Raw genomic sequence first — 140,241 nt, 5'->3', positions numbered from 1 at the left:
TCCTGAGTCGATGATGACAGTTAGAGTGTCTGGTTGTTGACATTCCTGGATCGCCATGGCAACACTCCCCCTCTCACTAACCCCCCCCCCGACAGGGGCCTGTGCAGGCGTCCTTCACGTTTGCCATTGACGCTGCCAGGTGGAAATATAATGCCTTGTCTTTGTTGCCTCCACGTCCGGTGCCTTTGGAAGCTTTCCCACGCCTCTGCTGCTGAGAAGTGGAGCTTATCTGCTTTCCGGGCAGCTGCTGCATTCCTCTCTGACTGTCCTTGGGCTCCTGTGCTTCCATTGGACAGTTACGGATAAGATGCGTGTGACTGCCACAGCAAAAACATCTCTTGCTAAAGGCAAAAGCTTTCACAGTATGCTCACTGTGGCCTGCTGGTCGTCCCCCCCCCCCCACTCCTCCTAGGGGTACAGCCTGTCGGCTCTCTAGCAGTCCCTTTTCTCCTTATCTCTTCATCAATCAAGCACCCAGTGATATAATCCAAAGTCAAATCCTGAATCGGCATAGTCTCCATCGTTAGAACCAAGTTTTCATAGCTCTTATCCAAAGAGCTCAGCAAGGCATAAGCCTTCAACTCCTCAGGAAAAGGGACGTTGAGCAAACACAGCTTGCTGAAGATAGACAGCACTTGTGCAATGTGCTCACATATCGGTTCCCCTGGGGCCAGCCTTTTCTCAAACAAGGCACGCAACACATGCACCTTAGCCCCTGCTGTTGTGCATTGGTGTATTCTTTGCAACGCAGTCCAAATCTGATGACAGGTCCGCAAACCGTCAATATGAGGAAACTGATTAGCCTCAAGTGCCATGACAACGTGGGACATGGCCTTCTGGTCTTTCTTGGCTGCTGCAGCCGCACGCTCTTGATCAGCAGCCCCTGCCCCAGCGGCAGCCACAAAGGGGTCCTGCTGCGTGCACTCCCAAAGCTGCTTCCCTCCCAGCCAAAAGTACATTCTTTTCTGCCCATCTTCCCAATTACTCCCACTGAGTCTTTCAAGGGGGATATTGAAGCTCTCAAAGACTTGTCCCTGGGGCTGAGCCATTGCCTCCCTTCCCTTCTGCTGGCCTTTTGCAAGAGTAGCTAATAATACTCACTCCGCAGCCAAACCAAGCGCTCCGGACGACGTGGCTCCAAGCTCCCTCTCTGTCAGCCTCCTCCGATCTGCCCTTTGAAGCCTTGGCAGTCGATCAAGCTGACGTTCAGTCTTTTAAAGCCTTTCAAGCCCTTTCACACACTCTCGGCATTGACCCATAACCTATTCGAAGATTTATTGCTTTATTGCCCAGCCACGCTTCCCTGCAAACCTCTGCTGATAGCGTTTGCAGCTTCTGTTTTTCCAGCGTAGCTTCGGGAGAAAGCAATTAAGCAGAAAGCACAGCGTCTGTGCGAGTAAGGGCAGTAAATCAGTCCAGACGTTGCTTCTATGCTAGAAGCTCTTTATTGTCGCAAAACAGCATATTTACAATCCAAGAAAACCATCAGTGTCTAGCTGCATTTTCTCTGACTCCTTTCTCTCTCAGTGCAGCGACCGATCTGAAATCGAAAGCACTCTGTTGATGTAACGTCCTGGCTTGCTTCCCTTGTAAGCCCTTCCCCCCTCAAGCATGAGTCACAGAAGGTTAACCCTTCTCCTGCCAACCTAGAGGTTCCAAAGCATGGCAAAGTGCAAGTAGATAAATAGGTACCGCTCTGGCAGGAAGGTAAATGGTGTTTCCGTGCACTGCTCTGGTTCACCAGAAGCAGCTTAAGTCATGCTGGCCACATAACCCAGAAGCTGTACGTTGGCTCCCTCGGCCAATAAAGCGAGATGAGCGCCGCAACCCCAGAGTTGCTTACGACTGGACCTAATGGTCAGGGGTCCCTTTACCTAATTCCAGTAAGCTACCGGTAATTCTTAAGCCATTAATATTCCCTTCAATCTCTTAACCTCCTGCTTTAGAGGAAAGGAAAGATCTGCTGGGCAATGTGTCTTTCAGCAGCATATTCTAACAGACATAGGGGGAAAATAATAAGTTGCACTATGGGAGACAAACAATTTTAATGAATGAAATGACACATTTAGTAGAGAGGCAACGGAAGCTTTCCTTCTCCTTTGGGGTTCCAACGAGACTTTCTCCCCTTGATTTCAGCAGATGATACGCAGGTAACTGAGAATGAAGGAGAACGTTGTGCAATGTTGTCAACGGAGCCTGAGCACAAAGAGATGAACGAGAATGTTATACAGGGAACTCAGGTGGAAGAGAGACCCTATCAATGTACCCAATGTGGGAAAAGCTTCAAACACAAGTCAAACCTTTATCAACACCAAAGAGTTCACACAGGAGAGGCCCCCTATATATGTAAGCAGTGTGGGAAAAGCTATAAACACAAGACGTCCCTTGTTCTGCATGAAAGAAGTCACACGGGAGAGAAGCCCTATAAATGTGAGGAATGTGGAAGAAGCTTCAGTCGTAAGTCAAACCTTGCCTCGCACCAAGTTAGCCACACTAAAGAGAAGCCTTATAAATGCTCAGAATGCGGGCAGAGCTTCAGTCATAAGTCCAACTTGAACGTACACCAGAGAACCCACACAGGGGAGAGGCCACACAAATGCTCAGAATGTGGCAAGAGTTACCTAACTCAACCCAATCTTACAGTGCATCAAAGAATCCACACGAAAGAGAAGCCTTATCAATGTGAAAAATGTGGGAAGATCTTCAATCAAAAGAGCACTCTGAACGTACACCAGAGAACCCACACTAAAGAGAAGCCTTATAAATGCTCAGAATGCGGGCAGAGCTTCAGTCAAAAGTCCAACTTGAAAGTACACCAGAGAACTCACACAGGGGAGAGGCCATACAAATGCTCAGAATGTGGCAAGAGTTACATTACCCGATCCAAATTTAGGCTGCATCAAAGAATCCACACGAAAGAGAAGCCTTAAAAATGCTCAAAATGTGGGCATAGCTTCGATCATAGCACACATCTCAACACACACCAGAGAAGCCATGAAGTGGAGAAAACATACAAATGCTCAAAATGCGACAAGGACTTCTCCGTTTGATCTTATTAAACATAACAGGATGCACATTGAAGAAGGACCTCACAAATGCTCAGAATGCGGAGAGAGCTTCAGGTGCAGCACCTCCCTTATGGCACATCAGAGAATTCATAGAGGAGAGGAGCCAGATTTTGGCCTGAGCCATGCTTCTGAACCAAGTCTTGTTGAACAAAATGTAACGCGCCCTGAAAAGAAATGTTTTGTATGTTCCATTTGTTCCAAAACATTTGGGTGCAGCGGAAGCCTTGGGTTACATCAACTGAAGCATAAATAGGAGACATCGCAGAGCTTCTCAGGCTGAAGCAAGACCCTTTTTTAAATATCCAATTAATCAGCACAAGACAATTCCCACCAAATAACCCACAAGTGTGGGGAAAGCTTTTATGATAGCGCACTCATTTCACGTCAGTTTAACCGGCACAAGACAGCAATGGAGAGGCAGAGGAATGTTGCAAATGCTTCTGTTTCTCCATTCTTCTACTACAGAGTATTACTCCGATCACTGGTACTTCTTTTTAAATGCATGTTTTATTTGGGACTTGCTTCAATAAGTATTTTAATGTGTTTGCTCTGTTCATCAATAAATTTTGTATGTTTTTTATTCCTTTGGCTTCTCTTTTTATTACTCTCGCTCCCTGTCAAGGTTGCAGTTTTAAACATACTGTAACAACGTTTATTAAACAGGTTTTCTCATTGCACATGGTTGTAGAACCTCTGGCCTGTGGGCCAATCTGTCTTCCCTATTTCCCTTCTTATTCCCTTCTTATTTTTAATGTTCCTACGTGGAAAATATATGAATATAAATTTTGGATTTAAATTTTAAAAGAGACCAGGAAGGCTAGAAATCAATGTGCAGGAGGAGAGAGAGGGAATCTTTCTCTCTCAGCTGCCTGGTTGCTGGTCTTGGCTCAGTTTTCCTCCCTGTGAACTTCATTTCCCAGCAGCCTTTGCAAATCCCTCAGAAACAATCAGCAGCTGTTCTCATTTACCTGAGCATGTGCACAGCTGGGGGAGAATAAGTCTGGGATGCAAGAGGCAAGTCATAAGATCAGCACCACCTGTCTAGAGCTCAAGAGAAAACGTCATGGGATCTTGTAGGACAAGCTTAACATAGAGTTCCCACTTCTGCTCTGTTTCCTGGGTGCTGACATCCTAGCTTTTAATCTTCCTCCCCCAGAGTGAGTGCTGCATTGGGGCTGGATAGTAGACCCATTTTCCTTTCTACTTTCCTGGGTGAGTTAAAGGGATTCTTTCATTTCTTCAGAGGAGGATGGAAGCTGAATCTGGGAGGTGCCTAGTGGTGGCAGTGGAATTTGGTGAGGAAAGTGTTGTTGCAATAGGCAACAGACTTTGGTTCAAGCCCACAATATTAAGAAGAAAAGGGCGTTACTGTACAGGTTTCGAAACTTTGCATGTTGATGACAACGCCTTTTAGACATGTATCATTTTTCGATGCAGCAATTCAGTTTTTCTAGCAAACTGCAGGTTAAACTAACCCCTTTCCAGCCCCAGGAGGAACATGGGGAGAATTCGCACAATATACTACATACTTCAGCCAACACATTATTGTGTGGCGACACACAGTTTAGAAAACTCTGGGTTAATGTATCTGGGAGTGGGAGGCGGAAGGAGGGGCTTTCCCAAGTTTAGTTTCAGTTTCAGTTTCCCTTCTTTCTTGCTTGATCATCTTCCGTAAAGGAGCTTTGGCATTCAATGTTTCCTTATTTGGAGGTGTCCTTGAAGCAGAAATATTAGGTTTGAAGACTGCACTGCTGGGGAGCTGGACCTCAAAGTCCCTGCCAGGAAGCAGCAGCATCCTTAGGAGTAGGTGTACTTTGCCGGTGTAAAAAAAAATAATGACCACATTAATGCCATACTTTTAAAGGTACCGCTTTAAACAGTCCTGGCTTCCTCCAAGCATTCATTTCATTCATTCATTTTACTAACGTATATGCCGCTTGGTACAGCAAAATATTGAAGCAGTTGATACAATGTACAATGATCCCCTCTCAAGCCTAAAACCAAGAACAGATTGTCAAAATACAGTAAGAACCAATCAATCAAAACATTAAGACTGGAATAATGCCTGTGTTCTGTTACAATGCTTCTTTAGATAAAGCCATAGGGCCCATATTTAAACCCGTATTTGCGGTTGATCTTAACTACTGCTTGTTCCTTGCAAAATGTATAGAAAAGAATACAGTGGTACCTCGGGTTAAGTACTTATTTTGTTCCGGAGGTCCGTACTTAACCTGAAACTGTTCTTAACCTGAAGCACCACTTTAGCTAATGGGGCCTCCCGCTGCCGCCGAGCCGGCGGAGCATGATTTATATTCTCATCCTGAAGCATAGTTCCTAACCCGAGGTACTATTTATGGGTTAGCGGAGTCTATAACCTGAAGCATATGTAAACCGAGGTACCACTGTACATGCACAAATAGATGGGGGTCACGGTGTAGTGTTTGGAGGAAATCTGCTTAACGCAAGCATCCCCAAACTCGGCCCTCCAGATGTTTTTGGGACTACAATTCCCATCATCCCTGACCACTGGTCCTGTTAGCTAAGGATGGTGGGAGTTGTAGAGTCCCAAAACATCTGGAGGGCCAAGTTTGGGGATGCCTGGCTTAACCCGAGGCCCTTCCTCATAGCTCTCTGGGTGTGGGAATATCCCTAATATCTTGGGTGTCTCTGTTACATATCCCACATTCTCTTACAGAGTTGAGAGACCTGTATCTGTGACCCATGGAGGACCATGACTCTATGAATCCTCACTGGCAGTGCTTTTTTGCGGGGGACGCACAGGTACGCAGACCCCTAAACATTTTGTGAATCCAAGTCTGGCCTCGTTACGGGGCAGTATTTCAATATGAGTAGGAAAATGAAAGTACCCCTAAACATTTTTCAAGGAAAAAAGCACTGCTTACTGGTATGAAGAACCGGGAGACGTCGAAGTCATGCTCTCCTTCCAGGTGAAATAATTAAGAAGCAGAGGCCAATGGCCCATCTAGTCCAGCATCCTGTTCTCCCAGCGGCCAAACAGATGCCTGTGGGGAAACATGCAAGCATAAGAGCTCTCTCCTCTTCTGTGGTCCCCCAAAACTCGTATTCAGATGCATTACCTCCTCTGACTGGGGAGACAGAACAGAGCCGCCATGGCTACCGGCTGTTGACAGCCTTCACTTCCATGAATATAATAATAATAATAATAATAATAATAATAATAATAATAATTTATTATTTGTACCCCGCCCATCTGGCTGGGGTTCCCCAGCCACTCTGGGCAGCTTCCAACAAAAATTAAGAATACATTAAAATGTCACACATTAAAAACTGCCCTAAATAGGGCTGCCTTCAGATGTCTTCTAAATGCCACTACCGAGAAGACCCTCTGCCTGGTTTCCAGTAGCTTTGCTTCTCGCAATGAGGGAACCGCCAGAAGGCCCTCAGCCCTGGACCTCAGCGTCCCAGCAGAACAATTGGGTGGAGACGCTCCTTCAGGTATACTGGGCTGAGGCCAATCATATTTTAAAGCGATGTAAATTGGTGGGCGTTTAGTTACCACTGGCTGTTATGCTGCCAGAGGGTTGGTTGTGGGGCCAAAGGTTGAGCTCTGCGGCAGACCCACCCGCTTACTACCAATTAATAGTGCGGTGGACTCACCCCACTAACTTAAGGCTACCACACATCCCCGTTTCCCGGGGACAGTCCCCAGATTTACAAATCAGTCCCCTCACAAAATCCTATCATTCCTATTGAAATTGAAAAGTGTCCCTGGATTCACTGAAAAAAATCTGGCAATCTTATGCTAACTGCCCCCCATTAAATATAGCACACACTCTTCACTGTACGCCAATTGCACAAATTTCTATAATTAACCACAGTTTGTCCTGTGAGGGAAAACATAGTAGATTAGAGTCTCAGGCAGGACTTGCTCAAACATGCATGGAAAGTTTTATTAAACTAAAAGAAGTTTGTGAAATAAAGTGGGTCAGGAAATGCATTCTTTCAAGTAAAAGTTAACTTTTATAAAGATGCCACAGGCTTAAACATAATGCTCTAGGCACCGCTCTTCTTAAACTTTAGTTGCTAAAAGTCAGTTGGTACACTTCAGTTAGATGTTTAGGTTCTAGAAAAGGTGGTAAAATGCTTGGTTCAGTTTCTGCTACTTAGTTATGACAGGTGGTTCAGCTAAATACATTTAATACAGCACAGCTTCCTTTGTGGATTAATACTTTGGTCCGTGAGTGAGGGGCACTTTTCTTCAGTTACATACTCTCTTAATCATCTCATTCCTGAGGTATTCCAAATGGAATCATAGACCCAGGGGATTCCCTCACCCCTTGTGACTGGTTTAGGACTCTTCTTTACCTAGAAGAACTCGAGACCCATGGAGTCTGTTTTCCCACAGCGTCTCCCTCTCCTGGCTCAGTCTCAGCCCTTCCAGAACATTCCTGTCTGTCTACATTTCCCAAACCCTCAATACTTTCTCCCTATATGTAAAGCTGTGAGGCTCTCTCCTCTTGCTGACATCCTCAGTGTGGATGATCAACTAAAATATGAACCAGTTCTCCATCAAATCCTATCCTGAACCCTGTCCATCTTCTCTACTCCAGCCCTATCTAACTCTCTCCCTCAGAAATGGCTCCTTTTATTTTCCCTCCAAAAGTGCTGCTCCTCCCCCCTCGGTGTCTAGTTGACTCTGTAGCCAATCAGCAAAAGGCTCCAGCCCTCTGGTGGAATTTCTTGGGAACTGCACCATCAGACTCTAGTCTGGCTCTGCTGGCCATAACACGCCCTGTCCCTCTAGTGGTTGAGAAGGCCATGTGCAGACCACAGTAGACTAGATGAAGAAGAAGAAGAGTTTGGATTTGATATCACGCCTTTCACTCCCTTTAAGGAGTCTCAAAGCGGCTAACATTCTCCTTTCCCTTCCTCCCCCACAACAAACACTCTGTGAGGTGAGTGGGGCTGAGAGACTTCAGAGAAGTGTGACTGGCCCAAGGTCAACCAACAGCTGCATGTGGAGGAGCGGGGAAGCGAACCCAGTTCACCAGATTATGAGACTACCGCTCTTAACCACTACACCACACTGGCCTCTTCCGTATTGTTTTATCTACCCTCAACAAGGGATTCCACATGTCTTCAGGGTCCGAAGGTCCTGGAGAGCGCTGGGGGCACCCGCATCAAAATAGCTGCTATGGCGGGTTGGAGAAGCAAGACCCTTTGGGGGGCATTAATGCTGTGAGCCCCTCCATCGGAGCTCAGGTGGCTTAGATGTGTAAATAAACCATTTATTATCAAGATACCAGAGTCTCAGCTGTCCCTCATTCTGAGGAAACTGAGCCTTCGGTAAGCGCATGGAACCCCTGGGAATACCGCACCACTTGGAGATTGGGTGTGTGTGCAATAAATGGGCACACCTTAAATGTGTGGTGTGAACAAACGCAGCCCTAATTTCTCACTTGCAGAGGGTGAGTGAAAAAGATGGTGTGGACTGTTGCTATTGAAAGGATTCCTTTCTGCTGTTTCAGTTGATACCGAAGGAGAAGGAAGAGGGGCCTGCAAATCTCCCTAATGCAGGCCAGACTCCAGTTTTAGTTGAGCAGAGGCAGCTGCAGAAGGAAAACAAGGAGAACGAGGAGGGCAGGATTGTAGGCAAGTTCCATCTTCCCCTACCCCTTTGCCCTCCCCCCCACTTGACTAAAGGCCCACCGTTTATATCTCACCTCCTTGCATATCCCCTCCCCCTGCAGTTCACCTGGGTCAGCCACCTGTTCCTCATGCTGCAGTTGGCATGGCCACCTACTGGTCACCACATGAACTGCAGAGCGTGATAATACCTTACATTCTTATGTATCTAGGGAGGCAAGATAATCAGGAATTCTGCCAATGCATTCTGAATACCTGGTTATCTTTCATAAGAAAATAAAACCCTGTCTTGGGTTAGAGAAGGACGTGGATCCTAATTGTTCCACCAGAGTACGCAAACCAACAAACACATCAAACTTCAGCAGTATAAAAAAGGTAAAGGGACCCCGGACCATTAGGTCCAGTCGTGACCGGCTCTGGGGTTGCGGCGCTCATCTCGCTTTATTGGCCGAGGGAGCCGGCGTACAGCTGCTTAGTCATGTGGCCAGCATGACTAAGCCGCTTCTGGCGATCCAGAGCAGCGCACGGAAACACTGTTTACCTTACCGCCAGAGCAGTACCTATTTATCTACTTGCACTTTGACGTGCTTTCAAACTACTAAGTTGGCAGGAGCAGGGACCGAGCAATGGAAGCTCACCCATCTTGTGGATTCGAACCGCCGACCTTCTGATGGCAAGTCCTAGGCTCTGTGGTTTAACCCACAGTGCCACCCGCATATACTGTTGTTTAATTACAGTAAACTACCGGTCATTCTTAAACCATTAATATTCCCTTCAATCTCTTAAGCTCCTGCTTTAGAGGAAAGGAAAGATCTGCTGGGCAAGGTGTCTTTCAGCAGCATATTCTAACATAGGGGAAATAAATAACTCTCACTATGGGAGATAGCCAATTTCAATGAATGAAATGACACATTTAGTGGAGAGCCAACGGAAACTTTTCTTCTCCTTTGGGGCCCCATCAAGACTTTCTCCCCTTGATTTCAGCAGATGATATGCACATAACTGAGAAAGAAGGAGAAGGTTGTGTGATGTTCTCAACGGGGCCTGAGCACAAAGAGATGAACGAGAATGTTATACAGAGAACTCAGGTGGAAGAGAGACCCTATCAATGTAGCCGATGTGGAAAAAGCTTCAAACACAAGTCGAACCTTTATCAACACCAAAGAGTTCACACAGGAGAGGCCCCCTATTTATGTATGTGGTGTGGGAAAAGCTATAAGACCAAGACGTCCCTTGTTCTGCATGAAAGAAGTCACACGGGAGAGAAGCCCTATAAATGTGAGGAATGTGGAAGAAGCTTCAGTCGTAAGTCAAACCTTGCCTCGCACCAAGTTAGCCACACTAAAGAGAAGCCTTATAAATGCTCAGAATGCGGGCAGAGCTTCAGTCATAAGTCCAACTTGAACGTACACCAGAGAACCCACACAGGGGAGAGGCCACACAAATGCTCAGAATGTGGCAAGAGTTACCTAACTCAACCCAACCTTAGGGTGCATCAAAGAATCCACACAAAAGAGAAGCCTTATACATGTGAGAAATGTGGAAGTAGCTTCATTCAAAAGAGCACTTTGAACGTACACCAGAGAACCCACACAGGGGAGAGGCCATACAAATGCTCAGAATGTGGCAAGAGTTACAGTACCCGATCCAACCTTAGGCAGCATCAAAGAATCCACACTAAAGAGAAGCCTTATAAATGCTCAAAATGTGGGCAGAGCTTCGATCGTAGCATACATCTCAACGCTCACCAGAGAACCCATGAAGTGGAGAAAACATACAAATGCTCAAAATGCAACAAGGACTTTACTTCTCCTTTTGATCTCATTAAACATAACAGGATGCACATTGAAGAAGGACCTCACAAATGCTCAGAATGCGGAGAGAGCTTCAGGTGCAGCACCTCCCTTATGGCACATCAGAGAATTCACAGAGGAGAGGAGCCAGATTTTGGCCTGAGCCATGCTTCTGAACCAAGTCTTGTTGAACATAATGTAACGCGCCCTGAAAAGAAATGTTTTGTATGTTCCATTTGTTCCAAAACATTTGGGTGCAGCGGAAGCCTTGGGTTACATCAACTGAAGCATAAATAGGAGACATCCGCAGAGCTTCTCAGGCTGAAGCAAGACCCTTTTAAAAATATCCAATTAATCAGCACAAGACAATTCCCACTAAATAACCCACAAGTGTGGGGAAAGCTTTTATGATAGCGCACTCATTTCACGTCAGTTTAATCGGCACAAGACAGCAATGGAGAGGCAGAGAATGTTGCAAATGCTTCTGTTTCTCCATTCTTCTACTTCAGTGTATTACTCCAATCACTGGTACTTCTTTTTAAATGCATGTTTTATTTGGGACTTGCTTCAATAAGTATTTTAATGTGTTTGCTCTATTCATCAATAAATTTTGTATGTTTTTTATTCCTTTTGCTTCTCTTTTTATTACTCTTGCCTCCTGTCAAGGTTGTAGTTTTAAATATGCTACTGCAGTGGGGTTTTTGGTATGGCTTTTCTCATTGCACATGACTGCACAACCTCTGGGCCAGTCCGTATTCCCCAAGCCATGGCTGTCCAGTGATGAAGGAAGGCTAGCCAGCAGTGACGCATGCATGGCATCGCTATGTATGGCGCATGCGAGTGGCGCCACGCATGTGCTGTACGCAGCGGTTTGCCGCCACTGGTGCTCAAACACCGTATGAATGGAGGCAGGATCCTCCGCTTGCAGCTGTAGCGATGGCGAAGGGATCCCACTGTTGGGAAAAAGCACCAAGGCAAAAGCCAGCTCCAGATGGCTGGAATGCAAAACAGTGCAGATGTACTGTTGGAGAAAAGGTGGAGCCTATTCTCTGTACTGAGCACCGGATGTTAGCTCAGTGTGTCATATGACCTGTACTGGAAGTACAGGGGAGGAGTGTGTGACTCTTCTGATGGAGACTGAAGGGTGCAGTCACATTTCTATGTACTGTTGAGTGACAGGAATAAAACATGTAGAAAAGACTCCTGTCTGTCTCTTCTTCCCCTCCCTGGGAAGGAATGCAGGGAGGGAGGAAGGAGGAGGGTGTGTTCTCCTCACGTCTGAGGAGAATCGCCAGGTTTGTTTACCTAGCCTGCCGGAGGTCGCAGACGGACGGTAATCACAGTATCTCGCTCAATTGCCTCGGGGGAGGCCAGGTACCTCTGCCTGTGAGCTGAAGATACTGACACCCACTGCCATCCGTATGGCGCTTGAGCGGCGCCTGTGGCAAACCGCTATGTATGGCACATGCGTGGCATTGCGCACATGCCCTGTACGTAGAGACCCCGTGTATGTCCTGTATGTAGTGATGCTGCACATGTGCCGGTTTGCCCCCAGCACCACTTGACCACCGTAAGGACACCGGCGGGATCCTCTGCACACGGCTGCAGCGGTGCGATGTACCACCACAGCCAAAGGCGGCAGGGCAAGCACCCTGCGGAGTGCCTTCTGGTCGCCCCCCTCAGACATGGCACCTGGGTGGCACACGCCCACCCCACCCCCTCCTCCGCCACTGTACCTGTCTAACCATAAACTAGCAGCTAGTGAGCAGGAAGAAAGCGTTTAGTTAATTCATAGGTAGCTCATGGGAGGTAGCTCAAAATCATCAGCACAGAAATGAAACTAAGAGACTGGACGCTGAAGCCCTAGCAGTGCTCACTGTTGGCGCATGATGCATGTCATGCGCCTTGGACACACCTACCACACGCTCCACCTGTTGGCATGCAGCAGCAGCATGGCACAAGTAAATAAATGCATCAGGACCACACCCTATGTTCCTCGTTGCAGAACTGGCAAGGACCCCAAATGCGCGCACTCTCCCACAGAGAGATGCCAAACGACAGCCTATGGAAAGTTCCCTGTGAGAGACGTACAGCTAACAGGGCAGCACAGGCATAAGAGCCTGCTGGATCAGGTCAAAGGCCATCTAGTCCAGCATCCTCTTTACACAGAGGCCACCCTGATGTCCCAGGGGAAACCTTCAAGCAGAATCTCAGCCCAAGAGGATTCTGGTACAGTCAAACCTTGGTTGACACACGCAATCCGTTCTGAAAGCCCATTCAGCTTCTGAAACGTTCAACAACCAAGGGGCAACTTCTGAGTGGTTGCAAGAGCTTCTTGCACACAAGCAGAAATCACACCGGACGTTGGGGTTCTGAAAAATGTTAAAAAACCAGAACACTTCTGGGTTTTTGGCATTCGGCAGCCGAAACATATGATAACCGAGGTGCTCAAGAACTGAGGTTGGACTGTATTTGAAAGCATTACTGCCTCCAACCATGGGGCAGGGCATAGTAGCCATCAATAGTTTCATCTGTCATAAATGGGTGCAATCCTCTTGGAAAGCCATTGCGTGACTGAGCACATGATCCTACCAGTTACTCTAGGCTTCCAATTTGGAGAGGATCCCTAAGGGTTGTTCTCCTGCTGCTTCCAGCCACTCTGTGAGTACAGTGTGAAAATGCTCATCACCTATTTCCCACCCAAACTACACATTATGTTTTTGGTTTCTTTGCTGCATAAACAAACAGCCAAGCTAACATCATCAGGGTCAAAATCTTTTTTTAAGAAAACCACAAAAGTTGATGTTATTATATTGACAGTATGTGAAACCGGGCCACAATTTAAACAAAAACAAAAAACAAGAAAGCTATAACTCAAAGCGCAGGAGGGGAAAAGAGGGCATTTCTGTCTTTCTCTCTCTGCTGTTTAATTTCTCTTTTCAGATCACACTTCCGCCCTGCCACAGTTTGTTTTTCTGTGAACTCCAATTCCCAGCAGCCATTGCACTTCCAACACAAACGATCAACACCTGGATCCATTTAGCTGAGCAAACACCCAAGTGGGACAGTGAAGGGGCTTGAGATGAAGAAGGGAAGTCTGTGAATTCACCAATGTCTACCAGAACAGGTGAGCTGGAGCCTAGCAAGAACTCAAGATAAGACATGCTGAGATTGGGTAGAAATTTCTGAACTAGGGGTCCCTGTTTTTCCCTTCTTTCTTCACCTTTATGGCATTTGAAATCCAGACTTGATCTCACAAGGGGCTGCTGCTCTGGGCCGCAAGTGTAGACCTGCCTTATTCCTAAAAGGAGCTGGGTGAGTCAAAGGAGGCTGGCATTCCTCTGGAGGAATGAGAAAGTGACAACAAGGGGGTCCCCAGTTTGATGGGAGGAGGAATATGGTCAGCAAGGAAAAATGCAAGAGAGGGAATTCTCCCCGTGGATGGGTAAACAGGGGTGGGATCTTGGCTTTGGCATTAATTAAATATTTCACTAAGGGGGAGCGTCCATGTAGGAGCATGGTTGCTTAAAGGAGAGTCCTTGGGGAGCTGCAACTCAGAGTCAATATCAGAAGGGAAAAGAGGGACAGGGTATGTATAAGGGCTTCTGCAGATGGAGGATGCCACATTTAAGGAGCAAAAATGCTGCATTTCGTAGAACAAAGATCAACAAGGTCTTAGAAGGAAGGAATGCGGTCAAATGCGAGAATTCCGGGGGGGGCACCAGGTGGCGCGTTGGAAGATGGCTGACAATAACATCTCTCTGACCCATACGAGGTACTAAGGGGCTGCTATGGGAAGTAGGCAGCCTTCCTAATGCCCCCCCAGGATGCGGGGGGGCTCTACCCTGCCAGTGGTGTTCATAATGCACCCCCTGATACAAGTGATGGGGGTGCCGAACACTTGGCAAAAGGCCCTCGGTGAAGTCAGATCTTCCTGATGCCGATTCCAATCAGCGCGTGCTGGTTGCTTCAGCTTGGAATTATAATTGGAAACATACGATTGGAAATAAAGCTGAAAGCACATACATCAAGTAAAGCTCGAAGATAAGACTGCTGCTGATTTATGGATCTCTGTGACCAAGAGTGACGGACGGATAAGTAAATCTTCTGATGAATTACCACAAGGAGATTGTATGTTTGGAACGAAGGGGGGGGGGTGGAGGAAAAAACTCTTTTTTCCCCCTGCATGATGTGACATAAATAACCCTTCACCCCAGATAGAAACAAGATCGTTGCGTTTTTATGAATCACAGGCAGGATTTTAAGAACTATGTGGGATGGATTAAAGCAGGAAAGAAGACTGGAGAATGGTGAGAAAAGTGGAAAATTCTTATGACGCAGTTAAAATATGGCGTCTCGCTAAGACAGGCTTGTCGGAGGAAGACGGACTGGGGGAGGAGAATCAGGACTCTTCGAACGAGAAGGAATGTTGGAATGCAAGTTTGACCTGACAGAGCCCCCAGACCCATTTGATTTATTTGAAAAATAAAGGACAGATCGGAGACTAATCTTGTGTATGGAAGCGTTGTACAGAGGCTGTCTCTGATCGATATGATTTTTGGAAGAGTACAAAAATCCACATAGAATGCCAGCTTTCAACCTGCTTGTGAAAATCATCAGAGATCACAAAGAAAGGAATTTATGATAACAACAGGAAGAGAAAGGAAGTAATAAAGGACTATCCGGATCAAACTGGACAGAACTGTCTAATGAAAGCAGTAAGATAAGTGATGCTGTTTTGGACTCGAGCCGAGCTTGATCTATGGGCACCCCCAACAAAATTTAAAGTTTGGCTGTATAATTTGGAACTAATGTGATATGATAATGTGATGTGATTGGCCTGTTAATAAAAATTATTTAAAAAAAAAAATAGAGGGAAGGAATGCGGTTCAGTGGGAGAGTACCTGCTTTGCATTGCAGATGGTTGCAGGTTCAATTCAGTCTGTGCAGACAGTCCTAAATTTAAGTGGCCAACATTCCTATTCTCTTGTGTAGCATCATGAAGGAAATATTATATTGTGAGCTATTTTCATAAAACAATAACATGCGGAATGTCAGAAATCTAGGGTACATATGCAGCACTCAAAGTACCCTACCGAGAACTCAAGATAAGACGTGCTGAGATTGGGCAGAAATTTCTGAACTGGGGGTCCCTGTTTCCCCCCTCTTTCTTCTCCTTTGTGGAATTTGAAATGCAGACTTGATCTCACACCTCTGCAAGGGGCTGTTTCTCTGGGCCTTGATTGCCTAAGGGTGAGTCCTTGCGGGGCTGCAACCCAGAGTCAATAACAGAAGGGGAAAGAGGGACTGTTAAGTTGTGGGCGAACATAGCAGACGACACAGCGATTCTTCAAACAGCTCTTCTTTATTGAGAGGTCAGAACAGAACTAAGCTGAGGGGCTCAGTCAGCCTGCTTATATAGCGCTCCAGAACAATTGTAACTGTTGCCATTTTCTAAAACTATCCAATCACTGAACGTCACTTTTCGATCCTTCATTTGCATACAAAACTATCCAATCACTGAACGTCACTTTTCAATCCTTCATTTGCATAACTATCTACAGTATTCCCCTGCTGGCCCAGGGTGAGAACTTCAGTACATAACAGGGACAGGATGTGTTTTGGGGCTTCTGCAGGTAAAGGTTGCTACATTTCAGGAGCAAATATCAACAGAGTCTTAGGTGGAAGGAATGAAGATCAACGATAGGGGGGATCATGAAGGAAAGGTTGGCATGCTTGTGTGTCGATCATGTTCAATGTCCAGACTATTTATATTCCAAATAGCTTTACTTTCAGAAACATAACTGAGAAGATCATATATCTACAATCTCATGTTTGTTCACTTTGTCCCTTTTAGAAAGCACAGATTTCTCCCTGTTAATGTTTAGGGATCTTCCTCTGTCTGTTTCACTTCAGACAGATCACACGGACACAACACTGCCATCGGCAGCATCCCTAAGGGGACCTGGGTGAGTCAAAGGGTGACAGCCCTTTGGAAAAATGAGAAAGTGAAAACAAGGGATTTCTCATTGTGCAGGAGGAGGAATGTGGGTAGCAAGGAAGGGTGCAAGAGAGAGATTTCTTCCCCAGGGAGGTTGAGATGGGGTGAGATCCGGAAGGCAGCCTCTTGCCTTTTGTGTTCTGCGTTATTTACATTTTTCACTAAGGGGGAGCTTATTTAAGGAAGAGCTGCACCCCAGAATCCACAACAGAAACGAAAAGACAGACAGGATGTGTATTAGGGCTTCTGCAGGTGGAGGTTGTGACATGTCCTGGAGCAAAGATTAAAAGCGTCTTAGGCGGAAGGAACGCAGCTCAATGGTAGAGTGCCTGCCTTGCATTGCAGAAGGTGGCAAGTTCAATCCCCAGTATCTCCATGTACGGCTTGGGATAGGCTTCCCATATGAAACCCTGGGAGCTGCTGCCTGTCAGTATAGACAGTACTGTACTAAGCTAAGTGGCCAAAGTTACTATTCTCTTCTGTATATGAGGGTCATGAAGGAAAAGAATCATTTGTGAGCTTTGTTCCTAAAACAGTAAGATGGAGAGTGTGCATATGGGGATACTCGTGTGCTTCTAATTCTCTGTATTTCCTGTTTCTCAAGATGCCTTATTTCAAACAATCTATTTTCTCAAACAGGCAAAGGGAAAGTGGCAGCCAGTAAATGAAGCAGAAGATGCCCGTGCCTAAGAAGAAGTTTGCAAGGAGCCCAGTTGGACCACAGCCAGGATGATGATGTTTGATACTTGCAAGGAGCCAGACCTGTGCATTGTCTATGGGGAACCCATCAGGCAAAAGCCCATCATCCACAAGAGAATGGGGGGTCAGCAGGAAGCCCACCCAGTTGATGAGGAGGATGTACCCCTTCTTCATGGAGGAAGTTGCAGATCCCCCTGGGAAATCACAGTACAGACAATTCCTGGTGCTGCTAAGGAGCAGGATGTGTGCATTGTGGGTGAGGAGAACATCTGGCACTACCCCAACACCTGCGAGAGAAATATGTGTTTGCAGAAAATCAGCTCAGGGGAGGGTCCAGTTTACAGCAAAGGAGTCTCCAGTGTCCCAAGTAAAACTCCAGCCCAGGGTGTTGTTGATGCCACAGCCAGGATGATGATGCTTGATACTTGCAAGGAGCCAGACCTGTGCATTGTCTATGGGGAACCCATCAGGCCAAAGGCCATCATCCATAAGAGAACGGAGGGTCAGCAGGAAGCCCACCCAGTCGAGGAGGAGGAGGATGCACCCCTTCTTTGTGGCGGAAGTTGCAGATCCCCCTGGGAAATCATGTTGGAGACAGTTCCTGGTGCTGCTGAGGAGCAGGATGTGTGCACTGTGGGTGAGGAAAACATCTGGCACAACCCCAACATCTGTGAGAGAAAAGCGTGTTTGCAGGACACCCACTCAGTGGAGAGTCCCGTTCACAGCAAACTAGATTCCAGAGTCCCCAGCGAACCTCCAGCCCAGACTGTTGGCGATGCTGCTAAGGGACAAAACATCTGCATTGTGCCCATTTTTCAAGGAACAGCCCCCAGTGAAGCCACAGCTCAGAGAGATATGGATACTGGTAAGTAATGAGACTCCTGGGTAATGCATATTGGGGATGGAGGTCCCAGGCAGAATTGCTTCTTAGCTCCAGGTCTTATGACAAGAATACAAGGCTATTTTTGAGGTCATCCCATGCTACAGCAACTTACAATAGACCCACTAAAAGTAATGGACGGACATAGAACCCAATCTTGTGAAGAAATTGTTTTGTTTGTTGTTTACAACTACTTTCCCTATGTTCATAGTCTGCTACTTTTGCTGTATTGTCTGCTCTTGAGCATTAGAAAAGGTTCAATGCATCAAGAATTAGAAATCTTGATCTAGCCTAATGATGGACAAATAATATAGCTATGCTTCCTAAAGCCAATTTAAGCTTCTACCTGGAGTCTGAGATAATATTTGCTCTAAAGAATAGGATCTCTACAGGTAGGAACTTGCTGGTGAATCTGACAGAATGGAAAACCAGACTAAGGCTATTGAGCAGAGTGGAAAGAAAGGTCACCCATGATGGATAATCATTGCCCGCTTAGACAGCAGTTACACAAAAAGTGTAACAAAATTACAAAACATATTAGATTGAATCTTCCTGTTTCCATCTCTCTCTGACATCCATGATTTCCTTTTCTCTTATCCTGCAGGTCTTGTGCAGTGGAGAGAGAACAGAAGGAAATCTTTGGGGAAAGCACAGGATGAGATGATGGAGCAGAACTACCTGAGTCAGGATGGACCAAGGAGGGGAAAGAGAAGCCACACAGACCGGAAGACAGACAAATCCATCGTTCCTCATAGTAGCCTCTTCACTGTGCAAGGAGAACAGCCAGAAAACAGAGATGCTTTGAAAGCATTCACAGAGGAGAAAACAATTCAAAGCACAGAGTCTGGAGGAATTAGCAGTGGGAGCAGGAACAATGGAAACAGCCCCACATGCCCTACAGAGGTGAAGCGATTTACTTGTTTGGAGTGTGGAAGGAGCTTCAGGAATCAGAAGCAGTTTGCTGCCCATCAGAAGATTCATACAGGACAGAAACCTCATAAATGTGCAGACTGTGGAACAAGCTTCCGCACGAAATGGAAACTTAAAGTACATGAAAGAATCCACACAGGGGAGAAACCTTTCAAATGTTCAGAGTGTGAGAAAAGCTTCACTGACCACTCAAACCTTTCTAGACATACAAGAACTCACACAGGGGAGAAGCCTTACAAATGTTCGGAGTGCGATAAATGTTTCGCACACAACTTCCACCTTGCAGTACATAAAAGAACTCACAAAGGGGAGAAGCCTTTCAAATGTTCAGAGTGCGAAAAAAGCTTCACTGACAGCTCATACCTTACAGTACATAAAAGAACCCACACAGGGGAGAAGCCCTACAAATGTTCTGTGTGTGGGAAACATTTCGCACATATCTCAAACCTTAAAGTACATGAAAGAATTCACACAGGGGAGAAACCTTTCAAATGTTCAGATTGTGAGAAAAGCTTCACTGACAGCTCAAGCCTTACTAAACATAAAAGAACTCACACAGGGCAGAAACCTTTCTAATGTTCAGTCTGTAATAAATGTTTTGCTAAGATGTCTAACCTTACTAGACATCAGAGAATTCACAAAGGGCAGAAACCCCGTGAATGCTCAGTGTGTGGTAAGTGTGTCAGTCAGAAATCAAACCTTACTAAATATCTAAAACTTCACAGGAGGAAGACACCTTTTAAGTTATCACTGGGTAGAAAAAGCTTTAGTAAGAGCTCAAATCTTCTTAGTCAACAGATAATTCACAAAAAAAGGTATAAATGTTCAGCTTGCGGGGAAAACTATACTAATCGGTCATATCTTACCAAACATAAAGAATACCACAGAAAGCAGAGAAACCTTATTAATGCTCAGGGTACAGAAAATGTTTCAGCAGCAGGTCAGTCCTTACTAGACATAAGAGAATCATACACAGATGGAACAAAGTCTATGCATGTTCCAAGTGCAGTCAATGTTTCAGTTCAAGGGGACACACATCAAAGAACCCACACAGCACAGAAACCTTTTCAATGGTCAGAGTGTAGAAAAGCCTTCAGTCAGGAGGCAAATCTCCTTAAACATCAAAGAACTCACACAAGAGAGAAACCCTACAAATGCCCGGTGTGTAGAAAAAGCTTCAGTGAGAGCGGAGGTCTTTCCAGACATACAAGTTCTTCCCATATAGGGGAGAAACTGTACAATTGTGAACAATGTGGAAAGAGCTTCACCCGTAAATCAGACCTCAAGAGGCATCAAGAGCACCACACAAAGGAGACGCTCAACCAGGGTTCAAATCTCAGTGAGAGTTTAGATAATGAATCGAGACCTCATGAAGGTGAGAACGCACAACGGATGGAAACCATGTAACTTCTTCAACTATGCTAAGAAGGTCACATCCACACAATACTTTTAAAGCTTCCTCCCAGGGAATCCTGGGAACTTCATTTCTTAAGCGAGCGGGCAATTGTAAGTCCATAGACTTACAGTACAAACTACTTTTCCCATCATTCTTTGGATGAAGCCATGGCAACAGTTATAAATGTATGGTGTGAATGTGACCTCAGTCTCAGCACCCATCTTTTTGGCATCACTGGAGCCACCCAGAGGCTCCATTCCCCAAACCTTCAAATACACACACATACCCATGCTTTGAGGGGGTTCTTGGGTCTTTTTAGTGACGAGAACTCATTGCCTCAGGTTTTGTTGTCCATTTGTGCTGTGGATTTCTTGTGACATTTTTTTGTTTAAAAAAGAAGCTTAATCCACACAAAAGAGAAGCATTTTAAATGCTCAAAATGTGAGCAGGGCTTCCAGTTCAACACGCAGCTCAACGCTCACCAGAGAACCCATGAAGTGGAAAAAACATACAAATGCTCAAAATGCGACAAGGACTTTACTTCTCCGTTTGATCTCATTAAACATAACAGGATGCACATTGAAGAAGGACCTCACAAATGCTCAGAATGCGGAGAGAGCTTCAGGTGCAGCACCTCCCTTATGGAACATCAGAGAATTCATAGAGGAGAGGAGCCAGATTTTGGCCTGAGCCATACTTCTGAACCAAGTCTTGTTGAACAAAATGTAACGCGCCCTGAAAAGAAATGTTTCATATGTTCCATTTGTTCCAGAACATTTGGGTGCAGCGGAAGCCTTGGGTTACATCAACTGAAGCATAAATAGGAGACATCCGCAGAGCTTCTCAGGCTGAAGCAAGACCCTTTTTTAAATATCCAATTAATCAGCACAAGACAATTCCCACGAAATAACCCACAAGTGTGGGGAAATCTTTTATGATAGCGCACTCATTTCACGTCAGTTGAATCGGCACAAGACAGCAATGGAGAGGCAGAGAAATGTTGCAAATGCTTCTGTTTCTCCATTCTTCTACTTCAGTGTATTTTTCCTGTCATGGTACTTCTTTTTAAATGCATGTTTTTATTTGGGACTTGCTTCAATAAGTATTTTAATGTGTTTGCTCTATTCATCAATAAATTTTGTATGTTTTTTATTCCTTTTGCTTCTCTTTTTATTACTCTTGCCTCCTGTCAAGGTTGCACTTTTAAATATGCTGCTGCAGCATTTATTAAATTGTTAGTTTGGGGTTTTTGGTACGGCTTTTCTCATAGCACATGGCTGCACAACCTCTGGCCTGTGGGCCAATCTGTATTCCCCAAGCCATGGCTGCCCAGCGTTGAAGGAAGGCTAACAGGCACCCAGGGTGGGGCAAATCGCCGGCGACGCATGCGTGGCATCGCTATGTATGGCGCAGGCGAGTGGCGCCACGCATGTGCTGTAAATAGCGGTTTGCCACCGCTTGCTCTTGAGCACAGTATGGATGGTGGCAGGATCCTCCACTTGCAGCTATAGCGCTGGCAGAGGGATCCCACCGCCATCCGTATGGCGCTCAAGCGGCGCCAGTGGCAAACCGCTATGTACGGCACATGCGCGGCACTGCGCACATGCCCTGTACGGAGAGATGCTGTGTATGCCCTGTACGGAGAGACGCCGCACATGTGCCGTACATAGCGGTTTGCCCCCAGCACCACTTGACCACCGTAAGGACACTGGCGGGATCCTCTGCACACGGGGCAGGGCATAGCTCTCATGAATAGTAGCCATCAATAGTTTCATCTGTCATAAATGGGTGCAATCCTCTTGGAAAGCCATTGCGTGACTGAGCACATGATCCTACCAGTTACTCTAGGCTTCCGATTTGGAGAGGATGCCTAAGGGTTATTCTCCTGCTTCATCCAGACACTCTGGGAGTACAATGTGAAAATGCTCATCATCTATTTCCCACCCAAACTACACATTATGTTTTTGGTTTCTTTGCTGCATAAACAAACAACCAATTGTGTGGGATGATGGCTGTTGTGGTCCTACAAACATTGGAAGAGTCACAGGTCCCTCACCACAAGTATATATGTTTACGCTTGTACTGTATGTACTGTTACAGGCTTTTGGGAAGTCAGTCTGGATGATACCCATGAGTGCCTTTCATTTTTTTTAGAATAATTTTTATTGAATTTTTCCATATTTCATTTAATTCAATACACATATTCACAACTTGTATTATTTGCTCAAAATGAGCTTAGACTTCCTTCTATCTCTCTTTCTGACATCCCTATAGTCTATAACTTATTTTTCGCATTCCCGAAGTCATTTCTTTATCGTATAGTCACCTTAAAATATGTTTACAAATCAACATCTTAATTTCATATTACAAAACACTTCACGTTAATGCTACAAATGTTTTTAAATGAGTACAATTTTCTTTCAGGTAAATAATAAATTTGCTCCAGTCCTTTTGATATTTTTCTTCAGGCCGATTCCTGATTCTCCCCGTCAGCTTTGCCAACTCCACAAATTCTACCATTTTTATTCTCCAGTCTTCCAGTGTAGGGAGTTCTTGCTGCTTCCACCTTTGAGCCAGGAAGGTTCTCGCTGCTGTTGTGGCATACATAAATAAATTTACATCTTTTTTATAAATTTCTTCCTCAGTTAGCCCTAATAAAGATGCCTCTGGTTTTTTACTGAAGTTATATTTTAGTATCTTTTTTAGTTCATTGTAAATAATGTCCCCAAAAGCCTTAACCTTAGCACAGGACCACCACATATGTAGGAAGTTCCCTTCCTTCACCTTACATTTCCAACATAATTTGTCCTGGCACCTATACATTTTGGCCGGCTTACCCGGGGTGATGTACCAACGGTACATCATTTTCATTAGATTCTCTTGAAGAGCCACACATGCAGTAAATTTAATTGTTTTATTCCACATTACCTCCCATCTCTCAAAAGCAATATTGTGTCCCAAATCTTGTGCCCATCTTATCATTGTGCTTTTTACCTCCTCATCCTTTGTGTTCCATTCTAATAATACTTTATACATTTTTGACATCACTTTCTTTTTACTGCCCAACAATTCTGTTTCTATTTTAGATTTAGTATTGCTAAATCCATTACTTTTGTAATCTTTCCTGAAAACATCTTGTAATTGATGATATTGTAGCCAATCAGTTAGTTTTCCCCTCAATTCTTCAAATGATTTTAGTTTTAGTTTGCTGTCAACTTCTTCCCCTACGTCTCTATATGTTGCCCACTCCTTCCCCATATTCTTCTTTTTTACAGCAAATGCCTCCAATGGCGAAATCCACCATGGAGTTTTTCTTTCTAACAGGTTTTTATGTCTATTCCATACTTCATACAGGGATTTTCTAATAAAATGGTGCAGAAATCCTTTATGTACATTCACTTTCCCGTACCACATGCCATCGGAACCTGTTATCGAAACCTTCTAGATCTCATATCTCCTCATTGTCAAATGTCATATAATCTCTCAACCAACTTAGACAAGCTGCTTCGTAATAAATTTTTAGATCTGGCTGGGAAAAGCCGCCTCTTTCTTTTGCATCAGTCAGGATTTTATATTTAATCCTGGGTTTCTTTCCCAGCCAGATAAATTTAGATATCCGCTTTCTCCAAGTTTCGAATTGCTTTGTTCCACATATTAACCCATGAGTGCCTTTCAGGTCTACGATCCTGTATCTGTGAGTTTAAAATCTAGTAGAAGCTGCTGCCACTGCTGAACCAGTCAGACCGTCTCTTTCTAAGCTAATGGACTAAGCTGGCCAGTTAAGTACCGCCATCTACATGTCCAATGAGATGGCTGAATGCTGCATCATCCTAGGGTGGAGAACAATAGCCCTGGCAACAACAAATTCAAAACAAAACAAAACAAAACAAAACAAGAAGGCCATAAATCAACGTGCACAGGGAAAAGAGGATCTCTATCCATCTATCTATCATCTATCTATCTATCTATCTATCATCTATCTATATCTCTATCTATCTCTATATCTCTACTGTCTGAGTTCCCTTTTCAGATCACACTTCCTCCCTGCTGCAGTTTGCTTTTCTGTGAACTCCAGTTCCCAGCAGCCTTTGCACTTCTCACATAAATGATCAACACCTGGCCTCATTTATCTGAGCCAACACCCAAGTGGGTTAATGAAGGGGCTTGAGATGAAGAAGGAAAGCCTGTGAATTCACCAGTGTTTACCAGAAGGGGTGAGCTGAAGCCTACCAAGAACTCAAGAGAAGACATGCTGGGATTTGGGTAGAAAATTCTGAACTGGCGTCCCTGTTTTCCCCCTCACCTTTGTGGCATTTAAATGCCGACTTGATCTCACAAGGGGCTGCTGCTCTGGGCCTCGAGTGCAGACCTGCCTTAGTCCTAAGGGGACCTGGGTGAGTCAAAGGAGGCTGGCATTCCTCTGGAGCAGTCACGTCCAACAGGTAGAGTGTGATCTACCGGTAGATCACCGAACGTCTGTGGTAGCTCACTGGTAGATCATGGGTAAACTGGGGTGGGATCAAGAAGGTAGCCTCTTGCCTTTTGCATTAATTAAACATATCACTAAGGGGGAGCGTCCAAGTAGGAGCATGATTGCTTAAGGGAGAGTCCTTGGGGAACTGCAATCCAGAGTCAATAACAGAAGGGAAAAGAGGGAAAGGGTGTGTTTTAGGTCTTCTGCAGGTGGAGGAATCTACATTTCTGGAGCAAATATCAACAGAGTCTTAGGGGGGAGTGAAAACAAGGGATTTCTCATTGTGCAGGAGGAGGAATGTGGGTGGCAAGGAAGGGTGCAAGAGAGAGATTTCTTCCCCTGGGAAGTTGAGATGGGGTGGGGTCCGGAAGGCAGTCTCTTGCCTTTTGTGTTCTGCGTTATTTACATATTTCACTAAGGGGGTAGCTTGTTTAAGGAAGAGCTGCAGCCCAGAATACACAACAGAAAGGAAAAGACGGACAGGATGTGTATTAGGGCTTCTGCAGGTGGAGGTGGCGACATTTCCTGGAGCAAAGATTAAAAGCGTCTTAGGCGGAAGAAACGCAGCTCAATGTTAGAGTGCCTGCCTTGCATTGCTGAAGGTGGCAAGTTCAATCCCCAGAATCTCCATGTAGGACTTGGGAGAGGCTTCCTGTAAGAAACACTGGAGAGCTGCTGCCAGTCAGTGTAGACAGTATGGAGCTAAGTGGTCAAGTTACTATTCTCTTGTGTATATGAGGGTCATGAAGGAAAAGAATCATTTGTGAACTATTTTCCTAAAACAGTAAGATGGAGAGTGCCTAGTGTGCATATGGGGATACTCGTGTGCTTCTAATTCTCTGTATTTCCTGTTTCTCAAGGTGCCTTGTTTCAAACAATCTACTTTCCTGAACAGGCCAAGGGAAAGTGGCAGCCAGTAGACGAAGCAGAAGACGCCCGTGCCTAAGAAGAAGGTTGCAAGGAGCCCAGTTGGACCACAGCCAGGATGATGATGCTTGATACTTGCAAGGAGCCAGACCTGTGCATTGTCTATGGGGAACCCATCAGGCAAAAGCCCATCATCCACAAGAGAACGGGGGGTCAGCAGGAAGCCCACCCAGTTGATGAGGAGGATGAACCCCTTTTTCATGGAGGAAGTTGCAGATCCCCCTGGGAAATCACAGTGCAGACAATTCCTGGTACTGCTAAGGAGCAGGATGTGTGCATTGTGGGTGAGGAGAACATCTGGCACTACCCCAACACCTGCGAGAGAAATATGTGTTTGCAGAAAATGAGCTCAGGGGAGGGTCCAGTTTACAGCAAAGGAGTCTCCAGTGTCCCAAGTAAAACTCCAGCCCAGGCTGTTGTTGATGCCACAGCCAGGATGATGATGCTTGATACTTGCAAGGAGCCAGACCTGTGCATTGTCTATGGCGAACCCATCAGGCCAAAGCCCATCATCCATAAGAGAACTGAGGGTCAGCAGGAAGCCCACCCAGTCGAGGAGGAGGAGGAGGATGTACCCCTTCTTCATGAAAGAAGTTGTAGATCTCCCTGGGAAATCACAGTGCAGACAATTCCTGGTGCTGCTAAGGAGAAGGATGTGTGCATTGTGGGTGAGGAAAACATCTGGCAGAACCCCAACAACTGTATAAGAAAGGCGTGTTTGCAGGAAACCCACTCAGTGGAGAGTCCCGTTCACAGCAAACTAGACTCCAGAGTCCCCAGCGAACCTCCAGCCCAGACTGTTGTTGATGCTGCTAAGGGACAAGACATCTGCATTGTGTCTGAGCAACGTGTCCTACAAAAGCCCATCATCCATATCAGAATTGGGTATGCTAAGGAAACACACCCAGGGAAGGATGTAGTTAAGCCTGTTGCAGGCGGAGAAGAATGGAAAGGCCCCAATGAATCTACTTTCCAAGCCGTTCTTAATGCTACCAAGGAACAAGACTCCTGCGTTGGGTACGAGGAAATGGTTAGTCAGAAGCCCATTTTTCAAGGAAGGGCCCCCAGTGAAGCCACAGCTCAGAGAGGTATGGATACTGGTAAGTAATGGGACTCCCAGGTAATGCATATTGGGGAGGGAATGCCCCGGGCAGAATTCCTTCTGAGCTCCAGGCCTTAATGACAAGAACAGAAGGCTAGTTTGAGGTCATCCCATGCTACACCAACTTAGAGTACACCCACTAAAAGTAATGGACTGTCATAGAACCCACTCTATGTAGGTTCTCTTTGCTGGGGAAACAATACTGCTCTTGAGTTGTGGGGGGGGGGGGGGCTTGTGCAGAAATTTTAAAAAAGAAATTATATACAGTGGTACCTCAGGTTAAGTACTTAATTCGTTCCGGAGGTCCGTTCTTAACCTCAAACTCTTCTTAACCTGAAGCACCACTTTAGCTAATGGGGCCTCCTGCTGCCGCTGCACCGCCGCACCGCATTTTCTGTTCTCATCCTGAAGCAAAGTTCTTAACCCAAGGTACTATTTCTGGGTTAGCGGAGTCTGTAATCTGAAGTGTATGCAACACGAGGTACCACTGTATTACATCTCTGATACCAATTTAACTTTGAGCTCCAACAATTCGGTTTGAAATCTAGATTTTTTATTTTCAAAATCTAAATTTCTTTTATCTCCATTAAATATATCATTTACTTGATGATATTGCAACCAACCCATAAGTACTTCTTCTATTTGATTGTATGATTGAAGTTTTAATCCTTTATCGGTTTCCATCAATATCTCACCGTAGGTGGCCCACCTTACCTCCATATTTAATTTTTTAACACTCAGTGCCCCTATTGGCGATAGCCACCATGGTGTTTTCCATTCTAACAGATTTTTATATTTGTCCCAAACTTCATAAATTGACTTTCTTATCGCGTGATTTAGAAACCCTTTACAAACTTTTACTTTGTCATACCAAAGGTAAGAATGCCACCCAGATCTGTTATCATAACCTTCCAAGTATAAATCCGTATTTTCCAATGTTATCCACTCTTTCAACCAACACAGGCAGGACGCCTCGTAATAGAGTTTCAAATCTGGCATTGAGAATCCACCTCTTTCTTTTTTTATCTATTAAAAGTTTAGATTTTATCCTTGGTTTTTTCCTTTGCCAGATGAACCTCGGTAGTACTTTTTGTCATTCCATAAATTGCCCTGGTCCTTTATTTACCAGAATCATTTGGAATAAAAACAAGATCTTGAGTTTTATATATATGTAAGGCTGCTGGGAAAGCGTTCTGGGCTATCTGCAGCCCCCCCGATCTCTGAGTGTCCTCTGGAGAGCATAGCTCTGGAAAGGCATTCCCTTCTTCTCCAGGGCGCTCCAGCGACATAAACCAACTTGATTTATGCACGCTAATCTTCTGGCAATGCACAGCAAGAAGAATGAACCATCTGTAGATCTAAACTATGTATTTATTTACACTATATTACACAGACACAGAATCATGACGCTCTCTCTCATTCAGCACCGAAAGAGAACAGAGTACATTACATAATACATATAGATAGGACTATATCCGGTTCTCATGCTTCCTTTCCGACAGACCGTGTGATTTCCACTAATTACAAAATGCAGTCTCAGAAGAGTGATATTGCTAACAAAGGCTTGTGCAGAAATTTCTCAGTTTAACTATGTACTTTTTGATGTTTCATTTGTTGCTCATAGTATTTTGCTGTATTTTCTACTCCAAAGAACTAGAAAAGTTTCGGTCAGGAGATGGTGTGGTTGCTCAAGAGCAAGCAGGCAAGACTCCAACCTGTCTTTTCCAGGCTTTATTATCTGTACAACCTATCTTACAGTGAAGAGCGTCACAAGTCCATGTCTGCTCAGTCGCTAGCAGAATCTGGGAGTGGGCGGTCCTTATACCTTACCCAGCATAACAGTCGTGTGACCCCCATCCTTCTCCTCTCTCTCTGTGCGCAAACCTACTGCACAACATGGACACTGGCAAAGGGGTACTTGCCTCCCATCCCCTTTGCTCAGGATCAGTGTTGAGGCTCTCCCTAGCATCTTCTGATCCCTGCGCCCCTTCCCCACTGGAGGCAGGGCTTCCCTCCTCGCAGAGGAAGAACTGCTTCGCAAGATCTTCGGAGGCTCCCTGTAACACAACTGCTCTTCCACCACTCGCCTCTGAGCTGATGGCAGTTCCCTGACAGTTTCAGTGCATCAGGAATCAGAAATCTTGCTCTAACCAGGAGGAACAACATAGCTATGCTCCCTAAAGCCAATCTAAGCTTGCAACTGGACACTGATGAAACTTTGGCTCTGTCATAGAACCCACTCTATTTAGGTTCTGCTTGCTGGGGAAACAGCAGGACTGTTTGCTGGGGAAGCTGTACTGTTCTTGAGTTGTATACAGTGTGTGTGTGTGTGTGTGTACACACACACACACACACACACACACACACACCCCAACCATATTTTTCGCTCTATAAGATGCATCAGACCATAAGACGCACCTAGTTTTTGGAAGAGGAAAAGGGGGGGGGGGGAATCTGAATCCCAGAAGCCAGGACAGCAAGCGGTATCACTGTGCAGCCCTGGCTTATGGGGTAGCCACTCAAAGCCTCTGCCCGAGAGAGGCTGTGCACGGCTAAGCAAGAAGCCAAGACAGCCAGCGGGATCGCAGCGCTTTTCCTCCTCGGGAAAAGCCCCCAAGAGCCGCACACACACTCCACACGGCTCTTTAAGGGGAGCGCTGAGCAGAGCCTCCCACCTGCATTCGCTCCATAAGACGCACACACACTTCCCCTTACTTTTTAGGAGGGGAAAAGGGTGTCTTATTGAGCGAAAAATACAGTAAGCCTTGTAGACAAATTTTTCAATTTAGCTGGGTACTTTTTGATTTTTTGTTATTTGTTCACAACTACTTTCCCTATGTTCGTAGTCTGCTACTTTGGCTGTATTGTCTGCTCTTGAGCACTAGAAAAGTTTCAAAGTACCAAGAATTAGAAATCTTGATCTAACCTCATGATGGACAAAAAATATAGCTATGCTTCCTAAAGGCAATGTAAGCTTCCACCTGCAGACTGAGAAAGTATTCGCTCTAAAGATTAGGAACTTGCTGGTGAATCTGATGCAATGGCAAAACCAGACTCAGGATATTGAGCAGAGTGGAAAGAAAGGTCACCCATGATGGCAACTCATTGCCCGCTTTGGCAGCAATGGCCCCAAAAGTGTAACAAAATACGAAATATATTAGATTGAATCACTCTGTTTCCATCTCTCTATAACATCCATGTTTTCCTTCTCTCTTATCCAGCAGGTGTTGTGCAATGGAGACAGAACAGAAGGAAATCTTCAAAAAAAGCACAGGATGAGATGGTGGAGCAGAACCTCCTGAGTCACAAAGGACCAAGGAGGGAAAAGAGAAGCCACAGAAAACGGAAGACAGACAAATCCATCGTTCCTCAAAGTAGCTTCTTCACTGAGCAAGGAGAACAACCAGAAAACAGAGATGCTTTGAGAACATCCACAAAGGAGAAAACAATTCAAAGGGCAGAGTCTGGAGAAATAAGCAGTGGGAGCAGAAACAATGGAAACAGCCCCACATGCCCTACAGAGGTGAAGCGATTTACTTGTTTGGAGTGTGGAAGGAGCTTCAGGTATCAGAAGCAGTTTGCTGCCCATCAGAAGATTCACACAGGACAGAAATCACATAAATGTGCAGACTGTGGAAAGAGCTTCCGCAAGAAATGGAACCTTAAAGTACATAAAATAACCCACACAGGGGAGAAGCCTTTCAAATGTACAGTGTGCAAGAAAAGCTTTAATGTGAGATCAAACCTTAATGCACATCAAAGAACTCACACAAGGGTGAAGCCCTACAAATGTTCTGTGTGTGGGAAACGTTTCGCACGCAGTTCATACCTTAATGCACATCAAAGAACTCACACAAGGAAGAAGCCCTACAAATGTTCTGTGTGTGGGAAACGTTTCGCACACAGCTCATATCTTACAGTACATAAGAGAACTCACACAGGGGAGAAACCTTTCAAATGTTCAAAGTGTGAGAAAAGTTTCAATTACAGCTCAAACCTTACTAAACATAAAAGAACTCACACAGGGGAGAAACCTTTCAAATGTTCAGTCTGTAATAAATGTTTTGCTCAGACGTCAAACCTTACTAGTCATCAGAGCATTCACAAAGGGCAGAGACCCCATGAATGCTCAATATGTGGAAAGAGCTTCACCCGTAAATCAAACCTCAAGAGGCATCAAAAGTACCACACAAGGGAGACGCCCAACCAGGGTTCAAATCTCAGTCAGAGTTTAGATGATGAATCGAGACCTCATGAAGGTGAGAACGCACAGCGGATTTAAACTGTGTAACTTCAACTATGCTAAGAAGGTCGCATCCACACAATACTTTTAAAGCTTCCCCCCAAGGAATCCTGGGAACTTCAGTTCTTAAGGGAGCTGGCAATTGTAGGTCTATGAAGTACAAACTACTGTTTCCAGAATTCTTTTAACAAACCATAGAAAAGCTATAAATGTGCTTTAAAGGGGTGGTGCGAATGTGACCTCAGCCTCGGTGTCCATCTTTTGGGTGTCGCAGGAGCCACCCAGAGGCCTGTCCCTACCTGAACCTCCCAATACACCCACATAATACATGCTTTGGGCAGGTTCTTGAGTCTTTTAAGTGACTAAAACTCATTGCCTCAACTGGGTTGTTGTTTATTGTTTGTGTGGATTCCATGTGATAGTTGAAAAGTTTTTTTACATATAATAAAGTGCCTTCATTTTAGTAAGTTATGCTATGAAAATTGCTCTTGGGAGAATCTAGAGAAAACTCAGCTCTTTCCTTGGCCACAGCAAAGTCAACCAGCACCTTTCTCTCTTGACACTGGGAATTTCTCCCCAATAAATTCATCCGGCTGAATTAAGCATGTTGGGGATAATTTACGTGATTCTTTAGGCTTTTGAAACCAAAGAGAAGGATTGACCCAAGGAAGGAAGGGAAGTTTGAAAGGCTTCAGAGGCTTCCCCGTTGGATATGTAAAATTGGCACAGTAGCTGCTTCTGCTTTTTAGATTTGTTTTGAGACTACCAATCCTGAATAATAAAGTTGTATAAATATTACATTTTGTACTCTTCTGTTTTCTCTGGCTCCTCACAACAAAAATGGACGCAGCTTTCCAATTTAGGTTGCAGTTTGCAGCACACTCAGCACACATTCACACCATAATGATTAATAAAAATAATTTTAATAATTGTAAGTACAATCAAAGGAAGGGAGAAGCAGCTTTTGAGGCCTCGGGGGATTCCTATTGCCTGGTATCTAAACCACTCACAAATCACTCACAGCTCTGCATTCACTCATTGGCTGAAAGGCTGGTGCCTAAAAATAAGGAAGGAAGACACTAGAAGAGCCTCCTTGGGAAGAGCGTTCCAGGAGTGAGGAGGCACCTCAGGAAAGGCCTCTTCTCAGGTTGCCAGGCTCCCGGCCTCTCGTGTCGGAGGCACACGGAGGAGGAGGAGTCTTTTTTTAAGAAAGCTACAAAGGTTGATGTTATTATGTTGACAATATGTGAAACCAAGCCACAATTTAAAAACAAAAGGAGAAAACTATAAATCAAAGTGCAAGAGGGAAAAAGAGGGCATTTCTTTTTCTCTCTCTGCTGTTTAATTTCTCTTTTCAGATCACACTTCTGCCCTGCCACAGTTTGTTTTTCTGTGGACTCTAATTCCCAGCAGCCTTTGCACTTCCCACATAAACGATTAACACCTGGCCCCATTTAGCTGAGCAATCACCCAAGTGGGACAGTGAAGGGGCTTGAGATGAAGAAGGAAAGTCAGTGAATTCACCAATATCTACCAGAAGGGGTGAGCTGGAGCCTACCAAGAACTCAAGATAAGATATGCTGGGATTGGGTAGAAAATTCTGAACTGGGGGTCCCTGTTTTTCCCCTCTTTCTTCTCCTTTGTGGCATTTGAAAGGCAGACTTGATCTCACAAGGGGCTGCTGCTCTGGGCCTCGAGTGTAGACGTTCCTTATCCCTAAGGGGACCTGGGTGAGTCAAAGAAGGAAGAGTGCAAGAGAGGGAATTCTTCCCATGGATGGGTAAACTGGGGTGGGGTCGGGCAGGTAGCTTCTTTCCCCTTGCCTTTTGCATTAATTAAATATTACACAATGATTGCTTAAGGGAGAGTCCTTAGCCCCAAGGGGACCTGGGTGAGTCAAAGGATGACAGCCCTTTGGAAGAATGAGAAAGTGAAAACATGGGATTTCTCACTGTGCAGGAGGAGGAATGTGGGTAGCAAGGAAGGGTGCAGGAGAGAGATTTCTTCCCCTGGGAGGGTGAGATGGGGTGGGGTCCGGAAGGCAGCCTCTTGCCTTTTGTGTTTTTATTGGTTTTTCAATTAGATACTCCACATACACATATTGTACTACATTTTACAATTATACTTGCTCTTCAGTGCTGACTTGCCTCCTTCTTTCTTCTGCTTTTTATATCACATATAATTTTATCGCATTATTTTCTTCCATTTTATATATTGTTATCATTTTCCATATTTGAGCATAGTGTATCCATAAACAAATAAGTCCTCAGGTTTATACAATTCTTGTTGTCAATCTGTATTCATTTACCACTACTGTTAGTTATATTAGCTTCCTTATACATTTTGCTTCTTATTATTTTCATTATCCATCACTTTTCTTAATCTTTCCCGTTATTAGGTTTGTTTCCAATTTTACTAGTTTTACTATTTGATCTTTTCTTTCCTTTATACAACATAAATTTTTCCAATTCTTTTTGAAATGTTTCCTCACCCTGTTGTCGAATATTCCCTGTTAGTTGGGCTATTTCTGCATATTCCATTACCTTCTGTCTCCATTCTTCTACTGTTGGTAATTGCTTCTGTTTCCAAAACTACGCTAACAGGAACCTTGCCGCTTTTGTTGCATATAAAAGCAGTTTCTGGTCGTTCTTAACCAGATCTTTTCCTAACATTCCTAACAAGAATGCCTCTGGCTTTTTCAAAAACATATATATAAATATCTTCTTTAGCTCATTGTATATATTTTCCCAGTACGTTTTTATCTTATCACATGACCACCGCAAGTGAAAGAAATCACCTTCTTTCACCCCACATTTCCAGCAATTCTTGTTTCCTGTTTTGTACATCCTTAACAGTTTAATTGGAGTGAGGTACCATCTGTACATCATTTTTAACAGATTTTCTTTTAACAAAGTGCATGCTGTGAATTTTAGTCCAGTGTTCCATAATTTTATCCACTTCTCATATTCAATGCTATGGCCAACATCCATTGCCCATTTAATCATGACGCTCTTGATTTCTTCGTCTTTTGTACACCATTCTAATAAAAACTCACAGACCTTTGACAATATTTTTGTGTTGTTTTATAATACTGCAGTTTCTAATATTGATTTGGTTTGTTCGAAACCTCTTGCTCTTTTATCTTTTGAGAAAATGTCATTCATTTGATGATACTCCATCCAACTTGATAATTTATCTTTTAGTTCCTCCTAAGGCCTGATCTTTATTACATTATTTTCTTCTATAAATATGTCTCTGTGCGCTAGCCATTCTCCTTTCATATTTAATTTTTTCATAGAGAAGGCTTCTTGGGGTTACAGCCACCATGGTGTTTTCCTTTCAAACCACTCTTTATATCTCTTCCAAACTTCATACAATGATCTTTTTATAATATGATCTAGAAAGTCTCGGTGTACTCCATCCTTGTCATACCAAAGGTACGCGTGCCACCCGTATCTATTTCCAAACCTCTCTAGATCTAATACGTCTGTGTTCTTCAAACTAAGCCATTCTTTTAACCATGTTATAGAAGCGGCTTCATAATATATTTTAAGATCCGGTAACAAGAAGCCTCCTCTTTCCTTTTTATCCGTCAGAAGTTTAAACTTTATTCTAGGTTTCTTCCCTTGCCATACAAACCTAGAAATCATTTTTTGCCACTCATTGAATTGACCTAATCCGGCAACAATAGGCACAGTTTGGAATAAAAAAAAGCATCTTAGGTAAGACACTCATCTTGACAGCTGCTATCCTTCCCCCGAAGGACACTTTCAATCTGTCCCATATTTCCAAATTTGTCTTTCTTTCTTTCCATGTTGTTTTATAATTGTCCTTGAATAGGTTTGTGTTTTTCAGGGAGAGCCAGACCCCCAAATATTTTATTTTCTTTACCACTGTTATTTCCGTTATACTTTGCAGGTGACCTGTTTGTTCCACGTTCATGTTTTTCACCATCATTTTTATTTTACCCTTATTAATTTTCAATCCTGCCAACATTCCAAATTCTTCAATTACTTTTAATGCTTCCGCTGTCAAAGTTAAAGGTTGTTGTACTGTCAAGACTATATTGTCGGCGAAGGCTTTAACCTTATATTCTTTTTCGCCACACTTTATCCTTGTAATTCTTTCTGTCTCTCTTATATTTACATTTTTCACTAAGGGGGAGCTTGTTTAAGGCAGACCTGCAACCCAGAGTCCACAACGGAAAGGAAAAGAGGGACAGGATGTGTATTAGGGCTTCTGCAGGTGGAGGTTGCTACATTTCCTGGAGCAAAGATCAAAAGAGTCTTAGGATGAAGGAAGGCAGCTCAGTGGTAGAGTGCCTCCCTTACATTGCAAAAGGCGGCACATTCAATCCCCAGTATCTCCATGTAGGGCTTGGGAGAGGCTTCCTGTATGAAACTCTGGAGAGCAGCTTCCAGTCAGTGTAGACAGTACTGAGCTATCCGGAGCGACGTGGGGTGAGCGGCGCGGTGCTTCGAATCATCTGCTTCTTCCACGGAGCGAAGCCGCATAGCTTTTGCCGGAGAGCGCTGACCTTTTCCTGTGGACAATTTGACTTTAAAGTAATTACCCGTGAGTAGAGCTGAAGCGGAAGAATTGGATTTCTAAACGTTTAATTTGGTATCGTAACGGGGAGGTTCAATACAGGAAGTCCGCCTTCCCCTTTTGTAAATAGACTGAGGCAATGAGGTTGCAAGCTGGAGTCCTGGAAAGCCTTTTGTAAAAGACTAAATTTCCATCGGCAAAGAACATTAGCCCCCCCCCTTGGAGGCAGGAGGAGGGGGGGGAATTGCGGACTGAGTATGCCTGTGGGAGAGAGCGAAGAGAGCTAAAATACCGCTGCTCTGACCCTGGAAACGGGCTGCTAGCAGGACTGACGTCTTTTGGAATGTTCATTGACAGCTAGCTAAATAAGAGAAATACATTGTTTCTACTGTCTCCGGCTGCTTTAAAAAGGAGTAAAAGTAACTGAAAATTGAAACTAACTTTGGATTGTTTGAATTGTATTTAAAAGAGGACACTATTGACTATTACAAATAGAAACTGTTTCCCCCAGTGGAAGCCTTTGAAACTGGTTGCTTTACAAGAGCTGGGCTAGGGGAATTTCCAGCTGCAAGATAAAAAACCGTGAGACTCTGGTACTGACCTTGAATCTTTTAAGTGCTATGGCAAATGGAAGGGGAAAAACAGACCAGTCAACTGCTGACAAAACATTAAACAGGAATCTACTTTGATAAGGCAAACTGCGGAGGAAGCCAGGGAAAAAGCCGTTGCTGCTGAATGTAAAGTAACACAACTGGAGAGAAAGAGAGTCCCAGCCCTACAAAGGCAATTTGATGATCATAAGTTGACGCTTGCTATGGTTGAACTTAAAGAAAAACAGACGAATCTGAGGATTAGAGTTCACCTTTGGTGGACATGCCCAAGGATTAAGACACTCTGGGAGATTATTTATAACGAAATGAAAAAGGTATTTAAATATACCCTTTTGAAGAAACCAGAGGCCTTTCTCCTGGGCATGGTCGGCCAATTGGTGTTAAAGAAGGATAGAACTTTTTTTACGTATGCAACAATAGCAGCAAGAATACTCATCGTGAAGTATTGGAAGACACAAGATTTACCCACCCGGGAAGAATGGAGGATGAAGTTGATGGACTATATGGAACTGGCGGAAATGATTGGCAGAAATCCGAGACCAGGGAGAAGAGTCGGTGGAAGAAGACTGGAAAAAGTTTAAAGACTATTTATAGAAATACTGTAAAATTAATGACTGCTAGAAGAATGTTGGAATGAAGTTATATGGCTTTAGTAGAAATGTTATAAGGAATTAAGTATAAATAGATTAATGGAATATTAAAGGAAAAAATATGGTTAGAATGTGTTAAGATAATTATAGGATAGAAAACAGAGGAAGATGGAAAGGAATTGCTGAAACAATTAATAGAAGTGGAATACAAAAAGGGAGGTGTGAGGAGGTCGTTGAAATAAGTGAATGAAAGATAAGATATTGAAATTGTTTGACGTGTTTTAAAATTGTTTTTGTTTTGTTTTGTCAGTTTAATGTGTGAGTGTTGTGTAGTGTTTGTGTATTGTAATGTATTGTATTTTTTATTGTTCTTTTCTTTTTGTGTAGTGTTTAAATTGTTGAAAAAGTAATAAATATTATATTTTAAAAAAAAGACAGTACTGAGCTAAGTGGCCAAAGTTACTATTCTTTTGTGTACATGAAGGAACATGAAGGAAAAGATTCATTTGGGAGCTATTTTCCTAAAACAGTAAGATGGAGAGTGTCTAGTGTACATATGGGACACACAATGTATCCTTTGAAGGCTGAGCTGAACAGGATACTTCTTATGCTTGTAATTCTCTGTATTTCCGGTTTCTCAAGATACCTTATTTCAAACAATCTACTTTCCTAAATAGGCAAAGGGAAAGAGGCAGACAGTAAATGAAGCAGAAGATGCCCGTGCCACGAAGAAGTTTGCAAGGAGCCCAGTTGGACCACAGCCAGGATGATGATGTTTGATACTTGCAAGGAGCCAGACCTGTGCATTGTCTATGGGGAACCCATCAGGCAAAAGCCCATCATCCACAAGAGAACGGGGGGTCAGCAGGAAGCCCACCCAGTTGATGAGGAGGATGAACCCCTTTTTCATGGAGGAAGTTCCAGAGCCTCCTGGAAAATCACAGTACAGACAATTCCTGGTGCTGCTAAGGAGCAGGATGTGTGCATTGTGGGTGAGGAGAACATCTGGCACTACCCCAACACCTGCGAGAGAAATATGTGTTTGCAGAAAATGAGCTCAGGGGAGGGTCCAGTTTACAGCAAAGGAGACTCCAGTGTCCCAAGTAAAACTCCAGCCCAGACCGTTGTTGATGCCACAGCCAGGATGATGATGCTTGATACTTCTAGGAAGCCAGACCTGTGCATTGTCTATGGGGAACCCATCAGGCCAAAGGCCATCGTCCATAAGAGAACTGAGGGTCAGTAGGAAGCCCACCCAGTCGAGGTGGAAGAGGAGGTACCCCTTCTTCATGGAGGAAGTTGCAGATCCTCCTGGGAAATCATGTTGGAGACAGTTCCTGGTGCTGCTGAGGAGCAGGATGTGTGCATTGTAGGTGAGGAAAACATCTGGCACAACACCAACATCTATGAGAGAAAAGCGTGTTTGCAGGAAACGCTCTCAGTGGAGGGTACCGTTCACAGCAAACTAGACTCCAGTGTCCCCAGTGAACCTCCAGCCCAGACTGTTGGTGATGCTGCTAAAGGACAAGACATCTGCATTGTGTATGACCAAGGTGTCCTACAAAAGCACACAGTCCATATCAGAATTGGGTATCCTGAGGAAACACACCCAGGGGAGGATGTAGTTAAACCTATTGCTGGTGGAAGAGATTGGAAAGGCCCCAGTGAATCCACCTTCCAGCCCGCTGTTGATGCCACCAAGGAACAAGACTCCTCCTATGAGGAAATGGTTAGTCAGAAGCCCATTTTTCAAGGAAGAGCTCCCAGTGAAGCCACAGCTCAGAGAGGTATGGATACTGGTAAGTAATGGGGCTCTCGGGTAATTCATATTGGTGAAGGAGGTCCCAGGCAGAATTGCTTCTTAGCTCCAGGTCTTAATGACAAGCACACAAGGCTATTTTGGAGGTCATCCAGTGCTACACCAACTTACAATAGACCCACTAAAAGTAATGGACATAGAAACCACTCTATGTAGGTTCTGTTTGCTGGGGAAACTGTACTGCTCTTGAGTTGTGTGGGTGTGGGTGTATGCATGCGCCTTGTGGAGAAATTTTTCAATTTCGCTTTGTACTTTTTGTTGTTTTGTTTGTTGTTCACAACTACTTTCCCTATGTTCGTAGTCTGCTACTTTTGCTTTATTGTCTGCTCTTGAGCATTAGAAAAGTTTCAATGCATCAAGAATTAGAAATCTTGATCTAACCTTGTGATGGACAAACAATAGAGCTCTGCTTCCTAAAGCCAATGTTTAGCCAATGTTCCACCTGCAGACTGAGAAAATATTTGCTCTCGAGAGTAGAATCTCTACAGGTAGGAACTTGCTGGTGAACCTGAGGCAACGGCAAAACCAGACTCAGGATATTGAGCAGAGTGGAAAGAAAGGTCACCCATGATGGCAACTTACTGCCCGCTTAGACAGCAATGGCCCAAAAGTGTATCAAAAAGACAAAACATATTACACTGAATGTCTCAGTTTCCATCTCTCTCTCTGACATCCATGTTTTCCTTCTCTCTTATCCAGCAGGTGTTGTGCAATGGAGACAGAACAGAAGGAAATCTTTGAAAACAGCACAGGATGAGATGGTGGAGCAGAACCTCCTGAGTCACGATGGACCAAGGAGGGAAAAGAGAAGCCACAGAAAACGGAAGACTGAAAAATCCATCGTTCCTCAAAGTAGCTTCTTCACTGAGCAAGGAGAACAACCAGAAAACAGAGGTGCTTTGAGAACATCCACAAAGGAGAAAACAATTCAAAGGGCAGAATCTGGAGAAATAAGCAGTGGGAGCAGAAACAATGGAAACAGCCCCACATGCCCTACAGAGGTGAAGCGATTTACGTGTTTGGAGTGTGGAAGGAGCTTCAGGAATCAGAAGCAGTTTGCTGCCCATCAGAAGATTCACACAGGACAGAAATCATATAAATGTGCAGACTGTGGAAAGAGCTTCTGCAAGAAATGGAACCTTAAAGTACATAAAAGAATCCACACAGGGGAGAAGCCTTTCAAATGTTCAAAGTGTGAGAAAAGCTTCACTGACAGCTCAAACCTTACAGTACATAAAAGAACTCACACAGGGGAGAAGCCTTACAAATGTTTGGAGTGCGATAAAAGCTTCATAATCAGCTCACACCTTACTAAACATAAAAGAGCTCACAAAAGGGAGAAGCCTTACAAATGTTTGGTGTGCGATAAAAGCTTCACTGACAGCTCAAACCTTACAGTACATAAAAGAACCCACACAGGGGAGAAGCCCTATATTTTTTTTTTTAATATATATTTATTCAAGTTTTTCAATACATAAACATATTTAAACAAATAACATTGATTATTTGACATCTTTTCATCGTTACTTTGGACTCCCCCACGCCTCCCGCACACACTTACATCGTTAAAGAATTATTTCCAAACAAATTATCATTTTGTTCATAATCTTGGATTTGATCATTAGCGTATAGTTTAAACTTAAGTCTAATTTAGTGGTAGACAATTACTTCTACTCTGACATCCCAATCAACATTCAGCCAAATTACAATACTTTTGCAGATAAGTCTTGAATTTCTTCCAGTCTTCTTCCATCCTCTCTTCTCCCAAGTCTCGAATTCTGCCGGTCATCTCAGCTAATTGCATATAGTCCATCAGCTGCATCTGCCATTCTTCCAGCGTAGGTAGATTTTGAGTTTTCCAGTTCTTAGCAATCAGTATCCTTGCTGCCGTTGTTGCATACATGAAAAATGTTCTGTCCTTCTTTAACACACTCTGGCCGACAATGCCCAAGAGGAAGGCCTCTGGTTTCTTAGTAAAGGTGTACCTAAACACCTTTTTTAACTCATTATATATCATCTCCCAAAAGGCCTTCACTCTCGGGCAAGTCCACCAGAGGTGAAAAAAAGTTCCTTCATTTTCCTTACATTTCCAACATTTATTGTCAGACGAATGGTATATTTTGGCCAATTTGACTGGGGTCATGTACCATCTATATATCATTTTCATTACATTTTCCTTCAAAGCATTACATGCAGTGAAGTTCAGCCCAGAGGTCCATAACCTTTCCCAATCTTCAAACATAATATTATGCCCAATATCCTGTGCCCATTTTATCATTGCCGATTTGACCATTTCGTCTTGTGTGTTCCATTTCAGCAACAAATTATACATCTTTGAAAGTACTTTAGTCTTAGGTTCTAACAGTTCAGTTTCCAACTTTGACTTCTCCACCTGGAAACCTAACTTTTTGTCATTTTTAAAAACTTCTTTAATCTGAGCATAGTGTAATCAGTCTCGCACTTTATCTTTCATTTTCTCTAAACTCTGCAATTTCCAATTGTTACCATCTCTTTCTAATATCTCCCAATATTTTGGCCAATTGGCCTCCATATTGGCTCTTTTTCGGGCCTTAGCCTCTAGGGGTGACAGCCACCTCGGAGTTTTATTCTCCAATAAGTCTTTGTATCTTATCCATACATTAAATACTGCTTTCCTGACAATATGGTTCTTAAAGGCCTTGTTTGTCTTAACCTTGTCATACCATAAATATGCATGCCATCCAAATGCATTATTAAAACCTTCTAAATCTAATACATCCGTATCTTCAAGAAGTAGCCAATCTTTTAGCCAGCAGAAAGCTGCCGCTTCGTAATACAGCTTTAAGTCTGGCAGGGCAAAGCCCCCTCTTTCTTTCGCATCCGTTAATATCTTGAACTTAATTCTGGGCTTTTTGCCCTGCCAGACAAATTTGGAAATGTCTTTCTGCCACTTCCGGAAACACTCTGTCTTGTCTACAATCTGTAGTGTCTGAAACAAAAATAACATTTTTGGCAATACATTCATCTTGATGGCAGCTATTCGGCCTAACAAAGAAAGTTTTAATCTTGACCAACTATCCAAGTCTCTCTTAATTTCTAACCAGCATTTTTCATAGTTATCTTTAAATAAACTCAGATTTTTTGCTGTTATGTTTACCCCTAGGTATTTCACTTTCTTGACCACCGTTAACTCTGTCTCCCTCTGAAACCGTTCCGACTCAGTATCTGTCAAATTTTTCCCCAATACCTTGGTTTTTTGTTTATTCAATTTAAATCCCGCCACTCGACCAAAGTTTTGAATCAATTGTAATACTCTTTTCGTACTAGATTCCGGCTCCTGTAATGTCAGAACTAGGTCATCTGCAAACGCTTTAAGTTTATATTGTTTCGCTCCGACCTGGATCCCTTCCACCAGCCGATCCCCTCTAATCATGTTCAGGAGCACTTCCAGAACCGAGATAAATAGTAGTGGGGAAATCGGGCAGCCTTGTCGTGTACCTTTTTCAATTTTGAACTCTTCTGTGACCACATTGTTAACTATCAGTTTAGCCTTTTGTTCTGAGTATATTGCCTCAATCCCATTCTCAAACCCCCGTCCCACTCCCATTTCTTTTAGGTTCCCCTTCATGAATTTCCAGGATATGTTGTCAAAGGCCTTCTCCGCGTCTATAAAGATTAAAACTGCTTTAGTGTTTATGTTTGTTTGCAAAAGTTCCAGTATATCTATAATGTTCCTTGTATTAGCAAACATATGTCTACCTGGGAGAAAGCCTGCCTGGTCTTTATGAATTACTTCATTTAGAACTTTCTTGAATCTACGTGCCAAGACATCTGCAAATATTTTGTAATCCACATTTAAAAGGGAGATGGGACGGTAGTTCTTTAGTTGTGTCTTTTCAGTTTCCGATTTTGGTATCAATGCGATAAAAGCTTCTTTCCATGATTCCGGCGCCCTCTTCCCCTCCATAATTTCATTGCTGACCTCCAACAATGGTTGTATCAGGTAGTCTTTCAATGTCTTATAGTAGTTGGAGGTCAGCCCATCTGGCCCTGGCGATTTGCCCTGTTTCATGTTCTGGATGGCCTGCTCAATCTCTTGTCGTGTTATTTTACCGTTCAGAATTGTTTTGTTTTCTTCTGACAGCTTTGCTAATCCATTTTTCTCCAAGAATTGTTTAATCTCAATTTCATCTTGTGGCCCTTGAGTATATAACTTTTTGAAATATTTCTGAAAACACTTTCTGATCTCTCCAGGGTTCTGGATGCTTCTTCCTTCGATCTCTAGGTTTGTTACCGTATTTAGTTTTTGTCTCTTCTTCAACTGCCAAGCTAGCAGTTTTCCACATTTGTTAGCCGATTCAAAAGTTTTTTGCTTCATTATTTTAATCTTCCATTCTATTTCCTGGTTTATCAATTTAGAGTATTGTGCTTGGTAAAGTTTAATTTCTCGTAGAATCGGCTGGGACTTTGGGTTAGATCTTAACTTCTTCTCTAGCTCTTTAATTCTTTCCAAAATTTTGTCCTTCCTTTCATTCTGTGATCTTTTCTTTATGGTATTCTGTTGTATCAGGAACCCTCTCATCACGGCCTTGCTTGCGTCCCATATAGTTCTTTTTTCCACCCTGGTGTTCATATTAACCTCAAAATAGTCCTTTAGAGTTTTTGGGGCCTTCTTTACAATCTCTTGATCTCTAAACAGGCCGTCATTCATCTTCCATCTGAAGGAGCCGGTTGGGATCAGTGTCATGCAGGGGAGAAGCCCTATAAATGTTTTGTGTGTGGAAAACATTTCGCACAGATCTCGAACCTTAAAGTACATGAAAGAACTCACACAGGAGAGAAACTATACAAGTGTGAACAATGTGGAAAGAGCTTCACCCGTAAATCAGACCTCAAGAGGCATCAAGAGCACCACACAAGGGAGACGCCCAACCAGGGTTCAAATCTCAGTGAGCGTTTAGATGATGAATCGAGACCTCATGAAGGTGAGAATGCACAACGGATGGAAACCATGTAACTTCCTGAACTATCCTAAGAAGGTCGCATCCACACAATATATTTAAAGCTTTCCCCTAAAGAATACTGGTAACTTAATGGTGTTCGTAAAGGTGTCTGGAATTTAGACCTATGAGGTTGAAACTACTGTTTCCAGAATTCCTTTGAGAAAGCCATATAATAGCTACAAAGGAGCTTTAAATGTTTAGTGCAGATGTGACCTCAGTCTCGGCGTCCATCTCTTGGGCATCGCAGGAGCCACCCAGAGGCCACATCCCCCCTGAATTTCTCAATACACACACATAATCCATGCTTTGGGTGGGTTCTTGAGTCTTTTAAGTGGCTAAAATACATTGCCTCAGGTTTTGGGTCCATTCTTTCTGTAGATTCCATGTGAAAGTTGTGTATATATATATATATATATATATATATATATATATATATACATATATATATTAAAGTTGCTTTATTGTAATCAGTTAGGCTATGAAAATTGCTCTTGGGAGAATCTAAAGAAAACTCAGTTCTTTCCTTGGCCAGAGCAAAGTCAACCAGCACCTTTCTCTCTTGACATTGGGAATTTCTCTTGGCACCCCAATAAATGTGAGGGCTCTTCTGTTCATCCGGCTGAATTAACCATGTTGGGGATAATTTAGGCTCTTGAAACCAAAGAGAAGGATTGACCCAAGGAAGGAAGGGAAGTTTGAAAAGCTTCAGAGGCTTCCCCGTTGGAAATGTAAAATTGGCACAGTATCTGCTTCTACTTTTTAGATTTGTTTTGAGACTACCGATCCTGAATAATAAAGTTGTGTAAATATTATGCTTTGTGCTGTTCTGTTTTCACTGGCTCCTCAGAACAAAAATGGATGCAGCTTTCCAGGTTAGATTGCAGTTTCCAGCAGACTCAGCACACATTCACACCATAATAATTAATAAAAATAATTTTAATAATAATTTATTATTTATATCCCGCCCATATGGCTGGGTTTCCCATGCAGTGGAAGCAATGTGATACTGCTTTAAACAGTCATGGCTTCCCCCAAGGAATTCTGGGAGCTAAAGGTTAAAGGTGCTGAGATGGGTTAGGGGAGACCTGCTATTCTCCTCACAATGTCACAGCTTCCAGCATTACTGGGGGAGAGGAACTGATGGTTAAACCACTTTGCCTTGATGCTCAAAGAACCCTGAAAGATTGGTGACTTGCAGTAGCCAAGCTGGAGTTTATTCAGCAAGACTTGGTCCTCTGTATATATGAAAACTTTATCAACCATAAATCATTGGCCGCACCTGTAACTGAAATTGTGACAGACAGAATGTGAAAGCTTCCCCATAGTTCTATTTCCCTTTGAGAAATAGCTTGACCTGTTGAAATTCTGCCTGCTACACAGCTGTTAAAGGCACAAGAATCAGAATAAGTACACTCAAAGGAAGGGAGAAGCAGCTTTTGAGGCCTCGGGGGATTCCTATTGCCTGGTATCTAAACCACTCACAAATCACTCACAGCTCTGCATTCACTCATTGGCTGAAAGGCTGGTGCCTAAAAATAAGGAAGGAAGGCACCAGGAGAACCAACCTGGGAAGAGCGTTGCAGGAGTGAGGAGGCACCTCAGGAAATTCCTGTTCTCAGGTTGCCAGGCTCCCGGCCTCTCGTGTCGGAGGCACACGGAGGAGGAGGAGTCTTTTTTAAAGAAAGCTACAAAAGTTGATGTTACTATGTTGACAATATGTGAAACCAAGCCACAATTTAAAAACAAAAGGAGAAAGCTATAAATCAAGTGCAAGAAGGGAAAAGAGGGCATTTATGTCTTATATCTGAAGGAGTGTCTCCACCCCCATCGTTCTGCCCGGACACTGAGGTCCAGCACCAAGGGCCTTCTGGCGGTTCCCTCATTGCGAGAAGTCAAGTTACAGGGAACCAGGCAGAGGGCCTTCTCGGTAGTGGCGCCCTCCCTGTGAAATGCCCTCCCACCAGATGTCAAAGAGAAGAACAACTACCAGACTTTTAGAAGACACCTGAAGGCAGCCCTGTTTAGGGAAGCTTTTAATGTTTGATGTTTTATAGTATTTTAATATTTTTTGGGAAGCGGCCCAGAGTGGGCGAGGTATAAATTATTATTATTATTATTATTATTATTATTATTATTATTATTATTATCATTATCATCATCATCATTATTATTATTTCTCTCTCTCTCTCCTGTTTAATTTCTCTTTTCAGATCACGCTTCTGCCCTGCCACACTATATTTTTCTGTGAACTCCAGTTCCCAGCAGCCATTGCACTTCCCACATAAACGATCAACACCTGGATCCATTTAGCTGAGCAAACACCCAAGTGGGACAGTGAAGGGGCTTGAGATGAAGAAGGAAAGTCTGTGAATTCACCACTGCCTGTCTGAAGGGTGAGCTGGAGCCTACCAAGAACTCAAAATAAGACATGCTGAGATTGGGTAGAAATTTCTGAACTGGGGGTCCCTGTTTTCCCCCTCTTTCATCTCCTTTGTGGCATTTGAAATGCAGACTTGATATCACAAGGGGCTGCTGCTCTGGGCCGCAAGTGTAGACCTTCCTTATCCCTAAGGGGACCTGGGTGAGTCAAAGGATGACAGCCCTTTGGAAGAATAAGAAAGAGAAAACATAGGATTTCTCATTGTGCAGGAGGAGGAATGTGGGTGGCAAGGAAGGGTGCAAAAGAGAGATTTCTTCCCCTGGGAGGTTGAGATGGGGTGGGCAGCCTCTTGCCTTTTGTGTTTTTATTAGTTTTTCAATTAGATACTCCACATACACATACACATATTGTATTACATTTTACATTTATACTTGCTCTTCAAAGCTGACTTGCCTCCTCCTTTCTTCTGGTTTTTTATATCACATATAATTTTATCACATTATTTTCTTCCATTTTATATATTGTTATCATTTTCCATATTTGAGCATAGTGTATCCATAAACAAATAAGTCCTCAGGTTTATACAATTCTTGTTGTCAATCTGTATTCATTTACCACTACTGTTAGTTACCGTATTTTTCGCTCTATAAGACGCACCAGACCACAAGACGCACCTAGTTTTTGGAGGAGGAAAACAAGAAAAAAAATATTCTGAATCTCAGAAGCCAGAACAGCAAGAGGGATCGCTGCACAGTGAAAGCAGCAATCCCTCTTGCTTTTCTGGCTTCTGGGATAGCTGCGCAGCCTGCATTCGCTCCATAAGACGCACACACATTTCCCCTTACTTTTTAGGAGGGAAAAAGTGAGTCTTATAGAGCAAAAAATACGGTATATTAGTTTCCTTATACATTTTGCTTCTTAATATTTTCATTATCCATCACTTTTCTTAATCTTTCCCATTATGAGGTTTGTTTCCAATTCTACTAGTTTTACTATTTCATCTTTTCTTTCCTTTATACAACATACATTTTTCCAATTCTTTTTGAAATGTTTCCTCACCCTGTTGTCGAATTTTCCCTGTTAGTTTGGCTATTTCTGCACATTCCATTACCTTCTGTCTGCATTCTTCTACTGTTGGTAATTGCTTCTGTTTCCAAAACTACGCTAACAGGAACCTCGCCGCTTTTGTTGCACATAAAAACAGTTTCTGGTGGTTCTTAACCAGATCTTCTCCTAACATTCGTAACAAGAATGCCTCTGGCTTTTTCAAAAACATATATCTAAATATCTTCTTTAGCTCATTGTATATATTTTCCCAGTCCGTTTTTATCTTATCACATGACCACCACAAGTGAAAGAAATCACCTTCTTTCACCCCACATTTCCAGCAATTCTTGTTTCCTGTTTTGTACATCCTTAACAGTTTAGTTGGAGTGAGGTACCATCTGTACATCATTTTTAACAGATTTTCTTTTAACAAAGTACATGCTGTGAATTTTAGCCCAGTGTTCCATAGTTTTATCCACTTCTCATATTCAATGCTACGGCCAACGTCCATTGTCCATTTAATCATGACCCTCTTGATTTCTTCGTCTTTTGTGCACCATTCTAATAAAAACTCACAGACCTTTGACAATATTTTTGTGTTGTTTTGTAATACTGCAGTTTCTAATATTGATTTGGTTTGTTCGAAACCTCTTGCTTTTTTATCTTTTGAGAAAATGTCATTCATTTGGCGATACTCCATCCAACTTGATAATTTATCTTTTAGTTCCTCGTAAGGCCTGATCTTTATTACATTATTTCCTTCTATAAATATGTCTCTCTACGTTAGCCATTCTCCTTTCATATTTAATTTTTTCACTGAGAAGGCTTCTTGGGGTGACAGCCACCATGGTGTTTTCCTTTCAAACCACTCTTTATATCTCTTCCAAACTTCATACAATGATCTTTTTATAATATGATCTAGAAAGTCTCGGTGTACTCCATCCTTGTCATACCAACGTATAATGGTAGGGGGTTGCTCGTGCGTAAGTTGCCGCCTCTCCTGGCTATGTTGCCTTGTTAAACCTTTCTGTCTGGACAGCCCTTCAATTCGCGGCTGCCTCAGTCGCTAGCAGAATCCGTCAGTGGGCGTTTCTTAAACCTTTTCCAACATAAAAGTTGTTTGACACCCAGTCTCCTCCTACTTTCTCTGCGCGGAAGTCTTCTGCGCAGGGAGGGCGTGGGTAAGGGAGGACCAGTGCTCTCCCCGCTGGTGTCTGGTGAAGAGTCTGGGAGCCCTCTCACCGATTCCCCCATCTGCCCCTCCTTATTCCTGGTGTTGCACTGAATTGCTTCCCCATCTGCTGAGCTGCCTCTCTCCCTGCTGGGCCCTTCTCCAGCATCATTAGAGAGCCTTCCCTCCACCTCTAGCTCCGATGTCAGTTCCCTGACACAACGATACGCGTGCCACCCGTATCTATTTCCAAACCCCTCTAGATCTAATATGTCTGTGTTCTTCAAACTAAGCCATTCTTTTAACCATGTTATAGAAGCGGCTTCATAATATATTTTAAGATCCCGTAACGAGAAGCCTCCTCTTTCCTTTTTATCCATCAGAAGTTTAAACTTTATTCTAGGTTTCTTCCCTTGCCATACAAACCTAGAAATCATTTTTTGCCACTCATTGAATTGACCTAATCCGGCAACAATAGGCACAGTTTGGAATAAAAAAAAGCATCTTAGGTAAGACACTCATCTTGACAGCTGCTATCCTTCCCCCGAAGGACACTTTCAATCTGTCCCATATTTCCAAATTTGTCTTTCTTTCTTTCCATGTTGTTTTATAATTGTCCTTGAATAGGTTTGTGTTTTTGGGGGAGAGCCAGACCCCCAAATATTTTATTTTCTTTACCACTGTTATTTCCGTTTTACTTTGCAGCTAATCTGTTTGTTCCACGTTCATGTTTTTGACCATCATTTTTGTTTTACCCTTATTAATTTTCAATCCTGTCAACATTCCAAATTCTTCAATTACTTTTAATGCTTCCGCTGTCAAAGTTAAAGGTTCCTGTACTGTCAAGACTATATGGTCGGCGAAGGCTTTAACCTTATATTCTTTTCCGCCACACTTTATCCCTGTAATTCTTTCTGTCTCTCTTATATTTAAATTTTTCACTAAGGGGGAGCTTGTTTAAGGCAGACCTGCAGCCCAGAGTCCACAATGGAAATGAAAAGAGGGACAGGATGTGTATTAGGGCTTCTGCAGGTGGAGGTTGCTACATTTCCTGGAGCAAAGAGCAAGAGAGTCTTAGGAGGAAGGAAGGCAGCTCAGTGGTAGAGTGCCTCCCTTACATTGCAAAAGGCGGCACGTTCAATCCCCAGTATCTCCATGTAGGGCTTGGGAGAGGCTTCCTGTATGAAACCCTGGAGAGCAGCTTCCAGTCAGTGTAGACAGTACTGAGCTAAGTGGCCAAAGTTACTATTCTCTTGTGTACGTGACGAACTTGAAGGAAAAGATTCATTTGGGAGCTATTTTCCTAAAACAGTAAGATGGAGAGTGTCTAGTGTACATATGGGACACACAATGTATCCTTTGAAGGCTGAGCTGAACAGGATACTTCTTATGCTTGTAATTCTCTGTATTTCCTGTTTCTCAAGATACCTTGTTTCAAACAATCTACTTTCCTAAATAGGCAAAGGGAAAGAGGCAGACAGTAAGTGAAGCAGAAGACGCACGTGCCTAAGAAGAAGTTTGCAAGGAGCCCAGTTGGACCACAGCCAGGATGATGATGTTTGATACTTGCAAGGAGCCAGACCTGTGCATTGTCTATGGGGAACCCATCAGGCAAAAGCCCATCATCCACAAGAGAACGGGGGGTCAGCAGGAAGCCCACCCAGTTGATGAGGAGGATGAACCCCCTTTTCATGGAGGAAGTTCCAGAGCCTCCTGGAAAATCACAGTACAGACAATTCCTGGTGCTGCTAAGGAGCAGGATGTGTGCATTGTGGGTGAGGAGAACATCTGGCACTACCCCAACACCTGCGAGAGAAATATGTGTTTGCAGAAAATGAGCTCAGGGGAGGGTCCAGTTTACAGCAAAGGAGACTCCAGTGTCCCAAGTAAAACTCCAGCCCAGGGTGTTGTTGATGCCACAGCCAGGATGATGATGCTTGATACTTCTAGGAAGCCAGACCTGTGCATTGTCTATGGGGAACCCATCAGGCCAAAGTCCATCGTCCATAAGAGAACGGAGGGTCAGCAGGAAGCCTACCCAGTTGAAGAGGAGGATGTACACCTTCTTTGTGGAGGAAGTTGCAGATCCCCCTGGGAAATCATGTTGGAGACAGTTCCTGGTGCTGCTGAGGAGCAGGATGTGTGCATTGTAGGTGAGGAAAACATCTGGCACAACACCAACAACTGCGTAAGAAAGGAGTGGTTGCAGGACACCTACTCAGTGGAGAGTCCCATTCACAGCAAACTAGACTCCAGTGTCCCCAGTGAACCTCCAGCCCAGACTGTTGGTGATGCTGCTAAAGGACAAGACATCTGCATTGTGTATGACCAAGGTGTCCTACAAAAGCACACAGTCCATATCAGAATTGGGTATCCTGAGGAAACACACCCAGGGGAGGATGTAGTTAAAACTATTGCTGGTGGAAGAGATTGGAAAGGCCCCAATGAATCCACCTTCCAGCCTGCTGTTGATGCCACCAAGGAACAAGACTCCTGCATTGTGCATGAGGAAATGGTTAGACAGAAGCCCATTTTTCAAGGAACAGCCCCCAGTGAAGCCACAGCTCAGAGAGATATGGATGCTGGTAAGTAATGGGGCTCCCGGGTAATGCATATTGGGGAGGGAGGTCCCAGGTAGAATTGCTTCTTAGCTCCAGGTCTTAATGACAAGCACACAAGGTTATTTTTGCGGTAATCCCATGCTACACCAACTTACAATAGACGCACTAAAAGTAATGGACCGACATACAACCCACTCTATGTAGGTTCTGTTTGCTGGGTAAATTGGACTGCTCTTGAGTTGTATATATTTATTTATAAGCCTTGTGCATAAATTTTTCAATTTCGCTTTGTACTTTTTGTTGTTCTGTTTGTTGTTCACAACTACTTTCCCTATGTTCATAGTCTGCTACTTTTGCTGTACTGTCTGCTCTTGAGCATTAGAAAAGTTTCAATGCATCAAGAATTAGAAATCTTGATCTAACCTTGTGATGGACAAACAATAGAGCTATGCTTCCTAAAGCCAATGTAAGCTTCCACCTGCAGACTGAGAAAATATTGCTCTCGAGAGTAAAATCTCTACAGGTAGAAACTTGCTGGTAAATCTGATGCAATGGCAAAACCAGACTCAGGATATTGAGCGGAGTGGAAAGAAAGGTCACCCATGATGGCAACTCATTGCCCGCTTAGACAACAATGGCCCAAAAGTGTATCAAAAAGACAAAACATATTACATTGAATGTCTCAGTTTCCATCTCTCTCTCTGACATCCATGTTTTCCTTCTTTCTTATCCAGCAGGTGTTGTGCAGTGGAGACAGAACAAAAGGAAAACTTTGAAAAAAGCACAGGATGAGATGGTGGAGCAGAACCTCCTGAGTCACGATGGACCAAGGAGGCAAAAGAGAAGCCACAGAAAACGGAAGACAGACAAATCCATCGTTCCTCAAAGTGGCTTCTTCACTGAGGAAGGAGAACAACCAGAAAACAGAGATGCTGTGAGAACATCCACAAAGGAGAAAACAATTCAAAGGGCAGAGTCTGGAGAAATAAGCAGTGGGAGCAGAAACAATGGAAACAGCCCCACATGCCCTACAGAGGTGAAGCGATTTACTTGTTTGGAGTGTGGAAGGAGCTTCAGGTATCAGAAGCAGTTTGCTGCCCATCAGAAGATTCACACAGGACAGAAATCACATAAATGTGCAGACTGTGGAAAGAGCTTCTGCAGGAAATGGAACCTTAAAGTACATAAAAGAACCCACACAGGGGAGAAGCCTTTTAAATGTTCAAAGTGTGAGAAAAGCTTCACTGACAGCTCAAACCTTACAGTACATAAGAGAACTCACACAGGGGAGAAGCCTTTCAAATGTTCAAAGTGTGAGAAAAGCTTCACTGTGAGCTCAAACCTTGCTAACCATACAAGAACTCACACAGGAGAGAAGCCTTACAAGTGTTTGGAGTGCGATAAATGTTTCGCACACAGCTCACACCTTACAGTACATAAAAGAACTCACACAGGAGAGAAACCCTACAAATGCCCTGTGTGTAGAAAAAGCTTCAGTGAGAGCGGAGGTCTTTCCAGACATACAAGGTCTTGCCATACAGGGGAGAAACTGTACAAGTGTGAACAATGTGGAAAGAGCTTCACCCATAAATCAGACCTCAAGAGGCATCAAGAGCACCACACAAGGGAGACGCCCAACCAGGGTTCAAATCTCAGTGAGAGTTTAGATGATGAATTGAGACCTCATGAAGGTGAGAATGCACAACGGATGGAAACCATGTAACTTCTTCAACTATGCTAAGAAGGTCGCATCCACACAATACTTTTAAAGCTTCCTCCCAGGGAATCCTGGGAACTTCATTTCTTAAGGGAGCGGGCAATTGTAAGTCCATAGACTTACAGTACAAACTACTTTTCCCATCATTCTTTGGATGAAGCCATGGCAACAGTTATAAATGTATGGTGTGAATGTGACCTCAGTCTTGGCACCCATCTTTTTGGCATCACAGGAGCCACCCAGAGGCTAGATTCCCCAAACCTTCAAATACACACACATAATCCATGCTTTGAGAGGGTTCTTGGGTCTTTTTAGTGACGAGAACTCATTGCCTCAGGTTTTGTTGTCCATTTGTGCTGTGGATTTCTTGTGACATTTTTTTTTTTTAAAAATAGCTTAATCCACACGAAAGAGAAGCATTTTAAATGCTCAAAATGTGAGCAGGGCTTCCAGTTCAACACGCACCTCAACGCTCACCAGAGAACCCATGAAGTAGGGAAAACATACAAATGCCCCAAATGCGACAAGGACTTTACCTCTCCTTTTGATCTCATTAAACATAACAGGATGCACATTGAAGAAGGACCTCACAAATGCTCAGAATGCGGAGAGAGCTTCAGGTGCAGCACCTCCCTTATGGCACATCAGAGAATTCATAGAGGAGAGGAGCCAGATTTTGGCCTGAGCCATGCTTCTGAACCAAGTCTTGTTGAACATAATGTAACCCGCCCTGAAAAGAAATGTTTCGTATGTTCCATTTGTTCCAAAACATTTGGGTTGCAGCGGAAGCCTTGGGTTACATCAACTGAAGCATAAATAGGAGACATCGCAGAGTTTCTCAGGCTGAAGCAAGACCTTTTAAAAAATATCCAATTAATCAGCACAAGACAATTCCCACGAAATAACCCACAAGTGTGGGGAAAGCTTTTATGATAGCGCACTCATTTCACGTCAGTTTAATTGGCACAAGACAGCAATGGAGAGGCAGAGAAATGTTGCAAATGCTTCTGTTTCTCCATTCTTCTACTTCAGTGTATTTTTCCTGTCATGGTACTTCTTTTTAAATGCATGTTTTATTTGGGACTTGCTTCCATAAGTATTTTAATGTGTTTGCTCTATTCATCAATAAATTTTGTATGTTTTTTATTCCTTTTGCTTCTCTTTTTATTACTCTTGCCTCCTGTCAAGGTTGTAGTTTTAAATATGCTACTGCAGTGGGGTTTTTGGTATGGCTTTTCTCATTGCACATGGCTGCACAACCTCTGGGACAGTCTGTATTCCCCAAGCCATGGCTGCCCAACAGTGACGCATTCCTGGCATCGCTATGTATGGCGCATGCGAGTGGCGCCACGCATGTGCTGTACGCAGCGGTTTGCCGCCACTGGTGCTCAAACACCGTATGAATGGAGGCAGGATCCTCCGCTTGCAGCTGTAACGATGGCGAAGGGATCCCACTGCCATCCGTATGGCGCTTGAGCGGCGCCTGTGGCAAACCGCTATGTACGGCACATGCGTGGCATTGCGCACATGCCCTGTACGTAGAGACCCCGTGTATGTCCTGTATGTAGTGATGCTGCACATGTGCCGTACATAGCGGTTTGCCCCCAGCACCACTTGACCACCGTAAGGACACCGGCGGGATCCTCTGCACACGGCTGCAGCGGTGCGATGTACCACCACAGCCAAAGGCGGCAGGGTGAGCACCCTGCGGAGTGCCTTCTGGTCGCCCCCCTCAGACATGGCACCTGGGTGGCACGCGCCCACCCCACCCCCTCCTCCGCCACTGTACCTGTCTAACCATAAACTAGCAGCTAGTGAGCAGGAAGAAAGCGTTTAGTTAATTCATAGGTAGCTCATGGGAGGTAGCTCAAAATCATCAGCACAGAAATGAAACTAAGAGACTGGACGCTGAAGCCCTAGCAGTGCTCACTGTTGGCGCATGATGCATGTCATGCGCCTTGGACACACCTACCACACGCTCCGCCTGTTCGCATGCAGCAGCAGCATGGCACAAGTAAATAAATGCAGCGGGACCACACCCTATGTTCCTCGTTGCAGAACTGGCAAGGACCCCAAATGCGCGCACTCTCCCACAGAGAGATGCCAAACGACAGCCTACGGAAAGTTCCCTGTGAGAGACGTACAGCTAAAGGGGAAGCACAGGCATAAGAGCCTGCTGGATCAGGTCAAAGGCCATCTAGTCCAGCATCCTCTTTACACAGAGGCCACCCTGATGTCCTCGGGGAAACCTTCAAGCAGAACCTCAGCCCAAGAGGATTCTGGTACAGTCAAACATTGGTTGACACACGCAATCCGTTCTGGAAGCCCATTCAGCTTCTGAAACGTTCAACAACCAAGGGGCAACTTCTGAGTGGTTGCAAGAGCTTCTTGCACACAAGCAGAAATCACACCGGACGTTGGGGTTCTGAAAAATGTTAAAAAACCAGAACTCTTCTGGGTTTTCGGCATTCGGCAGCCGAAACATACAATAATGGAGGCGCTCAGGAACTGAGGTTGGACTGTATTTGAAAGCATTACTGCCTCCAACCATGGGGCAGGGCATAGTAGCCATCAATAGTTTCATCTGTCATAAATGGGTGCAATCCTCTTGGAAAGCCATTGCATGACTGAGCACATGATCCTACCAGTTACTCTAGGCTTCCTATTTGGAGAGGATCCCTAAGGGTTGTTCTCCTGCTTCATCCAGCCACTCTGCAAGTACAATGTGAAAATGCTCATCATCTATTTCCCACCCAAACTACACATTATGTTTTTGGTTTCTTTGCTGCATAAACAAACAATTAAGCTAACATTATCAGGGTCAAAATCTTTGTTTAAGAAAACCACAAAAGTTGATGTTATTATATTGACCGTATGCAACACCAGGCCACAATTTAAACAAAAACAAAAAACAAGAAAGCTATAACTCAAAGTGCAGGAGGGGAAAAGAGGGCATTTCTGTCTTTCTCTATGCTGTTTAATTTCTCTTTTCAGATCACGCTTCCTCCCTGCGGCAATTGGCTTTGCTGTGAACTCCCAGTTCCCAGCAACCTTTGCACTTCCCACATAAACAATTAACACCTAGCCCCATTTCTCTGAGCAAACACCCAAGTGGGAGAGTGAAGGGGCTTGAGATGAAGAAGGAAATTTTGTTAATTCACCACTGCCTGTCTGAAGGGGTGAGCTGGCCAGTTAAAAACCACTATCTACATGTCCAATGAGATCGCTGAATGCTGCATCATCCTAAGATGGAGGACAATAGCCCAGGCAACAACAAATTCAAAACAAAACAAAACAAGAAAGCAATAAATCAAAGTGCAGCGGGAAACGAGGATATCTATCTATCTATCATCTATCTATCTATTTACTATCTATCTATCTATCTATTTACTATCCATCTGTCCATTGCTCCATCTATCTCTGCTGTCTGAGTTCTCTTTTCAGGTCATGCTTCCTCACTCCAACAGTTTGTTTTTCTGTGAACTCCAATTCCCAGCAACCTTTGCACTTCCCACATAAACGATTAACACCTGGCCTCATTTAGCTGAGCAAACACCCAAGTGTTTCTCTTTCTTCTCCTTTGTGGCATTTGAAATGCAGACTTGACCTCACAAGGGGCTTCTGCTCTGGGCCGCGAGTGTAGACCTTCCTTAGCCCTAAAGGGACCTAGGTGAGTCAAAGGATGACAGCCCTTTGGAAGAATGAGAAAGTGAAAACATGGGATTTCTCATTGTGCAGGAGGAGGAATGTGGGTAGCAAGGAAGGGTGCAGGAGAGAGATTTCTTCCCCTGGGAGGTTGAGATGGGGTGGGGTCCGGAAGGCAGCCTCTTGCCTTTTGTGTTTTTATTAGTTTTTCAATTAGATATTCCACATACACATACACATATTGTATTTCATTTTACATTTATACTTGCTCTTCAAAGCTGACTTGCCTCCTTCTTTCTTCTGGTTTTTTCCTTATACATTTTGCTTCTTATTATTTTCATGAGCCATCACTTTTCTTAATCTTTCCCGTTATGAGGTTTGTTTCCAATTCTACTAGTTTTACTATTTCATCTTTTCTTTTTTTCTTTCCTATATACAACATAAATTTTTCCCATTCTTTTTGAAATGTTTCCTCACCCTGTTGTCTAATTTTCCCTGTTAGTTTGGCTATTTAGTGATCTATGTGACGGTCATCTCTAGGCTTGACTACTGTAATTCGCTCTACGCGGGGCTGCCCTTGAAGCTGTCCCAGAAACTCTAGCGGGTGCAGAATGCTGCAGCGAGGCTCCTCATGGGGTCTCTGCCATGGGAGCATATTCACCCAGTGCTTTTCAAGCTGCACTGGCTCCCGGTGGAGTACAGGGTCAGATTTAAGGTGCTGCTTTTGACCTTTAAAGCCCTTCACGGCCTAGGACCCTCGTACCTACGGGACCGCCTCTCCCGGTATGCCCCATGGAGAGCCTCAAGGTCCATAAATAGCAACACCCTAGTGGTCCCGGGCCCTAAAGAAGTTAGATTGGCTTCAACCAGAGACAGAGCCTTTTCAACTCTGGCTCCAGCCTGGTGGAACACTTTGCCTCATGAGACCAGGACCCTGCAGGATCTGATTTCTTTCCGCAGGGCCTGTAAGACAGAGTTGTTACGCCTGGCCTTTGGCTTGGAGCCAATTTGATTCCCTCCCTCTCTTTCTTTTTTCTTTTCCTTCTCCTGCGATGAGGCCACATTTTAATATTTTAATGTTTCAATATTTTAATGTTGTATTTTAATTTTGTTTTTAAGTTGTAATCATTCAACTTGTTTTTATTATTGCTTGTTAGCCGCCCTGAGCCCGGCCTTAGCTGGGGAGGGCGGGGTATAAATTATTATTATTATTATTATTATTATTATTATTATTATTTCTGCATGTTCCATTACCGTTTGTCTCCATTCTTCTACTGTTGGTAATTGCTGCTGTTTCCAAAACTACGCTAACAGTAACCTCGCTGCTTTTGTTGCATAAAAAAACAGTTTCTAGTCGTTCTTAACCAGATATTCTCCTACTATTCCTAACAAGAATGTCTCTGGCTTTTTCAAAAACATATATCTAAATATCTTCTTTAGCTCATTGTATATATTTTCCCAGTACGTTTTTACCTTATCATATGACCACCGCATGTGAAAGAAATTACCTTTTTTCACTCCACATTTCCAGCAATTCTTGTTTCCTGTTTTGTACATCCTTAACAGTTTAGTTGGAGTGAGGTACCATCTGTACATCATTTTTAACAGATTTTTTTTAACAAAGTGCATGCTGTGAATTTTAGCCCAGTGTTTCATAGTTTTATACACTTCTCGTATTCAAGGCTATGGCCAACATCCATTGCCCATTTAATCACAATGCTCTTGATTTCTTCGTCTTTTGTGTACCAAATAAAAACTCACAAACCTTTGACAATATTTTTGTGTTGTTTTGTAATACTGCAGTTTCTAATATTGATTTGGTTTGTTCGAAACCTCTTGCTCTTTTATCTTTTGAGAAAATGTCATTCATTTGATGATACTCCATCCAACTTGATAATTTATCTTTTAGTACCTCGTAAGGCCTGATCTTTATTACATTATTTTCTTCTATCAATATGTCTCTCTGTGTTAGCCATACTCCTTTCATATTTAATTTTTTCATAGAGAAGGCTTCTTGGGGTAACAGCCACCATGGTGTTTTCCTTTCAAACCACTCTTTATATCTCTTCCAAACTTCATACAATGATCTTTTTATAATATGATCTAGAAAGTTTCGGTGTACTCCATCCTTGTCATACCAAAGTTACGCATGCCCCCTGTATCTATTTCCAAACCCCTCTAGATCTAATATGTCTGTGTTCTTCAAACTAAGCCATTCTTTTAACCATGTTATAGAAGCGGCTTCATAATATATTTTAAGATCCCGTAACGAGAAGCCTCCTCTTTCCTTTTTATCCATCAGAAGTTTAAACTTTATTCTAGGTTTCTTCCCTTGCCATACAAACCTAGAAATCATTTTTTGCCACTCATTGAATTGACCTAATCCGGCAACAACAGGCACAGCTTGGAATAAAAAAAAGCATCTTAGGTAAGACACTCATCTTGACAGCTGCTATCCTTCCCCAGAAGGACACTTTCAATCTGTCCCATATTTCCAAATTTGTCTTTCTTTCTTTCCATGTTGTTTTATAATTGTCCTTGAATAGGTTTGTGTTTTTTGGGGAGAGCCAGACCCCCAAACATTTTCTTTTCTTTACCACTGTTATTTCCGTTTTACTTTGCAGGTGATCTGTTTGTTCCACGTTCATGTTTTTCACCATCATTTTTGTTTTACCCTTATGAATTTTCAATCCTGCCAACATTCCAAATTCTTCAATTACTTTTAATGCTTCCGCTGTCAAAGTTAAAGGTTCTTGTACTGTCAAGACTATATGGTCAGCGAAGGCTTTAACCTTATATTCTTTTCCGCCACACTTTATCCCTGTAATTCTTTCTGTCTCTCTTATATTTACATTTTTCACTAAGGGGGAGCTTGTTTAAGGCAGACCTGCAACCCAGAGTCCACAACGGAATGGAAAAGAGGGACAGGATGTGTATTAGGGCTTCTGCAGGTGGAGGTTGCTACATTTCCTGGAGCAAAGAGCAAGAGAGTCTTAGGAGGAAGGAAGGCAGCTCAGTGGTAGAGTGCCTCCCTTACATTGCAAAAGGCGGCACGTTCAATCCCCAGTATCTCCATGTAGGGCTTGGGAGAGGCTTCCTGTATGAAACCCTGGAGAGCAGCTTCCAGTCAGTGTAGACAGTACTGAGCTAAGTGGCCAAAGTTACTATTCTTTTGTGTACATGAAGGAACATGAAGGAAAAGATTCATTTGGGAGCTATTTTCCTAAAACAGTAAGATGGAGAGTGTCTAGTGTACATATGGGACACACAATGTATCCTTTGAAGGCTGAGCTGAGCAGGATACTTCTTATGCTTGTAATTCTCTGTATTGCCTGTTTCTCAAAATACCTTGTTTCAAACAATCTACTTTCCTAAATAGGCAAAGGGAAAGAGGCAGACAGTAAATGAAGCAGAAGACGCCCGTGCCTAAGAAGAAGTTTGCAAGGAGCCCAGTTGGACCACAGCCAGGATGATGATGTTTGATACTTGCAAGGAGCCAGACCTGTGCATTGTCTATGGGGAACCCATCAGGCAAAAGCCCATCATCCACAAGAGAACGGGGGGTCAGCAGGAAGCCCACCCAGTTGATGAGGAGGATGAACCCCTTTTTCATGGAGGAAGTTCCAGAGCCTCCTGGAAAATCACAGTACAGACAATTCCTGCTGCTGCTAAGGAGCAGGATGTGTGCATTGTGGGTGAGGAGAACATCTGGCACTACCCCAACACCTGCAAGAGAAATATGTGTTTGCAGAAAATGAGCTCAGGGGAGGGTCCAGTTTACAGCAAAGGAATCTCCAGTGTCCCAAGTAAAACTCCAGCCCAGGCTGTTGTTGATGCCACAGCCAGGATGATGATGCTTGATACTTGCAAGGAGCCAGACCTGTGCATTGTCTATGGGGAACCCATCAGGCCAAAGGCCATCGTCCATAAGAGAACAGAGGGTCAGCAGGAAGCCCACCCAGTTGAGGAGGAGGATGTACACCTTCTTCGTGGAGGAAGTTGCAGATCCCCCTGGGAAATCATGTTGGAGACAGCTCCTGGTGCTGCTGAGGAGCAGGATGTATGCATTGTAGGTGAGGAAAACATCTGGCACAACACCAACAACTGCGTAAGAAAGGAGTGGTTGCAGGACACCCACTCAGTGGAGAGTCCCATTCACAGCAAACTAGACTCCAGTGTCCCCAGTGAACCTCCAGCCCAGACTGTTGGTGATGCTGCTAAAGGACAAGACATCTGCATTGTGTATGACCAAGGTGTCCTACAAAAGCACACAGTCCATATCAGAATTGGGTATCCTGAGGAAACACACCCAGGGGAGGATGTAGTTAAACCTATTGCTGGTGGAAGAGATTGGAAAGGCCCCAATGAATCCACCTTCCAGCCTGCTGTTGATGCCACCAAGGAACAAGACTCCTGCATTGTGCATGAGGAAATGGTTAGACAGAAGCCCATTTTTCAAGGAACAGCCCCCAGTGAAGCCACAGCTCAGAGAGATATGGATGCTGGTAAGTAATGGGGCTCCCGGGTAATGCATATTGGGGAGGGAGGTCCCAGGTAGAATTGCTTCTTAGCTCCAGGTCTTAATGACAAGCACACAAGGCTATTTTTGAGGTCATCCCATGCTACACCAACTTACAGTAGACCCACTAAAAGTAATGGACATAGAACCCACTCTATGTAGGTTTTGTTTGCTGGGGAAACTGTACTGCTCTTGAGTTGTATATATTTATATATAAGCCTTGTGCAGAAATTTTTCAATTTCGCTTTGTACTTTTTGTTGTTTTGTTTGTTGTTCACAACTACTTTCCCTATGTTCATAGTCTGCTGCTTTTGCTGTATTGTCTGCTCTTGAGCATTAGAAAAGTTTCAATGCATCAAGAATTAGAAATCTTGATCTAACCTTTTGATGGACAAACAATATAGCTATGCTTCCTAAAGCCAATGTAAGCTTCCACCTGCAGACTGAGAAAATATTTGCTCTCGAGAGTAAAATCTCTACAGGTAGAAATTTGCTGGTGAATCTGAGGCAATGGCAAAACCTGACTAAGGATATTGAGCAGAGTGGAAAGAAAGGTCACCCATGATGGCAACTTACTGCCCGCTAAGACAGCAATGGCCCAAAAGTGTATCAAAAAGACAAAACATATTACATTGAATGTCTCAGTTTCCATCTCTCTCTCTGACATCCATGTTTTCCTTCTCTCTTATCCAGCAGGTGTTTTGCAGTGGAGACAGAACAAAAGGAAAACTTTGAAAAAAGCACAGGATGAGATGGTGGAGCAGAACCTCCTGAGTCACGATGGACCAAGGAGGGAAAAGAGAAGCCACAGAAAACGGAAGACAGACAAATCCATCGTTTCTCAAAGTGGCTTCTTCACTGAGCAAGGAGAACAACCAGAAAACAGAGATGCTTTGAGAACATCCAAAAAGGAGAAAACAATTCAAAGGGCAGAATCTGCAGAAATAAGCAGTGGGAGCAGAAACAATGGAAACAGCCCCACATGCCCTACAGAGGTGAAGCGATTTACTTGTTTGGAGTGTGGAAGGAGCTTCTGCAGGAAATGGAACCTTAAAGTACATAAAAGAACCCACACAGGGGAGAAGCCGTACAAATGTTTGGAGTGCGATAAAAGCTTCACTTACAGCTCACACCTGACTAGACATCAAAGAACTCACACAGGGGAGAAGCCGTACAAATGTTTGGAGTGCGATAAAAGCTTCACTTACCGCTCACACCTTACTAGACATCAAAGAACTCACACAGGGGAGAAGCCTTTCAAATGTTCAAAGTGTGAGAAAAGCTTTACTGCGAACTCAAACCTTACAGAACATATAAGAACTCACACAGGGGAGAAACCTTTCAAATGTTCAGTCTGTAATAAATGTTTTGCTAAGATGTCAAACCTTACTAGACATCAGAGGATTCACAGAAGGGAAAGACCCCATAAATGCTCAGTGTGTGGTAAGTGCTTCAGTCAGAAATCAAATCTTACTAAATATCTAAAACTTCACAGGAGGAAGACACCTTTTAAGTTATCACTGGGTAGAAAAAGCTTTAGTAAGAGCTCAAATCTTCTTAGTCAACAGATAATTCGCAAAAAAAAGTATAAATGTTCAGCTTGCAGGAAAAACTATACTAACTGGTCATACCTTACCAAACATAAAAGAATACCACAGAAAGCAGAGAAACCTTATAAATGCTCAGGGTGTAGAAAATGTTTCAGCAACAGGTCAGTCCTTACTAGACATAAGAGAATCATACACAGATGGAACAAAGTCTATGTATGTTCCAAGTGCAGTCAATGTTTCCGTTCAAGGAGACTTTTTATTACACATCAAAGAACCCACACAGCACAGAAACCTTTTCAATGCTCAGAGTGTAGAAAAGCCTTTAGTCAGGAGGCAAATCTCCTTAGACATCAAAGAACTCACACAACAAAGAAACCCTACAAATGCCCGGTGTGTACAAAAAGCTTCAGTGAGAGCGCAGGTCTTTCCAGACATACAAGGTCTTGCCATACAGGGGAGAAACTGTACAAGTGTGAACAATGTGGAAAGAGCTTCACCCGTAAATCAGACTTCAAGAGGCATCGAAAGCATCACACAAGGGAGACGCCCAACCAGGGTTCAAATCTCAGTGAGAGTTTAAATGATGAATCGAGACCTCATGAAGGTGAGAACGCACAGCGGATGGAAACCATGTAACTTCTTCAACTATGCTAAGAAGGTCGCATCCATACAATACTCTTAAAGCTTCCCCCCAAGGAATCCTGGGAACTTCAGTTCTTAAGGGTGCTGGCAATTGTAGGTCTATGAAGTACAAACTACTTTCCCCATCATTCTTTGGATGAAGCCATGGCAACAGTTATAAATGTATGGTGTGAATGTGACCTCAGTCTCAGCATCCATCTTTTTGGCATCACTGGAGCCACCCAGAGGCTACATTCCACAAACCTTCAAATACACACACATAATCCATGCTTTGAGTGGGTTCTTGGGTCTTTTTAGTTGCCTCAGGTTTTGTTGTCCATTTGTGGTGTGGATTCCATGTGACATTTTTTTAAAAAAAACCCTTAATTGAGGGATAACTGAGGCGATTATTTAGGGTCTTGAGTCCATAGAGAAGGAGAGACCTGAGGAAGGACGGGAAAGTTTGAGAGGCTTCAGCGCGTTACCCATCATCCGCCTGAAATGTAAAACTGGTACTGTAGCTGCTTCTGCTTTTTAGTTTTGTTGTGAGACTACCTGAATAATAAAGTTGTGTGTATTTTAAGCTTTGTACTCTTCTGTTTTCACTGGCTCCTCGGAACAAAAACGGATGCAGGTTTCCAATTTAGGTTGCAGTTTCCTGCACACTTAGTCAACATCTGCTCCATGCAGTGAAAGCACTGTCATGACTTCCCCTAAAGAATTCTGGGAGCTGTAGATTATTAAGGGTGCTGAGGGGTGTTAGGGGAGGCCCCTATTCTCCTCACAGAGCTACAGCTCCCAGAGTTCCTAGGGAAGAGAGGCTGATAGTTAAACCACTCTGTCTAGACACTCAAAGAACCCTTAAACGTTTTTGTTGTTTAGTTGTGTCCGACTCTTTGTGACCCCATGGACCAGAGCACGCCAGGCACTCCTGTCTTCCACTGCCTCCCACAGTTTGGTCAAACTCATGTTAGTAGCTTTGAGAACACTGTCCAACCAGCTTGTCCTCAATCTTTCCCAACATCAGGGTCTTTTCCAGGGAGTCTTCTCTTCTCATGAGGTGGCCAAAGTATTGGAGCCTCAGCTTCATGATCTGTCCTTTCAGTGAGCACTCAGGACTGATTTCCTTCAGAATGGATAGGTTTGATCTTCTTGCAGTCCATGGGGCTCTCAAGAGTCTCCTCCAGCAACATAATTCAGAAGCATCAATTCTTCGGCGATCAGCCTTCTTTATGGTCCAGCTCTCACTTCCATACATCACTACTGGGAAAACCATGGCTTTTACTATACGAACCTTTGTTGGCAAGGTGATGTCTCTGCTTTTTAAGATGTTGTCTAGGTTTGCCATCGCCTTTCTTCCAAGGAGCAGGCGTCTTTTAATTTCATGACTGCTGTCACCATCTGCAGTGATCATGGAGCCCAAGAAAGTAAAATCTCTCACTGCCTCCATTTCTTCCCCTTCTATTTGCCAGGAGGTGATGGGACCAGTGGCCATGATCTTCGTTTTTTTTATGTTGAGCTTCAGACCATATTTTGCACTCTCCTCTTTCACCCTCATTAAAAGGTCATTTAATTCCTCCTCACTTTCTGCCATCAAAGTTGTGCATAGCTGTCAACGTTTCCCTTTTTTTAAGGGAAATTCCCTTCTTACGAATAGGATTCCTAGCAAGAAAAGGGAAAAGTTGAGAGCTATGAAGTTGTGTCATCTGCATATCTGAGGTTATCTTAATTCCGGCTTGGGATTCATCCAGTCCAACCTTTCGCATGATGAATTCTGCATATAAGTTAAATAAACAGGGAGACAATATACAGCCTTGTCGTACTCCTTTCCCAATTTTGAACCAATCAGATGACAGGTGCTCCGAGCCCCAAAAACCCATCCCTCATGGAAATACAGACAGAGTGGAGACAGAATTTAGTTTAAATGTTAATGGGCAAATTTTGGCCACAACTTTATTGAATACACAAATGTGACTGGTATTGACTTAGGCATTGGTATCAAAACTATAACTGGCTCCTGCCCCACCCTGCAGGAAACCTGTAAGGGTAAACAACCAGCAGGGGGATCTCCGTCAGTGTATATTGACTGGTGCTCACCCTCGGGTTCCCAGGGGTCCTGGCATGGCCCTAGCCCCTCTCCAGGCTTTGGACGAGATCCAGACCCCTGGATTCCTGTAACGGAATACCCTATTCATTGGAGGGGCAGGTGATGGCCACACCTCCCCTCCCCACATTCCCTAAACCAATGCTTAACTGCCACGTGAGCCAATCGCTCGCCGCCAATACTGTCACTCCCGCAACCAATCTAATAAACTTTTTTTCAATTCCAGCGAGCCATACATCACTACCGCCATCCGACAGGTGCACGCCATCCGCCCTAAACAGGGCCGCATTTCTGAAAATAACATCTGGGTGGGGAATCAGCCTGCCACCAGCAAGCACCTTCCCCACGCCTTCTGGCTTTGTCCATAGCAGCTGGGCACACACTCCCGCGCCAAGCACGCCTTGAAAGGAGCTGTAACCAAAAAATGGTTGGACCCTCGCTAGCTCCTCCAAGTACTTCATATTTTCTTTTCTTTTATTTATTTTGGTTTAAGGTTAATCTAATGCGAGTCCATGTCCAAGCCTTTTAACAAAGGCAGGTCATTTTCGCCCGGCTGCACAACTAAGGCAGAAGGTGGGCCCCACAAGAGGCAACAGTTCATCCCAGCGCATTCTGGGCCTGGACAGCTAGGAAGCTCTCACTTGTCTTGGGAGGTGAAGCTGGAGACCCACACCAGACTCAACAGCCCATACGCTGGCCCAGGTCATTCTCCCCCAATTGGATCACAAGTGCAGAAGGCAGTCCCCAAGCCACCGCCTTAGCTATTCCACCTGGGGAGCAAACCCGCAAACCTGGCACCACCAGCACCAAGCTCCAACCAACTGAGATATCCCTTGATCTCAAGCCAAGGAATAAAACCATACTCACGGCCAGGTAAATTATATAGAATAAGGCAACAATTAATTAAAGGTGTACTTCACCCAAGTGTAACCCCATTAAGCACAATTAGTGCCGGCAGGTCCTAAAAATCACTAAATATAGGTCTTGAAGCTGCTGGTAAAATTGAATTAAAACCCAAACCCCTAATTCCAATAACTGATAATCCCTAAACAGTACAGTGAAAAGAGGTGGATCAACGGCCTCGTCACTGGTCACAGAAAAACTGGAAGCCCTGGCCCCAGAGACAGGTATAATGATCTGGGAAGGCAGTAAACCTTCAGCCTGAACCAACCCTCGTGGTTGACTCAGTAAAAGGATAAAACCAACTTTGCAAGGGAATTGAATTGGCATAAAAGTTTGTACACCTATTTACAGGCGGTGTCATGGAATCAAAGATCTCCCTTCCACAGTTTGTTTGCTGCCAGGGGAAGATGCTCCATTTGGGCAAAGCAGGGCAGTGCCTAACCTTCAGTCTGACTTTTGCCAAACCCCACCTGCCTACTTTCTTGCTTACAACCAGTCCAGGGGGCGGGGAGTGGCATTGCTCATCAGCTTCCACCAACTGAGTCTCAGCTGTTGCCCTTCCACAGCCCTGCAAGGAAAAGGAGGGGGACAAAACTAGAAAGTAGTTGGCTCTACCGCCACCTGCTGTTGGACTCCCTGCCTTCTGCCCCAGTGGGCACCAGCCAAAGCTGCTTGCTGGGAACTGCAATCCCCAGCAGCCTTTGCTAATCCCACTGAAATCACCAACAGCTGGCACCATTTATCTGAGCAGATGAACAGCTGGGAGGGAGGAGGATACAGGAGGTCAGTCATAAATTCACCACCACCACCTGCCTACAATGTGTGGGGTTTGAAGCTACCTAAAGGTGAGGGGAAAACTCAGTGGGTTCTAAATGGGGTTTTCCTGTTTCTGCTCTATGTTCCTTCCTGGAAATTGATCCTCTGGCTTCAAATTGTACTCCTATAGTAGCTGCTATTTGGGGGCTGGTTTCTAGAGCTTCCTTGGTTCTAAAGAGATCTAGGTGAATTAAAGGAACCTTTTTTCTTCCTTCAGGGGAAAAAAGAGAGAAGCTGAAATCAGGAGATTCTCAATTGTAGAGGAAGAACTTTGGGAGACAGAGATTTATTCCCAGGATTGGGTAAGCGAAGGGAGTTGGTTTGCTGCCTCCTGCATTCAGTATTTTATAGACTACCTTTGCAGGAATGTGATTCTTTTTTTAAGGCAGATTCTTTTTTTAAAAAAAATATCTGTAAACTGCCTTCGATTCCTGGTTTGAAGAAAAAGTCAGGATAATGATGATGACAATAATAAATGCACATTGGATGCATGGTGTGGTTCTGCAGCTTGAGCTTAAATAGCCTGGAGAAACTGCTTGATCATCTGCAAGAACTGCCAGCCTCTGTTAGGAGGGCAGTGTAGACAGAAGGTTGTAATGGAGAAAATAGGTGCGGTGACATTGTAGCGTCTGGAGAAAGTGCCATTAACTAAGTGCTCTTCCTAATTTCTAATAGCTGTGCTGGAGATCCATGGAAGATGGAAAGCTCCTGGATCCTGTCTTGCGGGGTGAGCTGGAAGGTAGGGGGCACCTCCATTACCATTTACTCCTGTGTTGTAAGAAAAACCTGCTCCTTTTTCCTTATGGGGTATTCTGGAGCCTTTATAGAGTCCCTAAGTGGGTTCCCTATTGGTAGTCGAAAATAAGAGACCAACCAGAGTATACTGAGAAGCAAAGCGGCTAGTAAGCCTGATCTTTATTAAAGGAAATGAACTGTTACAACAGGGTCCCCACTCACGCACAAGCCCTTATATAGACTTTTGAAATTGCTCACCCTGTAGCCGAAGACCACCCCCCAAAACATCTTACATACATCACAGAAGGTGGGGGTCCACAGCAGAAATCCTGTTTGCCAGGATACCTGATAATGGTCACTGATTGCTTTACCTGGGCAGCCTGGCCATTCTTTTGTGATGGTTAATACCAAGGGTAGGCAACCTAAGGCCCGTGGGCCAGATGCGGCCCAATTGCCTTCTCAATCCGCCCGGCGGATGGTCCGGGAATCAGCGTGTTTTTACATGAGTAGAATGTCCTTTTATTTAAAATGCATCTCTGGGTTATTTGTGGAGCAAAGGAATTCGTTCATTTCCCCCCCACAAAATATAGTCTGGCCCACCACACGGTCTGAGGGACGGTGGAACAGCCCATGGCTGAAAAAGTTGCTGACCCCTGGTTAATACTTTAGTTCCTGAATCCAGGTCACAGGTTCAACCTGTTCATACACAAATACACCCTTAAGATAGGATTCGCAAGCAAAAAGACAATGGGAAAGCTTTCCCCATTTGCCTCCCTTACTGCAGAGGAATATCTGAGGTCATTGGGAGAGTCAAAATGGCTTCAGGATTGCTCTCCTGTGCTATTTTAGATACATGGTTCATATATTTAGATATGTGTGCATTTATGAATATCTATTCTATATTTGAGACCCTAACATTCTTGTAACACCTGTGTTTTGCTGGAGGGCTGGTGATGGGAAAGGGCTCTCTCTCCATCTTACGTATTTATATATAGTGTTTATATCCCATCTTTTCCTCCAAGGAACTCAATGTGGCCTACTTGGTTCTCCCCTCCTTGTTAGATTCCCTCACCCCAAACAGCCCCGGGAGCTACATCAGGCTGAGAAGCAGTGACTGTGCCAAAATTCCCTTACTTTTTTACACGTCCACCACATATGGAAAAAAATTTCCCTCCATCTCTTTACATTTCCAACACATATCTGATTCTACTTTGTACATCTTAGCCAACCTAGGTAAAGATAAAGGGACCCCTGACCATTAGCTCCAGTCGTGGTCGACTCTGGGGTTAGGATGCTCATCTTGCTTTATTGGCCGAGGGAGCCGGTGTACAGCTTCCGGGTCATGTGGCCAGCATGGCTAAGCTGCTTCTGGCGAACCAGGGCAGAGCATGGAAACACCGTTTACCTTCCTGCCGGAGCGGTACCTATTTATCTACTTGCACTTTGACGTGCTTTCGAACTGCTAAGTTGGCAGGAGCAGGGACCGAGCAACGGGAGCTCACCCCGTCGCGGGGATTCGAACCGCCAACCTTCTGATCGGCAAGTCCTAGGCTATGTGGTTTAAGCCACAGCACCACCCGGGTCCCTCCTTAGCCAACCTACTTGGAGTTAAATGCCATCTATGAATCATTTTCAGATAATTCTCTTGCAGTAAATTTCAAATCACTTTTCCAGCGTTTCCCCCAGAGGATTAAGTATATATTGTGTCCTATATCTATTGCCCAGTGTGTCATTGAAGCTTTGACTAATTCGTCTTTTGTTTCCCATTCTAATAGAAGGTAATACATTTTACACAGGACTCTATCCTTATTTTGTAAAAGTCCTTTTTCAAATTGTGAGCTTTGGTCCAAAACCGCATTTTTAAAATCTTACTTAAACATATCAGATATCTGGTGGTATCGTAACCAATCTGTAACTTGGCTCCTTAAGTCTTCCATAGGCTTCAATCTGGGTTCCCTCCCTGTAAAGTCTAGCAGTTCCCTAAGTTGCGCATTGTCTATCCATATTAACTCTCTTAATTGTAATTGCTTCTGTGGGGGATAACCATAAAGGTGTTTTCCTTGCAGCAAATTTTTATATTTCTCCCCACCTTTTTTTCATAAGTGGTGGACATGTAAAAAAATGTAAAAGAATTTTGGGAAATAATTTATAATGAGCTGAAAAAATACTTAAAACTACCTTCCCAAAAAGACTAGAGTCCTTTCTGTTGGGGGTGTCAGAAAAGTTTATTTATGTGCACAACAACAGCGGCTTGTGTTTTGTTAGCCCCAAAATGGAAAGTGAGCAAGGACCCCTGTAAAGAGGATTAGCGATTTAAGATGTTAGAATATGCAGAACTTGCAGGTTTAACATATAGAATAAAAGAGCAAGAAGAACGTGTATTTAAAGAAAAGTGAAAATACTTACTGAATATATGGAAAATAACTGTAAGCAGGTGAAAACGTTGGAAGCATTAAGATAAACTCAACAGTGTAAGTAATAATTGATTGTTGTGAAAGTGGAAATCTGATTTGAATGGTTAAGGTAAAATATGCAGGAATAAAGGATATACGAAATGAACCATGTAAGGATAAGAAGTGAAGCCATGGGATACCTTAACGTGTGTAAAATGTTTATTTTGAAATGTAAATTGAAAATCTAATAAAAATTATTTTGAAAGAGAGAGAGAGGAGAAGAAGCAACTTGATCACCCAGTGAACTTCATGGTCGAGTAGGGATTTGAACCCCAGTCTCCCAGCTCCTAGCCCAACGTTCTAACCACTACTCCACCCTGCCTCCCTTCTTGAGAATAAGGAAAGCTACAGGCCAGTATAGTTAAAGCCATGGTTTTCCCAGTAGTGATGTATGGAAGTGAGAGCTGGACCATAAAGAAGGCTGATCGCCAAAGAATTGATGCTTTTGAAGGTGCTAGAGGAGACTCTTGAGAGTCCCATGGACTGCAAGAAGATCAAACCTATCCATTCTGAAGGAAATCAGCCCTGAGTGCTCACTGGAAGGACAGATCGTGAAGCTGAGGCTCCAATACTTTGGCCACCTCATGAGAAGAGAAGACTCCCTGGAAAAGACCCTGATGTTGGGAAAGATGGAGGGCACAAGGAGAAGGGGACGACAGAGGACAAGATGGTTGGACAGTGTTCTCGAAGCTACCAGCATGAGTTTGACCAACTGCGGGAGGCAGTGGAAGACAGGAGTGCCTGGCATGCTCTGGTCCATGGGGTCACGAAGAGTCGGACACAACTAAACAACAACAACAGGCCTTGGGGGAGGTTGTCATTTATCCCCATATTGTTAATCTAGTCTTCCTCAAGGGGCTGAGTAGGCAACTTTTTCAGGCTCTGGAGGAACTGAGAAATATCTCTTGCCTTTCTCAAGGCTTAATACTGAACATCTAAAGCTCCTTAAAGCAGGCATGACGGGGGGGGGAGGAGCTATGGCACTACAACTTCCAGCATGGCCAGTAATTGGGGTGATGGGAGTTGTAGTTCACCAACATACAAAGGGCCACTGCTTCATCGTCTTTCCCTGAAGTACTTCGATGTTTTCTTTTTTTTAAAAAAAAATGTTTTTATTAGCAATTTCAACATAACAACATATCAAAATATATCATGTTCATTTTTTCCCCTTTTCCCCCTCAACCCCTCCCGAGAATTCCCTCAGCTCCTCTCTCCGATTTCTCAACCCATATTATTCTCTGCATGTTATAAAATTATACAAATCCTCACATTTTGTTGTCTTTTTAAGTAATTTGTGAAAAGTTCCCATTCTACTTTAAAATCACAGTTGTCCTTTATCTCACAGTTTGTATGTCAGTTTAGCCAGTTCTGCATAGTTCATCAATTTCTCTTGCTACTGTTCTTTCGTCGGGGTTTCCTCATTCTTCAATCCGCCGCCGCAAAAACAAGCAGGCTGCAGGGCCTAACCGGGGGCCCGGCAGGCCGCCCCTGTGGCCTAGTCAGGGGCCGCACCGCGCACTCAGGCCTGCAGTGGCAGGGGGCTATGCCCTCCCACAGCAAAAAAAAAAAAGCAGGCCGCCCCTGCAGCCTAGCCGGGGGGCCAGCAGGCCGCCCCTGCGGCCTAGCCAGCAAAAGCTGGAAAAGGCCACAAAAACACATTTAACAGGGAGAAATGTAAAGTATTGCACTTGGGCGAAAAAAATGAGAGGCACAAATACAAGATGGGTGTTACCTGGCTTGAGAGCAGTACATGTGAAAAGGATCTAGGAGTCTTGGTTGACCACAAACTTGACATGAGCCAACAGTGTGACGCGGCAGCTAAAAAAGCCAATACAGGCTATGGCTGCATCAATAGGAGTATAGCATCTAGATCAAGGGAAGTAATAGTGCCACTGTATTCTGCTCTGGTCAGACCTCACCTGGAGTACTGTGTCCAGTTCTGGGCACCACAGTTCAAGAAGGACACTGACAAACTGGAACGTGTCCAGAGGAGGGCAACCAAAATGGTCAAAGGCCTGGAAACGATGCCTTATGAGGAACGGCTAAGGGAGCTGGGCATGTTTAGCCTGGAGAAGAGGAGGTTAAGGGGTGATATGATAGCCATGTTCAAATATATAAAAGGATGTCACATAGAGGAGGGAGAAAGGTTGTTTTCTGCTGCTCCAGAGAAGCGGACACGGAGCAATGGATCCAAACTACAAGAAAGAAGATTCCACCTAAACATTAGGAAGAACTTCCTGACAGTAAGAGCTGTTTGACAGTGGAATTTGCTGCCAAGGAGTGTGGTGGAGTCTCCTTCTTTGGAGGTCTTTAAGCAGAGGCTTGACAACCATATGTCAGGAGTGCTCTGATGGTGTTTCCTGCTTGGCAGGGGGTTGGACTCGATGGCCCTTGTGGTCTCTTCCAACTCTATGATTCTATGATTCTATGAAACACGGCCTAACGAAAGAAAGGCCGCAAAAACGCAACCTAGCGAAAGAAAGAAGGCCGCAAAAACACGGCCTAACGAAAGAAAGAAGGCCGCAAAAACGCGGCCTAGCCTGGTAGAGGGGCCAAGCCCCCCCCATCCAAGCAAAATGCGAAGAGGCCTGTTACTTACCTCAATCCGGCCACCTGGACACGCTCCTGATGATCCTGATCCTGGAAGGAAGAACAGCAAAAGAGACTTGGGCAACGGAGACAGTCTCTTTTCCTTTGGCCTTGGGCCCACTCCCGGCTGGCCGGCCATTGTCCTCCCTGGCGAAGGGCGGGTCAAAGGCCGGCCCAAGCAGGTGGGTGGCACCCGCCCAGGTGAGCGCCACTCGGTGCCGCAAACCCCGCCCACCCGTGTGGAAGGGAGGGCGGATATTCTTCCATCCTTGTGCTATCATGGCTCTTGCCGCTGTTGTTGCATACATAAATAAAGTCTTTGTTTTCTTTGGCAGGTCTTGTCCTACAATCCCTAACAAAAATGCTTCTGGTTTTTTAACAAATGTCCTTTTAAACATTTTCTTCAATTCATTATATATCATTTCCAAAAAAAAATTTAACTTCTCTACATTCCCACCACATAGGATAAAAAGTCCCTTCTTTTTCTTTACATTTCCAACATGTATTTGACCCTGTTTTGTACATTTTTGCTATCTGTACTGGTGTTATATACCATCTATACATCGTTTTCATATAATTTTCTTTCAAAAGAGAACAGTCTGTAAATTTTAAATCTGTTTTCCACAATTTTTCCCAATCCTCAAATTGTATGTTATGTCCTATATCTTGTGCCCATTTGATCATGACTGATTTTACCTCATCTTTTGTTTCCCATACTAGCAGAATACTATATGCACTCTTCAGCAGTTTCACTTCTTCTTCTATGACTTTTGAAATTTCGAAGTGGCATAACTAAATCCTTTCTTATTATCTTCTTTGTACATCTCATGTAATTGCCTGTAATGTAACCAACTCTGAAAATGATCTTTTACTTCCTCATAATCTTTTAGTTTCCATTTTCCTTCTTGGTCCTTTAATAAATCTCTGTATGTAAGCCACTTCCCCTTTTTACCAAGTGGTTTGAGCAACAAAGCTTCAATTGGTGACAGCCACCAAGGTGTCTTTTGTTCAATACTTTGATGTTTTCACATCCTGTAGAATTCTACGTGTCATATTTTATCTGCACAATTGGGATGAATTTCGGGAACCAAAAAGTCATATTGAAAAATACAGCTTTCGAACCCGTCTGGCCCCCAAAATGGCAACTAGGCATTCCATTTTGGCGACTGTAACCCTGGTTTGAGGAGCCATTTGGCCACCTGGCTTAGATATATTGAGTTTTTAGAGTGTTGGTGCTGACCTTTAAAGCCCTAAACGGCCTTGGCCCAGTATACCTGAAGGAGCGTCTCCACTCCCATCGTTCAGCCTGGACACTGAGGTCCTCCTCCAAGGGTCTTCTGCTGGTTCCCTCCCTGCGAGAAGTAATGCTACAGGGAACCAGGCAGAGGGCCTTCTTGGTGATGGCGCCCACCCTGTGGAACGCCATCCCACCAGATGTCAAGGAGATAAAGAACCACACAACTTTTAGAAGACATCTGAAGGCAGTTCCTGTATCGGGGATTTTTTATGTTTGGCGTTTTACTGCTTTTACATGTGCTGTAAGCCACCCAGAGTGGCTAGGGAAACCCAGCCAGATGGGTGGGGTATAAATTATAAAATTATTATTATTTATAAAACTGATCTGGTTGGCCACTGTGAGAACAGGATGCCAGACTAGGTGGGCCATTGGCTTGGTCCAGTAGGGCTGTTTTTAATGGATGCCTTTCTGACATTTCAGGCGTCTATGGAGAAGGAGGCGGCTGCAAATACCTCTGAGGCAGGCCAGGCTCAGGCAGCTGTGAAACAGAGGCAGCCATGGCAGGAAATGGAGCAGGAAGTTGACAATGAGGAAGCCAGGTGTCTGAGTAAGGAGAAGCTGTGCTTTCTGAGCCTGCCTTTTTTGATGCCCCCCCCCCCCCCGTTTCTTTCTTCTTCTTTTTAATATGTATTTTTAATGAAATTTTCTGTTTTACAATTTACAGTATTCATTTAAACAACCTTAAAATATTGATGACTTCTCTTCTTCTCTTTCCATGGTTCATTTTGCATAGCATAAATCCCTGGATGTTTTATATAAACTAAACCATTCAGCATTCCATTATTACATCCATCAAAACTTATTTACATTGTTGAATTTATCTTAATGCTGTCCACGTTTTCAAGCGTACAGAATTTCCCCCCTCCATATATTCAATAAACATTTTCCAATCTTCTTTAAATAAATATTCTTCTTGTTGTCTTATTCTATAAGTTAGATCCGCAAGCTGCGCATATTCCATCAGCTTAAGTTGCCATTCTTCTTTAGTTGGGACCTCACTCGTTTTCCATTTTGGGGCTAACGAAACATGGGCCGCCGTGGTAGCATACATAAATAACCTTTTTTGACACCTGGGAATTTCCATCTGAATTATCTCCCCCCAAAAAAGTACTCTTGGCTTTTTTGTAAAGGTGCTTTTAAACATTTTTTTCAATTCATTATAAATTATTTCCCAATACTCTTTTACCCTTTTACATCATCAAAAGGGTAAAAGAGGATGCCCCAGTTTCTAGCCTTGCCTTTTAGTTTCACATCTATTGCTGTTGGTGCTTGTGTAAAGGGGTAGTTTTGTTTACAAATTTACTTTGCAGGCTCCCATAAACATCTGGTTGATCACTGTTGGTACAAGATTCTGGACCAGATGGGCTTTTAGTCTCACCCAGCAGAGCTCACCTTAAAGCATTACAGTCCAGGAAAACCAAAACAAAAATCTCCAGCAGCTGGGTCCTTCAGAGGGGATGCAATGTTTTCTTGTAGGAAAGGTTCCCAAAGCATTCACCTTATGACAATGGGTTTCACTGAATCATTGGTGAGCTCAACCCCTGGAGTTTGGGGACAGGGAACATTGCAAATTTGGAATACTGGAGCGGGTGGGTGAAGTGGACAGCTAAGTTTTCCCACCAGCCTTTCCAGAGGGGAGAATATGACTCACGATGGGGGAAGAGAGAGCAAACTGAGGTCTTGCTTATCATTTTGGGTCTTTATCTTTATTCCGACAGGTGATGTGCAGGTAGTTGAGAATGAGGTAGAACCATGTGCGATTCTGCCAGGACTTAAGCATGAAGATGTAAAAGAGAACTTGAAACACAAGAGAGTTCCTACAGGAGAGAGACCCCATAAATGTGAACAATGTGGGACAAGCTTCAATTGGAAGTCAAACCTTATTGCACATCGAAGACTCCATGCAGGGGTGAAGCCATATAAACACTCCAGGGGTGCAAAGAGCTTCTGCCATACATCAAAAGTTGCCAGAAGTCAAGGAATTTGCACAGGAGAGATGCTCTATAAATGTGACCTGTGTGAAAAGAGCTTCAAGAGGACGTCGAACTTGACTGCACATCGAAGAATCCACACTAGAGAGACATTTCATAAATGCTTAGACTGTGACCACAGCTTCAGTAACAGCACAAACCTTACTGCACATCAGAGAACCCATACAGAGAAAAAGCTAGACAGTGGCACCAGTTATGCTTCTCAAGCAAGCTCTATTGAACATAAAACAATCCGCACTGAAGAGAGACCTTATAAATGCTCAGCATGTGAACATAGCTGCAGTAGCAGCACAAACCTTATTGCACATTGGAGAGCCCACATAGAGAAGACAGATTGTGGCATAAGCTCTGTTCCTCCATCGGACTTTGTTGGAGATGACACAACCCGCTCTGTAAAGAAACATTTTATATGCTCCAAATGTCAAACGTGTTTCATGTCTCCCTTAAGCCTTGGAATACATCAGCTGGGTCACAAAGAGCAGGTACCGTAGAATTTTTCAGAACGTGTTTGCTAAATCAAAGGAAATAAAGGAATTCACACAGGAAATGCTTGGAGTGTGGGAAAAAGTGTACACCTGCTTTCACACCAAAGTGACGCGCAGCGTAAATTAATAATGCAGAGTTTTAAAGAATAAAAGCTTTACTGAATTAAAATAAACTTCTTCGTAAACAACATGGTTCCAAACAGTTTGACTGAGATTACATACTGACTCTGCTCACAACTGAAGCAGACAGTTTCTCACTGAAATTTTACAGAGAGCACAAAAGAGAAACTGGCTGCTAAGTCAGATGTCAGAGTGACTCAATGCTTAGCAGTTAGGCCTGAATAACATTAGTAGGCCCAAATGATTGTGAAGTCCCAGCACTTCCCAGCCTGCTTTGCTGCTTCTGCTCTCATGTGTCTTTGTCACATGACACAAAGAACCCACAGAGGGGAGAAATTATCATGAGAGAATATCCCAATGCCTGTAGCTCGTGCGATGCGGTTCTGCCTTAAGGTTTCTGAGTCTTTGAAGACAGTCACAATGCCCTGCTACATTTATCTAGTTATCTTATGTGTAAGTGCCTGCCTTTCGTGGGCACATGGGATATTTTGATTATTTAAAACTACATAAAAACTACACTTGCGAAGTACATGTTCTCCCCACCCCTCAAGTTCTGGGCACTGTGGTTTGTTAAGGGCTGCTGGGAATCCTAGAATCCTAGAATCATAGAGTTGGAAGAGACCACAAGGGCCATCGAGTCCAACCCCCTGCCAAGCAGGAAGCACCATCAGAGCACTCCTGACATATGGTTGTCAAGCCTCTGCTTAAAGACCTCCAAAGAAGGAGACTCCACCACATTCCTTGGCAGCAAATTCCACTGTCGAACAGCTCTTACTGTCAGGAAGTTCTTCCTAATGTTTAGGTGGAATCTTCTTTCTTGTAGTTTGGATCCATTGCTCCGTGTCTGCTTCTCTGGAGCAGCAGAAAACAACCTTTCTCCCTCCTCTATGTGACATCCTTTTATATATTTGAACATGGCTATCATATCACCCCTTAACCTCCTCTTCTCCAGGCTAAACATGCCCAGCTCCCTTAGCCGTTCCTCATAAGGCATCGTTTCCAGGCCTTTGACCATTTTGGTTGCCCTCCTCTGGACACGTTCCAGTTTGTCAGTGTCCTTCTTGAACTGTGGTGCCCAGAACTGGACACAGTACTCCAGGTGAGGTCTGACCAGAGCAGAATACAGTGGCACTATTACTTCCCTTGATCTAGATGCTATACTCCTATTGATGCAGCCCAGAATTGCATTGGCTTTTTTAGCTGCCGCATCACACTGTTGGCTCATGTCAAGTTTGTGGTCAACCAAGACTCCTAGATCCTTTTCACATGTACTGCTCTCAAGCCAGGTGTCACCCATCTTGTATTTGTGCCTCTCATTTTTTTTGCCCAAGTGCAATACTTTACATTTCTCCCTGTTAAAATTCATCTTGTTTGTTTTGGCCCAGTTCTCTAATCTGTCAAGGTCGTTTTGAAGTGTGATCCTGTCCTCTGGGGTGTTAGCCACCCCTCCCAGTTTGGTGTCATCTGCAAATTTGATCAGGATGCCCTTGAGTCCATCATCCAAGTCGTTGATAAAGATGTTGAATAAGACCGGGCCCAAGACAGTGAACTACAATCCACGGAATTCTCGAGGTGCAAGGAATGTGCTTTGAATGAGCTTTGCAGTTATAGTGTATACATGGGCTTGTTGAACAATTGTAACAAAGTAGAATTTCTCATTTAAATGTCCAATAAATGACACTGTTCTCACTCAACACAGTTAACAAACATTCTTTGTTTAGATGTCAGTAGGGTCCAATATTAAAAGTAGTAGTAGTAGTATTAGCCGGTCTGTATAAGGCCTCAGTCACACTTGGACTTTTAATGTGGACTTGAAGTTGCTTGTTTCTCTCTCTCTCTCTTTTTTTTTAACCTCTTTTGCCCAGAACTGCTCTGGCAGAAACTGCTGTACTTAATTGAAACACAAACGTTTTAAAATGTGGGGTGGGGGTGTTATTGGGTTGTTGCTTTTTTTGTTTTTATTATGTACTTTGAGTTTTTATATTGTGATTTTATCCTGTGAACTGCCCTGAGAACTGTGGGTAAATGGAGGTATATACATTCAATAAATTATACTAAAATCAGGCCAGGAAAAAAATTGTTACAAGTTCCAGGGGAGTCCCTGCAGAAGGTTTTCCCATGTTTTAGGGTTAGCCTTGACCCCCCAAGCTCTATGGGGAGACTAAGGAATGTCACCCACTTGCCCAAGTTCACCTGCAGGGAGGGAAGCAGGAGAAAGGTCTGCCCTTCCATTGGGAAAAGATTTCCTACTCCCATACAAAGGGGGAAAGACCTATAAATGCATTGTTTTAGCGGAAAAATATACAGGAATGCAAGAACTATGGGAAATGTAAATATTTGGGGAAATACCCTTTGCAAAAGCATGTACATTAGGAAAGATCTGTACCAAAATGCTGACCAATTTTCAAGAGGTCTTTAAAAATAATAAGATGTGAAAATCTGGACAAATTGTGGAAAGCTCAAGATCTACCCACACTGGAAGAATGGCAGATGCAACTGATAGACTACATGGAACTGGCCGAGATGACCGGCAGAATTCGTGACCTGGGAGAAGAGAAGATGGAGGAGGATTGGAAGAAATTTAAGAATTATTTACAAAAGCATTGTAATTTGAGTGAATGTTAAGCAGGATGCTAGATCATAAATAATGAAGCACCACTAACCTAGATGATTTAAGATAATAAGTGAGATTGAGAAAATATAAACCTTATTGAGAATTATAAGATTATAAAGATATAAATGAGATATAAGAATGCAAATAAGATAATAAATTGCTGGTAAAAAGTTATAATGATGAAAGTGGAAGCGGGAGATGTGAGGAAGTCCAAAGAAAATGTGAAATTATGTTAAGATTTGTTATACTGTTCATTATGTTCACTTTTATTGCAAACCCCAATAAATATTTTTCAAAAAAAAAGAAAAAAAGAAAATCTGGACAAATTGGTGACTAGAAAAAGGAGACACAGAAAAAAAACCTTAAAATTGAAATGGTTTGCTTAATGGGGTTTTTTAATCCCTCCACATACTCCCTCCAGTAGGAACACCCACCCCCCACTAATAATAGTACATAATATGACCCACCTGCAGCACCTCCGCAAGGAAGGACAGCCGCAGCCAAGCCCAGCATTTTCCCCGGGGAAGCGGGACAGAAATGGAAGCAGAAGCCTCTGGGCTGCTCCAGGCAGAGAGCGAGGAGAGGCGCTGGTCTCGCCTCCGGAAAGCCCCACTGGATCAGCTGCACGGGCGCCCCAAAACGTTTTCTAAACTCAAAAAATCCCAGACGTCACAAGTTCATGTAGGGCTGGACTTGAACCCAGAGCTTCAAGGGACAATGAAGAAGACCCAACATCAGGAAGAAGTGCTTTCTGGCAGTCAGAGCTTCTGAACAGAGCAACCGGGTTCCCCCCGGGAGGTGGCAGCCTCTCCTTCCTTGGAGGTTTCTGAGCAGAGGTTGGGTGGCCATCTGTCATGGATGCTGGAGCTGAGATTCCTGCATTGCTGGGGGTTGAGCTAGATGACCCCCCAGGGTCCCTTCCAACTATGATTCTATGATAGGGTTTCTGTGACCCCCTCACACCTTCCTCCTTGTGTGTGGATGGTGGATTGATAGCAGCACACGCAGGAATCCAGAACTCAAGCATCCAGGACAGATGGGCATCCCATCTCTGCTTCAAAACATCCCAGGAAGGCGAGCCCGCCCCCTTCCACCCCACAGTTGGGCAGCTCTTACTGTCAGAAAGGTCTTCTTGAGCAGGGGTCAGCAACCTTTTTCAGCCGTGGACCGGTCCACCGTCCCTCAGACCATGTGGTGGGCCGGACAATATTTTGGAGGGGGAAAAGCTACGAATTCCTATGCCCTACAAACAACCCAGAGATGCATTTTAAATAAATGCACACATTCTACTCATGTAAAAACACCAGGCTGGCCCCACAAATAACCCCCAAGATTCACTTTAAATAAAAGGACACATTCTACTCATGCAAAAACACGCTGATTCCTGGACCGTCCGCGGGCCGGATTGAGAAGGTGGCTGGGCCGCATCCGGCCCCTGGGCCTTAGGTTGCCCACCCCTGGTATTAATCCTAACCCTAACCCTACCCCTGTTCTTGAGGTTGGATCGGAATCTCCTTTCTTGTCACTTGAAGTCACTTGAGCCAGTGTGGTGTAGTGGTTAAGAGCTGTAGTCTCGTAATCTGGGGAACCGGGTTCGCAGTCTCCGCTCCTCCACATGCAGCTGCTGGGTGACCTTGGGCTAGTCACACTTCTCTGAAGACTCTCAGCCCCACTCACCTCACAGAGTGTTTGTTGTGGCGGAGGAAGGGAAAGGAGAATGTTAGCCGCTTTGAGACTCCTAAAGGGGAGTGAAAGGCAGGATATCAAATCCAAATTCTTCTTCTTCAAATTCTTCTGAAGCCATGGGTTCGAGTCCTACCTTCCAGGGAGTTTAGAAAATGTTTGGGGTTTTTTAAGTTTAGCAGGGGAAAGGCAATTAAGAGGCAACGCAATAGGAATTTGTACAATTATTCACAGCATAGAGAAAGTGGGCAGAGGAAAGTTTAGGTCCCACTCTCCTAACACTAGAACTGGGAAGCTGGATGCGGGGAGAGCCAGCTCTTCTTCAAAACACAGAGTCCAACTCTGGGACTCACTTCCCGAGGAGACAGGGATGGCCTGATAAAACTGCTCCTTTCCCCTTATGGGGAACCCAAGAGCCCATATATAGTCCTTTTGTAGGTTCTCTGTCGGTAGGAGAGAATAACAGAGGCCAACCAGAGAATATTGAGAAGCAAAGCAGCTAGTAAGCCTGATCTTTATTAACTGTTGCAACAGGGTGCTCCCCCCACACACAGAAGGCAGCCTTGAAAACAAACCTTTATCAAATGCAAGGAAACCTCTTTTTCTGCTTATATGTGCAGATCTTCTCAAAATAATATTGATGTACACATGTATTAAGGAATGGAAAAGAGAGTTTAATTATCCACAAAATAGGTGTGCAATTGTCAGAAATAAGAGCAGACAATGGTCCTGGCTGCGAATCTGAAAGTTCAAAGGTTGGGCTATAATGTACCTCAATCACCACCCTGTCCAAAAGCTCATCTCCTGCTGGGACACCTCCCCAGCTAGATTTCCATCTCAGAGTCCTGGTGAGAGCTCTAAGGAATGGGAGCTGCAGCAGGAAGGATCCCACCCTTCCTGCTCAGTCCAGCTTTTGTGGTTGCTCACTCAACAACCATTTCTATGGAGCTGCTTCCTTTCCTCTTCAGGCAAAATTGATGAAATCAAGCTCTCGTTTCATCCTCAAGGTGACTTCCAGAGTGCCCTTTTCGGAGAGGAAAGAGGCCTTGCCACTCTTGGTATCCACAGGGTGAGGCAGGTGCAAGAGAAGCTTCCTGGGAAACAGAAAAGTAGAAGCTGTCACCTGAAGCTGCCATATGAGGAAAAGGAAGGAAGGAAGGAAGGAAGGAAGGAAGGAAGGAAGAAAGAAGAGGAGGAGTTTGGACTTGATATCCCGCTTTATCACTACCCGAAGGAGTCTCAAAGCTGCTAACATTCTCATTTCCCTTCCTCCCCCACAACAAACACTCTGTGAGGTGAGTGGGGCTGAGACTTCAAAGAAGTGTGACTAGCCCAAGGTCACCCAGCAGCTGCATGTGGAGGAGCAGAGACGCGAACCCGGTTCCCCAGATTACAAGTCTATTGCTCTTAACCACTACGCCACACTGGCTGAAAGAAAGAAGAAAGAAAGAAAGAAAGAGAAAGAGAAAGAGAAAGAGAAAAAGAAAGAGAAAGAGAAAGAGAAAGAGAGAGAAAGAAAGAAAGAAAGAAAGAAAGAAAGAAAGAAAGAAAGAAAGAAGGGAATCTTTGTGGCCAAGGCTGAGGGGGGCCTCTGCCTCAAACATTAAAAACTTCCCATCAGATGCCAAGGAAATAAACATCTATCTGACTTTTAGAAGACATCCAAAGGGAAGTTTGAGGTTTTTTGTGTTTTCAATATTTTGTCAGAAGCTGCTCAGAATGGCTGGGGCAACCCAGTCAGATGGGCGGCATATAAATAATAAAATTGTTGTGGGGGTGGCACACAAAGAGTTCAGAAACTCTCCCCACCAAAAACAATAATTTCCTTCCTTCCAGATCTTTGGCAGCCACTGATTCCCACTTTCAAAGCTTTTTCCTGCACACAAAGCTTGCGTGCATCTTTCTGAAAGCGCTAGCCAAGACTCAAGGGTGTACTAAGAAAAAGGCAGAGAATAGAGAGTGTTACCAGACACCAAAAACAGCCAGTCCCTGTCACCAACCCTGAAGTGTCACACTGGAGGTCACAGGCCGGCAGAAAGTCTGCCTTTCTACCCAAGAATCTTCACCCAAGAATCAGCCGACCAACCAGCCAACTAAGCAAGGTTCATTCATCGTGTGTGCAGGAGTTCCTTCATGAGCAAGTGGCTGCTGCCAAATTGGGCCAAAATAATTGAGGGGAACTTCCACACCCCTCCTGCCAGCTTACTTCTCTGGGCTCCGGAGATCAAGAACCTTTTCCCGGATATCAAGGGTAATGTCTGAAGCCTTCGTATCTGGAAGTTTGATTTTAATCTGAAATGAAAAACAGAGGTGGTTACCAGGGAGCACCGATACAGCTCCTTGCTGGGGATACAAGGGATGCTAGGTGAAAGTATTATTAATATTATTATTTATTATTAATGTAATTTATAATAACAGATAATGATAATAATAATGATGATGATGATGATAATTTGTATACCACCCTATACCTGTAGGTCTCAGTGTGGTTCACAACATAAAGTTACAATTTAAAGCCCCAAAATACAAAATAAAAATAACTAAAACAATTAGCGTGACTAATGTATACAAACTATTCAAAAATACACTCCGCAACAAAAGCCCCAAAACAATAGCCCAGCCCGCAAAAACAAAATCCAAATGAATATATAACACTTAAAAACAATTTTGAAGAACCCCACCCCCAAATAAAATGGCACCCAGCCAAGTTAAAGGACCCCTGGACAGCTGTCCAATTGAATTCAATTGATGGGGTGCGGACAAGGGGATTGTCGCTTGTCGGCAGACAGCTTTTCTGGGTCTTGTGGCCAGCATGACTAAACTGCTTCTAGCTCACGGAAATGCCATTTACCTTGGCGCCACAGCAGTACCTGTTTATCTACTTGTGCTGCTATGCTATCGAATGGCTAGGTTGGCAGGAGCTGGGACAATGCAATAGGAGCTCACCCCGTCAAGCAGATTCAAACTGCAGACCTTGCGATCGGCAAGCCCAAGAGGCTCCACAGTTTAGTCCACAGCACCACCCACGTCCCCGTTAAAACCCCATCCCCGTTAGAACAATGGGCCAAATACGTTAAGAGGAAGAGCCTGGAGAGCCTGCTTCTTACCAGCATGTCCTCACAGCAAGCCGTAGACGCGTCCTTCCTGCTCATTCCCAGGAACATGTCCTCAGCACTCACATGTTGCTTGAATAATATTTCATATCTGTGAAAGACAATGTTTGCCAGCAAGGCTGAAAGCCATTGGGGCGGGGCACCTCTTTTCATCAGCTGCTGCCTGGCAGCCCCTACACTCCCAACGGGGCAGAGCCCGCTGCTTTCAGTTCCTGCTCAGCCACTGCAACCCCAGAAAGCAACTGGAGGGAGGAGGACAAGAATTGGCCTCCAGCTGCCAAGCAATTATGTAGCAAGCTGCTTCTGGCTTTCCCATCCACAATTCCTTCTTGGAGCCTGAACCTCACAGAGCTTTTCTAACCAATTTCAATTATTTTCCATTGGGCAACCATTCTCTCTCTCTCTCTCTCTCTCTCTCTCCCGCTCAATGCCAATTTATTTAATTTGGAATGAAGCAAATTTGGGAACAGCACATTCCCTTTCTATGGATTTTAAGAAATGCAAGAACATAGCTGAATATTGCATTTTAAGCATGAAATGCCCCTAATATAATTGAGCAAAGTAAGCTGAGTTATTTCCCTACAGGAAAGAACTTGGCCTCTTGGGAGAAACTGTGGAAAACAACAATAAACTTCTCGGCATGCTATACTCTAGAAGAGAACCTACGTAAGATGTTATATAGATGGTCCCTCACCCCTAGTAAACTTGTAAAAATGTATAAAAAGGGAACCATGTTGGAAATGTGAAGTGATTGAAGGGACATTTATACATATGTGGTGGGGGTGTAAAAAGCCAATGCGTATTGGGAGATGATATACTCAGAACTAAAAAAGATGTTAAGAGTCTCATTTCCCAAGAAACCAGAGATGTTCTTATTGAGTATAGTAGAGGGGGAAATACCCAATACTTAGTCCTTAGTCTTTTCCTCTATGCAATAACAGCGGCCAGAATAATCTGTGCCCAAAGGTGGAAGGACAAAAATAGTCTCGCAAAAGCAGACTGGCAGAATAAGCTAATAGAATACACGGAGCTAGCAATGTTGACTGCAAAAATAAGAAATTAGGATGAGTCAGATATAAAAGAAGGGTGGGAATACTGTACTTTGATGAATATTTAAAGAAATATAACAATCAGATAAACTTCCAAGTGGGGTTAGATACTGAGCCGCAGTTAAAAATAAGCAGAACTTAATAAGCAGAAATAAGCAACTTAACAAGGACTAAATAAGAGGGATGTGTGTGGTAACCAAAGAGTGTAAGATAAATGACTACAAGTGTATAATTGATGTACTAAGATATGTAAAATGTATTTTCAAAAAATTTAAGAGAACTTTGTCTATAGATTTGGTAGCAACACTCGTTTGAAACAGCAGAAGATTTAATTGCCTCCTTCTCTCTGCCAGGACGGTGCCTGCCCTGCCTGTCAGCTGCTCCAGAGCTACTCATGTGTTGCAGCAATTTCAATGCAATTTATAAAGCTGCACTCCTAACCCCACTTCCTGATGGGCACGGTATGGCAGCAACAGCCAGCCAGATGTTAGTCGTCAAATCTTGCGACCAGACATCTCCACTTACTCGCAAAAGGCCTGTTGCCTGTGGTGATAGGCGACTGGTGCCCGGTTAATTTCAAACACTGAACCAACCCTTGCAAGACTATTTAAGAGAACTCCCTCATCCAAAGGCAAATCAGAGCACAGATTTGGAAGAGAGAGGCATGTGCTGGCAAGCACTCCTGGCAGGGCATGTGGACTTACTCAGGCTGTTCCCTGGAGTCCAAGGCATCGTCATTGTACTCGGAATCCTCCGGCACGTCCTCTGCACTCCAGATCTCTTTGCTGTTCCCATATTTCACTTGAGTGGCGGCTGCAAGCAGGAAGACAGAATCACCTGGTTTACTTGTCGTTGCAGAGCACACACAGCTCCCTGGCCTTTTGATACTTGCAGGGCAACAGGCCACATCTGGCTCATAGCACACTCATGGCACGAGGGATCATCTAAAAGACAGTGTCTGTAAAAACAAGCACCTTGGTTTTCAAGTTGTAAATCCCATTAATCACTGGCTGAAATCCCATTAATCAGAGATGTTCATACATTATTACAAATAATGATTTAGTACCTGTTATGATGCCACTGAGTTCTCCTCACTCCTCTTTCTGTGTCTTCTTGCCCTATGACAGTGGTTACAGGGAGCCTAATGGGATCTGAAGGCTGTGGCTGCCTATGCCACCAGGGCTCACAGAGCACGAACACTGTTGTGTGTTCTGTGTGATGTGTGGAGGTGCCTTGCAGCTCTGTCCTTGTTACCAAGTTCACCGATTCCTTCCATGTGTGAGCAGCATCACTGGGGTTTGTTATTTCGATGAATGCCGAGGGTGTGCCTGCTATTTTCAGATTTCCTGAGTGATGCATGGACAGGACGCTGCAGGCAGCCTTTTGATGGCATATCAGTGACGTCCCTGTGCACCCTGATTTCCCCCCCCCCAAAAAAAAATCTCCTCACTCCTTGCTTTGTGGCATAATGATTAGAGTGTTGAACATGGGAGGGCTGGGTTTGAAACCCCACTCAGCCATAAAGCTCACTGGGTGTCCCAGAGCTAGTCACCATCTCTTAGCCTAACCTACCTCACAGGGTTCTTGTGAGGATGAAATGGGGAGGAGGTGAACCATGTACACCACCTTGAGCTCCTTGGAAGATAAATGTGGTACATAAATGTAATAAATCATCATAACGCCCAGCTTACCTGTGGGCGCTGCTGCCTTTGGGGGGCCAATGTTCCCTGGGCCTGCGCTGCTCACCTGCAAAAAGATTGCATTCAGCCCTTGTCCGTTAGCTGCCCTAAAGAAGGCAGGTCTAAAGCACATTGAAAGCGCAGAGGCTTGTGAAGAAGATGGAATATGCTGAGATGACTAGATTGACTGTTAGAATTAAAGATGAGGAAATAATTCTTGAGGAATGGAAATATTTTGTGGAATTTGTCTTTTAATAGCATGGTTATGTGAAAACATATGCAGCATTTGAATTATAGCAACAGATGAGAACGGATAGTTTACCAAGTTAGAATTCATGTATATAATGGGTAAAATATAAGTAATATAGCAGCTTTATTTGGTTAGAAAAGAACACCATGGAAGGGTGGATGGGAGTTCAATTGATAGGAAAGATTTGTTCTGAATGTTGTCTAAAGATATAAGAGCCATTTCCCAATATCTCAAGATCTGTCACATGGAAGAGGGGGCAAGCTTGTTTTCTCCTGCTCCGGGAGGGGGTAGGACTCGAACCAATGGCTTCAAGTTACAAGAAAGGAGATTCCTGATGTTTACATCAGGAAGAACATTCTGACAGTGAGAGCTGTTTGACTGTGGAACAGTCTCTATTGGGAAACTGTGGACTCTCCTTCCTTGGAGGCTTTTAAAGCAGAGGTTGGATGGCCATCTGTCAAGGAGGCTTCAGCTGAGATTCCTGCATTGCTCTTTTAAAAATATATATATATTTGGTTTTACATATTTAACATTATAATCACACCACAACATATCCACAGTTTAAAGATTCATCCAAGTCTCTGGAACTTCCCACATTCCCCTCCATGGGTTCTGTTGTTAAACCTTTTCTACTGCATCTTTTTTCAATAATCCAATTTTTTTATCACTCCATTATGTCCATATTTCTCGTTACATTACAAGTGTCACTGCAGTCCTGCTAATGTTTTCAGCTGCTTTCTCTTCAGATCATATAAATCTTCCGCCTTTTACTAAAGATCCCTACATTTCAGGGGGTTTTCATAGATGACCCTCAGGGGTCCCTTCCAACTCTACGATTCTAGGATTCTAAAAGAAATGGCAAAATCTAAAAATTTAATTTAAAAAGGTCATGTTTAAAGAGAGAAATGAACCCCTGGAGGGGGAGGGGGTCTCCCCACCCCACGCCTTCCTCTCACCCAGGGTTGGATTTAGGTTTGATGAGGCCCTAAGCTACTGAAGGTAATGGGGCCCTTTATATGTCCAGCTGTCAACAACAAATTGTTGCTGTTTTTTGTGTTGAAAATATGCTATATGGTACAGTGGACGCTCGGGTTGCGAACGTGATCCGTGCGGGATGCACGTTCGCAACCCGCAGCGGTACATCTGCGCACGTGCAGGTTGCAATTCGGCGATTCTGTGCATGTGCAACCACTGAAACCCGGAAGTAACTCGTTCCGGTACTTCCGGGTTTCGGCACGTCCGTAACCTGAAAAAGCACAACCCATAGCTGTCAACCTTCCCTTTTTTTGCGGGAAATTCCCTTATTCCAGCGCTGTTTCCCGCTGCTTTCCACTGCTATTCCGAATTGTTTGATATCCCGTAGACTGTCCCCGGGACAGGTGAGGCTGCTGATCCCTATTTTCAAATCTGAAAGTTGACAGCTATGGCGCAACCTGAAGTGTCTGTAATCTGAGGTATGACTGTAATTTATGTACTTAATAGGTATCTAAAGCCATTTGCATATAACAAAATATGTATTTTTTCAAAGTAATTTTTGAACTGAAATACAATTAAGAAGAAGTATATTAATAGTGAAAGATAATTAAGAATAAGTATACGGGGGGGGGGGGGAGAGAGTGGGGCCCTAAGCTATAGCTTGTTTAGCTTATACATAAATCCGGCACTGCTCTCACCCCTATCGCTCTTCCTCCGTCCTCGTCCTCCTCCTCCGGCGGCGACAGCAACTGGGAGAGAGCCAGCAAGGAGGAGGCCGAGCAGAGTCCCAGCTCCGGGGGCTCCATCGCCAGGGCGGCTACAAAGAAACTCGCAGCAGCGCTCAGAAAGCGAGCTGCCCGCCTGCCACCGCCAGCGTCTCCCGCGTCGCCACGGCAACGGCCCGATGGCGCCTGCGCGGGGGCAAGGAGGATGCGGCGCGCCCATTGGCGGAGGAGCGCCAAGACGACATCGAGAGGCGCCGGAACCTCCGCGCGGGACGGGCGCTGGTATCGCGTCATAGGGACGCGCGGCCGAGGAGCGTAACTGCCGCGCAGCGGAGGAGACGCCGCCAGAGAGGTGAGGCGAGGAGGGAAGGGGAGATTGACAGTTGCTCTTCCCCGGCCCCGCAAGACCCTCTCGCGGACGCAGGAGACTGCCGTTAGCGCTGAGAGCAGCAGCACGAGGAGGAGGAGGAGGAGCAGGGTTAGACGCTCAGGTATGGAGTCGAAGTCAATCCGCTCCTTGCGGCGAGATCTGGCATGAGGCGCCCACGGGGGACGGTTCCCTTTGGTCGCTGGAGCCCTTAACTTGACGGGCTGGAAGTAGTGGGTGGGGAGCGTTAGAAATGATGATGATACTAATAATAATAATAGTAATAATAATTTATTACAGTGTTACCTTACAGTGTTTTAATGTTGTATTTTAATCTTGTTTTTAAATTGTATTCATTCAACTTGTTTTTATTATTGCTTGTTAGCCCCCCTGAGCCCGGCCTTAGCTGGGGAGGGCAGGGTATAAATAAAATTTATTACTATTATTACCTCGGGTTACAGACGCTTCAGGTTACAGACTCTGCTAACCCAGAACTAGTACCTCGGGTTAAGAACTTTGCTTCAGGATGAGAACGGAAATCGCATGGTGGCAGCAGGAGGCCCCATTAGCTAAAGTGGTACCTCAGGTTAAGAACAGTTTCAGGTTAAGAATGGACCTCCAGAACAAATTAAGTACTTAACCCAAGGTACCCATTGTACTTCTACCCGGCCCATCTGGCTGGGTTTCCCCAGTCACTCTGGGCTGCTTTCAACAGAACATTAAAAACAGAATAAAACTTCAGACATTAAAAACAGGGAATGATGATGATGATGATTTATTTTGTCTTCCATAAACACGGTTTTAGCAGTGAGTCCATAATTGACTGTGGAGGCCAATTCTGGATCCACACGTCCTTCCACAGTGGGGACATTGGTTTCTGGATGGGGGTTGATCATGGTGAGGGTTTGCCAAGCGTGCCTTCCTCTTAGCATGTTTATCCCTTTCGTCCTGAGTTCCAGCGTCTTCAAAGCCCATGACACCTTTGGTAAAGGCTGTTCTCCAATTGGAACGCTCACAGGCCAGTGTTTCCCAGTTGTCGGTCTTTATACTACTTTTTTTTTAGATTTGCCTTCAGAGAGTCTTTAAACCTCTTTCGTTGACCACCAGCATTAATCTTACCATTTTTAAGTTTGGAATAGAGTAGTCACTTTGGAAGACGTTAATCAGGCATCCGAACAACATGACCAGTCCAACAAAGTTGATGTTGAAGAATCACTGATTCGACACTGGTGGTCTTTGGTGGGCAGTGTTAGAAACTTATATGATGATGTTGGTGATTTATTATGTATATGCTGCCCATCTGACTGGATCCCAACGCAGCATTAAAAACACAATAAAACATCAGCCATTGAAAACTTTCCTCAGGGCTGCCTTCTAAAAGTCAAATATTTGTTTATCTGTCTGACATCTGACGGGAGGGCATTCCACAGAGTGGGTTCTGCTACCGAGAAGGCCGTTCAGATGCATAAGCTAATCGCCAAATAGCACCTTAAACCGTTTATGGTTGCCACAGCAGTATGCCTAGGCACCTTTTCCACTCCCACTAGAGTGTATTAGTAGTAGTAGTAGTGGTAGTAGTAGTATCCATTTCTAGACCACTTTATATTTTAAAGGGGAAATCTCAAAGTGGTTGGCATCACATTGAAACCTCAAATAAAACAATCCAGAATAAAACAAATACAAGCTTTGAGGAAAATATTTCAGTTCCTTCTCTAAGGGGCATTTAGATCCCCCCCATATTTACTGTGGGGTTATCTTTGTAACCAAGGTGGCATTTGCAGAGCTTCTGAAACAGTTTGCCTTTGCTTCAACACCCCACCCCACCCCTCTTGTGCTCTTGGGTTGCTTCGCCCACCGAGATCTCCAGCCTCCACAGATCAGCATCAGCCCTGGAGCCAACGAGACAGCTCTTTTTCTCTGTTTCCTCACAGGAGCACAGCCATCATCATGAGCCAGTTCAACTTTGGCACACCTGGCACTCCTGGGGGAGGCTTCAGCTTCGGGACTCCGAAAACCGCAGCCAGCACAGCCCCCGCGGGGTTCTCCTTCTCTTCAGCCACCACAGGGGGAGGCTTCAGTTTTGGGACAGCTGCTCAAAACCCAGCAAGCACCCAGCCTACAGGCCTGTTCTCTTTCGCTCCCCCAGCGACATCGGCACAGACCTCTGGATTCAGCTTCGGCACACCTATCACGTCGGCACCAGCTGCTGCTGGAAATGTGTTCACACTGGGGTAAGGTTGGCACAATCCCATGTGGGTGGGAGGCTTGTTGAGCCCTAAGGATCAGACGTTCGGTTTCTGAAAACCCAGAACACTTACTTCCGGGTTTTTGGCATTTGAGAACCACGGTACCATTGTGTTGTACAATCTATAGCCTTAGGTGGGGGAGCTGGTGCCCAGGGTGGTTCCCAGCAATGTCACCTTAAACCTAGGTTACAGCCACCACAATGGTGTGTCTAGGCACCATTCCTTCCCATTGGAGATTTTATTATTATTATTATTATTATTATTATTATTATTATTATTATATAAAGCAGTATAGAAATTAAATTATTATTATTATTATTATCAATAATAATAATTTAATTTCTATACTGCTTTATATTTTAAAGCAAACAATCTCAAAGCGGTTGACAGTACATTAACATAAAATAAAACAATGCAGAATAAAACAAATGCAAACTTCCAGGAAAATATGTCAGATCCTTCTCTAAGGGACATTTGGCTTTCCCCATATTTATTGACCTCCTTAATTTATAGAGCTGCCCCGTAGCAGAAGAACTCCAGGAAACCAGAGTGGTGTAGTGGTTAGTTGGACCAGAACCTGGGAGATCATGGTTCAAATCCCCACTCATACAGGAAGCCTTGGAGTCATTCACAGCCACTTAACCTACCTCACCAGGTCATTGTAGGGATTAACTGAGGAGGGGGCTGAACCATGTACATTCATACCTTGGTTGTCGAACGCCTTGTGACTCGAATGTTTTGACTCCTGAACTCTGCAAACCCAGGAGTGAGTGTTCTGGTTTGCAAACGTTCTTTGGAACCCGAACATCCAACGCTGCTTCTGCGTCTTGGTTTTTGAACATTTTCGGAAGTCAAACAGACTTCTGGAACGGATTCCATTTGAGAACCAAGATATGACTCTACTCCTTGCAGGAAAAGGTGGGAAATAAATGCAATGAATAAGTTATTCTGCTTACTTCCTTCCAAAAACTGGAGGGGCCAGCCAGATGGAAATGGTCTCAATTGGACCTGCGCCAGTCGCAAAATGCACCTGGTGCCTGGCTAATTCCTAACGCCGGTTGCCAGTCTCCTTGGGCTCAGCTGGAATGTTAAAAATCCTGTGGTAAATGGGCAAACAACCTACCCTGAGACTTTAGTCAGAAATGAAATGATGCAGAAGTATCAGCAAAAAAATGGCACAAGAGAACTTGGGATGCTTTGAATATTTGCCAAAAATCCACCCTGGACCCTTTTGCTCTTTTTTATTTATTTAGGGGAAATGCCCCCAAGCTGAACTTGAGCAGCACCAACACAACACAATCGGCTGGCATTACGGGGGCGCTTGGGCTCGGCAGCGGCGGACTGGGCACATCCACACCCAGTAGCGCCCCTGCCAGCCAGCCAGTGGCTCCTTCCGGCTTTGTGTTTGGCTCCAACACCGCTACCCAGCCTGCCACAACCGGAGGCTTCAGCTTTGGAGGCGTGGGAGCAACGCAGGCTGCGGCCCCAAGCTTCAGCCTTGGCTCCATAGGGAATACGACGCAGCAAGCAGCACCCGCCTCCACTGGCTTGGCGTTCGGAGTTCCTGCATCCGCGGCCGGCCCTACTACAACCACAGTATCCACGGCGCAGCCAGCTGTGGCGTTTGGCCTTGGGGCGCAGACAACAGGTGAGACGCCAAGCCCTGTGCAAAAGCACTTCTGGCAAGGCAGAGTTTCTTTGTAGACAAGTTGCCTTGCAAGCTTGCCCTCCATATGCAAAGTTAGGTAATTGTATATAGGTGAAGGGCTGAGTCATAATGCAGCTGTGTCTCACGTTGCCCCAAAGATGCCATTCTACTCAAGCACAGACTGGAGAAGGAATTTAAGGTGATAACTGCTTCTCTTAACCATTCTCTGTTCCAGCTCCAGTTTCAGGCTTTGGGCTGCTGACGTCAACACCTGCCACCTCTGCCTCCACAGGAACACTCGGTCAGGGGCCAGCCTTGTCCTTTGGAGCGAAACTTGGAGGTAGGCGATTGTGCCTCGGGAAGGGGGAAATTGGGCCGTTCTTGCTAAAAAGTGAAGTGAGATAGGGCAGATCAGTTGTGCTGGTGTCCCTCCTTGCTTTGCTGGCCTTCTAAATTAACTCTGAAATACCTTGGCACAGTTGGGCCTTTCTCCTCACTCTCTGTTTCAAGCTCCAGACCTTCCCCTCCGAATCCTGCCTGTTCCCTTTTGTGCTTATACACACACACACTCCGGCCAAGCTGATCTGCCACAGCCGCCTTTTGGTTCTTTTCCTCCCCGTGTTCTGCTTCTGCTCTTGGACACGCTCTGCCTGCCAAGCTGCTGCTGCTGCTGTCATCTCACCACTGCCGCTTCCCTGAACAACCACCGCCCATTCTTTTTCTTCAGTTGCTGTTTAACTTCTCCTCCCGCATCGCCACAGCTCCTTCACCAAGTTTTGCCATAGCCTTGTGCCTTTGCATAGTGTGTCTGGGAGTAGATGGTTCTCCTCTTTGTACAGCACCTAGCACACAGGGACTGGCATAGCAGCAGTGGTGGCGGCAGCTGCTTCCCCTACTTGGCCATAACAGGGGGGCAGGGGCTGTGAGAACTTCCAGTTGCCTTCGACTTCTTGGAAAACTGCTCCGCCACCAGGCCGACTCTGTGTCTTCCTTGGCCTTGTGGACGGGTGCATAGAATCATAGAACTTCAGAGCTGAAAGCGACCATGAGGGTCATCAAGTCCAGCCCCTTGCAATGCAGGGATCTTTTGCCCAACGTGGGGCTTGAACCCACAACCCTGAGATTAAGAGTCTCATGCTCTTACCAGCTAAGTATCTTCCATGAGGAAAGTGTGTTCTCCTCCTCCTGGTTGTAACTGAACCCCAGAATGCGTCTCTTCCCCGAAGCAGGTACAGCGGCAACTTCCACGGCGCCTTCTACCACAGCTGTGAACTCCATCCTCGGGATGTCCGGGCCGACGTTGTTTGCATCCATTGCAAGCTCTTCCGCACCAGCCTCGTCTGCTACTGGCCTCTCACGTAAGTGACTGGGGCCCTGCCTCCCTTCTTGATGGGGAAGTGGAAAGAGTGGGGCTTGGGCAGCCTTGGCTCTGCCCACTGCCTGCTGACGGTGCAAAACGGACCACTTCTCTCTCCCCCTCACTCCAGGATATTTTGTACTTCACCAGGTTTTGCCTAAAGGTCTGTTGCACCAAACCACTTAACTGCCGGGGCTGTTCTTTTGAGCAGGAGGCAGCCTTGCCAAGCCGCACTCAGGAGCTCTTGTTTTCTTCCTTCTGTAGTTGGTGTCACCTCAACGGGGACAGCGCCTGCTGGGACTTTAGGGTTTGGCGCAAAAGCCCCTGGGACGACAGCAACAGCACCCACGGCCACGGCCACGGCGACTGCAGTGGGAGGAGCCCCCGCAGCAACCAGTAAGGCTCAAAAGAGAAAATAGGAGGGAGGGAGGGAGGGAGGGAAGGTAAGGATACACAAAACAGCCGCTGACTTTTGCTCTTCGGTTAGAATATCATAGAATCATAGAGTTGGGAGGGACAATGCGGGTCATCTGGTCCAACCCCTGCAATTCAGGAATCTTTTGCCCAACGTGAGGCTCAAACCCATGGCCCTGAGATCAAGAGTCTCCTGCTCTACCGACTGAGCTATCAGGTAGAATGTTGCAGGCACCGTGGAGTTCTTGCTTGCTGTCGTTATATTATTTGAAGGGCTCTGCAGCTTTCACAATTCGTGAAGCACATAAAGCTGTTTACATTGCTATGATCAGCTTTACGGAACAGCAATTCAGCATCGAAACAGGGATTTAAAAAAACAAACGTATTTTAACCCACGCTAGAAACTTGGTGAAATGAAAAAGTCTTTCCTGAAGCTTGGAAGAAGGAGCCGATGGAATCTTTCAAGGCAAGGAGTTGCATGGTTCCAAGGTGCCACATTAGGAAGGACCCTGCCCCACATCCCAGTTAGCCATGCTCCTGGAAGGGGGTGTTGTGTATAGCAGAGCCACCAAGGTTGAAAGCTGCGGGTAGGCAAGATTACGTTGGAGACAGAGCTGGCAACTTCAGATATACTGGTTCTATACCATTTAGGGCTTTGCAGGTCAAAGCCAGCAGTACCAGGAAACTAGGGAGGATGCTGTAGTTGAAGTAGAACTGTGTGTGATGGATTGTCCACAAAGCAGACTCTAGAAGTCTGTCTGGCTCGCATCTTTTTGTACTAGGTCCTGCCTGGGCCACTGATGGTTCTGGAGTTCATGCAGCATTGAGTAACACAGCACTGTCTGCACATGAACTGGAGGGTCAATCGCTCTTCTTCCTCCTGCTGCCAAAGCTGGAGACTGAAGAAAAGGGATTCCTGAGCAGGGCAAGTGGGTGGTATTTTCACCCCAGCCCCAAATTCTCCATGTCAGAAATGCTCCTTCATCTGCTGATACCTCCTCTCTTGGCATCGCGAAAATGATTGCTAGCGAGGTGGAGTGGATATTTTTCTTTTAATTAGTTGTTATTAACTATTTTGTGTGTGTGTTGCGAAACAAACAGATGAACAGGGAAAGGTACATCTATCATCAGTTTATAGAGTCTTTTTAACAGTTAGTGAGAGACACTTGTCATAGACATCATTCGGTTGGGGGGAAAGAGGCAGATTGAGAGGGAGAGCAGGGATCTATTGCCTACTGTTAGTGTAGGGGGTTGTGTCTATATCACATGGGAAGGTCCTTTGTTTATATATTTGTTTGTCTTTATTGATAATGCAAGAGGGGTCCCGAGCTCTGTTGGTTGCATTCAGTGACAAGTGGGCACTATTGAGATCAGCTATAGGAGAGGTTGTGGTTTTTCACTTGGCCACGGAGCATCCTGGGCAGGCAGCCTTGGCAGCCTCCTCTTCCCATCCCTGGCTCTTCCATCGCAGCTGAGGTCAGGCCCAGGAGTCTCCCATCCTGGGACCAGCTCCAAGCAGGGACTCTGTTGCCCTGCATCCCTGTTGACTTTCTGATGTGGTTTGACCCAACATTTGTTTTCTCTGCAGGTATCGCCTCCACCCCAAGTACGGGATTCATGCTGAACCTGAAGCCTCTATCCACCACTGCTACAGTGGCCTCCACGTCCACTGCGGGCACCACAACAGTCACGTAAGTTCCCTGCGTGTTCCACCCCATCATTCATCCTGGGCACTGAGGTCCAGCTCCAAGGGCCTTCTAGCGGTCCCCTCCCTGCGAGAAATGAGGTTACAGGGAACCAAGCAGAGGGCCTTTTCGGTAGTGGCACCCTCCCTGTGGAACACCCTTCAGATGTCAAGGAGATAAAGAACTACACAACTTTTTAAAAAAAGCTCACAACATTTTTATTGATTTTACAAATACAAAGCACAAATAAACACAAACTGGCAAAGATATATCTGTATAGAGTCTCTGAATCTCGGGACTTCCCTCCATGGAGTCTCATTTTAAGAACCTGCACCTGCATATTCATAAGTACTCCAATTATTATATCAGACTATATTATCCATAGTATTTTTACACTACAAATGAATCAAAATCTTGCTCTTGTTTCCATCTGCTTACAGTGGTCTCCTAAATAGCTTATAAAAAAAATCCCTTTCTTTTATAAAGTTTTTGTGCTTCTGGTTTCTGAGTTTTCTAGTCAGCTTTGCCATCTCAGCATAGTCCATCAGCTTGATTTGTCATTCTTCTCTGGTAGGGACTTTTATCTTTAACTCAGAGTTGGGAAGAACTACACAACTTTTAGAAGGCATTGAAAGGAAGTTTATAATGTTTGTAATTTTAATAAGTTTATAATCAGGAAATTTATAACGTTTGATGTTTTATTAAGCTTTTATACATACTTGAAGCTGCCCGGAGTGGCTGGGGAAACCCAGACAGATGTGTAGAGTATAAATGTTGTTGCTGCTGCTGCTGCTGATGATGATTGCCATATGCTAGGCAAGCCATGAGTTTGGGGGGTGTAGAATGGAGTCCCCCCACGGAGGCAAGGAATAGCAGTTTGCTGGATGCAGGTCTCCCTCCTTGAGATAAGATAAGATAAGATAAGATAAGATAAATTTATTGTCATTGTCCGTATATACACAGTATACACAACAACGAAAATCAAACACCCACCCAAAGACCGCGTGGGGGTGGAGCTGTGGGCTGGCTCAGCTCTTTCGCCACCCAGCACACTCCTCCTGTCTTTGCAGGGCTCCCCCATCGATGACCTACGCCCAGCTGGAGAGCCTGGTTAACAAGTGGAGCTTGGAGCTGGAGGACCAGGAGAAGCACTTCCTCCAGCAGGCCACCCAAGTCAACGCCTGGGACAGGAAACTGATCGAAAACGGGGAGAAGGTAGGGACCCATTCTGCCGGCAAGATTCTTTTTAGGGAGCTGTGCTGCCTAGGTCAGAGGGGGAGCTAAGGTATTGCCTCCTGTGCCCATGCAGGGGCTGGCTGTAACTAACCGTCCTCTTTCTACACAATTTTAACCTTAACAGTACAGTGGTACCTTGGTTCTTGAACAGCTTGGTTCCTGAACAAATTGGCTCCTGAATGCTGCAAACCCAGAAGTGAGTGTTCCGGTTTGTGAACATTTTTCGGAAGCCAAACATCCAACACTGCTTTCAGTCGAGGGCAGGAAGCTCCTGCAGCCAATTGGAAGCCATGCCTTGGTTTTCGAACGCTTTTGGGTGTCGAACAGATTAAGTTTGAGAACCAAGGTACCACTGTATAGCAAAAAAAAAAAAAAAAAAAAGCAGCTTCTGTATATTTATGTATTTTATAAAAAATGATACACTGCTCAATTTGGGGGGGGGGACCACTCAAAGTGGTTTACAAATAAAGAATAGAACAGTAACATTATTAATATTATTTATTTATTTTAGTTTAAATACCACCCTTCGTCGAAAGATCACAGGGCAACATTAAAAACACATTACAGAACATCAGTGATTGAAACATAATAAAGAGCATATGTCTGAGTCAAAACAAGTATTTAAAACATTGAAATAGCCATTAAAATAAGCAGTCAACCGAAAACAGATCAAAACACTTGTCAACATTCTGCAAGCTTCGGTGGGCTTGCCTAAGTGAAACTGTTTTTTAGCAAGGGCCGAAAACAGTTCTGTGGCACTTATAATGGTGCCAGTTCTGCCGATGGAAGCAGTTGAGTGGGCACATGGAGGGCAAGTTGATCTCATAGGTAAACTGGTCCTAAGTTGTTCAGCGTTCCTATCAGTGAACAGTGTTAGTTAATAGTGTTAATGTTAGTTTATAAACTCTGAACTTGGCCTGGTAGCAGATCAGCATCCAGAGCAGACCTCTGACCCCAGGTGTTACTTTCTGCCAAGGCCTCGTTCCTGTCAGCAATCGTGCTGCAGCATCCTTCACTAACTGCAGCTTCCGTATCCATCGTGAAGGAAGCCCCACAGAAAGCGTGTTGCACTAACTCCTTTTTGCTCATTGTGTTCTTCAGCCAGTTCTTTTCTAGAGTTCCCGAAGTCCTGATTTCCCACTGTACCTCGAAAAAGATTGGGGCTTTTATTGTCACTTGTAGATTCCCGTCCCACTTTGTAAACCCTGTCTCTGCCTTACAGATCACATCTCTGCACCGAGAAGTGGAAAAAGTGAAACTGGATCAGAAAAGGTAGAGGGAAAAGGGGCTGCATAGCATGTTATTGGTGGGAGGTTGAGTACTGTGAAGGAATCCTTGAGATGCTTGTGAATGGCAGGGGACGTTGCAAGGGGCAAAGGTCTTGGAAACAGCCCCCCTCAGTCCCACAGTCATAATTTATACCCCACCCTTCTGACTGGGTTTCCCCAGCCACTCTGGCCAGCTTCCAATAAATAATTATAAAACCACAGTAAACCAACACACGTTAAAAACTTCCCTGTACAGGGCTGCCTTCAGATGTCTTCTAAAAGTCATGTAGTTGTTTATTTCCTTGACATCTGGTGGAAGGGAGTTCCACAGGACGGGAGCCACTACTGAGAAAGCCCTCTGCCTGGTTCCCTGTAACTTCGCTTCTCGCGATGAAGGAGCTGCAGAAGGCGGTTCAAGTGCCAAGAAAGGAGATTCCAGCTCAACATCGGGAAGAACTTTCTGACAGTTAGAGCTGTTCAGCAGTGGAACGACTCCCTTGGGAGGTGGATGGCCATCTGTCACGGATGCTTGAGTTGAGATTCCTGCATTGCGGGGGGTTGGTCTGGATGACCCTCAGGGTCCCTTCCAACTCTGCAATTCTATAATACAGTGGCACCTCAGGTTACAGACGCTTCAGGTTACAGACTCCACTAACCCAGAAATAGTACCTTGGGTTAAGAACTTTGCTTCAGGATGAGAACAGAAATCACGCAGCGGCGGTAGCGGGAGGCCCCATTAGCTAAAGTGGTGCTTCAGGTTAAGAACAGTTTCAGGTTAAGTACGGACCTCCAGAACGAATTAAGTTCTTAACCTGAGGTACCACTGTGCTGATTTAGATGGTGAAGCTGTCTTGGGCAGGGAGCCCTTCCTCAGAAGCGCTTCCTCTCCACACCTTTCAGCGCCAGCTAATAGAGATGTTGGCGTCTTCCTCGTTTTCTGTAGTACAGGGGTGGGGTGCAGGATCTAGCCCATGTGCCAGATCCTGACCTCCCTCCTTCTCCCACCTATCAAATCACATTACAATTATGCCAGGTGACCCAAAGTAACCATTTTCTTCCCTGTGTGTGCCGGTACCTGAAGACGAGGCCCTTTGGCGTCCTCAGGTTGACTTCAGCCAAAAGTGCAAATATATTTTTGGCTAACCTGCCTGAATTCTACCTGAGTGCCTCTCCTGGACAATGCTGCCACATGTTGCCTGCTTATCTAGCCTCCCTCCCTCCCTTTTTTCCTTCTATAGGTTGGACCAAGAACTAGATTTCATTTTGTCCCAGCAAAAGGAGCTGGAGGACTTGCTGATGCCCCTGGAAGAGTCCGTAAAGGAGCAGAGTGGGACCGTCTACTTACAACATGCAGATGAGGAACGGGAGAAGACGTAAGACAATGCCAGGGATGGCAGTGATGGAGCCCCAGTTATGTGGGCTGTGGGTGGTCCCCAGGTAGACAAGTTTAAAAATAAAAAGCAAAAGTTTGGAGGTCAGCTGTGGAGATCAGCCTATGTTGAGCCATTCTAAAGGGGGAAATTTGCTTTCTGGATAATTCTGAGCATGTTGACTCGGCCTGGGAGGTGGGTGCTGTCCCGCAATTCCTGCAGAGTCCACTTTTAAGCCAGAAGACCAAGCTGTCTCCTAAGGGTGCTTCTGCTCAGTCCCTAACATTCACAGGTCTAATTGAAAGTAGTAATAATAATAATAATAATTTTTTATTTATACCCTGCCCTTCCCAGTTAAAAAACTGGGCTCAGGGTGGCTAACAACAAATTTAAAACTCTTAATTGGTGCAACAAAGAACAGCATAAAATACAGTATAAAACGTGAAGAACAATCAATTCAGAATTCAAAATCAATTTAAGGGGGAAATCCATCCAATAAGCATTAGATGATCACCAGGGCTAGCTGGCTAAATTAGTTCTATTTGGGCCAGCAAGAAGACCAGGGGAGAATTAGCTGTCGGATCCCAGAACAGGTAATCTTCATAAAAAGGGGTGGGGGAGGGAAGGAAGGGGAATAAAATATGAGGCTAAGTTCAAGTTGAAAGCCAGGCGGAATAGCTCTGTCTTACAGGCGCTGAAGAAGGAAGTTAAATCTTGCAGGGCCCTGGTCTCAAGGGACAGAGCATTCCACCAGGTTGGAGCCATCACTGAGAAGGCCCTGGCCCTGGTGGAGGATAATCTAACTTTCTTAAGGCCCGGGACCTCTAAACTGTGATTATTCATGGACCTTAAGGTCCTCAGCGGCGCAGACCAGGAGAGGCGGTCCCGTAAAGAAGATTAGAGACCACTGGGAAACCCAGCAGCTCCCCTTGATCGTCACAGCTTTGCACACGCCTGCCAGTTCCATGGGAGAGGTTTAAGGGTCCCTCATGGCAGCCGAAGAGCCTTTAGGATTCCCCCCCCCCCCCAAGTGTTTGGCCTTGGCTTGGAAGGCCCCCTGGGGCGAGAGAAGGAGGGAGATTGATACCTGTGACAACGTGTTTTCCTGTGCTGCAGGTACAAACTGGCAGAGAACATTGATGCCCAGCTGAAGCGCATGGCCCAAGATCTGAAAGATATTATTGAGCACCTGAACACCTCTGGAGGCCCTGCTGACACCAGTGACCCGGTGAGTACAAACTGGACGAGATGCATGGGAGGAGGAGAGGAGAGGGCCAAGAGCCTCTCTAAGGATGCTTCTTCCTGGTTTATGAGGACCGCTCTGTCCTGCTCTTCCCCCTCCAGGCAGCTGTCTGCCGCTGTGGCCTTGTTCAGCAATGCTTTTCAGCACAGCCAGGCTTCAGGAGCAGGAAGCACCATTCTTCAAGGCTGGCCTGCTTTGCTTTCACCTGACTCATAGAATTGTAGACTAGGAAGGGACCCTGATCTAATCCAGCCCCCTGCAAGGCAAGAACCTCAACTGAAGCATCCAAGGAAGGAAAGTTCACCACCTTCCATCCCACAGTCAAAACAGCTATCACAATCAGAACATTATTCCTGATGTTGAATTGGAATCTCCTATTGCAACTTGAAGCCATTGTTTCAGGTCTTACCCACTGGAGAAAACAAGATTGCTCCATCTTCCGTGTGACAGCCCTTGAGATATTTGAAGATGGCTCTCCTATCTCCTCTCAGTCTCCTCTTTTCCAGGCTAGACATACCCAGCTCCTTCAACCGTTGCTCATAAGGTTTAGTTTCCAGACCCTTAATCATCTTGGTTGCCCTCCTCTGCACACCTTCCAGCTTGTCAATGTCCTTCATAAATTGTGGTGCCCAGAACTGGACACAGTATTCCAGGTGTGGTCTGACCAAGGCAGAATAGAGCGGGACTATGGCTTCCCTTGATCTGGACACCAGACTTCTGTTGATGCAGCCTAGAATACAATTACCATAGCTTGTTTTGTTTTGTTTTGGCTGCTGCTGCTGCTGCATCACATTTTCAGACCACACCTAAGATCTGTTCAACAGTGCAACAATTCTTTTGGGAGGTTGTGGACTCTCCTTCCTTGGAGATTTTTAAACAAGTTGGATGCCCATCTGTCACGGATGCTCTAGGTCAGATTCCTGCATTCCAGGTGGTTAGAATAGATGACCCTCGGGGTCCCTCCCAATTCTATGATTTCAAGGAAGGAGTCATATCTGCCTTGAGCAGATCGCACCACCAGCCTTGATGTGCCTCAGCAAGACGGGGGGGGGGGGCGGGTTAGTACACTTGGACACCAAGACATCATCTGTGTGAATTTGCCTTCCTCTTCCACCCACATTTGTGCCTCGCAGGACCAGCACAGCCATCTCTGCAGGCCCAGGCAGGGCTCTGTGCTCTCCCACTGACAGCTGGGCCACTCAGAGCAGGAAAAGGACTGCTGCCAACCTGCCATCTTGGGGCCAGAGTACATTGCTACCTGCCTGGGCTGGGCAAAGGCCTCCTTTTTAAATCATGGCAGTTACGCTCGGTTTCCCTTCCGATGGTGCCGTTCCTGGCTCAACTTTTCCTGCAGAACATTAACATCCTTCAGTCTTGAAAAATGACTGCCGGTGTGAGTGCTGATCTCGTGGTCTTTGCAAGGGCTTCGAGAGATCCAGACCGGGTTCGGCAACTACTCATGACATTCTCTAATCTCTTCCAGCTTCAGCAGATCTGCAAGATTCTGAATGCGCACATGGACTCCCTCCAGTGGATTGATCAGAATTCAGGTATTTGGCACTTTTCCTTTCTAGGGAGTCGTAGGGTCCTTCCTTCAGTTTTAAGATGAGCTGCTTTGAGGCAGGTTGACTAGGGAGAGAATAATAATAATAATAATAATAATAATAATAATAATAATAATTTATATCCCACCCTCCCCAGCCGAAGCCGGGCTCAGAGCGGCTAACGACAGTAAAAGTAACACCGTTTACATAAAATCACAATCTATTAATTGAAATACATTCTAAAATCAATTCATAATCAAATTAATGGCAACCATTGGGCTAAAGTGAAGCATCAAGGTGAGAAAGGAGCAATCCTTGTCCTAGAATCATAGAGTTCAAAGAGACCCTGAGGATCATCTAGTGGAGCCCCCTGCAAGACAGGGAAATAGGCAGCTGTCCCATATGGGGATCAACCCCTGCCACCTTGATGTTATTAGCACTGTGCTCGAACCTACTGAGCTATCTGCTTGGCACATGTTGAGATCCTCTGCAGCAAACATGGCGACCGCTGGTGGGAAAATCACAGCCTCATATTTAGGGGGGGGAGGGTCCATTTTGTGGGTCTCCAGACTGCAAAATCCATCTCCTGCTCAGGTTTTAGGAGCTCTCTCTTGGATGTTGTGTTGTTTATTTGCTTAATTTGCACACCGCCCTTCATCCAAAGATCACAGGGCAGGCCACCGCATAAAAACACAAGAAAGAAAACACAAAATGCATAAAGCAAACCAAAGCAAGTCAAACCAATACCCCCCTTCCCACAAGGCAAGGAAGGAGGGTCAGCACAACAAGGACAGCCCCAGGAGTATAGGTCCATCTAGTTTAGTGTCGTCAACACTGACTGGCAGCAGTGGTTCTCCAGGATTTCAGGAAGAGGTCCCTCCCAGCCCCACGTGGAGACGCTGCAATTGGGGGCTGAACCCCAAGGCAGGTGCTCTGCACGAGTGAGCCTAGCCCACCCTATTCCAGTGAATTTGCCTGTGGGAGAAAATGCAATTTGCCGTGGAGCTGCAGCCTGGTGCAACTTGAGATTCCTAGTCCAGACTGAGCTGGTGGGGGTGGCTGCAGCCCTATTAGAAACACACCCCACTCAGCCCCATTGTGCTTCCAGCCAGGGAGGGGGAGGAAGCGACTGCTGTGCCACAGGCGGACAGAGTCTGCTCTGCCAGGGGTTTCTCTCCAGGGGTGCGCGCTGGGATGCTCAGCCCTCTGACACTCTCCTTGTTGTCATTCCGCCTTCAGCCCTGCTGCAAAGGAAAGTAGAAGAAGTGACCAAGGTTTGCGAAAGCCGCCGCAAGGAACAGGAGCGCAGCTTCCGGATTACGTTTGACTGACTGCCTCACCGCCGGGGGGCAGGGGGAATACACGCACGATGCCCAAATGTTTTGTTACTAGTTGAGTTTTGTGTTTGACAATAAAGGCCTTTTCTGTGCAGAACTGTGTGGCCAGAGGAGTTATTGGGTGTAGGGTTTCCTCGCTCTTCTGCTCCCAGGTGTGTACTGAGCATTGGTTGTGTTCATCTCATGGTGGTGGGTTCGAGCCCCACATTGGGCAAAAGGTTCCTGCATTGCAGGGGGTTGGACTAGATGACCCTCGGTTCCCTTCCAACTCTAGAAATCTAGGATTCTACTCTGCAGTTTCAAGAGGCGGAGCGGATGCTATTTTAAGCTCCAGAGCCTTAGAGTATGGCTGGCTAACCCAGATCTGAAAAGTCAAGGCCCACACTAACAAAACGGTAGAGTCGGGATCCATCTAGTCCAACCCTCTGCAATGCAGGGATCTTCTGAGCAATGTGGGGCTGGTACCCACAGCCCTGAGATTAAGTCTCGTTCTCTGCAGACTGAGCTATCCCAGCTGGACCCAAACATCAGGCCAGTGGGCATGGATGGTGATGATGGTGATTATTGTTATTACTCTTTATTAAATTAATATATTGACCTTCAAGAGAGCTCAGGGCCGTTTGCAACATAGAACACTGATTCCTGTATTGCAAGGGGTTATGCTAGATGACCTGCGTTATCCCTTCCCACTCTGCAAATCTGTGAACAGATGATAATAAAAGTGACACACGCACAATCATTGCTTTAATAGGCTGCAGACTGAGCAATTGTCCAAAGGCCTGGGAGAAGAGGGACGTTTTTGCCTAGTGCTGAAAGATATGCAATGGAGGCAAAGCCCCATTGGGGAGAGTGTTCCGCAAATTGGGAGCCACCACAGGAAAGGCTCCTTGTGATTCAGGGATGGCAGGGTCCAGGTCAGTTTCTATGGGGAGAGGCGGTCCCATAACAGTTCAGGGCCCCCAAAACGCAAGTCCGCCCCTGCCCCCATCCCAATGCGAAACTCTCATTCCTGCTGGCCAAAGCTACAGCTTGTGGGAATGGGGGATTGCCCCAATGGGATGGGATGGGGGGCTGCAGGGTGCTTCATCTGCAAGGCCTATCTGTGCAGAGTCAGATCCTGTCTCCAGGAACGTGTATAGGGGTTGCCAACTTCAAAAATAAAAATGGGACAGAGTGTATGATTCGCCTCATAGGAGAATCATAGAAGTGTAAATAACACATCTGGAAAGATACCTCTTGGGATGTAATGTAAAAGTGCTGTCTAAAATGTTTAAAATATCATTGGAATGGGAGACAAAGGATGAGCAAGTAAAATCCGCAATGATACATTAGGCAATAGATATTGGTCATAATATAGACATGAAACCATGGGAACGATTGTGGAATATGGATATAAAATTGACAGCATGCTATGGTTAAAGAGAAAATTATATAAAAATGTCATATCGATGGTATCTAACACTGAATAAATTGGCAAAAATGTATAAATCTAAATCAAGTAAGTGTTGGAAATGTAAAAAGAAAGGTTATTTTTATCATATGTGGTGGTCTTGTATTAAGGTTAAGGCTTACGGGAAATTATTTATACTGTAATGAAAAGGATGTTTAAAACAATGTTTGTAAATTTTCTTTGGGGAATTACAGGGACAGAACTATCTAAACTGTATAGAAGCTTATTCATGTATGCTACTACAGTGGCAAGAACGTTACTTGCCCCAAAATGGAAAGAAGCAGAAGTCCCAGCAAAGGAAGAATGGATACAAAAACTTACAGAATATGCAGAAATGGTGAGACTTACCTGAAGAATTAAGAAATAAAGATACCAAAACTTTTAATAAAAAGAATGGAAACAGATTATTGAATATTTACAGATATGATTGTAAACAGAGAAGAACATTGGCAGGATTAGTGTAATAACCTACAGTTTTATAAGCGTATATATTTAAGTTAATTTGTTAACTTTGTGTTCAATATGTATTCTGTAGTTGACCTCCTTTGTAATGTTTTATTTTGAAATCTTTAAGATAATATTTTAGTTTTTCGTTAATTATGTTGCTTTGTTTTATTGATGTTTTAATATTCTGTAAACCGCTTTGAGATTTTTCTTAAAAATATAAAGCAGTAATGAAATGAAATATGCAGAAGACGTTAAAAATTAATTTTAGGAACCGCAGGAAGAGGGGGGAGGAAGTCAAGTTTTGAAATGTAAAAATGATTGTAAAATGGGTGAAATGTATAAACCTGAAAAGCATAAAAAAAAATTTCAAAGAAGTGTAAACTTGGAAGGGACTCCACAGGTCTTCTAGTCCAACCCCCCAGCAATGCCCATCAACTTGGGGGGCGGCGGCACCCTCACATATTTTATGGGGTCGCAGCGGAGAGTGTGTTTGCGCGCCCGCCGCCGGCTCTCCCCTCTCCTGCCCGCTCGGAACGACATTTCCCAGCAGCCACCGCGCCCCGCCCCGCTCCCTTTCCTTCCTGCTCCGCGCGGCGCCTCCTGGGAGTTGCAGTCGGAGGAGGAGTTTCCGTTGGTGCCGTTGAAAGCGATGAGGAGGTAAGTGGGGGGGGGGGGGGCTGCGAAGGGTGTGTGGGAAGTTGCTGCGACCCCCGAGGGGAGTTTTGGGGGTGCATATGTGGGGCGAGGGGGGTAGCCATCCCCCCCACTGCCCTGCCTGCTTCCCACAGCGGCGTGTGGGTCTCCGGCGTCGCCTCCTTCTCCCCGCGCCCCTTTGCTGCCCCCTTTACTTGGGGGTCAGGGTGGGGTGAGGTGCAGCCCGACGGGGCCCTGTGGGGTTTGCGGGGTCCCCGAAAGGCGCAGCAGGATCCCGGCAGCTTCCGAGGCGAAGGAGAAAGGAAAAACCCCGTTTGGGGGGAAGGAAGCTGCCCCCCAAGTTCAAGGATTTGTGAGCTGCCAAGAGTGGCTGAGGCAACCCAGTTGGATGGGCGGCATATAAATAATATTATTATTCTTTTTCACTGGGAAGTGATTTAAAATTATTGATGAATGATTATCGCAGACAGATAAAAGAGAATTTACTCAACCTGATTATTATGTGGATAGGTTACAATAATATATAGAAGTCCTCAGCAGAAATTGGTACTCGTATGGACGGTGTGCAGGGAGAAAGGATGAAATGTTATTGCAAATATAAATATGTTTGATTTTATTGATTATTGAAATGAAAGTTGGGAAAGCTAATGTTTCTGGAGCAGGAATAGAGGGGGGAGGAACAGCTGGTGGGGTGCAAGGTCAGCTTTACATTTTTATTAATTTGGTGACAATTTGTTTTATGGGAAATCAGTTTAAATGGTAAGAAAAATTGTTGTTGTTTGTTTGTTTGTTTGTTTTAAAGAGGGGCAATCTGGCCTTCGTTGTAAATAATTGCTTTTATTTTAGTAGGCACACCTACTAGAGCCACCTGAGAACCAATCACACTGTCCATCATTTGAAAAATAAGACTTGAGAACCGCCTTGCCCCCAAATGGCACTAGACGTTCTGTTTTGGCGAGTGTAGCCTTGGTTTAAGGAGCTATTAGGCGCCAAGTATCCTATCTGAGTTCTAAGCTCCCTGCTTCTGACCTCTCCGCCTTCGCAGGATCGACAGCAGACACAGCCGGGATGACATCCCCCTGGAGGACCAGGAGACGGAAGGGCAGAGGCAGCTTAAGAGCCTCCTGCACCATCAGCTCGACACATCTGTCTCCATTGAGCAGTGAGTGCGGATCCTGCACAAGGGCAGAGTCAGGGTGGGAGGTGTCCCTGGCAGCGGGAAGCATTCTTGGTCCGTCGTCGCAAGAAGGTTGGAAGCACATTGCCTTGGGCAAGGGCCTTTCCCTGGGGGGGCGAAGCTGTGTGCCAATGAGGGTAATCTGCCATAGGGTCTTCTGAGAATCGTCGAATGGTAGAGTTGGAAAAGACATCTAGTCCAACCCCCTTCTCAGGATCCGGTGGCGCAGGCTCTTTCCCGGAGGCCTGGCCTGCCGCCTCCCAGGGTAGCCCTCTTCTAACGCCTCCGTGTTGGTTCCCAGGTGTGTGTCAAAGCGCCGCTGCTTTGCGCCTGCAGCACTCTACAAGCCCTTTGGAGAGGAAGCCGCTGGGACCTGCACCTTGCCTCAGTTCCAGGCGCTGCAGGAAAGCAACAAAGAGGCCGCCGCTCTTCGAGAGCTGGGCCTCTCAGACGCCGAGATCCAGTTCTGGAAGAGCCATGCCTTGGCAGATAAGGTGAATGAGGGGGCAGGGAGTCCTTCACTGTGTTCACTTCGCTGCCTAGTAAGGGCACTGCAATCGGCTGGTGGAAGCCAGTTTGTTTTGCCACGGCCTGATAATGACAGGCTTGCCGTAACGCAAACCGGACCTTTTCATTGGTGGCACCAGTGCAGTGGTCTGTCTTCCATGCTGAAATACGTGAGGCCCAGGTGTCAGGCTTCAGGGAATCGGCTTTCTCCCCCCCTTAGCAGTAGGTAAGCAGAACAAAGGAAAAGGAGTATTCTTACCATTTAATAATAATAAATAATAAAATTTTATTTATATCCCACCCTCCCCAGCCGAAGCCGGGCTCAGGGCGACTAACAACAGTAAAATAATACAGCATTCTAAAATCAATTCATTCTAAAATCAGTTCAAAATCAAATTAATGGCAACCATTGGGCCAGGGTTCTGTGAGGATTACCAAAGGAGCGTATCAGGCTGTGCCTTGGCCAAAGACCAGGTGGAACAGCTCTGTCTTGCAGGCCCTGCGGAAAGATGTCAAGTCCCGCAGGGCCCTGGTCTCTTGTGACAGAGCGTTCCACCACATCGGGGCCACAGCCAAAAAAGCCCTGGCTCTGGTTGAGGCCAGCCTAACCTCCCTGTGGCCCGGGACCTCCAAGATGTTTTTGTTTGAAGACCGTAAGGTCCTCCGTGGGACATACCAGGAGAGGCGGTCCTGTAGGTACAAGGGTCCTAGGCCATATAGGGCTTTAAAGGTTAAAACCAGTACCTTAAACCTGATCCTGTGCTCCACCGGGAGCCAGTGCAGCTGGTATAGCACTGGGTGAATGTGATGATCTTTAATGATCACAGTGAGAGAACAAAGAACCCATCCCTTAGGAATGGCGATGCTCCCAATGAAGAATTCCACCCCCTTACGTCCCTAGCCACCCATGTCACTTTTACTTCTTGTAACCTGAACTTGTACCCTCTGTGCTTTCTTTTCTGCCACAGTCTCAGCCATTCTTGATCTTGGGGAGAGCGGATGAATGCTTTCCAGAGACAGTAAATCTGTTAACTCTCTCTCTCTCTCTGTCTCTCTCTGTTTCTTTTCCTAGCTGTTCCCCATCCATATTTCCCAGCTTCTGCCTTCTGAACTATGTCCCTCTGCAAACCACTGTTCCAAATCTATACTGTCCTCCTGCTCCTGGGAAGATTCAGGATCCTGATCAGGAGGAGGGGGAGGCTCCCACCATTCCTCCTCATTGTAGCCCTTCTCAGCACCAGAGGAGCGCTCTCCTATGAGTCGGAGGAAGCTGAAGGAATGGGGGACGAGGGGCAGGCACCTGACCCCTGTCTGTGGCTTCCTTCCAGAGTCCCGGCCTCAGGGCAGCCCCCGAGGCGATACGAGAGAGGATCGGGGCCATCGAGGAGAAGATGGCCGAGCGCCGGCGCATCCTTTCGCTGCCCCAGCGCTTTGCAGGCAGCAAGCAGCTGAGCAGGCGAGAGATGGAAATTGAGAGCTCTCTCTTCCAGGGCACGGACCGCCACGCCTTCCTGAGGGTTCTGTACCACCAAGGTGCATGGCTGGGGGCCCCTGGAGTCCTTGTGGGTGGGCGTGGAAGGCAACGGGGGAGGTGGCGGGGTGCTTCATTGCCTATGTTACCTTGCAATGTGGCCTTCTGCAAATGTCTGTCACAGAGGGCTCTGTTGTTTCCCTTTTGGCCCAGATGAGGCTACACAGGAGGACCCCTTGTCACACCTCAGCACAACTCTTGGCCGCCGACCGGAGGGACTTCCCTTGCCTCACCACAGTGACCCAGATTCGCCGTGCCCCGTGCCTCCCAGCAGCCCCCCAGCGTCTCAGGGCACAGATCCCCGGCCAACCCCAGTGCCCGTGATGGTGACAGAGCCGGTGGAGTTTATCCCAGAGGAGGAGATCCGCAAAAACCGCCTCTCGGAGGAGGAGATCCGCCAGATTCCCCGGTTTTCCTCCTACAGCCCTGGAGAGCCAAGCGAGGTGAGTCTCTTCCCTCCCTGCCCCTGGGGCTCAGGAGCCTCCCTGCTTGCAAATGGAGGCGCAGCAAGGACGTTCTCTCCCACCACTTGGCGGTACAGGAAACGAGACAAAAAGCTTATTGGGGAGCCGTGTCAGGTTCCCAGCACCAAGAGGATCCGTTCATGTTCTAGAACCCTCAAGATCGGGGCAGATGTCCTAGGAAACGAATGAGCTTAACCTTCAGGGCCTCAAATCCCGGAAGGACCCCAGAAGTAACTTGGGTCCACCTTGTTAAAAAAAACCAGGTCCAGTTCACCCGAGTTGAGTCGCATGGCTCTAGTCAATTAATTTCAGCAGTCTCCCTTTCGACAAACTCAAAGTTTGAGAGTCAGTAACAGAGAGGTTGTAGAGGGGGTCAGCTGGCCATTCTGCGGAAGAGCGCTTCCATTCCTTTTGCAGCTTGGCTCCAGAAAATTACCTTCCCAGGAACCTCTCTGGACATGAAGACGTTGCTTGAAAAATCGGGGGGGGGGGAGGGGTGGAGAGAGAGAGATATCACAGAATCGTAGAGTTGGAAGGAATCCCAAGGGTCACTTAGAGAAGGATCTGAACTATTTCCCCCAAAGCTCAAATTTGTTTTATTCTGGATTGTGTTATACCATATTGGCCTGAATATAAGCCACACCTTTAAAAATCGGGGGGGGGGGGGAGAGAATACCCAAATATAAGCCACTCCCTTAAAATTCTGCAGGCACTCACACCCGTTCCATTTTACTATATGTCTATTTCAGCAGCAAAATCGTAAAAGCCAAGTTTTGTAAGGTCGCAAATTTAAGCCACACTTTGACTTTTCACAGTCGGAATTTGGGGGGAAAGTGAGGCTTATATTCAGGCCAATACGGTATGTTGTTTTAATATGTTGACACCCACTTAGATTTTTTTCTTTAAAATATAAAGTGGTATAGAAATGGAATTAATAATAACCATCATCTTCTCCTCTTCTTTGGTGATCACTCGTAGCCGAGTAAGATTGTCCTCCATAAACAGTTTTGACAGTGAGTCTGTAAGTGACTGCGGAGGTCAATTCTGGATCCACACATCCTTCCACAGCGGGGACATAGGTTTCTGGATGGGAATTGATCCCGGTGACGGTTTGCCAAGCGTGCCTTCCTCTTAGCATGTTTCTCCCTTTTGTCCTGAGTTTGAGCGTCTTCAAAGTCCATGACACCTTTGGTAAAGGCTGTTCTCCAATTGGAACACTCGTAGGCCAGTGTTTCCCAAATACATTTTTTTAGATTTGCCTTGAGAGAGTCTTTGAACCTCTTTTGTTGACCACCACATTACGCTTTCCATTTTTAAGTTTGTAATAGAGAATTCGTTCCGGAGGTCCGTACTTAACCTGAAACTATTCTTAACCTGAAGCACCACTTTAGCTAATGGGGCCTCCTGCTGCTGCCGCGCCGCCGGAGCACGATTTCTGTTCTCATCCTGAAGCAAAGTTCTTAACCTGAAGCACTATTTCTGGGTTAGCGGAGTCTGTAACCTGAAGCGTATGTAACCCGAGGTACCACTGTAGTTGCTTTGGAAGACAATCATCAGGCACCCACACCTGACCAGTCCAACAAAGTTGATGTTGAAGAATCATTGCTTCAACACTGGTGATCTTTGCTTCTTCCATGAACTAGACATTCTGTGGTGGTGACGGCCACCTAGATTTAAGGTGCCATTTGGTGATTAGCTCATAAATCTGAGTTTCTAACACTGCATTATGTGTTTCGGTGCTGAGCAGGTGCTCTACCTGAAGAACCTCAGCCGCCGCGTCAACATGAAGGAGCTGCTGTCCTTGTTTGCGAGGTTCCAGGAGGAGGGAGGCCCCCAGATCCAATTCCGCCTACTGAGCGGGCGCATGAGAGGACAAGCTTTCCTCACCTTTCCCAGTGAGTGTCCAGCCCTCCACGTCCCCCAGAGCCAAACGCTGGCCTTCCGGTTGGGATGTGGGCGGGGAATGGAGTACAGAGGCTCCAATGGTCTCTGGATTCCTCCCCAGGAGCTGGACCACCAGGGCTGATCCTGTGTCGCTCTTTGGTCTCAGGTATCTCAACGGCACAGGCAGCCCTGCAGCTGGCAAACGGCTTCATCCTGCTGGGGAAACCCATGGTTATTGAGTACGGGAGGAAGAAGACACCGTGACTCTAAGCCTTCATCCTGGAGTCTCCCCTGCGCTGCAGCAAAGTGGAAGCAGCCAGAGGGGTTTCACCTGGACGTGCGGGCAGCTGAACAGTCCAGGCCAAAAAGAAGTGTCACTTGCTGCCAGGGGCAGAGACCTGGACTGTGTGACGGACAGCTGAGCTGGAGCCGAGTGCCTCCGAATTCCACTCGCGGCTGGGAGTCTCTGTCTGTTTGGCTACCAAGACAGCTAGCCAGAGGGGGTGCGTGTGTGGAGCATTTAGGGAGGGAGAATAAAAGGAGCAATTTCTAAGAGAGTGGGCAGATAGTTTGAGGGAGATAGTTGGTTCTGGTCTGTGTGTAGCATCCACTCCGAGAAAAGTATCTACAGCTAGTGAAAGGAGTCTCTGAGTTTAGACTGAAAGATGGTGTGTACTCTCTCGGGAAAGTATTCAGACAGGAGTTAACTGGGGGGCTGAGTTTGAGCCAGGAGAAGTAGGAGCTGTGAGGATACAGTCTGCTTGGGTCTCATTTCAGTTAGGAGGGGAGTGATCTTCTAGGAAGAGAAGAATCCCAAACCAGATAAGAAGGTCTGTTATATTGCTAGAAATACCTCTTGAGTGGGATTCATAAAAGGTTGGGTAACGTGACAGAAAGTGCCACGTTGTTTAAGAAACTAGAGAATTCACCTATGCAGCAACTAAGCTAAGGAACTGAAGTGAAATTACTGGAAATAAATAAAATAAATAAATATATTTTTTTTATTTCTACCCCGCCCACCCTGGCCAGGGCTGGGCTCAGGGCGGCTAACGCCAAGTATAAATTACAATACAATGTAATTGGGGGGGGCGGGGAGTTAATTAAAATATGGCTTAAAATGTAGCCTCATTTTAGTAGTAGCCCATAAATCAAGACCATAAAGGGAGGAAACATCAGATATTCACCCGAGCCAGCTATCCATGCTGGTCGTACATGGGCCAGTAAAAAAGCCAAGGGAAAATTTATATTCCAAATCCCATATAAGGGGTCAGAGTAAGTCTAAGCCAAAGGCCAGGCGGAACAGCTCCGTCTTTCATGCCCTGCGGAAGATGTCAAGTCCCGCAGGGCCCTGGTCTCTTGTGACAGAGCATTCCCCCAAGTCGGGGCCACGGCCGAAAAGGCCCTGGCCCTAGTTGAGACCAATCTAAGCCACTCCAGCGCATACCTGTCCTCCTCCCAAGCTGCCTCTAATTCCCCTTGCTTTGCAGAAGGTGATGTCACTTTTCTTGCCCTGTCTCTCTGTGACATCTGGCTTTCCAGGATGCCAGCTTCATCAAAAGCCAAGACATGCCATCCTATTGCACATGTGAGGTGTATGGTGGGCAGGGACGGATGCTTCTGCTAAGAAATGGGTTTAAGGGAAGACAGATGGACAGATTTATGTGAAGACAGATGTGAGGCTGGTTATCCCACAGGATAAATATGCTGAAAGAAGCTGAGGATTAACCATCTAATCTAGAAACCTGTAATATCTAACTGAAGAGTAGTTACCGTATTTTTTGCTCTATAAGACTCAGTTTTTCCCTCCTAAAAAGTAAGGGGAAATGTGTGTGCGTCTTATGGAGTGAATGCAGGCTGCGCAGCTATCCCAGAAGCCAGAATAGTGAGAGGGATCGCTGCTTTCGCTGCGCAGTGATGCCTCTTGCTGTTCTGGCTTCTGGGATTCAGAATATTTTTTTTCTTATTTTCCTCCTCCAAAAACTAGGTGCGTCTTATGGTCTGGTGCGTCTAATAGAGCGAAAAATATGGTACTTAAAAGAAGCTGTGCATTTACTACCTTGTTTAGAAGCCTGTAACATCCATTCGATTTAGTGTAATTATTAATGCTAACTGTTTCCCGAAGGAACATTATCTCCTGATGCGTCCTTTGTTTTATCAGCTTTGTCCTGTAAAATAAATCTTTCTTATTTCTTCAACTTCTGCCTGGGTCTCCAGGGATCTAAGGTAAGGTCAAGGTAGGTAAAGGAACCCTGGATGGTTAAGTTCCGTCAAAGGCGACTATGGGGTTCTGGCGCTCATCTCGCTTTCAGGCTGAGGGAGCCTGCATTTGTCCGCAGATACCTTTCCGGGTCATGTGGCCAGCATGACTAAACCGCTTCTGGTACCCCAGACCTTCTGATCGGCAAACCCAAGAGGCTCAGTGGAAGGCAGCTATGCTCACCACTATACCACCAACGCAACCCAAGAGGCTCAGTGGTTTAGGCCACAGCGCCACCCACGTCCCGAGGATCTAAGTTTACCTCCAAGGATCTAAGTTTACCCTCACACAAAAACCATCAGATAACCCGTGGTGGTTAATATGGTGTATACGGAGGGGGTTTGCCGCAGAGCACAGCAGGGAAGGCAACCAAAGAGTACTCACTAATGGTTCCTCGCCATCCTGGAGAAATGGGAGAAGTAGGGTACCACAGGGTTCGGTCCTGCGCATGTTACACTTAGATACCCATCTTGACCGAAGGATACTCTGCCATTTTAACAGTCTTAATGTGGTTACCACATAAGCACAGACCTGCAGTGCTTCAGATGAAGCGTCCAGACCTCCATTGCCAAATTTAAGTCCAGAAATCTAGGCTGAGCTATTGTGCCTCAGCAACTGGAGCAAGGGAAGCAAAAGGTAACTGCAAAGGGGGTGCAAGTACTGGGGCTGGAGATGCCTTATCCCAAGTTACATAGTCCTCTGGTCAACCGATCCAGACTTGTCACTGGAGAAGATGTCATTATTAGCGAAAGCATGCTTTGCAAAAATGTGCCTTAGGAGAAATCTGAACTACAATGCTGACAGATTTTCAGGAGCTCCTTTCTTTTACTGTGAAGCGGCAATTTGGATAACTATATTTAAGACTGCAGAAATGAGACAGAGAAAACGGAAAGGTGTGCCCCATGCCTAATGGGTTTCTCACCCCTACATGCTCCCTCATTTCCCCCCTTCCCTTCTCTGCACTTCACTGCAAATCCACAGCGGTGACCAGAGGAGAAAGGACCACTGGGAGGAGTGCAGAGAAGAGAAACACCATGGTTCATCTGCCGCAGCACAACTGGACGCCATCACCTTCCCTGGCTGCAACAAAACATGTCTCTCCTGCATTGGTCTCTGCAGCCGCAGCAGGCGCTGCGAGCTTCCAACAGTTTGACTTCACCCAAAAAAACTCACTTCTCCATTGTTTTCCGAGACTGGCAGATGCCAATCAATCAATATATATCTCATAATGCCAAAGTAGGCTTCCATGCTTTTTACAGCTATAAACATTTATGCATCATTAAACCAGAAGCATATAGACATTTATGCAACATTAAACCACAAGCATCCCTAATTAAAACACGGAATGAAACAATCCCAGTTAATCATCCAGATATAAAGATCCACAATAATTTAAATATACAATAAAGCAACCCCCTACTATAAACCTTAGCTTGTAAGCGTCCACAATTATAACAACACAAGAAAGCTATCCTGCTAAAACATAGCATGCATACTCAAAATCCACAATACATCAATTTCATTAAAATATAAGCAGCCGTAACTGAAATAAGTAATTAGACGATCCCATTAAACAAGAAAAAAGCACAAGCGGCAGGCAGGTTGCCACCTTCCCCCTTGGCAGGGTTCCTCTGCCTTTGGAAGCCTCGATTCAGGAGGACGTGGGGAAGCTTCACCGGTTGAATCTCTGCCAATCGTGACCCGCTAGGAACAAAGGTTGCCAGATTGGTGGCAGCTAATGAGTTAATGAGCCGCTGCCGTGCTAAGAATGAATGAATGAAAATCTGCCCTCCTCCGCCTCCGGCTTTCCTTGTTTAAATCCCTTATCTCCCTCTGGAGCCCAAACCAGGCAGGTTACACCTCTCACTTTCCCGGTTGGTGGCGGGGAAAGTCCAACTCGAAATGGTTAAAAGCGAAGAGATACGGGCTTCCTAGAGAGGCAATGAGGAAGGCGAGTCCTCCCAGCTCCCTGGGATGGTCCTGAGATGGCTTTTTGAATTTCCTTTTGCTGCAGAAAACAAGAGAGGAGAGCAGGATCCAGCCTGGGAAAGGTATTGGGCGGTGGGTGGAGGGATTTGCAAGATCGAGGTTTAATAAGATCTCCCATCACCACTTTCCTCCGTCTCTCCGGTTGCAAAAGCTGCCTGGTGACCTCAGGAGGGTCGAACTCTGCTCCTCTTTTGGGAGGGAAGACCTTTTGCAAACGTTAATTTCGTTCCCTCTTTTCCTGTGTGTGAATAGCGTAAATCCTTGCTAAAGTTGCTTGTCTGGAGAGGCCTCCTTCTGATATAGAAACGCACAACGCACATAGCAAAATCACTGGGGTGTGATGGAAGGTGGTGGTCTCTCTCCAAGAGAAGCTACCTTATACAGGGCATAGAATCATAGAACTGTACAGCTGGAAGGGGTCCCTAGGGGTCATCTAGTCCAACCCCCTGCGATGCAGGAATCTCAGTGAAAGCATCCATGACAGATGGCCCTCCAACCTCTGCTTAAAATTCTCCCAAGCAAGGAGAGTCCACAACCTCCCTTTGGAGTCTGTTCCACTGTCGAACAGCTGTTAGAGTCAGAAAATTTTTCCTGATGTTTAGTCGGAATCTTCTTTCTTGCGACTTGAAGCCATTGGTTCGGTACCTACCGTCCACAGAAGGAGAAAACAAGCTTGCTCCATCTTCCATGGGACAGCCCTTGAGATATTTGATGATGGCTGTCCTATCTCCTCTCAGTCTCCTCTTTTCCAGGCTAAACATATCCAGCTCCTTCAACCATTCCTCATAAGGCTGAGTTTCCAGACCCTTGATCATCTTGGTTGCCCTCCTCTGCACACCTTCCAGCTTGTCAATGTCCTTCGTAAATTGTGGTGCCCAGAACTGGACACAGTATTCCAGGTGTGGTCTGACCAAGGCAGAATAGAGCATAGCTGTCAATGTTTCCCTTTTTTTAAGGGAAACTCCCTTATTCCAAATAGGATTCCTCGCAAGAAAAGGGAAAAGTTGACAGCTATGGAATAGAGTGAGACTAAGACTTTCCTTGACCTGGACACTAGACTTCTGTTAATGCAGCTTAGAATAACATGGGCATTTTTTTTGCTGCTGCATCACATGTTAAGCTTTGGTCCATCAAGACCCCTAGATCCTTTTCACATGTACTGCTAGTAAGCCAGGTGTCCCCTCATCCTATACAGTGGTACCTATGGTTGCGAACGGGATCTGTTACGGAGGCCCGTTCACAACATGAGCAGAAAGCAACCCGCGTCTGCACATGCGCGGGTCGCAATTCGCGGCTTCTGCGCATGCGCGTGACGTCATTTTGCACGTCTGCGCATGCGCGAGTGGCGAAACCCAGAAGTAACCCTTTCCGGTACTTCCGGATCACCGCAGAACGCAACCTGCAAACGCTCAGCCTGAAGCAAACGTAACATGAGGTATGACTGTATTTGTGCATCTACCTGCCTAAGTGGACAACCTTACATTTGTCCTTATTGAAATTCATTTTCTTAGCTCGGGCCCAGTTCTCCAATCTGTTAAGCTCATTGTGAATTCTGATTCTGTTTTCTGCGGCATTAACTACCCCTCCAAGTTTGTTGTCAGTCCTTTATTTGTGCTCATTTTCTCTCATGACCTTTCCCCCTCTTTTTCCTCAGCCAATCACCGGAATTTATTCTGGAATTTTCCTCTCGGTTTTTGTTCGCTCCTCCGTGAACCCTCTCAAATATGAAAAGGGGGGAACAGACCCCCACACGACCAACATCAGGAGAGGCGGGATCTCCAGGAGCAGCGAAAGCCCCTCACGTCCTCCAAGCTGGGAACATCCGAGAATTCCTGAGACGGATGCCGGGGGATCAGATCAAGCAAGAGCCAAGCGAGAGCTCCCTTGAGCTCTGGGAAGTCCAGTGGCAGGAGTTCCTGAAGACGGTGGAGTCTCCTCATCCGGAATGGGGCATCCCAGCCTTTCCAGAGAAGTCCTCGCCATGGGACGACGCCAAGGCCTTCCTGGCCTCCTTTGAGCAGGTGGCCCAAGCCTGCCGGTGGCCCCAGGAGGAGTGGGTGGCCCGACTCTTGCCGGCCCTCAGCGGGGAAGCCGAGCGGGCCTTCCGCAGGCTCCAGGCCCGAGACAGAGAGGATTATGGGAAAGTGAAGGCGGCCATCTTGCGAGGGGACACCATGAGCCGGGAGAAGATCCGCCAGCATTTCCGGCGCTTCTGCTACCAGGAGGCCGAGGGGCCGAGAGGGGCCTACGTCCGGCTGCAGGAACTCTGCTGCCAGTGGCTGAAATTTGAAAGGCACTCCAAGGAGCAGATCCTGGAGCTGCTGATCCTGGAGCAGCTCTTGACCATCCTCCCACCCCACATCCAGAGTTGGGTCAGGGAGTGTGGGCCAGAGACTTGCTCCCAGGCGGTGGCCCTGGCCGAGGACTTCCTGTTGAGGCAGGAAGTGGCCCAGAGCCAAGAAAGCCAGGTGAGGCCATATGGCCACCTTTTCCTTCTTTTCTTAAAATAATCAACTTTACTAGGGTTTATTAGGGTTAAACCACTGAGCCTCTTGGGCTTGCCGATCAGAAGGTTGGCGGTTCGGATCCCCGCGACGGGGTGAGCTCCCGTTGCTTGGTCCCAGCTCCTGCCAACCTAGCAGTTCGAAAGCACGTCAGAGTGCAAGTAGATAAATAGGTACTGCTCTGGTGGGAAGGTTTCCGTGCACTCCTCTGGTTCGCCAGAAGCGGCTTAGTCATGGTGGCCACATGACCCGGAAGCTGTACGCCGGCTCCCTCGGCCAGTAAAGCGAGATGAGCGCTGCAACCCCAGAGTCGTCCGCGAGTGGATCTAATGGTCACGGGTCCCTTTACCCTTTAGCTTTATATAGAGAAATAAAAGCTTATTATGAAATACATTTTTTAAATCCAAACTAAAGCGTTTAAATAAGATAAAAGCGTTTAAATAAGATAAAGCGTTATCTAAATAAGATAAAAACATAGAGAGAAGAGGGGGTGGGAAAGAGGGAGAAAGGTAAAGAGAAAGAGACAGAAAAGGTATTAAAAGAGAGAAAGAAAAATAAAGTTCAAAGAATCAACTGTACAGTTGGAAGGGACCCTGAGAATCCTCTAGTCCAGCCCTCCTGGAATGCAGGAATATGCAGTTCTCCCATATGGGGAATCGTTTTTTAAAAATCAGTTTACTAATAAAAAATACAGATAAACAAAAAGGAAAAACAACAACATATCTATATAAAGAGATTCTCCGAATCTTGGGATTTCCTCCCATCCCCTCCATGGGGTCTCATTTTAAACATCTACAACTGCATATTCATCCATACTCCAATCATACCATATTATCCAAAGTAATTTTTACACTACAAGTGGACTCAGAATCCTGCTCTTGTTTCCATCTGCTTACAATGGTCTCCTAAGCAGCTTATGAATTTTTCCCATTCTTTTGTAAAGTTTTTATCCTCTTGGTTTCTGAGTTTTCCAGTTTTGCCATCTCAGCATAGTCCATCAGCTTAGTTTGCCATTCCTCTCTTGTAGGGACTTTGTCTTCTTTCCGTCTCTGGGCTAGTAGCATTCGGGCAGCTGTTATTCCATACATAAAGAGGCCTTTCTGCTCCTTTGGTATGTCGGTACCTGTAATTCCTAATAAAAAAGCTTCTGGTTCCTTAACAAAAGTTATTTTAAGCATTTTGTTCATTTCATTATATATCATCTCCCAGAATGCTTTTACTACTTTACACGTCCATCACATATGATAAAAGTTACCTTCTTTTTTACATTTCCAGCAGATATTTGAACTTGTCCTATACATTTTTGCTAACTTAGTAGGAGTCAAATACCACTGGTACCTCATTCTCATAAAATTTTCTTTCAGTGTACAACATGCCCGTATGGGGAATCAAATCTGCAACCTTGGAATTATCAGTACTTTGCTCTAACCAACTGAGCTATCCAGAAACCAAAGAACTTCCAATTCTTCATCTGTCTGCTGTATATAAGCAATATTCACTTCATCCACTCCTATATAACACCTAACAACACAAGTTTCTATAAACAAACATTATCTTCAGTCCTCAAATCCAAATGTCATTAATTCATTTTCACACAAAAGGTCTATGAGGGGTTTCCAATTTTAACAGCTAGGATCTCTGTCCATCTTTTTTGCCTCCCAACCTCCAGTTCCCTCCAGATATTTTTGAGCTCTAACTCCCATGGCCAGTGCTCATGGAACAATGGGAATTGCAGTCCAAGAACAACGGGATGAGGACTGCAGGTCCCCCACCATCCCTAAGTTATATGGATTTATCTCGGATATGAATTTGCTGATGAGAATTGAGGGACTTGCTCAGACCAAAATCTTCTTCAGAGCAGATCTCAGTTCCGCCTTGACCGGATTCCTCTCTGCTCTTTCAGGTGACATTTGAAGAGGTGGCTGGGAGTTCCTCCGAAGAAGGCCGGGGTCTGTCCCTGAACAAGCAGAGGCTTCTCTGCATCGACACCAAGCAGGAAGATGACGACGGAGAAGCTGGCCTGCTGGGTATGGGCAGAAAACCTTTTGTGCATGAGTTTCTCTTATTTGTTTAATTTTGTTTTTATTCGTTGTAGTATCCGTCTCTTCAGCCCCAGCAGGCACTGCAACCTTACAACAGTTTGACTTCAACCCCAAAGGCCCACTCCTCCATTGATTCCCAGATGCCAAAACCAAAATTATTACAATTATTATTATTATTATTATTATTATTATTATTATTATTATTACTATTATCAGTGTAAGCATATTAGTGGCTAGAGAGTCAGACTGACTGGCCTGTAATGAAAGGGATCACCTTGTTAAATATACAGTCATACCTTGGAAGTCTAACGGAATCCATTCCGGAAGTCCGTTCGACTTCCAAAATGTTCGGAAACCAAAGTGTGGCTTCTGATTAGCTGCAGGAAGCTCCTGCAGCCAATCGGAAGCCGCGCCAGGCATTTGGCTTCTGAAAACCATTCGAAAACTGGAACACTCACTTCCAGTTTCCGATCGTCCGGGAGCCAAAACATACGAGTTCCAAGGCGTTCGGCTACCAAGGTACGACTGTATAAAGTTGCACCCCAGGTCTTTCCAAAGAGTGTGCTTTTTCCCCCTGTATCAAATAACCACGGTCCCCCTCTGTTTCCAAGTATCGTTTCTCTCAAAGCTCTGGGTGTATTTAGGCTTCTCTCCTCCTTCCTCCAGCAGCCAAAGGTTGGGTCGCCATCTGCAACGGGGAAGACTCTGAGGCGGAATGTCCACATGGGACATCGGTGTGGAAAACAGAGGAGAGCTTTTCCGAGTGTTGCGCACAAGAAAATGCCTCAGGGCGCCAGGGAAGAGCAGAGGGCCGTCAGGAAACGCTGATGGCAGAGGAAGTCGGTGGATTGGGTTGCCTGACCCCCACGGAAACCCCGGCTGCAGTCCCAGTAGGAATCAACACCAACCAGAAACGGACCGCCTGTGGTTCTTACAGCCGGAACGCCATCCTCCCGACGAGAACTCGGATGGGGGTGAAGCCGGTAAAATGCCAAGTCTGTGGGAAGTATTTCCTCTGCAGTGCAAAACTCCTCGTCCATCAAAGGACCCATGCCGGGGAGAAACCCTACAAGCGTCTGTATTTCTGTGGCGCCCAGCACACGGGCTCCCCCGGCACCGGCCAACCCCCCGTCCTCCACAAGATGGTTCCCTCCCGCATCCGTGGCCAGCGGTGGGAAGGGAAGGAAGTTGTGGCCTTGCTGAGCAGCATCAAAGCGAGTCCCGCCCTGGCCCTCCTGATGAGTAGCAGCTCCCAGAGGGGGCACCAACACTGGGAGAGGATAAGGGACCAGCTCCAGGCTCAGGGCTTCGTCAGGAACATCGACCAGCTCCGATCGAAGTGGAAACAGCTGAAGACAGACTTTTTTGCAGCCGGGCGGCCTGCCGCGGAAGGGAGGGAGAAGCCTGCGGTCATCCCCCCGTATTTCAACCGGATGCGGGCCGTGTGGGACGCGGCGGGACGCCCCCCCTTCAAGGACCGTCACCTGCCGGGTAAGTGGAAGCTTTATGTCAGGGGAGGGTGCCAGCAGCAGGCGTCAGTGACGTTAACTCTTCATTCAAAGAAACAATCAGCTCCAGAGGCCAGGCCTAGTGAGCACAGCAACACAGATCCCGGTAGATCTTGCCCCAGTGAGGCAGTTGTGAGAGCCAAAGGTCCCCACCTCCTCTCCCAAGCAGTCTGAGACTTTGTTGCCTTGTCTGTCTCTGCTCTGCCCTCTTCATACCTCTCCTGGTTCTGGGAGACCAGCTGGGAGGGGAATAATAATATAATAATAATTTATTATTTATACCCAGCCACTCTTGGCGGCTTCCAATAGAGTATTAAAAGCACGCTAAAACATCAGACATTAAAAACTTCCCTAAACAGGCCTGCCTTCCGAAGTCTTCTAAAAGTCAGAGAGTTGTTTATTTCCTTGATATTTAAAAATAAATATTTAAAAATAAAAACAAAGATTAAAAATACATTAAAATGTCACACATGAAAAACTTCCCTGAACAGGGCTGCCTTCAGATGTCTTCTAAATGTCAGGTACTTGTTTATCTCTTTGACATCTGATGGGAGGGCGTTCCACAGGGTGGGCGCCACTACTGAGAAGGCCCTCTGCCTGGTTCCCTGTATCTTCACTTCTCGCAGGGAGGGAACCGCCAGAAGGCCCTTGGTGCTGGACCTCAGAGTCCGGGCAGAATGATGGGGGTGGAGACGCTCCTTCAGGTATACTGGGCCGAGGCTGAGTTTGCCCATTTGCGGGGTAATGTTGAGCATCGATTCCACCAGTACGTTAATAGTGACTGAGCATGCCCAGTGGGCACAGAATGTTGAGTGTCCGTTGGCAAAGAGGCGGAATGGAGTACTGAAAGAGGGCGTGGCTGGCTGAACACCACAACCAGAGCACTCCATTCCGGTGGTAACGTTTTCTCGTGGTTCCCCGCTTGGCTCTTCATAATGGGGGTCGTGGTAGGGGCCCAGCCCTGTGTATCCCAGTGAGGTGACCGTGAGAGGTCATGGTCCACAGTGAAACGGCCTTTTCCCTCTGTCCCCTTTCAGCTTCTTACCGAGCCCGGAGGCGTGAGCTGGAGAGATGTGAGGAAGATGATGAGGACGACATGGAGGTACAAGGCCCCTCCTGCTAACGGACGAGGGGGACACCCGGAATCGAGGAAAAACAAGCCTTCTGTGAGGTCCTATGAACCAGTAGCCAAGCACCACAACCAGGAGGGGCACCGCTGGGAACTCGAGTGGCCCATGTAAGAATAATGGAACAGCGTTCACTCGCATTTGTCTAGTCTGTTTTTAGCACTTAATGTTCCTTGGCTGGTAAGGCTGACAACAACCCTGAGGGGTAGGCCAGTAATTATTGTTATTCATGTAATTTGGACCTTTTTTTATTCCTTAATGAGCTTAATATTACATAGTAGACATCAACCCTGAGAGGCCAGTAAGATGTAACACATTTTTATATTTTATATTTTATTATTTTAACCAAGGTTGTCAGCTTGACAACATCCATGTGAGGCAGGACAGTAATTCGGATCTCTAATTTAGAGCTTTAAAAAACTACCTAATAGGCCTAATGATATTTAACTAGTCATTCTGACAACAGTCATGAGAGATAAGCCAATAAGTATTGTTACTTTTTGCAGGGAACTTTGGGAATTGTAGCTCTGTGAGGGGAGTAGGGGTCTCTCCTTACGACTCTCAGCACTTGTAAGGAAACTGCAGCTCCCAGAATCCGTTGGGGGAAGCCGTGACTGTTTAAAGTGGTACCATAGTGTGTGGTTGTGAACATTACCTGCTAAAGTCTTGCAGAACGGATTTTATCTTAACCCTCTTCCTTCCTGTCATCTTGGTTATTTATTTCTCTTTCCCTCGCCTCAACAGTTGACCGGTTGGTGGTCTTTGAAATCGGGGGTCTCAAGAGGCAAGTGACTTCGTGTCCTGAGAAGGTGGGGAGAGACCAAAAAAGTGCCCCCTCCTTCTGTGTCTCATGAAACAGACTACAGCCACCTCCGTCCCCAGCAGAGACCATCGCTGAGAAGGAAGATGACCCCTTCCTGCTCTCTCCCACCCCAGGCTCTCTCCTCAAATGGCTTATTCCAAGGCACTGACCCTCTTGCTTTTCCCATTTGACTATCAATTCCACATTACATTAACGAGGCGAGGGGGGAGAATTAAAAGTTGGTGGTTTTGAATAAGCTTTTGTGCTCTTGTTTCTTCCATTTGTTTGAAACTAAAATTGTATCCAATTTAGGATTGCCGTATTTCTAGAAGAGACAAAAGTTCCTGATTTTTTTTTAATTATTTTTTTGGAAAAAGAAACTCAAAGTTCTTGACCTTTCTATATTTAGGAAACTTCTTCAGCTTTTTTTAGACAATCAGCCTTGAAATCCCACACATTTTGTTGGTTCTCCCACCGGATGGCAACCCTGACCCGAGTTGACGAAAGAACTTGTGGTTCTATCCCTTTCACAAATTGTTCACGTTCAGGGCAGCTTCAGAAAGGTTTGCATTCCTTAACTCGACTTCATTATCAGGTGCACAGGCTGACTCTGCCTCAAGATCTGGGGCAGGGAACCTCAGACAGCAACTTTCCCACCATACATTTAAGGTGCCCTGGTGCCACTTCCATCATCATGGCTTCACCCAAGGAATCATGGGAGCTGTAGTTTGTTACGGGTTCTGAGAGCTGTCTGGAGAACACCGTTCCCCTCACAGAGCTACAGTTCACAGAGATCCCTGAAAAGAGAGGGTTGGTTTTTAAACCACTCTGGGAATTGTAGCACAACTCTCAGCGGATGACAGATCCTAGAATTCTTTGTGGGGAAGCCATGGCTGTTAAAAGTGGCGTCTCAGCGCTTTAACCGCAGAGTAGGAATGGAGCCAAAGTACAAGACGAGTGCGGAAGGAAAATGGCAGGATAAATTAAACAAGGTGGGAACAATACTTTTGAGAGACGTAGCCTAAAATAATGAATACAGTGGCACCTCGGGTTACAGACACTTCAGGTTACAGACGCTTCAGGTTACAGACGCTTCAGGTTACAGACTCCACTAACCCAGAAATAGTGCCTCAGGTTAAGAACTTTGCTTCAGGATGAGAACAGAAATCGTGCTCCGGCGGCGCAGCGGCAGCAGGAGGCCCCATTAGCTAAAGTGGTGCTTCAGGTTAAGAACAGATTCAGGTTAAGAACGGACCTCCAGAACGAATTAAGTTCTTAACCCGAGGTACCACTGTATTCTAATATAAAAGGGTCAGATGGGCCTCATCCATCTGGGAAAATAGTCCATCTAGGAGAAGAAAAACTCTGATCCTAATTCTCCGCTGCCTTGTGGGTTATCTTCAGGAGAAGAAAAGGCTAAGGAGTAGACCCTGCACGGGCGCCCAACATCTTGCTCTGCTTTCCTTTGGACCACATCAACAAGGCCGAGTGGGGGGGGGGGGTCTTGTCGTCTGAGCAGCCCAGGATCTCCAGACACACCGCCCAGTCTTGTACCCTGTGGAGGTCACTTCTGCGCTGCTGACACAGTGGTTTGACTTCACACACGCACCCCAGCCGCACTCCATTGTCTATTGAGACGGACAGATACCGACAACAATGAAATAAAAGGGAGAGGGAAAGCCTACTCCAATTAGAGACCTTGGATTAGTTAATTCTACATTATGGTGCTGGAGGAGACTCTTGAGAGTCCCATGGACTGCAAGAAGATCAAACCTCTCCATTGCAGCCTCATTTTAAAAGTAGCCCATAGATCAAAACCAGAAGGGGAGGGAAACATAAGGGTCCGATTAAGTCCAAACCAAAGGCCTGGTGGAACAGCTCTGTCTTGCAGGTCCTGCGGAAAGATGGCCCTTAGGTATAATAATAATAATAATAATAATAATAATAATAATAATAATAAATTGTATATTCCGCCCTCCCCAGCCGGAGCTGGGCTCAGGGCAGCTAACAGCAATTCTTTCCAGTTCTACAAATCTATAAATCTATGATTCTATAAACAACCAGGTGCACTCTCCCTCATGTCCCTAAAAAGCACCAGGGTTTTTTTATTCACACCAGGGACTTTTGACATTTTTAATAATCCAAATCGGAGATGTCCTAGTTTTGGTTTGCTTTTTTTTTTTTTTTAAGACAGCGATGCCCCGAAAGGGTTAAGCTGAAGGAGTTTCCGCTCCTACTTCCTAGAGAGGACAGGCGAGAGGGATGGAAAGGGATTAGCAAATTGCCCTTTTTCCTGTAGTGGGGAAAAGGGGGAGTGGGCTGCACTGCCTTGCTTTGCATCTGCAGGAAGACTGGAGAAAGAGGCGGAAGCAGCAGAGAGGCCCAGAAAGGAGGTGAATAGCTAAAGGGAGCTGGCGGGGGGAGGGGGGGAGGAAAAGGACTGGGAAGGGAGAATTGGGGGTCATCTGGAAGGGAAGGGGGGCAAAGCAGCAGGAGGGGTAGAAAATGAGGGAGGGGAGACAGAGAAGCTCCTTCAGATCCCCCCACGACACACAGGATTATTCTGTTGCAAGCCGCCCAGAGTGGCTGGGGTGTAAATAATAAATTATTATTATTATCATTATCATTATTAGAATTGAGCAATGACAAACCTATCATCATCATCATCATCATTATTATTATTCCCACTCAGCCCCTTCCAGATCCAGCAAGAGCTTTGCACAAATGCAGGATTGGGGCTGGTTCAGTCGGGGATAATGGGGAGCAGTGCCTCCCCCCCCCCCAGTTCAGCCATAGGAAGCTGCTGCCTATATCAGACCCTCCAAGTCTCCCTATTTTCCAGGGACAGTCCTGGATTTAGAGAAGCCGTCCCAGTTTCTGATTTGATCCCACAATGTCCCGCTTTTTTATTTTCATTGGAGAAATGTTGGGGGGCTACAGTGCCAAGGGTCAGCAAACATTTTCAGCAGGGGGCCGGTCCACTGTCCCTCAGACCTTGTGGGGGGCCGGACTATATTGGGGTGGGGAATGAATGAATTCCTATGCCCCACAAATAACCCAGAGATGCATTTTAAATAAAAGGGCACATTCTACTCATGTAAAAACACGCTGATTCCTGGACAGTCCATAGGCCGGATTGAGAAGACGATTGGGCCGGATCCGGCCCCCGGGCCTTAGTTTGCCTACCCATGGGCTACGCTATATAGGAAAGACAGTCCTGTATAAGGGAAGCTTTTAACGTTTGATTGTGCTTTTTATATTTTGTCGGGAGCCGCCCAGAGTGGCTGAGGCAAGCCAAATCAGATGGGTGGCGTATACGTAATAAAATTATTGTTATTATATATTATATATTATAGCCCAGTTCATAGAATCATATAGTCGGAAGGGACCATGAGGGTCTTCCAACCCCCCTATAATGCAGGAATCTTTTGCCCAATGTTGGGGGGGGGGGGGGCTTGAACCCATAACCCTGAGATTAAAAGTCTCGTTTGCCCAGTACTGTTTACACTGGCAGGCAGTAGCTTTCCTGGGGTTTCGGTCTTTTCTCCAGCCCTACCTGGAGATACCATGAAGTAGGTTCTCAAAGCCGTGACAGGAAAGGATGGCAAGTCAGGTGGGAAGATCTGAGGACGATCAAAGAAACATTTGAACATTTCATTTGTGTTGATGAGGGTTTGTTTGCCTCAAATCGGACCAATGTAAATGAGATTATCGGCAAAAGCAAGCTACGTACTTAGGTGCGTATGTAAAAGGCTCGTTTAGAATTATATTCTGGGAATGACTGATGTTCTTATGTAGCTGCATTGTTTTATACTTTCCGTACGTCCCATGATCATGTTATAAAGTAGTTGTGTTACATGTTTTAAATCAAGCACTGCTAAGAGTTGTTTCTTTTTGTTCCATCAATTAAAAAAATAATAATCCTGGTGTGGCGTGAGCAAATTTTTATTCTCAAAGTGTGTCCCAGAGGAAAAAAGTTTGAGAATCACTGCCATGGGGACCTTCTGGGAGGAAGGCAGATCTCTACCACTGAATTACAGCCTTTCCTCAGCCAGCCTCTCTCTTTCTTTCTTTCTTTCTTTCTTTCTTTCTTTCTTTCTGGCATTTCCCATCCACTTCCAGGCAGCATAAATGCAGTAACAGTAACGAAGCATGGCAGCTTGTAGCTTCTACACAAAGGCGCAGGAGCCCCATTATCTCCTGCAGCTGACCACGATCTTCTCTTATTGTCAGATTTCTCAGAAAGAAAGAAAAGAAAAATGGGAAGAGATCATTTATTCCAGCCCTACAAGAGGCTGACTGCTCACCTCTGTCAATTTCTTTCTCTCTGCTTTTCAGGCCCCTGCTCACTGTCGTTTCTTCTGGAATTTTCCACAGCGCACCTTTACCCAGGGATGAAGATGGAGGAGGAATATATTGCAGCCCGGGGAGAAAGAGAGGAACCGGAAGGAACAGGGAAAGCCACTCACGCCCTCTTGAACGCTGCTGGCCGCAAACCCAGGATGGATTTGGAAGCACAGGGTGAACTCCCCAGAGCAAGGCATTCGGGGAACGCCGAGGGGTTCCTCGAAAGGGGGACCCCACATCGCGTGAAGGAGGAATCGGAAGAGGGCTTGGCCCATTGCTGGGAAGCCCAGTGGCAGGAGTTTTTGAGGACAGTGGAGTCCCCTCACTCGGAATGGGGAGCCCCCCAGTTGCCAGAGGAGCCCACCCCCTGGGACGACGCCAAGGCCTTCTTCGCCTCCTTCGAGCAAGTGGCCCAAGCCTGCCGGTGGCCCAAGGTGGAGTGGGCGGCCCGACTCCTGCCGGCCCTCAGGGGAGAAGCCGAGTGGGCCTTTGAGAGGCTGGATGCCGGAGACAGAGAGGATTATGGGAAAGTGAAGGCAGCCATCTTGAGAGGGGACGCCTTGAGGAGAGAGAAGCTGCGCCAACACTTCAGGCACTTCTGCTACCAGGAGGCCGAGGGGCCCAGCGGCGCCTACAGCCACCTCCAGAAGCTCTGCCAGGGGTGGCTGAAAGTGGAGAGGCACTCCAAGGAGCAGATCCTGGAGCTGCTGGTCCTGGAGCAGTTCCTGGCCATCCTGCCAGCGGAGATCCAGAGCTGGGTCAGGGATCGTGGCCCGGAGACCTGCTCCCAGGCGGTGGCCCTGGCAGAAGGTTTCCTGTTGAGGCAGCAGGAGACTCGGGTCAGTCTGGAAAGCCAGGTGGGACCACTTGGCTGTGGTTAGTGTCAGTATTGGTGGCCTGGCCTAGTCCGACTTGTGGGCTTCCCATTGGGCCACTGTGAGAACAGGATGTTCAACTAGGCAGGCCTTTGGCCTGATCCAGGCTCCCCTTAGGGCTTCATGGTGTCCAATTCTGAGTTGCATGGCTGGGTTCTGCAACTCAGCAACAAAGCTGGCCACAGAAGGAATCCCCTTACAGTTCCTAAACGCTAGGAGCCAACCCGACTGCCAGCCCTTACTCAGGAAAAACCTTATGTAGTTACCATGCACACAGAAGAAGGAAGGTATCAGGAAATCATATAGAATTGTAGAGTTGGAAGGGGACCCCCAACGGTCATCTAGTCCAACCCCCTGCAATGCAGGAATCTCAGCTAAAGCATCCAGGACAGATGGCCGTCCAACCTCTGCTTAAAAACCTCCAAGGAAGGAGAGTCCACAATCTCCCGAGGGAGACCGTTCCACTGTCCAAACAGCTCTTGCTGTCAGAAAGCTCTCCCTAATGTTTAGTTGAAATCTCCTTTCTTGGAGCTTGAAGCCATGGGTTCGAGTCCTGCCTTCCAGAGCAGAAGACAAGCATGCTCCATCTTCCATGTGACAGCCCTTGAGATACAGTAGACACTCAGGTTGCAAACATGATCCTGTGAGGAGTTCAGCCTACACTCGAGTAGGACTCTGGCAGAGACACATGCCCGACTGACATGTTCTCTCCCTCCTGATCAATCGTTCGGGAGCTTCAAAGTTTTCTTCAGCCCGAACATCACAGCGACCGATGCCAACTGACACAACACACTTAGGGATCCGCAGAGTCTTTGCATCATTGCATGACAGACCTCAGCAGCTCAGCATTTTGGCTAATCTACTTTATTTACATATAAACACACACACGGAGCACTGCAACATGGCTCCCTCTCTCTCTAGCATCAGACAGCAAAGAGAAAAAGAACAAAGGACAATAGTCCCACTTCAGGAAACACAGTAACACAAACATCCTGTCTACGTCACTTCCCACTCTGTGGAGTCAAAACATACTGTCATGTGAAAGACAACAATCCTATGACTGCAATCATGGAGCAGGAATTCTGCGCATGAATTCTTTCGGCGCTTCTGCACATGTGCGAGTGCCAAAACTCGGAAGTAACACGTTCCGGTATTTCCGGGTTTCGGCGCGTCCATAACCCGAAAACGTGCAACCTGAAGCGTCTGTAACCCGAGGTATGACAGTATTTGAAGATGGCTCTCATGTCTCCTCTCGGCCTCCTCTTTTCCAGGCTAAGCATTCCCTTCTCCTTCAACCGTTCCTCATAAGGTTTGTTCAGTGTATCTGACTATTGAACAGAAGGTTGGTGGTTTGAGCCCACCCAAGGCTGGCTGTGGGCAGGATTCCTGTATTGGACTAGATGGCCCTTGGTGTCACTTCCAGCTCTAACATTCTATGATTCTACGATGGGCAGGTGGGCCGCAGAGGAACCTCTAGTTTTGCACTAGTACAGAAGTGGGGAAAACCAGTCCCAAGAAGACTGAGCGTGCTCAGTGGGCGCAGAATGCTGACTGGCAGTAGGGCAGAGAACCTGGGGACGAGATGGAACGGTATGGCTGGAAAAGGGCCTGGCCGGCATCCTGAACAAGAGCGCTCCTGAGCGGCAACATTTTATTGCATGGTCCGTCTTGCACCTAAACATGCCTTAATGAAACTGAGTCCTGAGTCCTCCCCTCTGAATGCCAATGAGGCCGCTAAGGGCAGGGTGGAGGATGCAAGCAAACCTTTGCTTCTGATACTTTCCATTAATAATAATAATAATAATAATAATAATTTATTATTTATACCCCGCCCATCTGGCTGGGTTTCCCCAGCCACTCTGGGTGGCTTCCAACAGAATATTAAAATTCAATAATCTATTAAACATTAAAAGCTTCCCTAAACAGGGCTGCCTTCAGATGTCTTCTAAAAGTCTGGTAGTTGTTTTTATCTTTGACATCGGTGGGAGGGCATTCCACAGGGCGGGTGCCACCACCGAGAAGGCCCTCTGCCTGGTTCCCTGTAACTTGGCTTCTCGCAGGGAGGGAACCGCCAGAAGGCCCTCGGTGCTGGACCTCAGTATCCGGGCAGAACGATGGGGGTGGAGACGCTCCTTCAGGTATACTAATGCAAGAGAGATGCTCTGCTTGTTGCAGGTGGTCTTTGAGGAGAAGGAGGAGGTGGTGGTGGCGGCTGCACATTCCTCCATTTCTGGCCAATCGCCACCTGAGGCTGGGGAGAAGCAGCCGTATGCAGCAGCCAAGAAGGAAGAGGACGAGGAGGACCTGCTGGGTAAGGAGAGGAGGGTTTTCCATGTGTGACTTGGATAGTTTGACATTCCCTGCTGGGCTGACCTCCAGAAGCTACTCTCCGCTTCTCTATCTCTGGAGCCTATGGCCCCATCTGCATTATACATTTAAAGCAGTATCCTTTCATTTAGTTGGGACCTCACTCGTTTTCCATTTCTGGGCTAACCAAACACAGGCTGCAGTTGTTGCGTACATAAATAACCTTTCTTGACACTGGGAATTTCAGTCTGAAAATTCCCAGAGTTCCTTGTGAAGATGGTCAAGATGGTCATGTGCATGGTAAGAAGATAAAGACTCTTTTCACTGATCGCGGGGGGGAATTCACTTCTCAGCAGTTTGAAGCTTTTCTGACTGAGAAAGGAATTCAACACGATTTGTCTAGTCCTCGCTCGCCATGGCAGAATGGACTTGCGGAAAGGTTGTGGAATCTGCACAACTCGCAGACTTAACATATAGAATAAGAGAACAAGAAGAACATATGTTTAGAGAAGATTGGAAAACGTTGATTGAATATATGGGAAATAACTGTGTACAGCTGAAAACGCTGGCAGGGTTAAGATAAATTCAACAGTGTAGACAAGTTTTGATGGAGGCAATAATGGAATACTGAATGGTACAGTTTTTGTAAAATATGCAGGGATTTATGATATGTAAAATGAACCATGGAAAGAGAAGAAGGGAAATCTTAAGGATGTAAAATGAGTATTTTTAATTGTAAAACAGAAAACTTAATAAAATTATATACACACACAAGAAAGGAACTCTGGGAATTGTAACTCTCTGAGGGGAAGAAAGGGTTGCCTCACAATTCTCAGCACCCTTAACTGACTACAGCTCCCAGAATCCTTTGGGGGAAGCTGTGGCTGTTTAAAGTGGCATCCTGGTGGAGATGTTGTGGGATGCGATCCTCCGCTGCTCTGCGGCCCAAATGAACTCATTCGTTTCAGTGTGTCCACTCTGAATAGAACCCAGGCCACATTCAAAGTGGATTCTTTAGTTGAGATTCCTGCATTGCAGGGGGTTGGACTAGATGACCCTTTGGCTCCCTTCCAATATATAATATTAAATTTCTGTTTTAAGATTTAAAGTACGCATTTTTACATCCTTAAGATATTTTACAAAAACTATGCCATTCAGTATTCCATTATTGCATCCATCAAAACTTATTCTCTTATTCTATATGTTAAGTCTGCAAGTTGTGCATATTCGGTCAACTTCAGTTGCCAATCTTCTTTGGTTGGGACCTCGCTGGTTTTCCATTTTGGGGCTAACAAAACGCAGGCTGCAGTAGTGGCATACATAAATATACCACTTTTTTGACACCTGGGAATTTCCATCTGAATTATCCTGAATAGAAAGGACTCTGGGGTTTTTGGAGAAAGTACTTTTAAACATTTTTTTTCCAATTCATTATGTATCTGTCAGGGCTGTCTCAAGTCTCAGCTCACAAAAGACCAACGCCTTTCTTTTCTTATATACAAAAGTGTTTATTGCAGTTCATTGTTTGCTTCAGATCCGAGGCGCGCAGCCCTACGTCTGCTAGGCTTAGACCGCTGAAGTCCCTTCTGAATCTGTCCCTGCCCTGCACCAGTTTAAGAGGCTTGCGCTGCTCCACCTCTTTCTCTCTTTCTTTTTCCGCAGGGTCTTTCTGCCCGCTGGGGTTTCGCCCCTCCTGGATTCCTCCGACGCGGAATCAGACTGCTCTTGCCCCCTCCTGCGGGCTTTGGGACCTGGCCCCTCCTCCGGGCTCCCTGTACTTCCGCGCGCCTCTACATTTGAACTTGGCGCGCGCCCCCAACCTCTAACTTTCCTTTTGACAGCTACGCTACTCCCTTCACTACTCCCCTCCCCTTCCGGGAGGGTGGCTTGCTCCGACCTCCCTCCTTTCTCTACTGCCGGAGCCGCCTCCCCTGATACACTGGAACCTCCACCCCCTTCGCTGCACTCTGGCGGGGAGGCTGGTCCTGACGCCCAGCTGCCACTTTGGGATCCCCCGCTGGCCCCCTGCTCCTGACAAGTCCCCCCTGGGGCTCCCCTGGCCTTGACCACCGGTGCCCCCTTTGGAGAAATAAATCTTTGGGTCCAGGCAGCGCTTCCTCGGCGTAGGCTCTGCTCTCCCCTGACCTGGCCAAAGAAATTGCAGAGTAGCAGCGGTCCTGCTTCCGTGTGAGAAAAAGGGATAAATCAGTCCAGAGACAGTCCGTCCTTATCTCTAGTAGCTTTATTTACAGAGCAATAAATTCCATCAGACACCATCGGAGCATTCCGGCATCTTTGTGCTTTCCAAAAGCACTCTCACAGCAGCTTCTAAGTTGAGCTGCTTCTCTGTCTGTTGCAGAGACAGATCTGAAGAGCATCAGAACAACATCCTGTGACGCACTTCTCTGCATGGAGCTCCTCCCTCCTCCTTCTGGGAATCCTCTGATTCGCTGGAAAGACTCATGGAATCTCTAGAGTCATTGTCATCCTCTTCCTCGCTGTCCTGGGATTCATCCCCATCGCTCTCCATCTCCTGCCTACCCTGTGCCTCTGTCCCTGAACCCCTGACAGTATCATTTCCCAATATTCTTTTAACCTTTTACGAGTCCATCCCATATGAAAGAACGTTCCTGTTCTGTGCTCGCTTCGGCAGCACATATACTAAAATTGGAACGATACAGAGAAGATTAGCATGGCCCTAGAAAAAAATTTAAAAAAATTTAAAAAAGAAAGAACGTTCCTGTTCTCTGAATATTATTAAGGAGGTCTGTGATTGATTGATTGATTGATTGATTGACTGACTGACTGACTGACTGACTGATTGATTCCTGGTTTTGAATGATTCATTCATGGCTTTTATCAGGTTTCTTTCTTCATTTCAGATGGTGGTGTATGGGAGAGCGAAGATGAAGGTGAACCTTGCAGGACCTCCTCAGAAGCAGGCCAGCAGGAGGCATTGAAAGAGAACTTCTGGAATCAAGATGGATCAAAGAGGCCAGAGGGAATCCACGTGGAGAAGGGCAGAGATAAAGCCATTTCTTGCCAGGACGGAGACTTCCATGAAATCGTAGTTCAAGAAGAACAACAAGCAGAGAAGAGGAGGAGCAAGTGCCTCAGTGCACATTGGAGAATCCACACAGGGGAGAAAACCAACAAAAGCTTAAAGTTTGGGAAGAGCTTCAGCCAGCACAGAAGCGTCACGGAATATCAGATGCTCCACTCGGGGATGAAGCCGTATAAATGCTTGGAATGTGGAAAGAGCTTCAGTCAGAGCACGCACCTCACGTCCCATCAACGAATCCACACAGGGGAGAGGCCATACAGTTGCTCGCACTGCAGCAAGAGCTTCAACCAGAGCACTAGCCTTATTCAACACCAGAGAATTCACACAGGCGAGAAACCGTACAAATGCGCCGAGTGTGAAAAGAGCTTCCGCCATAGTACGAGCCTTACATCACATCAGAGAATCCATACCGGGGAGAAACCGTACAAGTGTTCCGACTGTGGGAAGGGGTTTTGTAATCAGTCCGGCCTTATTAACCACAAGACAATTCACACAGGGGAGAGGCCGTATAAATGCTTGGAGTGCGGGAAAAGTTTCAGTCAGAGTACGCACCTTACATCACATCAGAGAATCCACACAGGAGAGAGACCATATAAATGCTCGGACTGCAGCAAGACCTTTTGCGACCAATCGGGCCTTGTTAAACATCAAAGGATTCACACAGGGCAGAAGCCGTATAAATGCTTAGCGTGTGGAAAAAGCTTCAGCCAGAGCACAAATCTTATTCGGCATCAGAGAATTCACACAGGAGGTGAAGCCTCCATATTAACTTCCCCATACTCTTCGAGTAGCAGATGAGGTTCTGCTCCTACCATCTTTTGGATTGGGAGAGCTGAACAGCTGGGTCTCTTCCGCGGTTGCTCCTTTGCGGGACTACCTCTTTAATGCTGGTGACTCATTTGTGGTTTTATAATTACTCAGTTGGATGGTTTTTAACTGCATGTTTCCATTAATTAGTTTGTAATGACCTAGATAGTTGTGTAGAGGGCCTTCTTGGTAGCAGCACCCTCCCTTCAGATGTCAAGGAGATAAAAAAATTACACAACTTTTAGAAGACATCTGAAGGCAACCCTGTATTGGGAGGTTTTTAATGGATCAATGTTTTTATTATGTTTTTAGATATGCTGTAAGCTGTCCAGAGTGGCTGGGGAAACCCAGCCAGTTGTGTGGGGTATAAATAATAAAATTATTATTATTATTATTATTATTATTATTATTATTATTATTATTAATTCATGTCAACTGCCTAGGGCAAGGTTTGCCATGGGTGCCCGTGTGTCCACCAGAACCACTGAGCCTCTTGGGCTTGCCGATTAGAAGGTCGGCGGTTCGAATCCCTGCGACGGGGTGAGCTCCCGTTGCTCTGTCCCAGCTCCTGCCAATTGAGTTCGAAAAGCACACCAGTGCAAGTAGAGAAATAGGTACTGCTGTAGCGGGAAGGTAAGCGGTGTTTCCGTGCGCTCTGGTTTCCGTCACGGTGTCCCTTTGCACCAGAAGTGGTTTAGTCCTGCTGGCCACATGACCCGGAAAGCTGCCTGTGGACTAACGCCAGCTCCTCAGCCTGAAAGCAAGATGAGCGCCGCAACCCCACAGTCACCTTTGACTGGACTTAACCGTCCAGGGGTCCTTTACCTTTTAACTCTGTGGCACCTGTGAAAGGTCTCACCAAATTTCCCCTCAAAAATCTGCAATGTAGGAGTGACTGTTTGTTCTTCCTGCTCAGTTGCTGTTTGTACTGTCTCAGCCTCTCCTACATTGAACATGCCCACTTCAGAGATGTCCATATTTCATTGGATGCTAGGACAAACACCTGCCCTCCTTCCTGCTCTGAACAGGTGCAAAGAATTTCTCTCTCTCTCTGTGAGCAAGCACTGTGAACGGCTGATGTAGGTGCCTCCCCCCCCCCCCCCATTAATTGAGGGAAGTCTTGTTGTCTCTTTTCTCTCTTGCATGTGGTAGCAAGAGACTTTGTGTTATGCACACACAAACCCCAACAATGCCCCGTCCAATACAAGCGTTGTGTGTGTGTGTCTCTGTAAGCCAATGGATTTCAAAGGGCCTCCAATGTGGGCATCTTATCCACATTTACTGGAGAGTAATGGACGGATGGATCCATGTCAAGTTTCGAACACACTGATTAATAGCTCTTGTCTTTTGTGGATTTTTTTTTAAAGCATGAAAAAATTCACATTTTAAACTGTATGCATTTTAGGCACCGACTCCCTCTAAAAATCCCATTTTTCCCTGGTATGCTTTCTAATACCCGTTCCCCCTAAAATATGCATTTAGTACCCTTCAAAACAAACAAACCAACCAAAATTGCATTTTAAAAAATTAGAGGCGTCCATAGCTGTGCTCTAGTCTGCATTTAAGTCCTGGAGTGATGAATTAGGTCAGATCACTTAAAAAGTGTGGTTTGAACTAATTTCTTCTCTCTTCCAAAGTCCCATTGGACACACTAGTGTCCTCCTTCAGAGTAAACATGCACACCATTAGACCGTGCATAGGATGAGGGTGAGATTGTGTGACTTTGGCATTAGCATTTTGTGTTGGTCCTTGTTTCCAAATACGTGTACTTTCTTTCTGTTATATATATCTGTTATATTCTCCCTGTTATATTTTTATTAGGTTTCCAGTTGTAAAGAGTAATAGAGACGCAGCTTACAAATTAAATCGCAGCTGTACACAAAGCAGTGTTAATTCTGAAAAGGAAACCAGATTTGTTGAACAAAGTAGCTTTCTTTACTTTTCAAATCCCACTGTATTCAGATCGTCCCAAGAGCACCTGGATTTCCACTCACACTCAGCCATGAGGCAACTGCTTTACAGCCAAGTTGCTCATTCCCATTGGATCGGAAAAACATCCTCTTCACTATACAAAAAGAGACTCTGCAGAGGGGCCAGAATAATAGGGCTGTTCATACTGCATTGCTCTTACATCAGGGCAGCCTCTGGCACTGAGTGGCTGAGCTGGTTCAGGAGAATTCTGAGTTCTGACTACTAAGGGAATGAAATTGTCTCAAGATTTGCTGTCTGTCCAGACCCTGTGAGGGAAGGGCAAGCTATCAGTTTGGCTGGGATTTTTTAAAAAAAGAATCTCACACAAGCGCTGATGCAGGAGCAGCTTTTTGGCACACGTGAAAGAGGGGGAACCGGTTCTCACTGTGTAAAAAAATAAGGGGCAAGGGAGCACAGGCAGTTTAGCTGAGGGGAGGCTCCAGATTAGGAAACGGATTGAGAATCAGGAACCAGAAGGAGGACTTGAGGGAAAGATCAGAGGGGCACAGGCTGGGGAGGCCCAGCCTGATGGGCGGGGTATAAATAATAAAATTATTATCATTAAAAAGCAAGAACGAAAGGCCCTATTAGAGAGGAGACGCTGAAGAAGCCACAAAGCTCTTGGGTTTGGAAGGCCTCTATATGGTGGAAGGAGAAATGAAGTGGTGGTTCTCATGAAACTGATCAGGGGGCTAGGATAAGCTAAAGAAAGTAGGCTGTGCCCCCAAAACTGGGGTCTGTGGGCATTGTGGAAAGGAGGAATCTGAGAGAAAGGAGAACAGGGCATAGCCAGTGGGGAGGACCGCCTGCTTGTCATGCAGAAGGCTTGGAAACAAATTGGTCTGAAATCCTGGAGAGCTGCTGGCAGTCAGTCTAGACTGGGAACCGGGTAGTTGCTGGACTCTTGCATCCGCTATCCCTGAGCACTGGTCATGCTGGCAAGGGGCTCTTAGTGTCAGTTTCTAAGTTATGGTTACCAGACTTTTTTCAATGAATCGGGGGACACTTTTTTTTTAATTTTTTTGAAGCCAAGTAGCAACAGGGTGTCAGTAGTGGGGATGGTGAGGCCAAAGACCCTGGGCCCAAGCACACATGCATATTGTACAGTGGTGCCTCGCAAGACGAAAAGAATCCGTTCTGTGAGTCTCTTCGTCTAGCGGTTTTTTCGTCTTGCGAAGCAAGCCCATTGACGGATTAGCACTATTAGCGCTATTAGCGGCTTTTAGCGGCTTATCAGCTTATCGGATAAGCAGATAAGCGGCTTAGCAGCTTAGAAAAAGGGGGGGAAAGGGAAAAAAAACCACAGGAACTCGCAAGACATTTTCGTCTTGCGAAGCAAGCCCATAGGAGATTCGTTTTGCGAAGCACCTCCAGAACGGAAAACTCTTTCGTCTAGCGAGTTTTCCGTCTTGCGAGGCATTCGTCTTGCGGGGCACCACTGTATAAAGGTGCAAAGCCCTTCTTTCGCACCCTGTGAAACAAAAATGCAGAGATTTTTTTAAAAAACTGGGCAATGGCGTGCCGCCCACCCGTGACTCCCGAGCCTTCCCCAATCTCCTTCCCCCTTCATTTTGACAGATCAGGGGAGGTTCAGGAGTCACGGGCGGGCAGCCGCTGCCCAGGAGGGGCCAGCCTGGTAGTGCAGTTGGCTCTGGCGGGCTTCAGGAGCTACTCACTGCTGTGGCGTCCGCCATATTTCCTGCACCACAGCAGCGAGCCGCTCCTGAAGCCAGCCAGAGCCAACTGCACTACCAGGCTGCTGAGGCTGCGGCTGCCACGTTTCCCAGGGACAGATTTGCAAATCCGGGGACTGTCCCCAGGAACTGGGGACATCTGGTAACCCTATTCTAAGTGCTCACAGACCTACTGTTCAATTATCTGTTTTTTTATCTTTCCTGGTATCCACACAAGCTGACCAGTTGGAAGATGGGGACATCTTGCCTGCCTCCAATCTGCAGGGATCTCTTCTCTTCTCCAATAACGATGATAGATTATAGGCAGAGGCCCTGAGCTCTAAGTGGGGCTACCTTTGAAGGTGACTCGGAAACGACAACTAATCCAGAATGCGGCAGCTAGACTGGTGACTGGGAGTGGCCGCCGGGACCACATAACACCGGTCCTGAGAGATCTGCATTGGCTCCCAGTACATTTCTGAGCACTGCATTTAATATATATATAGAAGTTTACTGCTCCTTGAAACGATTCTATCGTATTTTCTTTTACCCATTTTGTTGTAAAAGAAAACCCATTTTTGCTTTTGAACTACCCTAAGTCTCAAAGTACCAGAGTTCCTTTTTTTTAAAAAAGCAAAAATTGCCAGTAGTGAGAG

General features: G+C 45.5%; 9 protein-coding genes across 15 annotated transcripts; 8 read left to right on the top strand and 1 right to left on the bottom strand.

The window, feature by feature from the left end:
* The first annotated feature begins 25,755 nt into the window (after positions 1-25,755).
* Positions 25,756-31,939, top strand: LOC308469480 (uncharacterized protein). The gene is made up of 2 exons (XM_080991996.1): positions 25,756-26,896; positions 30,120-31,939. The coding sequence occupies exons 1-2, from the start codon at positions 25,855-25,857 to the stop codon at positions 31,178-31,180; spliced, it is 2,103 nt and encodes a 700-aa protein (XP_080848122.1). The 5' UTR covers positions 25,756-25,854; the 3' UTR covers positions 31,181-31,939.
* A 5,441-nt stretch (positions 31,940-37,380) lies between these two features.
* LOC308471817 (uncharacterized protein) lies at positions 37,381-40,187 on the top strand (the record flags this gene model as incomplete). The annotated part of the gene is made up of 2 exons (XM_080996102.1): positions 37,381-38,689; positions 39,409-40,187. The coding sequence occupies exons 1-2, from the start codon at positions 38,212-38,214 to the stop codon at positions 40,185-40,187; spliced, it is 1,257 nt and encodes a 418-aa protein (XP_080852228.1). The 5' UTR covers positions 37,381-38,211.
* Positions 40,188-49,838: 9,651 nt separating this feature from the next.
* LOC308471814 (uncharacterized protein) lies at positions 49,839-55,599 on the top strand (the record flags this gene model as incomplete). Its single annotated transcript, XM_080996100.1, has 3 exons — positions 49,839-50,874; positions 51,585-52,541; positions 55,562-55,599. The coding sequence occupies 3 exons, from the start codon at positions 49,839-49,841 to the stop codon at positions 55,597-55,599; spliced, it is 2,031 nt and encodes a 676-aa protein (XP_080852226.1).
* A 16,766-nt stretch (positions 55,600-72,365) lies between these two features.
* LOC308469965 (uncharacterized protein) lies at positions 72,366-76,994 on the top strand. Its single transcript, XM_080993120.1, has 3 exons — positions 72,366-72,703; positions 74,220-74,346; positions 75,518-76,994. Exons 1-3 carry the CDS (start codon positions 72,542-72,544, stop codon positions 76,279-76,281), a joined length of 1,053 nt encoding a protein of 350 aa, XP_080849246.1. The 5' UTR covers positions 72,366-72,541; the 3' UTR covers positions 76,282-76,994.
* A 4,179-nt stretch (positions 76,995-81,173) lies between these two features.
* DNAAF6 (dynein axonemal assembly factor 6) lies at positions 81,174-88,656 on the bottom strand. Its single transcript, XM_080993379.1, has 6 exons — positions 88,457-88,656; positions 86,546-86,600; positions 85,559-85,667; positions 83,800-83,896; positions 82,899-82,984; positions 81,174-81,786 (listed from the first exon to the last, which is right to left on the bottom strand). Exons 1-6 carry the CDS (start codon positions 88,562-88,564, stop codon positions 81,657-81,659), a joined length of 585 nt encoding a protein of 194 aa, XP_080849505.1. The 5' UTR covers positions 88,565-88,656; the 3' UTR covers positions 81,174-81,656.
* A 119-nt stretch (positions 88,657-88,775) lies between these two features.
* LOC308469624 (nuclear pore glycoprotein p62-like) lies at positions 88,776-104,295 on the top strand. Of its 4 annotated transcripts, none has more exons than XM_080992354.1 (13): positions 88,776-88,974; positions 90,782-91,081; positions 92,350-92,744; positions 92,980-93,084; positions 93,974-94,102; positions 94,366-94,497; positions 96,104-96,206; positions 97,271-97,415; positions 98,659-98,708; positions 99,943-100,077; positions 101,191-101,302; positions 102,801-102,867; positions 104,101-104,295. In XM_080992354.1, the coding sequence occupies exons 2-13, from the start codon at positions 90,798-90,800 to the stop codon at positions 104,190-104,192; spliced, it is 1,749 nt and encodes a 582-aa protein (XP_080848480.1). In that variant the 5' UTR covers positions 88,776-88,974; positions 90,782-90,797; the 3' UTR covers positions 104,193-104,295. The 4 variants fall into 4 exon arrangements, with proteins under 4 accessions (XP_080848480.1, XP_080848477.1, XP_080848479.1 ...); XM_080992351.1 differs by having other exon boundaries at positions 93,971-94,102; XM_080992353.1 differs by having other exon boundaries at positions 88,812-88,835; positions 93,971-94,102.
* Positions 104,296-106,567: 2,272 nt separating this feature from the next.
* RBM41 (RNA binding motif protein 41) lies at positions 106,568-114,507 on the top strand. The gene is made up of 7 exons (XM_080993114.1): positions 106,568-106,752; positions 107,795-107,911; positions 108,228-108,420; positions 109,762-109,966; positions 110,118-110,407; positions 112,176-112,323; positions 112,479-114,507. Exons 1-7 carry the CDS (start codon positions 106,745-106,747, stop codon positions 112,574-112,576), a joined length of 1,059 nt encoding a protein of 352 aa, XP_080849240.1. The 5' UTR covers positions 106,568-106,744; the 3' UTR covers positions 112,577-114,507.
* Positions 114,508-115,573: 1,066 nt separating this feature from the next.
* Positions 115,574-124,797, top strand: LOC308469607 (uncharacterized protein). 2 transcript variants are annotated; one of them, XM_080992311.1, is made up of 6 exons: positions 115,574-116,620; positions 118,213-119,026; positions 120,966-121,089; positions 121,774-122,595; positions 123,650-123,849; positions 124,484-124,797. In XM_080992311.1, exons 2-5 carry the CDS (start codon positions 118,283-118,285, stop codon positions 123,733-123,735), a joined length of 1,776 nt encoding a protein of 591 aa, XP_080848437.1. In that variant the 5' UTR covers positions 115,574-116,620; positions 118,213-118,282; the 3' UTR covers positions 123,736-123,849; positions 124,484-124,797. The 2 variants fall into 2 exon arrangements, with proteins under 2 accessions (XP_080848437.1, XP_080848436.1); XM_080992310.1 differs by having other exon boundaries at positions 115,578-116,620; positions 121,771-122,595.
* Positions 124,798-126,779: 1,982 nt separating this feature from the next.
* Positions 126,780-136,335, top strand: LOC308472098 (uncharacterized protein). Of its 3 annotated transcripts, none has more exons than XM_080996589.1 (4): positions 126,780-126,934; positions 128,919-129,745; positions 131,939-132,074; positions 134,953-136,335. In XM_080996589.1, the coding sequence occupies exons 2-4, from the start codon at positions 128,936-128,938 to the stop codon at positions 135,930-135,932; spliced, it is 1,926 nt and encodes a 641-aa protein (XP_080852715.1). In that variant the 5' UTR covers positions 126,780-126,934; positions 128,919-128,935; the 3' UTR covers positions 135,933-136,335. The 3 variants fall into 3 exon arrangements, with proteins under 3 accessions (XP_080852715.1, XP_080852716.1, XP_080852714.1); XM_080996590.1 differs by having other exon boundaries at positions 126,781-126,934; positions 128,880-129,727; XM_080996588.1 differs by having other exon boundaries at positions 126,781-126,934; positions 128,880-129,745.
* Positions 136,336-140,241: the final 3,906 nt, after the last annotated feature.

This window comes from Podarcis pityusensis (assembly GCF_964106645.2).
Source record: "Podarcis pityusensis genome assembly, chromosome: 2".
NCBI lineage: Eukaryota > Metazoa > Chordata > Lepidosauria > Squamata > Lacertidae > Podarcis > Podarcis pityusensis.
The sequence above is the reverse complement of the archived record's forward strand: the minus strand, read 5'-3'. Positions and strand labels throughout refer to the sequence as shown.

What these genes read in the sequence shown, in the direction of transcription:
- LOC308469480 (XM_080991996.1), top strand. Translation starts at nt 25,855, where the DNA reads ATGATGATGCTTGATACTTGCAAGGAGCCAGACCTGTGCATTGTCTAT. An exon ending in TCAGAGAGGTATGGATACTG is followed by an intron (nt 26,897 to 30,119) that starts GTAAGTAATGGG and finishes TCTCTTATCCAG; the next exon opens with CAGGTGTTGTGCAATGGAGA.
- LOC308469965 (XM_080993120.1), top strand. Translation starts at nt 72,542, where the DNA reads ATGATCCTGATCCTGGAAGGAAGAACAGCAAAAGAGACTTGGGCAACG. An exon ending in GGTGGGTGGCACCCGCCCAG is followed by an intron (nt 72,704 to 74,219) that starts GTGAGCGCCACT and finishes CTGACATTTCAG; the next exon opens with GCGTCTATGGAGAAGGAGGC. An exon ending in TGAGGAAGCCAGGTGTCTGA is followed by an intron (nt 74,347 to 75,517) that starts GTAAGGAGAAGC and finishes TTATTCCGACAG; the next exon opens with GTGATGTGCAGGTAGTTGAG.
- DNAAF6 (XM_080993379.1), bottom strand. Translation starts at nt 88,564, where the DNA reads ATGGAGCCCCCGGAGCTGGGACTCTGCTCGGCCTCCTCCTTGCTGGCT. An exon ending in ACGGAGGAAGAGCGATAGGG is followed by an intron (nt 86,601 to 88,456) that starts GTGAGAGCAGTG and finishes ATCTTTTTGCAG; the next exon opens with GTGAGCAGCGCAGGCCCAGG. An exon ending in GATCTCCGGAGCCCAGAGAA is followed by an intron (nt 81,787 to 82,898) that starts GTAAGCTGGCAG and finishes TCTGTTTCCCAG; the next exon opens with GAAGCTTCTCTTGCACCTGC.
- LOC308469624 (XM_080992351.1), top strand. Translation starts at nt 90,798, where the DNA reads ATGAGCCAGTTCAACTTTGGCACACCTGGCACTCCTGGGGGAGGCTTC. An exon ending in CCTTGGGGCGCAGACAACAG is followed by an intron (nt 92,745 to 92,979) that starts GTGAGACGCCAA and finishes TCTCTGTTCCAG; the next exon opens with CTCCAGTTTCAGGCTTTGGG. An exon ending in GTCTGCTACTGGCCTCTCAC is followed by an intron (nt 94,103 to 94,365) that starts GTAAGTGACTGG and finishes TTCCTTCTGTAG; the next exon opens with TTGGTGTCACCTCAACGGGG.
- RBM41 (XM_080993114.1), top strand. An exon ending in ACATCTGTCTCCATTGAGCA is followed by an intron (nt 107,912 to 108,227) that starts GTGAGTGCGGAT and finishes GTTGGTTCCCAG; the next exon opens with GTGTGTGTCAAAGCGCCGCT. An exon ending in GCCATGCCTTGGCAGATAAG is followed by an intron (nt 108,421 to 109,761) that starts GTGAATGAGGGG and finishes GCTTCCTTCCAG; the next exon opens with AGTCCCGGCCTCAGGGCAGC.
- LOC308469607 (XM_080992310.1), top strand. Translation starts at nt 118,283, where the DNA reads ATGAAAAGGGGGGAACAGACCCCCACACGACCAACATCAGGAGAGGCG. An exon ending in CCCAGAGCCAAGAAAGCCAG is followed by an intron (nt 119,027 to 120,965) that starts GTGAGGCCATAT and finishes CTGCTCTTTCAG; the next exon opens with GTGACATTTGAAGAGGTGGC. An exon ending in CAAGGACCGTCACCTGCCGG is followed by an intron (nt 122,596 to 123,649) that starts GTAAGTGGAAGC and finishes GTCCCCTTTCAG; the next exon opens with CTTCTTACCGAGCCCGGAGG.
- LOC308472098 (XM_080996589.1), top strand. Translation starts at nt 128,936, where the DNA reads ATGAAGATGGAGGAGGAATATATTGCAGCCCGGGGAGAAAGAGAGGAA. An exon ending in GGGTCAGTCTGGAAAGCCAG is followed by an intron (nt 129,746 to 131,938) that starts GTGGGACCACTT and finishes TGCTTGTTGCAG; the next exon opens with GTGGTCTTTGAGGAGAAGGA. An exon ending in GGACGAGGAGGACCTGCTGG is followed by an intron (nt 132,075 to 134,952) that starts GTAAGGAGAGGA and finishes TCTTCATTTCAG; the next exon opens with ATGGTGGTGTATGGGAGAGC.